Genomic DNA, 144,179 nt, shown 5'->3' on the forward strand with positions numbered 1-144,179 from the left:
GGAGCGTGGCGCCGGGGACAGCGGTGGATCGGGAGCGTGGCGCCGGGGACAGCGGTGGATCGGGAGCGTGGCGCCGGGGACAGCGGTGGATCGGGAGCGTGGCGCCGGGGACAGCGGTGGATCGGGAGCGTGGCGCCGGGGACAGCGGTGGATCGGGAGCGTGGCGCCGGGGACAGCGGTGGATCGGGAGCGTGGCGCCGGGGACAGCGGTGGATCGGGAGCGTGGCGCCGGGGACAGCGGTGGATCGGGAGCGTGGCGCCGGGGACAGCGGTGGATCGGGAGCAGGGGCGGGCGGCGGCGGGGACGGTCACAGGCCGCAGATCCACATTGATTGGAGAGAGCGGTCACAAGACCGGTCTCTCCAATCAGAGCTGGGGGCGGGTGAAGCATCGATCACCCAGCTCCAGCCAATGGCCAGTGCTACAGCAGCACTGATCAGGGCTGGATTTCAATGTTCCAGCCATTTTCAATGGCTGGAACATTACAGTGACTGTAATTGGCTGAGCGGCGTTCGTCAGCCAATCACAGCCTCTGTAGGTTCGAGGAGAAGGCACCACCCCTCCTGAGGTCAGGCAGAGGTCCCCTCCTTCCCGAGTCTACCGTTTAATTAAACAAATGTTACTCCCCAGGGCTCCGGGACCGCGATTTCGCCATGACGTACTGGGTACGTCATGGGTCGTTTAGCACCATGTCACCATGACGTACCCAGTACGTCAAAGGTCGTTAAGGGGTTAAGGCCTAAGGAGGCTTCAATCAGTTTGCTAATTTAACTTGAGGAAATTGTCTGTTAGCCAGTGGTGTGACAAAAGAGAAACTCCTATGAAATGGAAATTAGATGATCTGTTTAGGCCTGGGAACAGTAAGGGAAAGGAAGACCCCCCCCCCCCCTTCCTCTGTGACGCTGCAGAAGAAGTGACAACCTAATTAGAGGCATCCTGTACACCTGAGACAGAAGGGCACCAAGAATAAATGTTTAATTTTCCCTGCCGCCCATGACGGCACCACCTGAGAGATAGGTTCCGCCCATCTCTCAGGTGGTGCTGTCATGGGCTATTGAAAATCCCATTACTGGTGAGTAATTAAGATTATCTCATGAGCCGAGCTTCCTATAAACATGTCAGGCAGAAATATCGCATCCAGGCATTCCGACGATTCTAGCACATATTTTATATAGGTGTGGGACCTCTGTAGGTATCCCAAACTTGATATTGGCCAGTGGGGTACCAGCAGACTAATCATGTGTCCTATCATTTGTAAAAATAAAAGAACTGTAAATATGAAAGCATTGTCGTCCGCCTATGACATTCCCAGGCAAAGTTATGGCCAATAATCATTTTGGGGTATTGTTTCAGACCCAGGACAGGGGTGGGGCAGTACTCCCCTGTGAGGTCACTAGGTAGGAGGGGACATGGATTGTAGCCAGTTTGATAAAGGCAATGTGGCCGTTTTATGGCTTGTCTTTACTCGGGGGTCATGTGTCCAATACACATGTGAGGAAGTCCATGAAACTCTGGTCGAACGGCACCCCCCTGTAGCCAGACTCATAAGGTAACTGCTTGATCTGTATGCCTGCTTGTGATCCATAACTTGCCTGTAAATGTACTCTGACTATAATATATTCTGTAAATTCCATATTGTATATATTGTAGTATCAAGTGAGCTCTTACGGCAATTAAAATATATAATTTAATCTTCGGCTGTTCTGTTATCTCGATCCTGAATTCCACGTCTGTGTGCTCGGCGTAATAGTTGTCATCGATTGGTGGCAGCGAATTTATGCCAAGGATCATTGTGGGGCAACCAGTGAGATCTGGGGAGGCTTAGATATATTCCGTCTGCAGAGGTCGGGGGAATATATACCTTAAGGGTACTTTACACACTGCGACATCGCTAGCGATCTCATTAGCGATGTGAAATTCTAGATCACAAGTGCGATCATTTGAGAGCGCACATAGGTCATTTTACGCATGTGCGATCTCAAAAGATCGCACTTGCGATCTAGAATTTCACATCGCTAACGAGATCGCTAGCGATGTCGCAGTGTGTAAAGTACCCTTTACTCTCACCGGGAACCCTTCAATCATTGGCATAGTAGAATAGCTGCCTCCTGGCTTCTTGTTGGGCAATTCCATAATTGGCCTGACTATAAGAGGGGCGCTAGAGAGCGCGTCATGTGCTCGGTCTGTTGGGTGGTGGAAAGGGGGGCTGTAACTTCCCCTTCCTACCCCCCGTTTCATGACATATTGGTGGCAGCGGTGGGATCAAGATAAGTGTGTGTGAGTGTGAGACCCATACTCCCAGACACTAAAGACTGCCAGTAACAGCTGTGGCTGCTGGGGTCTTAAGACCAGCTCAACACTAGAGTGTCAGAGTGCAGATACTGTAAGGTGTGTGGGTGCATCAGGTGGCAGTTCTGTGTCGGTGACCAAAGTCTACAAGAATGGCTGAGAGCACCAGGAGCAAAGCTAAAGAACGGGCCAATGCGCCGGAGCCGAAGAGGTGGAGTACTTTGCTGTGGGCAGCGATTATGTTGTCCACGAGTCCTCCAGGAGCCCGACGCCCGATAACAGCTCGGCAGAGGACATCGCACAACCTGGCAATTATGGACAAGACGAGGAGGAGCTCACCCAAGGGTCCTCAAGGAGCCAGATGCCAGTCCTCCACTGTGCAGTGGACAGTGAATCACCAGGCTCTGCAGCGGGTCGCTCACCACCTGGCTCTGCAGCGTGCCGCAGATCACCACTTGCCAATCCACCGAGCCTGGCAGGCTCGGATGCCCTTCTACAAATTGCTATGGCCCTACTCCAGGTTGGAGACCGGGAGGGCTACAAGGACCTCATGGCAGAGCGCAAGGCAGAGTGTGAGGCTGCGGAGCGAGAGTGCAAGGCAGAGCGTGACCACCAGCTGCAGCTAGCTCAGCTCCAACCCTCATAATCTACCCGTGACAATCGAGACACCAAGCTTCCAAAGGTCCATGTTGAGGACTTCCCAGTGCTGGAGAAGGATGGAGACTTGGACTCTTTTCTGACGGCCTTTGAACGGACTTGCCTGCAGCACCATCTGGACAAGGACCAGTGGGCCAAGTACCTGACCCCCCCGTTTAAGGGATAAGGCCCTGGATATCCTTGGGGACTTGCCTGATGAGGCAGATCAGGGCTATGACCCCATCAAGCGGGCCCTGATCCAACAGTACAACCTTACTCCAGAATCCTACCGCAAGAAGTTCCGGAGCCTGCAGAAGGGACCAAAGGACACCTGGGCTGACCACCGGCGGACCCTTGCCAGAGCTGCCAACCACTGGACCCAAGGACTGCAGCTTACCACCGTATCGGAGATCCTGGATTTGTTCATCACGCAACAACTCTTGTGGAACTGCCCTGAGGATCTCCGCCAGTTTATCCGAGACCAGAAGCCAAAGGGGTCCACTGCTACGGCCGCCCTGGCAGATGACTACACCAACAATCGGGCCCCTGTGGCCAAGAGAGCGGCCGCCAGCAGCACCTGGCGTGGGGGTAAGATGAATCCTGCGACTGCCCCACCTGCCCCTAGACTGCAGGGGGTGTCACCCTCGACCCCCCCCCCCCCTCTCCAGGCCAGTTGCAGAACTAAGACGGTGCCACCAGTGCAACCAAATTGGACACTTCAAGGCCATGTGCCCTCAGCGCCCCAAGGCCCCGACCCGTCTCCGTCCCAAAGGCCGCACACGGTGATGTGTGTGGGTGGGGATGGTGGTAGGTCCCTGGATAATTTCCATCCCGTCACCGTCGGCCGGTCTATGACCATGGGACTGCGAGACACCGCCGCTGAGATGACTCTGGTACGGCTTGAAATGGGGTCCCCCCAAGACTTGGTACCCAGAAAAACCCTCGCTGTCTCCAGGGTTGGAGGCATTAAACCGGCGCTGCCCGTTGCCAAGGTTTATTTGGATTGGAGCGCAGGACGAGGGGTGAGAGAAGTGGGAATAACTGATAGGATTCCCGCAAAAGTGTTACTTGGGACAGATTTGGGGCGGATAACCTCCCAGTTTGAGTCCCCCGAATTCCCAAGGGCTGATCTTTCAGTCAGTACTGACATACCGCCTGGCGATGTTGATGTGTTATCTGTACATTATGTAAGGGAGGAGGGAGTGAGCTCTGGGGCTTCTGCTTACACTGACACCACACACCCAGCTGCAGCTGTGACAGGAGGGGTGTGGGTCAGAGAAAGGTGTGACAATGCCTTTACAAGTTATCAGCCAGTGAGCTGTGATCTGTTGCCCTCTGCAGGGATAAGCAGAGAGCAGGATACTGCAGGGAGAGAGCCAGTGCGTGAGGTGGGGGCTACCGCAGCAAATGCGGGGTCCCCAGAGATTTCACAGCGGGGCTCTGCAGGGGGGGGAACAGGCAGGTGAGATTGGGGCTGGCCCAGGAGCGGAAGTGCTCCCAGGTAAGATCTCGGTGCAGGGTACCCCGGTTTACTCCACAACCGGGGCGTCAGGAAGCCAGGTAGGTCTGCCTGAATCAACGACTTGGTCAGGAACGGACGAGAAGCAGGCACGACCGACGGTAACAGCGGCCGTGGCCGCTGTCACCTGCTGTGGAGGGCTGGAACCCAAGGGGCCTCCCAGAGGTCCGATAGCTCTTCCCTTTCTGACCAAGGGGCAGCCGAGTCAGGCGGAGGCCAGGACACAGGTCCCAGGGTACTAACTGAAGACGTGGCAGTCTCCTCGATTCTGGCCACATCTAGTCAGGGGTTTCAGGCAGCGTTAGAAGCTGACGGCAGCCTGAAAGCTCTTAAGGAGCAGGCGGCACAGCCTCCCTAGGACTCGGAACCAGAGCAAGTGGTCTGGGACCAAGGACTGCTGTACCGAGTCATGGTCCCGCAAGGTTCAGCAGAGGCGTGGCCCAAGGACCGACAGTTTGTGGCACCCTATCCATTTCAGACGGAGTTGTTGCAGATTGCACATGAGATTCCGATGGCCGGGCACCTAGGGATTGCTAAGACCAAGGCCAGGTTAACCCAGCATTTCTACTGGCCAAAGATTGGGACCGATGTGGCTGCCTACTGCCGTTCGTGTAACACCTGTCAGAGAGTGGGGAAGGCGGGGCCACGCCCCAAAGCCCCACTGGTATCTTTGCCCATCATTGATGAGCCTTTCAGGAGGGTGGCTGTGGATCTGGTCGGCCCGCTGGCCATCCCCAGCAGCTCCGGGAAACGCTTCATACTGACGGTAGTAGATTATGCCACCCGGTACCCTGAAGCGGTAGCCTTGTCGTCCATTCGGGCCGACAAGGTGACCACCGCATTGCTTGAGATTTTCTCCCGAGTGGGTTTTCCCCAGGAAATGCTCACTGACCGGGGGACCCAATTCATGTCACAGCTGATGGAGTCCCTCTGTAAGCAAATCCAGGTTCAACATCTGGTGACCAGCCCGTACCACTAACAGACTAATGGCCTGTGCGAGCGGTTCAATGGCATCTTAAAGCAGATGATTAAGATGTTGGTTGACTCCCATGGGCGTGACTGGGAGCGGTATCTCCCCCACCTGTTATTTGCTTATCGGGAGGTTCCACAGGCCTCAACGGGATTCTCACCTTTTGAGCTTCTGTACGGGCGACGTGTGCGGGGCCCCCTGCCTCTGGTCAAAGAGGTTTGGGAAGGAGATTTGGCCACCCCTGGAGTGTCGGTCATCGAGTATGTCATGCGCTTCCGGGACAAAATGCAGGCCTTGACGCAGCTGGTGCACGACAATATGGCTCAAGCCCAGGCCAATCAGAAGCGTTAGTACGACCAGAATGCTTCTGAGAGGACCTACCAAGTGGGTCAAAAGGTGTGGGTACTGGTCCCCGTACCACAGGATAAGCTTCAGGCAGCCTGGGAAGGCCCATACCTCGTGTACCAGCAGCTCAACCCTGTAACATACCTGGTCACCCTGGACCCTGCCCGTGGAAGGTGGAAGGCCTTCCATTTGAACATGATGGAGGCACATCATGAGCAGGAGGCATGTGCAACCTGCCCGAAGTGGGAGAGGCTGAAACCCTCTTGGATATGCTCGTCCAGGTTAGGGCAGGTGGATCCATTGAGGATGTGGAGGTTGGCCACCAGCTTTTGGAGGACCAACGGTCCCAGCTGTGGGCCACCCTACACTCCTGGGAGTTGTTTACCAACCGTCCCGGAAGGACTGAGTTGGCTGTCCATCACATGGACACGGGAAGTCATCCCCCGATCCGGCGTTCAGCATATCTGGTCTCCCTGGAGGTGCAGCAGCACATGCGTCAGGAGATTGACAAGATGCTGAAGCTGGGGGTGATCCAGGCATCCAACAGCGCTTGGGCCTCGCCTGTAGTTCTTGTCCCTAAGAAGGACCGAGCCACTCTGTTCTGCGTGGACTACAGGAGGCTCAATGCTGTCACGGTCGCCGATGCGTACCCAATGCCACGCATCTATGACCTGCTCAATCAGTTGGCCGGGGCTCAGTACCTGACCATCATGGATCTGAGCCGGGGATATTGGCAGATCCCCCTGACTCGCGAGGCCAGGGAACGCTGTGCCTTTATTACCCCATTTGGACTGTACGAGTCCACGGTGATGCCCTGCGGAATGAAGAATGCCCCTGCCACTTTCCAGCGGATGGTCAACACCCTGCTCAAGGGACTGGAAGGGTACGCGGCCGCGTACCTGGATGACATTGCCATCTTCAGTCCCTCCTGGGAGGATCACCTAACGCATCTAGCACAGGTGCTCAGGCGGATCCACAAGGCAGGTTTGACAATCCAGCCGGGGAAGTGTCAGCTGGCCATGAGTGAGGTTCTCTACCTGGGTCACCGGATAGTGGGGGAGCTCTGAAGCCAGAGCCTGGGAAAGTGGAGGCCATCACGTTCTGGCCCACCCCCAGGACCAAGAAGCAGGTGATGTCCTTCTTGGGGACCGCCGGGTACTATAGGTTTGTTCCACACTATAGTAGCCTGGCGAAGCCCCTGACGGACCTCACCAAGAAGAAGCTGCCCTCCGCAGTCAATTGGACAGTGGACTGCGAGACACCCTTCCGGGCCCTCAAGACTGCCCTGTCCAGCTCACCAGTACTACAGACAGCCGACTTCACGCGGCCGTTTGTAGTACAAACCGACGCCAGTGACTTCGGCCTCGGTGCAGTGTTCAGCCAGGTGGACTCTGCGAGCCAAGAGCACCCCGTCTTGTACCTGAGCAGGAAGCTGTTGCCGAGGGAAGTGGCCTACTCCACGATGGAAAAGGAATGCCTAGCAATAGTGTGGGCTCTGCAGAGTCTGCAACCCTACCTATACGGGCGTCACTTCATTGTGGAGACAGACCACAATCCCCTCAGCTGGTTACGCACAGTCTCCGGGACGAATTGGAGGTTGTTGCGATGGAGCCTTCCACTCCAGCAATACAACTTCACCATTCGCCACAAAAAGGGCCGTGACCACGGTAATGCCGACGGGCTGTCCCGACAAGGAGAGGTCATGGACGGGGGCGCAGGGGAACACAGGAATGTACTGCCCCCTAGCGCCCTCTAAAGGAGGGAGGTGTGAGGATATAGGGATATATTCCGATCTATTAAGCCGTATTCCTATAGCCACCATCTTGTCAAGGTACGACCATATCTCGTTGTGTGTGACTGGGCCTTAAGGCCTAATGAGGCTTCAATCCGTTTGCTAATTAACTTGAGGAAATTGTCTGTTAGCCAGTGGTGTGACAAAAGTCAAACGCCTATGAAATGGAAATTAGATGAGCTGTTTAGGCCTGGGAACAGTAAGGGAAAGGAAGACCCCCCCCCCTTCCTCTGTGACGCTGCAGAAGAAGTAACAACCTAATTAGACATCCTGTACACCTGAGACAGGGGCACCAGGAATAAATGTTTAATATCTCATGAGCCGTGCTTCCTAAAAATGTCAAGCAGAAATATCGCATCCAGGCATTCCGACGATTCTATCACATTTTATATAGGTGTGGGACCTCTGTAGGTATCCCAAACCTGATATTGGCCAGTGGAGTACCATCAGACTAATCATGTGTCCTATCATTGTAAAGATAAAATCATAACTGTAAATATGAAAGCATTGTCGTCCGCCTACGACGTTCCCAGGCAAAGTTATGGCCAATAATCACTTTAGGATAGTTTCAGACCCAGGACGGGGGGTTGCAGTACTCCCCTGTGAGGTCACTAGGTACGAGGGGACATGGATTGTAGCCAGTTTGATAAAGGCAATGTGGTCATTTTTTGGCTTGTCTTTACTCGGGGGTCATGTGTCCGATAAACATGTGAGGTAGTCCATGAAACCCTGGTCGAACGTCGCTCCCCTGTAGCCAGATGCATAAGGTAACTGCTTGATCTGTATGCCTGCTTGTGACCCATAACTTGCCTGTAAATGTACTCTATCTATCTATCTATCTAATTACTGTAAATTCCATATTGTATATATTGTAGTATCTAGTGAGCCCTTACGGCAATTAAAATATATAATTTAATCTTGGGCTGTTCTGTTATCTTGATCCTGAATTTCACGTGTGTGCTCGGCGTAATAGTTATCATAATCAATTGGTGGCAGCGAGTTTATGCCAAGGATCATTGTGGGGCAACCAGTGAGATCTGGGGAGGCTTAGATATATTCTGTCCGCAGAGGTCGGGTGTATATATACCTTACTCTCAACGGGAACCCTTCAATCATCGGCATAGTAGAATAGCGGCCTCCTGGCTTATTGTCGGGCAATTCCATAATTGGTCTGACTATAAGAGGGGCGATAGAGAGCGTGTCACGTGTTCAGTCTGTCGGGTGGTGGAAAGGGGGGCTGTAACTTCCACTTCCTACCCCCCGTTTCATGACACATGGGTGTGGAAACATCAGACTTTAGGGGGTGCTTTTCTGTAAAGGGGACAGGACGACTGCATCGTATTGGAGGATGGAAGGAATCCTGTATCGTGGGATTTTAGCCAACAACCTCCTTCCGTCAGGAAGGGCGTAGAAGATGGGTCGTGCCTGGGTCTTCCAGCATGACAATGACTTAGTTGCCCTGTGTGTTTAAGGAGTGACGCCGTAAGAAGCATTTCAAGGTCCTGAAGTGGTCTAAGCTGGTCTCCAGACCTGAATCCAATGGAAAAGCTTTGGAGGAAGCTGAAAATCAATGTTGCCCAGTGACAGCCTCAAAACCTAGAAGGTCTGTATGGAGGAAATCACTCCTGCAGTGTGTGCAAACTTGGTCAAGAACTGCAGGAAATATCTGACCTCTGTAATTGCAAATAAAAGTTTCTACCAAATATTAAGTTGTTTTTTTTCTCATATCAAATACTTATTTCATGCAATAAAATGCAAATTAATTTAAAAATCATACAATGTGATTTTCTGTTTTTGTGTTTTATTTATTCTGTCAGTCTCAGTTGAAGTGTAGCTACAATAAAAATTACCAACCTCTCCATTCTTTGTTGGTGGGAAAACTTGCAAAATCGGCAAGGTATGAAATTAAAATTTCCCCCCCGTTTGTGTCATCAGATTTTCTTCCCCTGGGTTATTCATAATATATAGCACTGTGTACTTACAATTGCTTATTTAACATTTCTATATATATATGTAATCTTCCTTTTTTTTTTTTTTTTTTGAACTCCTGACCCAGCTGTTGCCTCCTCCTCCCTGCCAGGGACTTTTGCAGTGACTCATGCAAGGAAAGAAACTTCTCATTTGTACATAGAGCTTAGGGTATGTGCGCACGTGTGCGTATTACATGCAGTTACGCTGCGTTCTGCACCGCAGCGTAACTGCATGCGTCCTGCGTCCCCTGCACAATCTATGGAGATTGTGCAGGAGCCGTGCGCACGTGGCATGTTAGAACGCAGCGATTCGGCTGCTTGCCGAATCGCTGCGTTCTAAGAAGTGACATGTCACTTTCGTGCGTTCTGCATGCTGTCTATAGGGAGAGGCAGCATGCAGAGCGCACGAATCTGCCGGCACCATGCGCTTCAGAACGCAGCTTTTCAGCTGCGCTCTGAAGCGCACATTTTCTAAGAAGGATTCAGCTAGTCAGTTTTTACTCGTGAGGTCATAGACCTAATGGAAAACAGAAAAATTAACTGGGTAGAAAGGCAAAACGATCAAATGTAAGTACAATCTAATATAACAGCAGTAATATATTAAGACTATGAAAAACTTTGCTGGGAGTGCTTCTTTAAAGAGATAGTCCATGATTAGAAAAACATTTAAATCCTAGAAACCAATGAGGACCACAGATGTAACAATTGCATTTATGTATTCAAACGAGATTATAATTTTTATTAAAAGAATAAAAATAGTAAAAGGGGAAATTAACAGAAAGAAACTCATCTGTTCCAGGTACTCAAAAGTAACATATTGAATATGAGGGGTCTCCTCTACTGTATACCATCTCCCCTTAGGTAATCACTCTGTCATTGTGGTTTGTATCCATGTAGATTGCATCTTAGTTATTGGATCTATGTTGTGTAATACATATTTAACTTATGGATGTCTGTTTTGATAAATGCACTTGCGCCTTACTTTTTCATAAATGACTGCATGCTCTCCTAAGGGTGCTGTCACACATTTGTTTTTTGCCATCAGGCACAATCCGGCAAAAAACGGATAACGGATCCAGCGCCAGATGCGTTTTTATCCTCATTGAATTGTATTAGTGCCGGATTGTGCCTGATGCCCTTGCATTTCATTTGGCGTACGCCGGATCCAGCAAAATTTGTGTCCGGCTGCCGGAAAGGACGCAGAAGGGAACGTTCGTCACCGGCAAAAAAACGCACCATGCCAGATCTGGCGGTGTGTTGTAAAATGAAAGCCTATGGGCGCCGGATCCGTCGTAATGCGGCAAAAAATGCATTCCACTGACTGATGTTTTGTGTTTTTTTTTTAACTGAGCATGCTCAGATGTGTAAATTCCTTTCTGGTTAGAAAATCTCTCTCTCTCTCTGTCGGTCGGTCTCTCTGTCGCTGTCGGTCTCCCTCTCTAGCCCTATCTCTCATACTCACCGACCACTGGCGCGGCACAGCTGTCACAAAGCTCCCACGGCTTCTCCTGCTTTAAAAATGCCGGCCGCTCATTATTCCATCTCGAATTCACTGCTTCCCCCACCCACCGGCTCCTATGATTGGTTGCAGTCAGACGAGCCCCCACACTGAGTGACAGCTGTCTCACTTCAACCAGTCACAGCCGGCGGTGGGCAGGTCTAAATCTTGCAGTAAAATTATAATAAAAAAAAAACACCTGCATGTAGTCCCCCTCAATTTTGATACTAGCCAAGGTAAAGGCACACGGTAGAAGGCTGGTATTCTCAGGATGGGAAGCCCCACAGCCTAAAAATATCAGCCAAACAATAGGATAAAGAGTTGCACTCCAGTTACAATTATAGGGGAAAAATGAAAAGTAAAACTGCTATGGGAATGCTAGACTGAAAAATACAATGGACTATCTGAAAAAAGTGAAAAACATGAAAATGGTATCTGCATAACTGCTATGAATAATAGGAATGAGATATTTAGCCATTGTATAGATCAATGCAAAGCATTATTCATAGCAGTTATGCAGATACCATTTTCATGTTTTTCACTTTTTTCAGATAGTCCATTGTATTTTTCAGTCTAGCATTCCCGTAGCAGTATTACTTTTCATTTTTCCCCTATACATTGTGATTGGTGTGCAACTCTTTATCCTATTGTATATTTTTGAGTCTTGCACCCTGGTCACACCATTGGTGTTCCAGACGTCCATTCTTTAAAAATATCAGCCAGCAGCCGCCTGGAATTGCCGCATCCATTAGATGTGATAGTCCCGGGACACTACCCGGCTCATCCCGAATTGCCCTGGTGCGGTGGCAATCAAGGTAATAAGGAGTTAATGGCAGCCCATAGCTGCCACTAAGTCCTAGGTTAATCATGGCAGGCGTCTATGAGACATCTTCCATGATTAATCTGTAGTGAAAGTAAATCAACACAAACACCGAAAAAATCCTTTATTTGAAATAAAAGACAAAAAAAAAAAAAAACAACCTCTTTCACCACTTTATTAATCCTCAAACACCCTGCAGGTCCGGCGTAATCCACACAAGGTCCCACGACGCGTCCAGCTCTGCTACATCGGAAGCCGACAGGAGCGGCAGTAGAACACCGCCGCTCGCTGTGAGCTCCACAGAGCAACTGAAGTGAGTTGCGCTGTCAGCGGTGACGTCACTCATGTTACCCGCGGCCACCGCTGGATTCTCGGTACAAACTGCACAACGGATCCGTTTTTTTTTTTACTGGATCAGTCTCATCAGTATTAAATAAAGAAGTGTCAATGCTCTACCAGATCATAAACAAACAGCCAAGCAATGGTATAAATAATAATGTGGTGACAAAATATAACTTTTAATAATAAATCGTTAAAAAAGTTACCACACAACACGTAAGGCTGGAAACACATCTATGCGAGTAAAATCGGTCCGGCTGGGCTGAAAAAAACTCGGCTGATTTTAGTTCACGTTAGGTCCGAGTGCAATGCAAGTTTGATGCTTTTTCTGACTAAATTAATGATTTTACTAGCGTGTGTAATGCGTATTTTTTACTATGTCATCTGCCATTTAGCTCTGCTACGTGGCCGCTGACAGCAGACACAGACAGCCATGTAGCAGAGCTGAATGGCAGATGACAGCAGACACAGAAAGAGCCACACGATCAGAATGAACTCGGGTTAACTTCACCCGACTTCATTGTCATGCTGCGGCTCTGTCTGTGCCGCGTCCTGATTAGCGGTCACCAGTGAAGGACTCATCGGTGACCGTTAAACTACTGAGTGACTGAAGTTAGCAGCCCTCTCTCATACTCACTGATCCCCGACGCGGCACGGCATTCACACTGCTGCGGCGGCTTTTACTATTTTGAAAAAGCCGGCCGCTCATTAAACAATCTCATATTCCCTGCTTTACCCGCCCACAGGCGCCTATGATTGGTTGCAGTGAGACACGCCCCCACGCTGAGTGACAGGTGTCTCACTGCACTCAATCACAGCAGCTGGTGGGCGTGTCTATACTGTGCAGTGAAATAAATAATTAAATGATTAAAATACCAGCCAGATAAAGCCATACGGCTGAAGGCTGGTATTCTCAGGATGGGGAGCTCCACGTTATGGGGAGCCCCCCAGCCTAACAATATCAGTCAGCAGCCGCCCAGAATTGCTGCATACATTAGATGTGACAGTTCTGGGACTATACCCGGCTCTTCCCGATTTGCCCTGGTGCGTTGGCAAATCGGGGTAATAAAGGAGTTAATGGCAGCCCATAGCTGCCACTAAATCCTAGATTAATCATGTCAGGCATATCCCCGAGATATGAGACAATTTCTCAAGGACTGAGCCATAAGGTAAATACTCCGCCAGTACACTTGCGCTGGCGGGGTATATGCACCACTCGTAATAGCATACAAGAAGGAGAACAGTCGAGTGTATATGCAAATGGAAATTTATTTATTATCAAAAGAGACAAACGCAAGACAGCAATATAAAGGGAGTTAAAAACTACCACTGAATCAAGGGGGGCAAACACTGTGATGAAAATGTACAATACAGTTGTTATCAATAGCCGTGGGAGAGGTGAACATATATGGCTATTCTGTTAAACCATCAAAAATAGATGTGATATAATGATAATATCTATTGTTCACACTCTCTACTAGTCGTGGGAGAGGCATGCGGTTTAAAACAATGGAGGAAACAATTAGCCGTGGGAGGAGAGGTGCTGGATGTTTAACAATCCTCTAGTCGTAGCATGAGGGAAGGTAAAGGTATACTGAAAGATAGTCAAACACACTGGGGTAGGTGGAAAATATCAATACTCTATTTAACTGACAATTGCAGTATATATACTGGTAAAGCCCAACCCCACCCAGGTATGTAAAAAAAACCCATATCAACAGTTTCCAACCACAGGCCAATAGTTACCAATAGTTCTCTGGCAGACGAATTATCACAAAGTCTAAAGTGCAAGTGCATATCAATAGAAAATTGAGGGTCTCCTCCTTGAAGAAGCAACAACACCTCGCGAAACGCGCGTTGGTGGCGATCCCGTCCTCCTCTTTGGGTATGTGCATCATGTGATTCTATACCTTTGACTTCCATGGCTGGTTTCTTGTTGGCATGTGGTTTTTTACTGTGACTTTTTTCTTTGACATTGAACATTTTCTATTGATATGCACTTGCACTTTAGACTTTGTGATAATTCGTCTGCCAGAGAACTATTGGCCTGTGGTTGGAACTGTTGATATGGGTTTTTTACATACCTGGGTGGGGTTGGGCTTTACCAGTATATATACTGCAATTGTCAGTTAAATAGAGTATTGATATTTTCCACCTACCCCAGTGTGTTTGACTATCTTTCAGTATACCTTTACCTTCCCTCATGCTACGACTAGAGGATTGTTAAACATCCAGCACCTCTCCTCCCACGGCTAATTGTTTCCTCCATTGTTTTAAACCGCATGCCTCTCCCACGACTAGTAGAGAGTGTGAACAATAGATATTATCATTATATCACATCTATTTTTGATGGTTTAACAGAATAGCCATATATGTTCACCTCTCCCACGGCTATTGATAACAACTGTATTGTACATTTTCATCACAGTGTTTGCCCCCCTTGATTCAGTGGTAGTTTTTAACTCCCTTTATATTGCTGTCTTGCGTTTGTCTCTTTTGATAATAAATAAATTTCTATTTGCATATACACTCGACTGTTCTCCTTCTTGTATGTCTCCCCGAGATACCTTCCATGATTAATCTGTAAGTTACAGTAAATAAACACACACACACCCGAACAATCCTGTATTAGAAATAAAAAACACTAACAAATTCCCTGGTTCACCACTTTAATAAGCCCCAAAAAGTCCTCCATGTCCGGCGTAATCCAGGATGCTCCAGCGTCGCTTCCAGCTCTGCTGCATGGAGGTGACCGGAGCGGCAGAAAAAAGAGAATTTTGTTTACTTACCGTAAATTCTTTTTCTTATAGTTCTGTATTGGGAGACCCAGACATTGGGTGTATAGCTTCTGCCTCCGGAGGACACACAAAGTACTACACTAAAAAAGTGTAGCTCCTCCCTCTGAGCATATACACCCCCTGGATAACCAAATCTAGCCAGTTTAGTGCAAAAGCTGAAGGAGAATAGCCACCCACATGTAGAGATAGATCAAGAACCTGAACAACTGGCTCCTCTGTCTACAACAACAGCCGGTGATAACACGCGGAACAAGAAACTGCCAACAGGCAACAGGGAGGGTGCTGGGTCTCCCATTACGGAACTATAAGAAAAAGAATTTACGGTAAGTAAACAAAATTCTCTTTTTCTTTATCGTTCCTATGGGAGATCCAGACATTGGGACGTCTCAAAGCAGTCCATGGGTGGGAATAAACAGAAAACTGGGAAGTAGGCGGAACCTAACTTCACAAATGGGCGACAGCCGCCTGAAGGATGCGTCTGCCCAAGCTCGCATCTGCCGAAGCATGAGCATGCACTTGGTAGTGCTTTGAAAAGGTATCTAGACTAGTCCAAGTGGCAGCCTGACAGACCTGCTGAGCCGTAGCCTGGTGCCTGAAAGCCCAAGAGGCACCGACAGCTCTGGTCGAGTGTGCCTTGATCCCCGGCGGGGGAGGCACCTGAGTACACTGGTATGCATCGGATATGGCCGACCTAATCCAACGAGCCAAGGTCGGCTTAGAAGCCGAGAGGCCATTACGTGGACCTGTGGTTAGCACAAAAAGAGAGGTGCACCGCCTAAGAACAGCGGTGCGAGACACATAGATCCGGAGCGCCCGCACCAGATCCAGAGTATGCAACGCTTTTTCAAAGCGATGAACAGGAGCCGGACAAAAGGAAGGCAGGGAAATGTCCTGGTTAAGGTGGAAAGGAGAAACCACCTTAGGGAGAAAGTCCGGAGTCGGACGGAGAACCACCTTGTCTTGATGAAAAACCAAAAAAGGTGACTCCGAAGAGAGCGCAGCCAAATCAGAGACTCTCCTGAGGGAAGTTATGGCCACTAGAAAGACCACTTCTGTGAAAGACGAGACAAAGAAACCTCCCTAAGAGGCTCAAAGGGGGGTTTCTGCAAGGCCGTGAGGACCAGATTGAGGTCCCAGGGATCCAAGGGCCGCCGGTAAGGCGGAATGATGTGAGACGCGCCCTGCATGAAGGTGCGCACCTGAGCCAGCCGGGCGATACGCCGCTGAAACAACACTGACAGAGCCGAGACCTGTCCCTTGAGGGAATTGAGGGATAGTCCTAGCTGCAGACCGGACTGTAGAAAGGACAGGAGGGTCGGCAAGGAAAAAGGCCAAGGAGCATGGCCGGAAGAGCGACACCAGGACAGGAAAATTCTCCAGGTCCTGTGATAGATTTTGGCCGAGGAAGATTTCCGAGCCCGAGTCATAGTGGAGATGACTTCAGGAGGGATACCAGAAGTCGTCAAGATCCAGGACTCAAGAGCCACGCCGTCAATCTGAGAGCCGCAGAATTCTGGCGGAAAAACGGACCTTGTGAGAGAAGGTCTGGACGGTCCGGGAGATGCCACGGCACCTCTACGGACCGATGGAGCAGGTCTGGGTACCAAGCTCGCCTGGGCCAGTCCGGAGCAATGAGGATGACCCGACGGCCCTCCATTCTGATCTTGCGCAGGACTCTGGGCAAGAGAGCTAGAGGGGGAAACACGTAGGACAGACGAAACTGGGACCAATCTTGAACCAGAGCATCCGCTGCAAAGGCCTGAGGATCGTGGGAGCGAGCCACGTAAACCGGAACCTTGTTGTTGTGCCGGGATGCCATTAGATCCACTTCCGGAGGGCCCCACTTGCGGCAGATTGACCGAAACACTGCCGGATGCAGGGACCACTCGCCACTGTCCACGGTTTGACGGCTGAGATAATCTGCCTCCCAGTTTTCCACGCCTGGGATGTGGACTGCGGATATGGTGGACTTGGAGTCCTCCGTCCACTGAAGGATGCATTGAACCTCCAACATTGCCAGGCGGCTGCGTGTCCCGCCTTGGTGATTGATGTAGGCAACCGCTGTCGCGTTGTCTGACTGGACTTGGATGTGCTTGCCCGCCAACAGGTGGTGAAAGGCTAAGAGAGCTAGAAGCACAGCTCTGATTTCCAGCACATTGATCGAGAGGGCTGATTCGGACGGAGTCCAAGTGCCCTGCGCTCTGTGGTGGAGATATACTGCTCCCCAGCCGGATAGACTGGCATCCGTGGTGATGATCACCCAGGACGGGGCCAGGAAGGAGCGTCCCTGAGAGAGAGAGGGACCGAAGCCACCACTGAAGGGAGCCCCTGGTCTGTGGCGACAGAGCCACTAACCTGTGCAAGGAGGAAGTCCGCTTGTCCCAACAGCGGAGAATGTCCAGCTGCAAAGGACGCAGATGGAACTGGGCAAAGGGAACCGCTTCCATTGACGCCACCATCTGACCCAGCACCTGCATTAGGTGCCTGATGGAATGACGGTGGGGCCTCAGCAAAGAGCGCACCGCCAGATGGAGGGACTGCTGTTTGACTAAGGGCAGCTTCACAAGTGCTGGCAGAGTCTCGAATTGCATCCCTAGGTACGTGAGCTTCTGGGTCGGAGTCAGAGTGGATTTGGGCAGATTGACAAGCCACCCGAAATGGATTAGAGTGGCGAGAGTGAGCGAGACACTCCGCTGACAGTCTGCACTGGATGAAGCCTTGACAAGAAGGTCGTCCAGGTAAGGAATCACTGCCAACCCCTGGAGGTGCAGAACCGCAACCACTGCTGCCATGACCTTGGTGAATACTCGAGGGGCCGTGGCTAACCCGAAGGGGAGAGCCACGAATTGGAAATGTTCCTCTCCGATTGCAAAACGTAGCCAACGCTGGTGTGAAACTGCAATTGGCACATGCAGATAGGCATCTCTGATGTCGATGGATGCCAGGAAATCTCCTTGGGTCATTGAGGCAATGACTGATCGCAGCGACTCCATGCGAAAATGCCGCACCTGAACATGCTTGTTGAGAAGCTTGAGATCCAGGATGGGCCGGAAGGAACCGTCCTTTTTGGGGACTAGGAAGAGATTTGAGTAGAAACCTCTGAACCGTTCCCGGGCGGGAACCGGTACAATTACTCCGTTGGCCTGCAAGGATGCCACGGCCTGAGAGAAGGCGGCGGCCTTGGAGCAGGGGGGAGTTGACAGAAAAAATCTGTTTGGCGGGCTGGAAGAGAATTCTATCCTGTAGCCGTGGGAGATGATATCCCGCACCCACTGATCGGAGACGTGTTGAAACCACACATCGCCAAAGTGGGAGAGCCTGCCACTGACCAAGGACGTTGCTGGGCGGCCAGATAGTCAAGAGGAGGCTGCCTTAGTGGCAGCAGCTCCGCGGTTTTCTGAGGACGCGGCTTCGTGCGCCAGTTGGGTTTTTGGTCCTTGGCTGAGTTAGTGGACGAGGCCGAGGGCTTAGAGGACGACCAGTTGGAGGAACGAAAGGAACGAAACCTCGACTGGTTCCTGCCCTGGACAGGTTTCCTGGTTTTATTTTGTGGCATGGAAGTACTCTTCCCGCCAGTAGCTTCCTTAATAATTTCATCCAATTGTTCACCGAACAGCCTGGACCCAGCAAAAGGGAGCCCAGCAAGGTACTTCTTTGAAGAAGCGTCTGCCTTCCACTCTTGAAGCCACAAGATCCTGCGGCTAGCGAGGGAATTAGCCGAAGCCACCGCAGTGCGGTGAGAAGCTTCCAGCATGGCAGACATGGCATAGGATGAAAAAGCTGAAGCTTGGGAAGTTAAGGCAACCATTTCGGGCATAGATTCCCTGGTGAGGGAGTGCATCTCCTCTAGAGAAGCAGAGATGGCTTTGAGAGCCCACACTGCTGCAAAAGATGGGGAGAACGAGGCCCCTGCCGCCTCATATACAGATTTGGCCAGAAGGTCAACCTGGCGGTCAGTGGAATCCTTAAGTGAGGTGCCATCAGCCACTGATACAACTGTCCGGGCTGAGAGTCTAGACACCGGAGGGTCTACCTTTGGTGAATGAGCCCACTCCTTGACCACCTCTGGTGGAAAGGGATAACGGTCATCAGAACCACGCTTTGGGAAGCGTTTGTCAGGACAGGCCCTAGGCTTGGTCACAGTGGCCTGAAAACTGGAGTGGTTAAAGAACACACTCCTTGTCCTCTTAGGCAAGGTAAACTGGTGCTTTTCTGCCAGAGAGGGTTGCTCCTCTGATACTGGCGGATTGAGGTCCAGTACAGAATTAATGGATGCAATCAAATCACTAACATCTGAGTCACTTTCGGACAGATCAATGGGGCACATGGAGGTAGCCTCCGAGCCCCCAGTAACGGCATCCTCCTCGTCCTGCGAGTCAGCTCTTGAATCAGAGCCGCGGGACGAGGAAAGAGAGGGAGCCCTGCATCTCCTCTTAGGAGGACGGGGTCTGGGACCAGATGAAGAATCCTCTGTGAGCTCCGCTAAGAGAGCCCTAGCAGCAGAGGCGCCCTGAGAAGGCGGCTGATGCATGTTCAGCAAAGTCCGGGACAGCTGTCCCATGGAGTCGGCAAAAGACTGGGAGATTGACCTAGAGAAGGATTCTACCCAAGCCGGGGGTTCAGCCACTGGAGCCGGAGCAGCCGGAGGGACCACTGCTGGTGCGATTCCAGGCTGAGGCATTGTCAGGTTAGAGCAGGCATCACAATGTGGATATGTGCTCGGTTCAGGCAGCACGAGCTTACATGCAGTGCATATTGCGTACAGCCTTGCAGCCTTGCTCCTTGTGTGAGACATGCTGCTGAAGTGGGGGTTCTGAGCCAGGATGACCCCCAGAGAGTATATAAGCAGGTCCACAACCAGAGGTTGTGGCTTACCAGACCGTTTGTGTGCCCTCCAGATCCCACAGCCCGGACCCCCAGGCAGATTAGCTGGGATGCTGCAGCCAGCGCCGATCGCTGAGAGAACGCTGATAAAATGGCGCCGGAGCGAGGAGAGGGGGCGGGACCTACTCTGAGAGCGGGATCTGGAGGGCCAAGGAGATTTACAGGGGAGGGGACATTTACTCAGAGAGGAGTGTCCCTCCCCTGTGCCGAACGGCCGCTGGGCGGAGCCGCACTGTCCCTCTGCATGACTGACATGCAAGGGCAGTGAAATCGAAACTAGGCCTCAGGCGAAGCCGGGGCCTAAATTTAAGCGATGCAGCCGGCGCGCAGGCTCCATCGGCGCGGTTCTCAGGTGACAACCAGAGAACCGGCCGGAAATGTCAGAACAGTTACACAGCACACTCTCCCCAACAATAAAATACAAGGGACCCCCCGAACATAAACGTCTCAGATACTTAGCTTGTGAGACGCAGGGTTTCAAGTCCCTGGGGATGAATGCTCCGTCCAGCAGGATCCTGAAGGGCTGCGGATGGAGACCGGCCTCCTGCAAAGCAGGGAGAACCGTGCTGGCTCCCACTTCAAACCAGAGCCCGAGGGATGATGAAGGAGCGCGGCATGTAAGGCTCCAGCCTTGGAATCAACCTTAACAACACCGCCGACACAGTGGGGTGAGAAGGGACATGCCAGGAGTCCAGGCTTGGACCCGCTTTTCTTCAAAAACTTTCCAAAATGAAAAATCAGATGAGAATGCATGTGTGGATGTATGCCTCCTGAACACAAAGCAATGAACTGGCTAGATTTGGTTATCCAGGGGGTGTATATGCTCAGAGGGAGGAGCTACACTTTTTTAGTGTAGTACTTTGTGTGTCCTCCGGAGGCAGAAGCTATACACCCAATGTCTGGGTCTCCCATAGGAACGATAAAGAAACACCGCCGCTCCTGTCACCTCCACGCAGCAACTGAGGTGAGTATCGCGATCAGCTGAGCTGTCACTGAAGTTACCCGCTGTCACTGTTGGAGGATCCAGCGGTGACCGCGGGTAACCTCAGTGACAGCTCAGCTGATCGCGATACTCACCTCAGTTGCTGCATGGAGCTGACAGGAGCGGCGGTGTCTTCTGCAGCTCCTGCCACCTTCATGCAGCAGAGCTGGAAGCGACGCTGGGCCATCCTGGATTACGCCGGATATGGAGGGCTTTTTGGGGCTTATTAAATTGTTGAACCAGGGAATTTGTTAGTGTTTTTTATTTTCAATAAAGGATTTTTTCGTGTGTGTGTGTTTATTTACGGTAATTTACAGATTAATCATGGAAGGTATCGCATAGACGCCTGACATGATTAATCTAGGACTTATTGGCAGCTATGGGCTGCCAATAACTCCTTATTACCCCGATTTGCCAACGCACCAGGGCAAATCGGGAAGAGCTGGGTACAGTCCCAGAACTGTCGCATCTAATGTATGCGGCAATTCTGGGCGGCGGCTGACTGATAGGCTGGGGGGCTCCCCATAACGTGGAGCTCCCCATCCTGAGAATACCAGCCTTCAGCCGTATGGCTTTATCTGGCTGGTATTGAAATTGGGGGGGACCGCACGCCGTTTTTTTAATTATTTATTTCACTGCACAGTATAGACACGCCCACCGGCTGCTGTGATTGGGTGCAGTGATACAACTGTCACTCAGCATGGGGGCGTGTCACTGCAACCAATCATAGGTGCCTGTGGGCGGGGAAAGCATGGAATATGAGATTGTTTAATGAGCAGCCGGCTTTTTCAAAATAGTAAAAGCTGCCGGAGCTGTGTGAATGCCGTGCAGCGCCGTGCCGGGAATCGGGGAACGGTGAGTATGAGAGAGGAGGGGGAAAATGACCGACAGACTGTGAGAGAGGGACAGAGATAGTGACGGACCGACAGAGAGAGAACAGAGCCCGAGAGGGAGAGACCGACTGACAGAGAATAGTGATTGACATTGTGAGACCTCACTCGTTTCCAGTGTTTTAGGAAACATGCGAGAAATGTATTTAGAAAATCGGATGTCACTAGCATGGTGTGAGTGCCGTCCCGTGACATCCGATTTTTTACACGCTCCCATAGACTTGCATTGGAGAGACTCGCAGTAGAAACTCGCAAAAAAGCAGCATGCTGCGATTTTTTTCTCAGTCCCATTTGGACTGAGAAAAAAAAAAAGAAAAAAAAATCGCAAATGCGAGCTGAATCATTCACCAACATGTGTCCGATTCCAATGAGAGATTTTCTCGCATTGCTCTACTGCGAGAAACTCGCAAGTGAGAAGCAGCCCTAAGGTTGTAAAACCAACCTAGAATCAATAAGAGAGCAAGTATAGTGTATGGCTCTCACTATCACAACACGGACAATTTAACAGTAAGGGATTCCCCTACTGTACATAAAGATAGACAGGGTGGCTAGAATAGAGTAATTGCCACACCATGTGTACGCCAATATTATCAGTCACATACCCTACTGTGTAAAATCACCAGATTCACAGGTTAATAGACACTGTGGCAGAAAGATAAATACTGTTCCAATAGGGGAGGGGGCAGAAACAGCCTCACAATACTCCCCAAATGGCAACAATCTGACCTTAAACGTTGTATGACCTCCTCCTCATCAGTATTACCACAATCTGTGCCGGATCCGTTGCATCAGGCACACACCGGATTGTGCCTGACGGAAAAAAACAGATGTGTGAAAGTACCTTAATTGAATTATTTATGTCCAATTTCACTTGAGTGCTATGCTAATGTATACACCTAGTATGTGGACTATGGTCTTTGCTTGAAGCAAGCATTACTTATTTGCATTTGCACTTTATTCCCTTGTGTAGTCCATTTATTAATTGTATATAATTACTTTTGAGAATACCTCGATCCGCTATGAGGATTTTTTTACATTTCCCCTTTTACTATTTTCCGCTCTTATATATTTACACATACACACATACACATATTATATATATATATATATATATATATATATAATATATAGAGTGTGTAAATATATAAAAGAATATATATATTATCTATATTATACCCCTCAGAGACATACTGGCTCCTTTCTCATCAACTGACAATCTCTTATGCGCCTTTATCCATGTGAAGATTTATTCTTGACCACCCCCTTTTAAATAAAAATGAAGGAAAAACGAGTAACCAAGAACACTCACTTTTATTGACAAGTTTTACATTTGATGAAGGAAAACAAAAATTTGGCAAAACTTCCATTTGTGGGAATATTAACTCCTTCCCTGTGAATACGTGACATTGTCTGTGCAGGAGCTGGAAAATATTCCCACTAATCTCCAGTCAATTTTTGAGCAACTTTAAAATCGTCTTTTTTTTTTCCTTATTTTTCCCCACCCACCAGTTTAAAACAATGCTAGGGAGGACACCGGCATTCAAACCACAGATCATAAAAAATAAAAATAAAGTCAGACAACCATATATACCATGATTAATATTCTTAAATACATATATTCAATGAATAAAAGATAACCTAATAGGGTAAGAGCAGCCTTGGCTCCCCAGACACTGTCTGGCAGAACACTGGGTGGGGGTGTCCTTCAGCAGTGAATGAGAACCATAGAAAGGCTGCCTGACCCAATACCTAGGAGAAATTGACCAAAAAAGAACATCCCTTTTTTTCTCGTTCTTAAAAAAATTAAAACAATTGCATCGCATTAATAAAACAATACTGTCAAAACAATTAGCATTTATAACAGAATGCTACCTCATATGTAAACAGATTACAGAACACTTCTATTAAACCAGGTCTAGATCTGGGGTGGGGGGTGCTAGAAGACAAACAATTGGGAAGGGAAGGGGGGTGGAAAGGGATTATCACAAGAATAGGTTTACTTCCTTAGCTGCCAGGCAGTAGAACACCAGCAAGAGTAAGAAAATGTATCACGTGACTATAAGTGATGAGTGAACACTACCATGCTTGGGCCTCGTTAACAACAATTGGATATTCGGATGGGTGTGACTTGAGTACCAGAGTATAATGGAAGTCAATGGGGAAGTCAAGCATTTTTCAAGGAGACAGGAAAAGTGCTTGCGTTCCCCATTGACTTCCATTATACTCCGGTACTTGAGTTTCACCCATCCCGAGTATCCAACTGCTCTTAACGAGACCCAAACATGGTAAAGCTCGCTCATCACTAGTGATTATATGTAACTTTTTGGAATCCTTTACGGATTAAGTGCAGTCCAAGGTTGCATGGTCTTCTGCAGACAACAGCCAACTCCACTAGGGTCCATGGCAGTGATCCGTAAGATCATTCCTGAAGAGGTGCATTACACAGGTGTTGGTCTAAACATATGTCCTATAGTTCCCCTTGTACAATGAACCTGCTTAAAAAGGTGTGATCCAAGATTGGAAAACCATTGGCTACTTTCATTCAACATCACTAACTGTCCATACCGGATATTACAGCTGGACTCCATTGAAGTGAATGGAGCTGAGCTGCAAACCATTCACACCCTGTGGACGAAAGTAGCCATGTATTGCTAATACTTGAATTACAAAGGGGTCATATAAAGTGGATAACTATTTAACACCCTAAGGCTATGTTCACACAGTGTTACGAGATGTTAAAACAAAAAAACAAGAACTTTTCAGTCAAATTCCACCACAGGAAATTTTTATTTTTTTTGAGGTTTTTCCTGAAGTCTTTTTTCTCTGAAGTGTTTCTTGTAGCCTTTGGGTTGGATAACGATAATAACCCTATTTTGGAGCGAAGATGTCAAATGCATTTTTTTTCCCCTCCAAGTGGTTTGCAAAACCTCAACAGGAAAAATGCTTTTAAAAATCAGAAAAGGAAACTAGATTTACTGTAGAAATTAAGACAGTTGTCTACAAATTTGAGGATCAGTTTAAAATAATAAAAAAATAAATAAAACTCAAACTCTGAACATAGCCTAATAATTCCATGTGACATAACATTAAAAGGGGTATTCCCATCTCAAAGATCCTTTTCTAATAATATTAGCAAATACCTCCAATTAGAAATGTAGTATACTTCCCCTGATATAGCCATGTCTATTACCTCATGTGCAGGGCATTGCAGCTTAGATATCCATGGTTACAAGCATTAGCAACTAACTGCCTTTAAAGCCTGCTTTACACGTTGCAATTTCGCATACGATATTGTATGAGATTTGCAACGCCCCCATCGTATGTGTGGCATGTTCAATTTGTTGAATGTGCCGCACAAATGATTAACCCCCGTCACACGTACTTACCTTCCATACGACCTCGATGTGGGCGGCGAACGTCCACAACCTGGAGTGGGAGGGACGTTCAGCGTCACAGCGACGTCACGTGGCAGCCGGCCAATAGAAGTGGAGGGGCGGAGATGAGCAGGACGTAAACACCCCGCCCACCTCCTTCCTTCCGCATTATCGGCGGGAGCCGCGGACGGAGGTAAGATCTGTTCATCGTTCCCGGGGTGTCACACGCTGCGATGTGTGCTGCCTCGGGAACATTGCACAACTGCACGGTCAATCTTTGAGGAATGAACGACGTGCATGCGATGAACGGATTATCATTCAATCGCAATTGCACGGAGGTTTTACACGCTACAACAACACTAACGATGCCGGATGTGCGTCACTTACGACGTGACCCCGCCGACACATTGTAAGATTTATTGTAGCGTGTAAAGCGGCCTTAAGAGTGGTCGTAACCATGGGTACCCAAGCTGTAATGCCCTGCACATGAGGTAAGAGACATGGCTATAAACAGGAGAACTATACTATATTCCAAATTGGAGGTATTGCCAATATTATTGTTATTACATCTGCTAAATATTGGGAAAGGATTTTGGGAGTGGGATACCCCTTTAAGTAATTAGTGCTCTAATAACGCATATATCTTATCTTTATTGGCCTTGGTAACTATTTAGGCTGGATTGATCATGGACACATCTGATGCCACCTACTGTCCTCAGGTGCAGGTATGGCCTACACAGTGCATAGACCCTAGTGCAGAGTAGTGGAGGCTTTTGCACGGTAGTTTTGGCTCAGTAATATGTGCTGCTTTGCCTGCAGAGGACATGCATAATGGTAAACGCTTGTTGAGATCTTGTTCCTGGTCCAAACTGACTTCACTGGAATACTAGAGCTTATGAAAAGGCAGTACTGGCAGCATGCGCTGTAACCCATGGCAACCACCGCATTAGCGGACTACAGCAGAGGCCTCGGACAGAGAGCGGTCACACAATACTGCTATTTGTGCCAATTAAAAAAAAAATGAAATACAAAAAAAAAATGCCGCTCTGTGTCTCATCCTACCAACTGCAGTGCTGCTTTCTAATAGACTCTGTACACTTCTTTTAGATTGAGGCTGCGAGAGCCAAGCAAATGAATGTAACATAAGTACAGAATACTGTAACATGTCTGTCCATAAACCCTGGATATTACAGAAGAAAGACTTTTAGACCAGTTCCTATGCAGACCTGTGTCTCCATGGTTACAGACTACAAAACAAACCCTCTGTGTAGTCTGATCCTCCAGTGATGTTGACCCTTGCTTCCTTACTTGAGAGGGGCAGACTGAAAAGTAATAACTGAAGTATCAGCTTAGACCAAGGTTTGTTGTCTGTCGTCATGGACACGCAGTGCTGCATAGGAGCTGTATACATAATACTGGACAATATTTTCGTATTTAAGATGTTTTGAGTTCATTGTTGTGCATGAGGCCTAATGCTTCAAGGTAAGACGACAGCAGCAATCAAAATTAAGATCTTACACCGTTACATGGATAAAGCCATGATGCACATCGGTCAATATTAAAATCCGTAATGCCCGACTGTTGGCATTTATACATATTGTTTTGCGATATACATTTCAATGTGGACCAATAAGGCATCATGGCTTTAACCATTTTATTAACTGCTGGCCATTTTTTGGATAGTTGCCGGGTTTCAGTGTGTACCGCCTCATATGTTTTAACACATAACACATTCAGACAGCTCCTAACATCGGGAATAGTAAAATGACAAACTAGTGTCTGATGTAAAACAATTCACTCCGAGAGCTGAAGCATGTAACAGTTGTGACGGGACTGGCATTATCTGATACACCAGAGTCAATTGGGGAAATCGGCTTTACACGGGGTCCTTCCACCTTCATGGCAATAAATAGTGCATTGATGCTGAGGCCTGTAATACCAGAATGGTAGCTCACCAAAAGAGCTCTGTAACAGCGAGGAGGTGTACCGCTCACAGAGCAGGAGCACAGTACAAAATACTTTAAAAGGAGGAGTGTACGGCTGGGGAAGGAGGGGATCCATCGTGACATTCATGGTGACCGCTCAGTAACCAGTCTGTCTGTCTGTGACCTTTAGGTTCAGTTTTACAAATTTAAAATTGAGGAGAAGGAAAAAGACACTTAATCTTTTAGCAAAATGGGAGGGAGTACAAATAGGATGGGCATGCAGCACAGACCAGCTCACTCACACTCATGCAGACTCCTGGACAGACGCACACTCGCACATACTGACACACCGGGAGCAGGAGGCTAATCTCTCTGGGCACAGGTAATGGGGGAGTGCAGAGAGCTATGCAAGGATGTTCGACATGAACTCGATGAAGCGTTTGGAATACTGCTCCGGATTCACCGTGGAGATTTCTGCTCCGGCCTAGGAGACAGGAAAAGATTAGGTGGAATAGTGGGCGGCAGACAATTTTTAGCGTACATTGATAGCTGGACTGCTCCACGCTTACCCCATGTTTGACTGTTTTGGCGGCATGCGCAGCTTTCTTCTTGGCATCGTATGGCGTCAATATATCAATGATTGCCATGAAATAGACTTCTTTCTTAGGGGCATCTTTAAGGAGAAAAAGAGTTTCAGTGAAAAAACAAAGTTCTAAAATGAGTGAGAATTCTATCTATAATAATTTTAATAATAATAATTTTATTCATTTATGTAGCGCTATTAATTCCACAGCGCTTTACACACATTGGCAATACTGTCCCCATTGGGGCTCACAATCTAGAGACCCTATCTGTATGTCTTTGGAGTGTGGGAAAAAAACGGAGGAAATCCACGCAAACACGGGGAGAACATACAAACTCCTTGTAGATGGTGTCCTTGGTGGGATTGGAATCCAGGACCCCAGCGCTAACTAAAACAAAGTTACATTTACAATAAGAAGCAGATCACGGGGTGTGGAGCTGCCGGGACATCAGCGATCAGCAGATGGAACAGGGCAACACAGACATTACTACACAGTATGGCCTCGGCTCCACTTGTGCATCGCTTCCGATGGCTCAAGCTCTGCTGCGAGCGTAAGCCGATTGTCATGTGATTGGGATCAGATCACAGCTGCAGGGAAGAGGGGGGGAGGGAGCACTTTCTCCCTCTCCTCCGCGGCTTGTCTGTGTGTACATCGCACTGCGGTCGGATGACATGCGAGTGCAGTGCGATGCTTCACACGCTCCCGTAGACTTGCATGGGTGTAAGTGAGCCGAGACTTGCTGACAATCACCGCATGCTGCGATTCTTTTCTTATGCCGATATGACATGAGAAAAGAATCGCAGATGGACACTGCCCCACAGTTTTACACTGGAGTTAGTGCAATCCGAAGTTTTATTGGTTTGCACTCGTCCTTAGCTCCATTGCAGAGATTCACAATTGCTTCTTTTGGAGTGCAGTATGTCAAATCTCTGCTGGTAGAGCAAAACAGGCGTTTCTTCTGTAGTGGTGTCCACCTTTCTCAGACGCTGCCAATCACAAGTGCATAGCACGCCCGGACAATAGGAGAGAGGTGCACATGTCAATCAAAAAGTGCACGAATTTTCAAACTTTATAAAGTTGGATTTCACTGACTAAACACCCGAGCTGCACCCTAATGGTATGTACACACTGTGCCTGATAGTGCCAGTACTGCGCTGGCTGCACCTTATATAGGAAAATCCTGATGTTTGGTTCCCTTTAACCCCTTCAGCCCCGGGGCACTTTCCGTTTTTGCGTTTTTTGCTCCCCTTCTTCCGAGAGGCGTAACTTTTTTATTTTTCTGTCAATCTTGCCATATGAGGGCTTGTTTTTTGCGGGACGAGTTGTACTTTTAAATTAAACCATACGTTTTACCATATAGTGTACTGGAAAACGGCAAAAAAATTCCAAGTGCGGAAAAATTGCAAAAAAAGTGTGATTGTACAATAGTTTTTGGGATATTTTATTCACTGTGTTCACTATATGGTAAAACTGAGGTATCTATGTGATGCCTCAGGTCGGTGCGAGTTTGCAGACACCAAAGATGTATAGGTTTACTTGTATCTAAGGGGTTAAAATTTTTTTCACAAGCTTGCCCAAAAAAAGTGGCGCACGTTTTGCGCCATTTTCCAAAACCCGTAGCGTTCTCATTTTTCGGGATCTGAGGCTCAGTGATGGCTTATTTTTTGCGTCTCGAGCTGACGTTTTTAACGGTACCATTTTTGCGCAGATGCTACGTTTTGATCGCCTGTTATTGCATTTTGCGCAAAATTTGCGGCGACAAAAAAACGTAATTTTGGCGTTTGGAATTTTTTTGCCGCTACGCCGTTTACTGATCAGATTCATTGATTTTATATTTTGATAGATCGGGCATTTCTGAACACGGCGATACCAAATATGTGTATATTCTTTATTTTTTTAACCCTTTAATTTTCAATGGGGTGAAAGGGGGGTGATTTGAACTTTTAGGTTTTTTTAAATTTTTCAAACTTTTTTTTTTACTTCTTTTTTTTTTTATTTTACTAGTCCCCCTAGGGGGCTATAGCGATCAGCAATCCGATCGCTCTGCACTATCTGCAGATCTCAGCTACAGAGAGAGCTGAGAACTGCAGATTTGCTGCTTTACTTTCAATGGCGGCTGTATTCCGGCATTGAGAGGAAGTGAGTCATGTTAGCTACAGGCGTCATCACATGACCCTGTGCTACCATGGCAACCATCGAAAGTCACGTGATCATGTCACGTGACTTCCAGGGGGGCGGGGTAAGTGACTGTCATGGCGGCGCCCATATACATATCGCTGCCAGATTTTGGCAGCGAAATGTAAGGGGTTAATGGCCGCAGGTGGAAGCGATTCCACCCGCGGCTAGCAAGCACACATGTCAGCTGTTGATAACAGCTGATATGTGCGCGGATCGCCGCCGCCTGCCGGCGGCAGGGGGCGGGGCTTCCCGGCACACGATCCATGACGTACCCAGTACGTCATGGGTCGTTAAGGGGTTAAACCTTTTCCAGCAGCAGGGTCTCCAACTTAACATGCAACTTATAATACTAGTCTCCTACGTGGCAGAAGGACTATTTATTCGCCTCAAGCACCATTTTCCAGGAGCAACCTCTCCACTTCATATTTTCACCCTTGAAAATGTACACAATAACGTTGCACTTTAATAACTCACAATTATGTCAAAGCCTTAAAGGGGTAGTCCACTACACCTCTTTAATAATGCACATAAAGTATCCTGTCCCATGGATATTAAACACGACCTTTCACTGGATTTCTATCAATAAACTGAGCGCCTCCTTCTCTTACTAAACTTATGGCCTGTTCATATGGGTGAGCAATCGCTCAGAGGTGACAGCTGGAGCATGGCTGAGGGTGTTCTCACTCGTTGTTGTCATTTTTTGAGTTTAGGTGGGTTGCCAGAGGAAAGCAAGTGCATCAAGTAGGATCCAGACCTATGGCGCACCATTAACAGAGACATACAGTTAGGTCCAGAAATATTTGGACAGTGACGAGTTTTGTTATTTTAGCTGTTTACAAAAACATGTTCAGAAATACAATTATATATATAATATGGGCTGAAAGTACACACTCCCAGCTGCAATATGAGAGTTTTCACATCCAAATCGGAGAAAGGGTTTAGGAATCATAGCTCTGTAATGCATAGCCTCCTCTTTTTCAAGGGACCAAAAGTAATTGGACAAGGGACTCTAAGGGCTGCAATTAACTCTGAAGGCGTCTCCCTCGTTAACCTGTAATCAATGAAGTAGTTAAAAGGTCTGGGGTTGATTACAGGTGTGTGGTTTTGCATTTGGAAGCTGTTGCTGTGACCAGACAACATGCGGTCTAAGGAACTCTCAATTGAGGTGAAGCAGAACATCCTGAGGCTGAAAAAAAAGAAAAAATCCATCAGAGAGATAGCAGACATGCTTGGAGTAGCAAAATCAACAGTCGGGTACATTCTGAGAAAAAAGGAATTGACTGGTGAGCTTGGGAACTCAAAAAGGCCTGGGCGTCCACGGATGACAACAGTGGTGGATGATCGCCGCATACTTTCTTTGGTGAAGAAGAACCTGTTCACAACATCAACTGAAGTCCAGAACACTCTCAGTGAAGTAGGTGTATCTGTCTCTAAGTCAACAGTAAAGATAAGACTCCATGAAAGTAAATACAAAGGGTTCACATCTAGATGCAAACCATTCATCAATTCCTAAAATAGACAGGCCAGAGTTAAATTTGCTGAAAAACACCTCATGAAGCCAGCTCAGTTCTGGAAAAGTATTCTATGGACAGATGAGACCAAGATCAACCTGTACCAGAATGATGGGAAGAAAAAAGTTTGGAGAAGAAAGGGAACAGCACATGATCCAAGGCACACCACATCCTCTGTAAAACATGGTGGAGGCAACGTGATGGCATGGGCATGCATGGCTTTCAATGGCACTGGGTCACTTGTGTTTATTGATGACATAACAGCAGACAAGAGTAGCCGGATGAATTCTGAAGTGTACCGGGATATACTTTCAGCCCAGATTCAGCCAAATGCCGCAAAGTTGATCGGACGGCGCTTCATAGTACAGATGGACAATGACCCCAAGCATACAGCCAAAGCTACCCAGGAGTTCATGAGTGCAAAAAAGTGGAACATTCTGCAATGGCCAAGTCAATCACCACATCTTAACCCAATTGAGGATGCATTTCACTTGCTCAAATCCAGACTTAAGACGGAAAGACCCACAAACAAGCAAGACCTGAAGGCTGCGGCTGTAAAGGCCTTGCAAAGCATTAAGAAGGAGGAAACCCAGCGTTTGGTGATGTCCATGGGTTCCAGACTTAAGGCAGTGATTGCCTCCAAAGGATTCGCAACAAAATATTGAAAATAAAAATATTTTGTTTGGGTTTGGTTTATTTGTCCAATTACTTTTGACCTCCTAAAATGTGGAGTGTTTGTAAACAAATGTGTACAATTCCTACAATTTCTATCAGATATTTTTGTTCAAACCTTCAAATTAAACGTTACAATCTGCACTTGAATTCTGTTGTAGAGATTTCATTTCAAATCCAATGTGGTGGCATGCAGAGCCCAACTCGCGAAAATTGTGTCACTGTCCAAATATTTCTGGACCTAACTGTATTTAAAGATCTGCCACGTTATGTTCAGTTATGCAGCTGTTAAGCTTCCTCATGCTCTGGGGGTAGGGTCAAATACTTTCAGTGCAACCCAATAGTTACCCTTTGCATGGGTATCCTGGCTCTGATCTATTTAAAGGGAATCTGTCAGCACGTTTTTGCTTTAGAATCTGAGTACAGCATTAGGTAGGGCTTATAATGAAGTTTTATCACTCTGACATTATCATTGCTCTGGCTACCTGCCAAGTCATCTGACTATGCCTCCTCTTGATAAGTAGCTTACAGTAAATAAACAATGTACTTAGAAAGCTGGGGTGTGGGCAGAGCTAGCCTTCTGAGCTCTGCTAAGAACTGATAGTTTACTGGGTTTGCAGTTGTGGCACAAAGTGATACATCAATGGGTCTCTTTTCCTACATGGAACAGATTCCCTGTAACCTTTTAAGAAAAACCATTATTAAACAAGGAGTTGATCTCATCTCTCTTCAGGAGTGTGCTTCACTCCAGTATCCCAGCTGCCATCTTGCTGGGTGGGCCTCGTGCTCCTGAATGACTGACAGTTGAGCCCAGTAGCATTAAATGTGCCCTTTACTTAAAAGAATTTGTCACCAGGTATTTCTACCTCATCTGTCAGCAACATAATGTAGGAAAATAGACCTTGATTTCATCAATTTATCATTTACTTTACTGAGTGCCACAGTTTTATCAGAGTTTTTAAATGTAGTAGAATTTAAAAAGCTAACCCTGCCCACAGCACAGCTTATGTACATTGTCTGTAGACAGTGAGCTCATGAGCCCTGTAAGGGTAAGTTCACACAGTGCGTTTTTGCGCGTTTTTCGGGTGCGTTTTTGCCCAGAAAACTGCATGACTTTGCGTCCCCCAGCAAAGTCTATGAGTTTTCATTTTTGCTGTCTGCACACAGCGTTTTTTTTCAGCTGTGTTTTTGTGGTGACCACAAAAACGCAGCATGTCAACTATTCCCGCGTTTTTCACCGCGTTTTTCATCCATTGAGTGCAATGGGATGTCGAAAGACGCAATGAGAAACGCAAATTGTTATTATAGCTGCGTTTTGGTGCGTTTTGTTGCGTTTCTAAGACCAAAAACGCAGCTATAAACGCAGGAGGTGGGTAGTAAAGTGACATGTACAGGAAGGGTATTCCTTCTGTCAGTAAATACAGAAGCGTGAATCCTCCCGGTACCGTCACCGCCGCTTCCACCTCCAGTCCTGTGCATGTCTGCTGCCGTGTGGCGCCATGGCTGGGCGGGAGGTGGAGGCAGCTGCGAAAACAAAAGTGAACAGTAGAAAAAAAAACAAAAAACTGTCATACTCACCTGTCTGCAGACTCCCGGTGCCATGCCCGCTCCCAGCTCCTCCTCCCGGTACCGCCGCTCCGGCTGTCTGCAGTCTCCCCGGGTACGTATGCCTGCAGGACCTGGCGATGGATCACCTGATGCAGTCACCTGACGCGTCAGCTGATCGTAATTCTCGCGGTGTTGCCAGCTTTTTGGCGCCCGGCTGGCTTAACCCATCAGCGGATGCGTCAGGAGACTTCATCCTCGATTACCGGCAGCTCCTGCAGCGATCGGACGGGATCAGACTCCGCTGCAGGAGCTGCCGGTAATCAGCACATAAGTGTGTATTTTTTTTTTTTGCACCGATGCATCAGCTGATTTGTATAAAAGCCGTTTATACAATCAGCTGATGTGTGATGTGATTAACATCCTAGAACCTGAACATCATCTGATCGCTTTGCCTTCCAGCAAACCGATCAGATGATATTGGATCCGGATTGGACGGCGCAGGACCCTTGACCCAGGATTACCGCGGAGGGGGGCTCTTTATTTCAATAAAGATGGAGTCACTAATTGTGTTGTGTTTTATTTCTAGTAAAAATATTTTTCTGTGTGTTGTGTTTTTTTTATCTTTACTAGAAATTCATGGTGGCCATGTCTAATATTGGCGTGACACCATGAATTTCGGGCTTAGGGCCAGCTGATAATATACAGCTAGCCCTAACCCCATTATTACCCAGCGATCCACAGTCACCAGGGCAGCTGGAAAAGTTAGATACAGCGCCAGAAGATGGCGCTTCTATGAAAGCGCCATTTTCTGGGCTGGCTGCGGACTGCAATTCGCAGCGCGGGTGCCTAGAAAGCACGGGCACCCTGCACTGTGGATTCCAATCCACAGATGCCTAGTTGTACCCGGCTGGACACAAAAATTAGGCGAAGCTCACGTCATTTTTTTTTTTTTTTAATTATTTCATGAAATTCATGAAATAATTAAAAAAAAAAAAAAAAAAAGGGCTTCCCTATATTTTCGGTTCCCAGCCGGGTACAAATAGGCAGCTGGGGGGTGGGGGCAGCCCGTACCTGCCTGCTGTACCCGGCTAGCATACAAAAATATGGCGAAGTCCACGTCATTTTTTTTGTTTGGGGGGGCAAAGAAATCCTGCATACAGTCCTGGAAGGAGGATGCTGAGCCTTGTAGTTCGACAGCTGCTGTCTGCTCTCCTGCATACACTATTGGATGGAGGATGCTGAGCCTTGTAGTTCTGCAGCTGTCTGCTCTTCTGCATACACTAGTGGAGAATGAAGAACACATTGAAGTATGAAATAATTTAAGTCACATTGAAGTCATGAAATAATTTAAAAAAAAAAAAGAGAATTTTGTTACTTACCGTAAGAAGGGAATTTTGTTACTTACCGTAAATTCCTTTTCTTCTAGCTCTTATTGGGAGACCCAGACGATTGGGGTATAGCTACTGCCCTCTGGAGGCCACACAAAGCACTACATTAAAAGTGCAAGGCCCCTCCCCCTCTGGCTATACCCCCCCCGTGGTATCACGGGTTCTCCAGTTTTAGTGCCAAAGCAAGAAGGAGGAAGCCAATAACTGGTTTAAACAAATTAACTCCGAATAACATCGGAGAACTGAAAAACCGTTCAACATGAACAACATGTGTACCCGCAAACAACAAAAAAACATCCCGAAGGACAACAGGGCGGGTGCTGGGTCTCCCAATAAGAGCTAGAAGAAAAGGAATTTACGGTAAGTAACAAAATTCCCTTCTTCTTCAGCGCTCTATTGGGAGACCCAGACGATTGGGACGTCCAAAAGCTGTCCCTGGGTGGGTAAATAAATACCTCATGTTAGAGCTGCAAAACAGCCCTCCCCTACGGGGGTGTCACTGCCGCCTGCAGGACTCTTCTACCTAAGCTGGCATCCGCCGAAGCATAGGTATGCACCTGATAATGCTTGGTGAAAGTGTGCAGACTGGACCAGGTAGCTGCCTGGCACACCTGTTGAGCCGAAGCCTGGTGACGTAATGCCCAGGACGCACCCACGGCTCTGGTGGAGTGGGCTTTTAGCCCTGAAGGAACCGGAAGCCCCGCAGAACGGTAGGCCTCTAGAATTGGTTCTTTGATCCATCGAGCCAGGGTGGCTTTAGAAGCCTGCAACCCCTTGCGCGGACCAGCGACAAGGACGAAAAGTGCATCGGCACGGCGTATGGGCGCCGTGCGGGAAATGTAGATTCTGAGTGCTCTCACCAGATCTAGCAAACGTAAGGCCTTTTCATACCGGTGAACCGGATGAGGGCAAAAAGAAGGCAAGGAAATATCCTGATTAAGATGAAAAGAGGATACGACCTTAGGAAGAAACTCCGGAATGGGGCGCAGCACAACCTTGTCCTGGTGGAACACCAGGAAGGGAGCCTTAGATGACAGAGCTGCCAGCTCAGACACTCGCCGAAGCGATGTGATCGCAACAAGAAACGCCACTTTCTGCGACAGCCGAGAAAAGGAAACTTCCTTCAGAGGCTCGAAGGGCGGCTTCTGGAGAGCAACTAGTACCCTGTTCAGATCCCATGGATCTAACGGTCGCTTGTACGGGGGCACAATATGACAGACCCCCTGCAGGAACGTGCGCACCTTAGGAAGACGTGCTAGACGCTTCTGAAAAAACACGGATAGTGCCGAAACTTGCCCTTTAAGGGAGCTGAGCGACAAGCCCTTTTCTAACCCCGATTGCAGGAAGGAAAGAAACTTGGGCAATGCAAATGGCCAGGGAGACACTCCCTGAGCAGAGCACCAGGACAAGAAAATCTTCCACGTTCTGTGGTAGATCTTAGCCGAATTCGACTTTCTAGCTTGTCTCATTGTGGCAACGACTCCCTGAGATAATCCAGCAGATGCTAGGATCCAGGACTCAATGGCCACACAGTCAGGTTCAGGGCCGCAGAATTCTGATGGAAAAACGGCCCTTGGGACAGTAAGTCTGGTCGGTCTGGCAGTGACCACGGTCGACCGATCGTGAGATGCCACAGATCCGGATACCACGACCTCCTCGGCCAGTCTGGAGCGACGAGTATGACGCGGCTGCACTCGGATCTGATCTTGCGTAGCACTCTGGGCAAGAGCGCCAGAGGCGGAAACACGTATGGGAGCTGAAACTGCGACCAATCTTGAACCAAGGCGTCTGCCGCCAGAGCTCTTTGATCGCGCGACCTCGCCATGAATGCCGGGACCTTGTTGTTGTGCCGGGATGCCATTAGGTCGACGTCCGGCACTCCCCAGCGGCGACAGATTTCCTGAAACACGTCCGGGTGAAGGGACCATTCCCCTGCGTCCATGCCCTGGCGACTGAGGAAGTCTGCTTCCCAGTTTTCTACGCCTGGGATGTGAACCGCGGATATGGTGGATGCTCTGTCCTCCACCCACATTAGAATGCGCCGGACTTCTTGGAAGGCTTGCCGACTGCGCGTCCCTCCTTGGTGGTTGATGTATGCCACCGCTGTGGAGTTGTCCGATTGGATTCGGATCTGCTTTCCTTCCAGCCACTGTTGGAAGGCCAGTAGAGCAAGATACACTGCTCTGATCTCCAGAACATTGATCTGAAGGGTGGACTCCTGCGGAGTCCACGTCCCCTGAGCCCTGTGGTGGAGAAATACTGCTCCCCACCCTGACAGACTCGCATCTGTCGTGACTACTGCCCAGGATGGGGGCAGGAAGGATCTTCCCTGAGACAATGAGGTGGGAAGGAGCCACCATTGTAGAGAGTCTTTGGCCGTCTGGGAAAGCGAGACTTTCCTGTCCAGGGACGTTGACTTCCCGTCCCATTGGCGGAGAATGTCCCATTGAAGTGGGCGCAGATGAAACTGCGCAAAGGGAACTGCTTCCATGGCTGCCACCATCTTCCCTAGGAAATGCATGAGGCGCCGCAAGGGATGCAACTGGCCCTGCAGAAGAGATTGCACCCCTGTCTGTAGTGACCGCTGCTTGTCCAGCGGAAGCTTCACTATCGCTGCTAGAGTATGAAACTCCATGCCAAGATACGTTAGTGACTGAGTCGGTGATAGGATCGACTTTGGAAAGTTGATGATCCATCCGAAAGACTGTAGAGTCTCCAGCGTAGCATTCAGGCTGCGCTGACATGCCTCCTGAGAGGGAGCTTTGACCAATAAGTCGTCTAGGTAAGGGATCACCGAGTGTCCCTGAGAGTGCAAGACTGCTACCACCGCCGCCATGACCTTGGTGAAGACCCGTGGGGCTGTCGCCAGACCAAATGGAAGAGCTACGAACTGAAAATGGTCGTCTCCTATCACAAAACGTAGAAAACGTTGATGTTCTGTAGCAATTGGCACGTGGAGATAAGCATCTTTGATGTCTATTGAGGCAAGGAAGTCTCCTCTGGACATTGAGGCAATGACAGAACGCAGGGTTTCCATCCGGAACTTCCTGGCGTGCACATGTTTGTTGAGCCGTTTTAGGTCCAGAACAGGACGGAACGAGCCGTCCTTTTTTGGAACCACAAAGAGATTGGAGTAAAACCCTTGCCCTTGTTCCTGAGGAGGGACTGGGATAACCACTCCTTCCGCTTTTAGGGAATCCACCGCCTGCAGCAGAGCATCTGCTCGGTCTGGACGTGGGGAGGTTCTGAAGAACCGAGCTGGAGGACGAGAATTGAACTCGATTCTGTACCCGCGAGACAAAATGTCCGTCACCCACCGGTCTTTGACCTGTGACATCCAAATGCCGGAAAAGCGGGAGAGCCTGCCCCCGACCGGCGATGCGGAGGGGGGGGGGCTGGAAGTCATGAGGTAGCCGCTTTGGAAGCGGTACCTCCATTTGCTTTCTTGGGGCGTGTGTGAGTCCGCCACGAATCTGAGTTTCTTTGCGTCCTCTGAGTCCCTTTGGACGAGGTAAATGGTGTCTTGCCCGAACCTCGAAAGGACTGAAACCTCTGCTGCCACTTTTTCTGCTGAGGTTTGGATGTTCTGGGTTGTGGTAAAGAGGAGTCTTTACCCTTGGACTGCTTAATGATGTCAGCCAATGGCTCGCCAAACAGTCTATCTCTAGACAAAGGCAAACTGGTTAAACATTTTTTGGAACCAGCATCTGCTTTCCAGTCCTTTAACCACAAGGCTCTGCGCAAAACTACCGAATTGGCGGACGCCATTGAGGTGCGACTGGTAGATTCTAGGACCGCATTGATAGCGTAAGACGCAAACGCCGACATCTGCGTGGTAAGGTGCGCCACTTGCGGCACTGCTGGATGCATGATAGCATCCACTTTTGCTAAGCCAGCTGAAATAGCCTGGAGTGCCCATACGGCTGCGAATGCCGGAGCAAACGACGCGCCGATAGCTTCATAGACAGATTTTAACCAAAGGTCCATCTGTCTGTCATTGGCATCTTTAAGTGAAGCGCCATCCTCCACTGCAACTATGGATCTAGCTGCAAGTTTGGAAATCGGGGGGTCTACCTTTGGACACTGTGTCCAGCGCTTGACCACCTCAGGGGGGAAAGGGAAACGCGTATCTTTAGATCGTTTAGAGAAACGCCTTTCTGGGTGAGCGTCGTGCTTCTGGATTGATTCTCTGAAGTCAGAGTGATCTAACAAAGCACTCAATTTACGCTTGGGATAAAGGAAACGAAACTTTTCCTGCTCCGCAGCCGCCTCTTCTGCTGAAGGGGCTGGGGGAGAAATATCCAACAGCCTATTGATGGCTGAGATAAGGTCGTTTACCATGGCATCCCCATCCGGGGTATCCAGGTTGAGAGGGGTTCCAGGAGTGGATTCCTGATCACTCTCATCAGACACATCACAGGGAGACTGATTGCGCTGAGACCCTGAGCAGTGTGAAGACGTCGAGGGTCTTTCCCAGCGAGCTCGCTTAGGGTGGCTGGGGCCATCATCTGAGTCATAATCCTCGGCCTGTGAAGCCGGGGACCCCCCTGTGGGCTGGATACATTCCAAGTAAGAGGGACCTGAGGACAGAGGCCTCGCCGTGCCCAGAGACTGAGCCCCATGCATAGATTGCAAGGTTTCAAGGATTTTTGCCATAGACACAGACATATTATCTGCAAAAACTGCAAAGTCCGTCCCTGTCACCGGGGCAGAACTTACAAGCGTCTCAGCCTGGGTCGCTACCTCTCCTGACTCCGGCTGGCGAAGCAGCACCGGGTCGGAGCATTGCACACAATGGGGGTCATCGGAGCCTGCTGGTAGATTAGCCCCACATGCAGCACACGCAGTATACACAGCCCTTTTTGCCTTGGCCGCCTTGCGTTTTGAGGATGACATGTTGCTGCTTCCACAGAGCGATCTGGGATATGCAGCCAGAAGCGCACCTCACAGTGCAAGAAATACAATATCTATATATCTGTACCCAGTACACTGATACACAGTGAGGCACTAGAGGGACCAGCACAGAAAAATCGCTTACCGCCCGCTTAAAAAGCGGGTGTGTGGTCGCCAGATAGCCCCTAGTCCAGGTCTCCCAGAGCCTTGCGTCCTTCCTCCAGCCAGGCATGCATGTAATGGCTGCCGGCGTCTCGAGAGAGGAAGGGGGGCGGGCCCTGGGCGTTCCTGGCCAAGAGCGGGAAGCCTGCTTCCCTCTGTGCCAAGTGAGAGGGCTGGAGCATGTAAATCAGGCTCCAGCCCTCGTCGCTGCTAGCGAACAGCGTCTCTCCCCTACCCTGAATGACAGGGTGGGGGCGGGAACGAAACGGAGCTGCCGGCGTCCTAGGCCCAAAAAGCCGGGGACTAAATTTATCACCGCCGCCGCCGTAAAAGCGCGGACGGCGGATCCCCGGCGCACCACAAGTCACAGCAGCGCCGCCCGGTCCAGAGGGGGTCGGCGCTGCGTTCCCATACACAAAAAAGTCCCCCAGTAATCTGTAGGGACACCAACTCCACGTTGCGGTCCCCGGCGCACTACAACACCCAGCCAGCCCGGAGTGTGTCTGTGCCTGCCGGGGACACAGAGTACCTGTATGATGCAGGGCCTGTCCCTGATCGTACTCCTGCTCCGTCTCCATCAGGTTCTAATGGGTCTGTGGATGGAGCCCGGCATCAGAGCTGAGAGGCCGGCAGGATCCCACTTCCACAGAGCCCTACCAGGGGATGTGGAAGGAAAACAGCATGTCAGGCTCCAGCCCTGTACCAGCAATAGGTACCTCAACCTTACAACACCATCCAGGGGTGAGAAGGGAGCATGCTGGGGACACTATATGTGTCCTCTTTTCTTCCATCCGAAATAGTCAGCAGCTACTGCTGACTAAAAACTGTGGAGCTATGCATGGAATGTCTGACCTCCTTCGCACACAAAGCTAAAACTGGAGAACCCGTGATACCACGGGGGGGGTATAGCCAGAGGGGGAGGGGCCTTGCACTTTTAATGTAGTGCTTTGTGTGGCCTCCAGAGGGCAGTAGCTATACCCCAATCGTCTGGGTCTCCCAATAGAGCGCTGAAGAAATTCTTTTTCTTATAGTTCCGACATGGGAGACCCAGACCACGGGTGTATAGCTTCTGCCTCCGGAGGACACACAAAGTACTACACTCAAACGTGTAGCTCCTCCCTCCTAGCATATACACCCCCTGGTAGCCAGTCCTAGCCAGTTTAGTGCAAAAGCTGAAGGAGGACATCCACCCACAAGTAGAGACAGAGCAAAACCCGGAACAACCGGAACCTCTGTCTACAACAACAGCCGGTGATAACACGCGGAACAAGAAACCTGCCGACAGGCAACAGGGAGGGTGCTGGGTCTCCCATGTCGGAACTATAAGAAAAATAATTTACGGTAAGTAACAAAGAAGGGAATTTTGTTTACTTACCGTAAATTCCTTTTCTTCTAGCTCCAATTGGGAGACCCAGACAATTGGGTGTATAGGCTATGCCTCCGGAGGCCGCACAAAGTATTACACTAAAAGTGTAACGCCCCTCCCCTTCTGCCTATACACCCCCCGTGCTCCCACGGGCTCCTCAGTTTTGGTGCAAAAGCAAGAAGGAGGAAAAAAAAATTATAAACTGGTTTAAAGTAACTTCAATCCGAAGGAATATCGGAGAACTGAAACCATTCAACATGAACAACATGTGTACACAAAAAAACAGGGGCGGGTGCTGGGTCTCCCAATTGGAGCTAGAAGAAAAGGAATTTACGGTAAGTAAACAAAATTCCCTTCTTCTTTGTCGCTCCATTGGGAGACCCAGACAATTGGGACGTCCAAAAGCAGTCCCTGGGTGGGTAAAATAATACCTCGTAATAGAGCCGTCAAACGGCCCCTTCCTACAGGTGGGCAACCGCCGCCTGAAGGACTTGTCTACCTAGGCTGGCATCCGCCGAAGCATAGGTATGCACCTGATAGTGTTTCGTGAAAGTGTGCAGGCTCGACCAGGTAGCCGCCTGACACACCTGCTGAGCCGTAGCCTGGTGCCTCAAAGCCCAGGAAGCGCCCACGGCTCTGGTAGAATGGGCCTTCAGCCCTGAGGGAACCGGAAGCCCAGCAGAACGGTAAGCTTCGAGAATTGGCTCCTTGATCCACCGAGCCAGGGTTGATTTGGAAGCCTGTGACCCTTTACGCTGGCCAGCGACAAGGACAAAGAGTGCATCCGAGCGGCGCAGGGGCGCCGTACGAGAAATGTAGAGTCTGAGTGCTCTCACCAGATCTAACAAGTGCAAATCCTTTTCACATTGGTGAACTGGATGAGGACAAAAAAAAAAAAAAAAGGTAAGGAGATATCCTGATTGAGATGAAAGGGGGATACCACCTTAGGGAGAAATTCCGGAACCGGACGCAGAACCACCTTGTCCTGGTGAAACACCAGGAAAGGGGCTTTGCACGACAACGCTGCTAGCTCAGACACTCTCCGAAGAGAGGTGACTGCTACTAGGAAAACCACCTTCTGTGAAAGGCGTGAGAGAGAGATATCCCTCATTGGCTCGAATGGTGGTTTCTGCAGAACCATCAGCACCCTGTTCAGATCCCAGGGTTCTAACGGCCGCTTGTAAGGAGGAACGATGTGACAAACCCCCTGCAGGAACGTGCGTACCTGTGGAAGTCTAGCTAGGCGCTTCTGGAAAAACACAGAGAGCGCTGAGACTTGTCCCTTAAGGGAGCCGAGCGACAAACCCTTTTCCAGTCCAGATTGAAGGAAGGACAGAAAAGTGGGCAAGGCAAAAGGCCAGGGAGAAAAACCCTGAGCAGAGCACCACGACAGGAAAATTTTCCACGTCCTGTGGTAGATCTTGGCGGACGTTGGTTTCCTAGCCTGTCTCATAGTGGCAATGACCTCTTGAGATAATCCTGAAGACGCTAGGATCCAGGACTCAATGGCCACACAGTCAGGTTGAGGGCCGCAGAATTCAGATGGAAAAACGGCCCTTGAGACAGCAAGTCTGGTCGGTCTGGTAGTGCCCACGGTTGGCCGACCGTGAGATGCCACAGATCCGGGTACCACGATCTCCTCGGCCAGTCTGGAGCGACGAGGATGACGCGGCGGCAGTCGGCCCTGATCTTGCGTAACACCCTGGGCAACAGTGCCAGCGGAGGAAACACATAAGGGAGCTGAAACTGCGACCAATCCTGAACAAAGGCGTCTGCCGCCATAGCTCTGGGATCTTGAGACCGTGCCATGAACGTCGGTACCTTGTTGTTGTGCCGGGACGCCATGAGGTCGACGTCCGGCACCCCCCAGCGGCAACAGATCTCCTGAAACACGTCCGGGTGAAGGGACCATTCCCCTGCGTCCATGCCCTGGCGACTGAGATAATCTGCTTCCCAGTTTTCCACGCCTGGGATGTGAACTGCAGAGATGGTGGAGGCCGTGGCTTCCACCCACATCAAAATCCGCCGGACTTCCTGGAAGGCTTGCCGACTGCGTGTGCCGCCTTGGTGGTTGATGTATGCCACCGCTGTGGAATTGTCCGACTGAATTCGGATCTGTTTGCCTTCCAGCCACTGCTGGAACGTTTTCAGGGCAAGATACACTGCCCGTATTTCCAGAACATTGATCTGAAGTGAGGACTCTTGCTGGGTCCACGTACCCTGAGCCCTGTGGTGGAGAAAAACCGCTCCCCACCCTGATAGACTCGCGTCCGTCGTGACCACCTCCCAGGATGGGGGAGGAAGGATTTCCCCTTCGATAATGAAGTGGGAAGAAGCCACCACCAAAGGGAAGCTTTGGTCGCCTGAGAGAGGGAGACGTTCCTGTCGAGGGACGTCGGCTTCCTGTCCCATTTGCGTAGGATGTCCCACTGAAGAGGGCGCAGGTGAAACTGCGCGAAAGGGACTGCCTCCATTGCTGCCACCATCTTCCCCAGGAAGTGCATGAGGCGCCTCAAGGGGTGTGCGTGACCTTGAAGGAGAGATTGCACCCCTTTCTGTAGTGAACGCTGCTTGATCAGCGGAAGCTTCACTATCGCTGAGAGGGTATGAAACTCCATGCCAAGATATGTCAGCGATTGGGTCGGTGTCAGATCTGACTTTGGAAAATTGATGATCCACCCGAAACTCTGGAGAGTGTCCAGAGTAGCGTCGAGGCTGTGTTGGCATGCCTCTTGAGAGGGTGCCTTGATCAGCAGATCGTCCAAGTAAGGGATCACCGAGTGACCCTGAGCGTGGAGGACCGCTACTACAGTAGCCATAACCTTGGTGAAAACCCGTGGGGCTGTTGCCAGGCCGAACGGCAGTGCCACGAACTGCAGGTGTTCGCTTCCTATGGCGAAGCGCAAGAAGCGCTGGTGCTCTGGAGCAATCGGTATGTGGAGATAAGCATCTCTGATATCGATTGATGCAAGGAAATCTCCTTGGGACATTGAGGCGATGACGGAGCGGAGGGATTCCATCCGGAACCGCCTGGTCTTTACGTGTTTGTTGAGCAGTTTCAGGTCCAGGACAGGACGGAAAGACCCGTCCTTCTTTGGGACCACAAACAGGTTGGAGTAAAAACCGTGACCCTGTTGCTGAAGAGGAACAGGGACCACCACTCCTTCTGCCTTCAGAGTGCCCAGCGCCTGCAGAAGAGCATCGGCTCGCTCGGGAGGCGGGGATGACCTGAAGAATCGAGTCGGGGGACGAGAGGTGAACTCTATCTAGTAACCGTGAGACAGAATGTCTCTCACCCAACGGTCTTTTACCCATGGCAGCCAGGTGTCGCAAAAGCGGGAAAGCCTGCCACCGACAGAGGATGCGGATTGAGGAGACCGAAAGTCATGAGGAAGCCGCTTTGGTAGCGGCACCCCCGGTGGTCTTTTTAGGACGTGACTTAGACCGCCATGAATCAGAGTTCCTTTGAACTTTCTGAGGCCTTTTGGACGAGGAGAATTGGGACCTGCCCGCGCCCCGAAAGGACCGAAACCTCGACTGCCCCCTCCTCTGTTGGGGTATGTTCGGTTTGGGCTGGGGTAAGGATGTATCCTTCCCCTTGGATTGTTTGATGATTTCATCCAAACGCTCGCCAAACAATCGGTCGCCAGAAATTGGCAAACTGGTTAAGCGCTTTTTGGAAGCAGAATCTGCCTTCCATTCCCGTAGCCACAAGGCCCTGCGGAGTACCACCGAATTGGCGGATGCAACCGCCGTACGGCTCGCAGAGTCCAGGACAGCATTAATAGCGTAAGCCGCAAATGCCGACGTCTGAGTGGTTATGGACGCCACCTGCGGCGCGGACGTGCGCGTGGCTGCGTCAATTTTCGCTTGACCTGCTGTGATAGCTTATAGCGCCCATACGGCTGCGAATGCTGGGGCAAAAGAAGCGCCGATAGCTTCATAGATGGATTTCAACCAGAGCTCCATCTGCCTGTCAGTGGCATCTTTAAGTGAAGCCCCATCTTCCACTGCAAGTATGGATCTAGCCGCCAGTCTGGAGATTGGAGGGTCCACTTTGGGACACTGAGTCCAACCTTTGACCACGTCAGGGGGAAAGGGATAACGTGAATCCTTAAGGCGCTTAGAAAAACGCTTATCTGGACAATCATGGTGATTCTGGACTGCCTCTCTGAATCAGAGTGGTCCAGAAACATACTCGGTGTACGCTTGGGAAACCTGAAACGGAATTTCTCCTGCTGAGAAGCTGACTCCTCCACCGGAGGAGCTGAGGGAGAAATTGAGGAGCCCGTGGGAGCACGGGGGGTGTATAGGCAGAAGGGGAGGGGCGTTACACTTTTAGTGTAATACTTTGTGCGGCCTCCGGAGGCATAGCCTATACACCCAATTGTCTGGGTCTCCCAATGGAGCGACAAAGAAATTCTCTTTTTCTTCATCGTTTTTTATGGGAGACCCAGACCATGGGACGTCTCAAAGCAGTCCATGGGTGGGAATAAACAGAAAAACTGAGAAGTAGGCGAAACCTAACTTCACAAATGGGCGACAGCCGCCTGAAGGATGCGTCTGCCCAAGCTCGCATCTGCCGAAGCAAGAGCATGCACTTGGTAGTGCTTCGAAAAGGAATGCAGACTAGTCCAAGTGGCAGTCTGACAGACCTGCTGAGCCGTAGCCTGGGCCTGAAAGCCTAAGAGGGACCGACAGCTCTGATCAAATGTGCCTTGATCCCCGGCGGGAGAGGCACTTGAGTACACTGGTAGGTATCGGAAAAAAGGCCGACCTAAACCAACGAGCCAGGGTCGGCTTAAATGCCGAGAGGCCCTTACGCTGACCAGCGGTCAGCACAAAGGAGAGGTGCACCGCCTAAGAACAGCGGTGCGAGACACATAGATCCGTAGCGCCCGCACCAGATCCAGAGTATGCAACGCCCTTTCAAAGCGATGAACAGGAGCCGGACAAAAGGAAGGCAGGAAAAAATGCCCCGGTTAAGGTGGAAGCAGCAACCACCTTAGGGAGAAAGTCCGGAGTCGGACGGAGAACCACCTTGTCTTGATGAAGGAGGACTCCGAAGAGAGTGCGGCCAAAACAGAGACTCCCTTGAGTGAAGTTATGGCCACTAGAAAGACCACATTCTGTGAAAGACTAAACAAAGAAACCTCCCTAAGAAGCTCAAAGGGGGGTTTCCGGAAACCGTGAGGACCGAATTAAGGTCCAAGGGCTCCAAAGGCCGCCGGTAAGGTGGAATAATGAGAGATGCGCCCTGCATGAAGGAGCGCACCTGGACCAGCCGGGCGATACGCCGCTGGCACAACGCTGACAGAGCCGAGACCTGTCCCTTAAGGGAATTGAGGGATAGTCCTAGCTGCAGACCGGACTGTAGAAGGGACAGGAAGGTCGGCAAGGCCAAAAGGCCAAAGGATACTTCCGAGCTCGAGTCATAGTGGAGATGACTTCAGGAGGGATACCAGAAGTCGTCAAGATCCATGACTCAAACGCCACGCCGTCAATCTGAGAGCCGCAGGTTCTGTCGGAAAGACGGACCTCATGAGAGAAGGTCTGGACAGTCCGGGAGATGCTATGGCATCTCTACGGACAGACGGAGCAGGTCAGGGTACCAAGCTTGCCTGGGTCAGTCTGGAGTAATGAGAATGACCCGACGGCCCTCCTTTCTGATCTTGCGCAGGACTCTGGGCAAGCACTAGAGGGTGAAACACGTAAGACAGACGAAGCTGGGACCAAACTTGAACCAGTGCGTCTGCCGCAAAAACCTGAGGATCGTGGAGCCACGGTTTGACGGCTGAGACAATCAGCCTCCCAGTTTTCCATGTCTGAGATGTGGGCTGCGGATATGGTGGACTAGGAGTCCTCCGTCCACTGAAGAATGCGATGAACCTCCAACATTGCCAGGCGGCTGAGTGTCCCGCCCTGGAGGTTGATTTAGGCAAACGCTGTAGCGTTGTCTGACTGGACTCGAATGTGCCTGGCCGTCAACAGATGGCGAAAGGCTTAGAGAGCTAGAAACACAGCTCTGATTTCCAGCACGTTGATCCAGAGGGCTAATTCGGACCGAGTCCTAGTGCCCTGCGCTCCATGGTGGAGATATACTGCTCCCCAGCCGGATAGACTAGCATCTTGGTGAGGATCACCCGGGACTGAGCCAGGAAGGGGCGTCCCTGAGACAGAGGGGCCGAAGCCACCACTGAAACGAGCCCCTGGTCTGTGGCGAAGCCACCACCCCGTGGAAGGAGAAGTCCGCTTGTTCCAACAGCGGAAAATATCCAGCCGCAGAGGACGCAGATGGAACTGGGCAAGGGGATCGCTTCCATTGACACCACCATCTGATCCAGCACCTGTATTAGGTGCCTGATGGAACGACGTCGTGACGGGTAAGTTCACACAGTGCGTTTTTGCGCGTTTTTCGGGTGCGTTTTTGCCCAGAAAACTGCATGACTTTGCGTCCCCCAGCAAAGTCTATGAGTTTTCATTTTTGCTGTCTGCACACAGCGTTTTTTTTCAGCTGTGTTTTTGTGGTGACCACAAAAACGCAGCATGTCAACTATTCCCGCGTTTTTCACCGCGTTTTTCATCCATTGAGTGCAATGGGATGTTGAAAGACGCAATGAGAAACGCAAATTGTTATTATAGCTGCGTTTTGGTGCGTTTCTAAGACCAAAAACGCAGCGATAAACGCAGGAGGTGGGTAGTAAAGTGACATGTACAGGAAGGGTATTCCTTCTGTCAGTAAATACAGAAGCGTGAATCCTCCCGGTACCGTCACCGCCGCTTCCACCTCCAGTCCTGTGCATGTCTGCTGCCGTGTGGCGCCATGGCTGGGCGGGAGGTGGAGGCAGCTGCGAAAACAAAAGTGAACAGTAGAAAAAAAAAAAAAAAAACTGTCATACTCACCTGTCTGCAGACTCCCGGTGCCATGCCCGCTCCCAGCTCCTCCTCCCGGTACCGCCGCTCCGGCTGTCTGCAGTCTCCCCGGGTACGTATGCCTGCAGGACCTGGCGATGGATCACCTGATGCAGTCACCTGACGCGTCAGCTGATCGTAATTCTCGCGGTGTTGCCAGCTTTTTGGCGCCCGGCTGGCTTAACCCATCAGCGGATGCGTCAGGAGACTTCATCCTCGATTACCGGCAGCTCCTGCAGCGATCGGACGGGATCAGACTCCGCTGCAGGAGCTGCCGGTAATCAGCACATAAGTGTGTATTTTTTTTTTTGCACCGATGCATCAGCTGATTTGTATAAAAGCCGTTTATACAATCAGCTGATGTGTGATGTGATTAACATCCTAGAACCTGAACATCATCTGATCGCTTTGCCTTCCAGCAAACCGATCAGATGATATTGGATCCGGATTGGACGGCGCAGGACCCTTGACCCAGGATTACCGCGGAGGGGGGCTCTTTATTTCAATAAAGATGGAGTCACTAATTGTGTTGTGTTTTATTTCTAGTAAAAATATTTTTCTGTGTGTTGTGTTTTTTTTATCTTTACTAGAAATTCATGGTGGCCATGTCTAATATTGGCGTGACACCATGAATTTCGGGCTTAGGGCCAGCTGATAATATACAGCTAGCCCTAACCCCATTATTACCCAGCGAGCCACAGTCACCAGGGCAGCTGGAAAAGTTAGATACAGCGCCAGAAGATGCAGACCGGACTGTAGAAGGGACAGGAAGGTCGGCAAGGCCAAAAGGCCAAAGGATACTTCCGAGCTCGAGTCATAGTGGAGATGACTTCAGGAGGGATACCAGCAGTCGTCAAGATCCATGACTCAAACGCCACGCCGTCAATCTGAGAGCCGCAGGTTCTGTCGGAAAGACGGACCTCGTGAGAGAAGGTCTGGACAGTCCGGGAGATGCTATGGCATCTCTACGGACAGACGGAGCAGGTCAGGGTACCAAGCTTGCCTGGGTCAGTCTGGAGTAATGAGAATGACCCGACGGCCCTCCTTTCTGATCTTGCGCAGGACTCTGGGCAAGCACTAGAGGGTGAAACACGTAAGACAGACGAAGCTGGGACCAAACTTGAACCAGTGCGTCTGCCGCAAAAACCTGAGGATCGTGGAGCCACGGTTTGACGGCTGAGACAATCAGCCTCCCAGTTTTCCATGTCTGAGATGTGGGCTGCGGATATGGTGGACTAGGAGTCCTCCGTCCACTGAAGAATGCGATGAACCTCCAACATTGCCAGGCGGCTGAGTGTCCCGCCCTGGAGGTTGATGTAGGCAAATGCTGTAGCGTTGTCTGACTGGACTCGAATGTGCCTGGCCGCCAACAGATGGCGAAAGGCTTAGAGAGCTAGAAACACAGCTCTGATTTCCAGCACGTTGATCCAGAGGGCTAATTCGGACCGAGTCCAAGTGCCCTGCGCTCCATGGTGGAGATATACTGCTCCCCAGCCGGATAGACTAGCATCTTGGTGAGGATCACCCGGGACTGAGCCAGGAAGGGGCGTCCCTGAGACAGAGGGGCCGAAGCCACCACTGAAACGAGCCCCTGGTCTGTGGCGAAGCCACCACCCCGTGGAAGGAGAAGTCCGCTTGTTCCAACAGCGGAAAATATCCAGCCGCAGAGGACGCAGATGGAACTGGGCAAGGGGATCGCTTCCATTGACACCACCATCTGATCCAGCACCTGTATTAGGTGCCTGATGGAACGACGTTGACCGCCAGCGGAGGGACTGCTGTTTGACTAAGGGCAGCTTCACAAGTGCCGACAGAGTCTCGAATTGCGTCCCTGGGAATATGAACTTCTGGGTCGAAGTCAGAGTGGGGCTTGGACAAAATGACAAACCACCCGAATTGGCGCCTGAAGGATGCGTCCGAGAGTGAGCAAGGCGCTCCGCTAACAGTTTGCACTGGATGAAGCCCAGACTAGAAGGCTGTCCAGGACAAAAGGATCACTGCCAACCCCTAGAGGTGCAGGACCGCAATCACAGCTGCCCCGACCTTGAGAATACTCAAGGGGCCGTGGCTAACCCCAAGGGAAGAGCCACGAATTGGACCACTCTGAATGCAAAACGTAGCCAACGCTGGTGTGAAACTGCGATTGGCACATGCAGATAGGCATCTCTGATGTCGATGGATGCTAGGGAATCTCCTTGGGTCATTGATTGATCGCCGAGACTCCATGCGAAAATGCCGCACCTGAACATGCTTGAGAAGCTGGAGATCCAGGTCGGAAGGCATCGCCCTCTTCGGGTACTAGGAATAGATTTAAGCAGAAATCTCAGAACCGTTCCCAGTCGGGAACCGGTACAATTACTCCAGTGGCCTGCAAAAATGCCACAGCCTGTGAGAAGGCGGCAGCCTTGGAGCAGGGGGGAGTTGGAGAAAAAATCTGTTTGGCGGGCTGGATAGAATTCTATCCTGTAGCCGTGGGAGATGGTATCTCGCACCCACTGATCGGAGACGTGTTAAAAACCATACGTCGCCAAAGTGGGAGAGCCTGCCACCGACCAAGGACGTTGCTGGCGTGGCCAGATAGCCAGGAGGAGGCTGACTTAGTGGCAGCATCTCCTGCGGTCTTCTCGTGCGCCATTTGGGTTTACGATCCTTGGCTGAGCCAGTGGACGAGGCCGAGGGCTTAGAGAACGATCAGATGGAGGAACGAAAAGAACGAAACCTCGACTGATTCCTGCCCTGGACAGGTTTCCTGGTTTAGGTTTGTGGCATGGAAGAACTCTTCCCGCCAAGAGCTTCCTTAATAATTTCATCCAGTTGTTCCCGAATAGTCTGGTCCCAGCCAAAGGGAGCCCAGCAAGGAACTTCTTTAGAAGCATCCGCCCTCCACTTCCGAAGCCACAGGAGCTTGCGGATAGCGAGGAAATTAGCCGAGGCCACCGCAGTGCGGTGAGAGTCTCCAGCATGGCAGACATGGCATAGGATGAAAAGACTGAAGTCTGGAAGTTAAGGCAACCATTTCGGGCAAAGAGTCCCTGTGAGGGAATGCATCTCCTCCAGAGAAGCAGAGATGGCTTTGAAAGCCGCACTGCTGCAAGAGCTGGGGAGAACGAGGCCCTTGCCGCCTCCATACAGATTTGGCCAGAAGGACAACCTGGCGGACAGCAAAGCCGTAAGTGAGGAGCCATCAGCCACTGATACAACGGTCCGGGCTGAGAGTCTAAACACCGGAGGGACCACCTATGGTGAATGAGCCCGCTCCTTGACCACCTCTGTTGGAAAGGGAAAACTGCCCTCAGAACCACGCTTTGGGAAGCGTTTGCCAGAGCAGACCCTGGGCTTGGTCACAGTGGCCTGAAAACTGGAGTGGTTAAGTAACACACTCATTGTTCTCTTAGGCAAGGTAAACTGGTGCCTTTTTGCCAGAGAGGGTTGTTCCTCTGATACTGGCGGATTGAGGTCAAGTACAGAATTAATGTACAGTGGGATCCTTAGAGAGGTGCCGTCAGCCACTGATACAACTATCCGGGCTGAAATACGAGACACCGGAGGGACCACCCTTGGTGAATGAGCCCACTCCTTGACCACCTGTGGTGGAAGGGGGAAACAGTCATCAGAACCACGCTTTGGGAGCCTCTGTCAGGACAGGCTCTGGGCTTGGTCCAGTGGGCGGAAAACTGGAGTGGTTAAGGAACACACTCCTTGTTCTCTGTAAGGTATACTGATGCCTTTCTGCCAGAGGGGGATACTCCCCTGATACAGGCGGATTGAGGTCCAGTACAAATATAATGGACGCAATCAAATCATTAGCATCTGCATCACCTTTGGACAGATCAATGGCACATTAAGTAGCGTCCGAGCCCCCAGTAAAGACACCCTCCTCGTCCAGTGAGTCAGCTCGTGAATCAGAGCTGCGGGACGGGGAGGACAGGGGACCCTGCGTCTCCATTTTAGGAGGACGGGGACTGAGACCAGATGAAGAGTCCTCTGAGAGCTTGCTGAGCAAGCCGTAGCAGCAGAAGCGCCCTGAAGGGGGCTAATGCATGCTCAGCACCACCGGAGCAGCTGGAGGGACCACTGATGAGCCTCCAGGCTGAGGGACCACTGTGTTATGTGCTCAGTACAGGCAGTACGAGTCTACATGCAGTGCATATTAAGAACAGTCTTGCAGCCTTGCTCTGATGTGAGACATGCTGCAGAAGTGGGGGCTCTGTGAGGGAATGCATCTCCAGAACGACCCCCAACAGAGTATATAAACAGAGAATATAAGCAGCTGCACAACTGGAGGTTGTGGCTTGCCAGACCGTTTAACATACATTTCTGTGCCCTCCAGTCCCCCAGCCCAGGCCCCCATTTGTCACAATGTGGTATCTCTGTGCCTATGCAGACATTGAGAACGCTGATAAAATGGCGACCGGAGCGAGGAGAGGGGGCGGGGCCTACTCTGAGAGCGGGCAAATGATGTAGACAGGGGAGGGAATCTCTCCTCAGTGAGGAGTATCCGTTCCCTGTGCTGCACAGCCGCTGGGCGGAGCCACACTGTCCCTCTGCATAACTAATATGCAGGGGCAGTGAAACCGAAACTAGGCCTCAGGCGAAGCCGGGGCCTAGATTTAAACATGCGGCCAGCGTGCAGGCACCATCGGCGCGGTTCTCCAGTGAAAGCTGGAGAACCGGCCGGAAATGTTACCACAGACATATAACACACTCCCCCCAATAAATAAAGTACAAGGGACCCCTGGAAAGACCACTTTCTGTGGTAAAGACGTCTCAATACTTAGCTTTTGAGACGCAGGGCCATGTCCCTGGGGGGGGTTAAACGCTCCATCCGGCAGAATCCTGAACAGGGCTGCGGATGGAGACCGGTCTCCTGCAAAGCAGTGAGAACCGTGTTGGCTCCCACTTCAAGCCAGAGCCCCAGGGGATGGTGAAGGAGCGCGGCATGTGAAGGCTCCAGCCTTGTAAAATCAACCTTAACAGCACCGCCGACACAGTGGGGTGAGAAGGGATATGCCGGGAGTCCAGATTGGACCCGCTTTTCTTCCAAATCTTTGAAATACAAAAAATCAAAAATCAGAGGATGCATGTGTGTGTGTGACCTCCTGAACACAAAGCATTGAAACTGGCTAGGACTGGCTACCAGGGGGTGTATATGCTAGGAGGGAGGAGCTACACGTTTGAGTGTAGTACTTTGTGTGTCCTCCGGAGGCAGAAGCTATACACCCGTGGTCTGGGTCTCCCATAAGGAACGATGAAGAAAATGACGTGGGCTTCGCCCACTTTTTGAGTCCAGCCGGGTACAACTAGGCAGCTGGGGATTGGAATCCACAGTGCAGGGTACCCATGCTTTCTGGGCACCCCCGCTGTGAATTGCAGTCCCGCAGCCACCCCAGAAAATGGCGCTTTCATAGAAGCGCCATCTTCTGGCGCTGTATCCAACTCTTCCAGCTGCCCTGAAGCCAGGTGGCTAGCTAGGTAATAATGGAGTTAGGGCTAGCTGTATATTATCAGCTAGCCCTAAGCCCGAAATTCATGGTGTCACGCCAATATTAGACATGGCCACCATGAATTTCTAGTAAAGATAAAACAAAAACACAACACACAGAAAAATATTTTTATTAGAAATAAAACACAACACAATTAGTGACTCCATCTTTATTGAAATAAAGAACCCCCCTCCGCAGTAATCCTGGGTCAGGGTCCCGCGCCGTCCAATCCGGATCCAGTATCATCTGATCGGTTTGCTGGAAGGCAAAGCGATCAGATGATGTGTCAGGATCAAGTGCCTGAATCCCATCACACATCAGCTGATTGTATAAAAGCCAATTATACAATCAGCTGATGCATCGGTGCAAAAAAAAAAAATAATAATAATACTCACTTATGTGCTGATTACCGGCAGCTCCTGCAGCGATGGGGCGGGAGTCTGATCCTGTCCGATCGCTGCAGCAGCTGCCGGTAATCAGGGATGAAGTCTCCTGACGCATCCGCTGATACGGGCCGGGCGCACGCATCACCGCGATACTTACGATCACCTGATGCGTCAGGTGACTGCATCAGGTGATCCATCGCCAGGTCCTGCATCCTGCAGGCATACGCACCCGGGGAGACTGCACACAGCCAGCGCGGCGGGACCGGGAGGAGATGGGAGCGGGCATGGCACCGGGAGTCTGCAGACAGGTGAGTATAACTTTTTTTTTTTTTTTTTCTACTGTTAACTTTTGTTTTCGCAGCCGCTTCCACCTCCCGCCCAGACATGGCGCCGCACGGAGCTGACATGCACAGGACGGGAGATGGAAGCGACGGTGACGGTACCGGGAGGATTCACGCTTCTGTGTTTACTGACAGAAGGAATCCTCTTCCTGTACACGTCACTTTACTACCCACCTCCTGCGTTTATAGCTGCGTTTTTGGTCTTAGAAACGCACCAAAACGCAGCTATTTGCGTTTCTCATTGCGTCTTTCAACATCCCATTGAACTCAATGGATGAAAAGCGCAGTGAAAAACGCGGGAATAATTGACATGCTGCGCTTTTGTGGTCACCACAAAAACGCAGCTGAAAAAAAAAACGCTGTGTGGGGACAGCAAAAATGAAAACTCATAGACTTTGCTGGGGAAGCAAAGTCATGCAGTTTTGAGGCCAAAAACGCACCCGAAAAACGCGCAAAAACGCCGAGAAAAACGCACTGTGTGCACATAGCCTAAGTCCTGGCAGTGATCATTACCAGGTGAAAGAATCTATATAATAAGTTAACCAGCACAACAAAAAGCCTAATAAATGACATCACTGAAATCTACGTTTCAGTGCACATCTCCTGCAGTCTTCAGATTACATAGCAAAAACCTGCAGTCAGATTCGTTTTAAAAGGAGTTTTCGCAACATTAGAAATAGTTGAAAATGCAGACAAATCCTTTAAATGACGCTGTTTATTAAATTGATGGTCTTGTCCATATATCTATAGACTGACTCCCTATGAAAATAAAGTAAAAATAACTATACTAAAATATTAAAAAAAAAAAGAAGGGAATTTTGTTTACTTACCGTAAATTCCTTTTCTTCTAGCTCCAATTGGGAGACCCAGACAATTGGGTGTATAGCTATTGCCTCTGGAGGCCACACAAAGTATTACACTTAAAAGTGTAAGGCCCCTCCCCTTCTGGCTATACACCCCCAGTGGGATCACTGGCTCACCAGTTTTAGTGCCAAAGCAAGAAGGAGGAAAGCCAATAACTGGTTTAAAGACCAATTCAATCCGAGGAAACATCGGAGAACTGAACCATACCACATGAACAACATGTGTACCCGAAAAAACAGAAAAACCCCGAGAAAACAGGGCGGGTGCTGGGTCTCCCAATTGGAGCTAGAAGAAAAGGAATTTACGGTAAGTAAACAAAATTCCCTTCTTCTTTGTCGCTCCATTGGGAGACCCAGACAATTGGGATGTCCAAAAGCAATCCCTGGGTGGGTAAAAGAATACCTCATGATAGGGCCGTCAAACGGCCCTCTCCTACAGGTGGCCAACCGCCGCCTGAATGACTTATCTACCTAGGCTGGCGTCTGCCGAAGCGTAGGTATGCATCTGATAATGCTTGGTAAAAGTAAGTAGACTCGACCAGGTGGGTGCCTGACACACCTGCTGAGCCGTAGCCTGGTGCCGTAATGCCCAGGATGCACCCACGGCTCTGGTAGAATGGGCCTTCGGCCTTGAGAGAACCAGAAGCCCAGTAGAACTGTAGGTTTCAAGAATTGGTTCCTCGAGCCCCCGAGCAAGGGTGGATCTGGAAGCTTGCGACTGTTTACGCCGACCAGCGACAAGGACAAAGAGTGCATCCGGGTGGCGCAGGAGCGCCATGCGGGAAGTAGAACCTGAGTGCTCTCACCAGAACCAACAGATGCAAATCTTTCTGAAATTGATGGACTGGACGAGGACACAAAGAAGGTGAGGTGATATCCTGATTGATATGAAAATGGGATACCACCTTAGGGAGAAATTCCGGAACCGGACGCAGAACTACCCTGTCCTGGTGAAGGACCAGGAAGGGAGTTTGTATGAGAGCGTTGCTAGCTCGGAAACTCTCCTAAGAGACGAGACCGTTACTAGAAGGCCACTTCCCGTGAAAAACGGGAAGGGAGACATCCTTCAAAGGCTCGAAAGGCGGCATCTGGAGAGCAATTAGAACCTTGTTCAGATCTCAGGGCTCTAACGGCCGCTTGTACGGAGTGCTGAGAAGACAAACTCCCCGTAGGAACGTGCGTACCTGAGGAAGTCGTCGTTTCTGAAAAAATACAGATAGCGCTGAGACTTGTCCCTAAAGGGAACTGAGCGACAACCCATTTTCCTACCTAGATTGCAGGAAGGAAGGAAACATAGACGATGCAACCGGCCAGGGAGAAACACCCTGCGCCGAGCACCGAGATAAGAACATCTTCCACGTCCTGTGGTCAATCTTGGCGGACGTTGGTATGCTAGCCTGTCTCATGGTGGCAACCACGTCCTGAGGTAATCCTGACGACACTAGGTTCCAGGACTCAATGCCACACCATCCGGTTGAGGGCCGTAGAATTCAAATGGAAGAATGGCCCTTGAGACAGCCAGTCTGATTGGTCTGGTAGTGCCCCCGGTTAGCCTACCGTGAGGCACCACAGAACCGAGTACCACAACATCCTCGGCCAATTTGTAGCGACGAGGATGGCGCGGCCGCAGTCGGTCTTGATCTAGCGCAGTACTCTGGGCAACAATGCCAGAGGTGGCACCTAAGGTAGCTGGAACTGCGACCAATGCTGAACTAAGGCGTTTGCCGCCAGAGCTCGATGATTGTGAAACCGTGCCATGAAGCTGGCACATTGTTGTTGTGCCGTGACGCCATTAGATCGACGTCCGGCCTCTGTCAGCGGCGCCAGATCTCCTGAAACCCGTCCGGGTGAGGAGACCATACTCTTTCGGCCACACCTCAGCGACTTAGGAAGTCAGCTTCCTAGTTTCCACACTTGGGATGTGAATTGTGGATATGGTGGATGCCGTGTCTTCCACCCACATCAGAACCTGCCGGACTTCCTGGAAGGCTTGCCGGTTGCGCGTTCTACCTTGGTGGTTGATGTATGCCACCGCTGTGGAGCTGTCCGACTGAAGTCGGATATGCTTGCTTTCCAGCCGCTGTTGGAAGGATTGTAGGGCAAGATACACTGCTCTGTGTTCAAGAACATTGATCTGAAGAGTGGACTCTTGCTGAGTCCACGTACCCTGAGCGCTGTAGTGGAGAAAAACTGCTCCCCACCCTGATAGACTCGCGTCTGTCGTAACTATCGCCCAGGACGGGGATAGGAAGGACCTTCTTTTTGACCAAGAGGTGAGAAGAAGCCACCACCGTAGAGATTCCTTGGCCGCCTGAGAAAGAACGACGACTCTGTTGAGGGACGTCGACTCCTCGTCCCATTGGCGGAGAATGTCCCATTGTAGTGGACGCAGTAAAACTGCGCGAAAGGAACTGCCTCCATTGCTACCATCTTACGTAGGAAGTGCATGAGGCGTCTCAATGTGTGCGACTGGTTCTTAAAGAAGAGCTTGCAGCCCGTAGTGAATGCTGTTTGTCTAGCGGCAGCTTCACCATCGCTGAGAGAGTAAGAAACTCTATGCCTAGATATGTTATCGATAGGGTCGGGGTCGGATCTGACTTTAAAAAGTTGATGATCCACCCAAAACTCTAGAGAGTCTCCAGCGCAACGTTCGGGCAGTGTTGGCATGTTTCCTAAGAGAGTGCCTTGACAAGTAGATTGTCTAAATACGGGACCACAGAGTGACCCTGAGAGTGCAGGACTCTGACCTTGGCGAAGACCAGTTGGACTGTCGCTAGCCGGAAGGTAGAGCTACGAACAGAGGGTGTTCGTCTCCTATAACGAAGCGTAGAAACGCTAGTGCTCTGGATCAATCGGCACGTGTGGATAAGCATCCTTGATGCCTAATGATGCTAGGAAATATCCTTGGGACCTTGAGGCGATGACATGGCGGAGGGATTCCATCCGGAACCGCCTGGTGTCCACGAGCTTGCTGAGCATTTTTAGATCCAGAACGGGACGGAACGGCCCGTTGTTATAGGTACCGCAAAGAATTTGGGGTAAAAACCGTGACCTTGTTCCTGAAGAGGAACGGGGGTCATCACTCTTTCTGCCTATAGAGTGCACCCTGTTTGCAGAAGAGCAGCGGCCCGGCCGGGAGGTGGAGAAATTCTGAAGAATCGAGTTGGAGGACGAGAAGTGAGCTCTATCCTGTACCCGTGAGACAGAATGTCTCACACTCAATGGTCATTGACCTATGGCAGCTAAATATCGCCAAGGCGGGAGAGCCTGCTACCGACCGAGGCCGCAAGTCATGAGGAAGCCGCCTTGGAAGCGGGTTTTCAGACTGTCGCTTTTTTGGGCGAGACTGAGCCCGCTAAGAATCTTAGCTCCTCTGATCCTTTTGAGTCCACATTGGACGAGGAAAAATGGGACCTGCCCGAGCCTCGAAAAGGCCGAAAACCCCGACTGCCTCTTGCTCTGTTGGGGTTTGTTGTGTCCGGGCTGAGGAAAGGATGAATCCTTACCCCTGGACTGTTTGATGGTTACATCCAACGCTCACCAAACAGTCGGTCAGCAGAAAAAGGCAACTGGTTAGGCAACCTTTTTTGGAAGCAGAATCTGCCTTCCATTCACTTAACGATCAGACCAGGCTCTGCTTAAAAACACGGAGTAGCGGAGGCTACCGCCGCACGGTTCGCAGAGTCCAGGACAACCTGAATCGCGTAAGAAACAAATGCAGACATTTGAGAGGTTAAGGATGCCACCTGCGGCACAGATGTACGTGTAACCGTGTCAATCTGTGTAAGACAAGCTGAAATAGCTTGGAGTGCCCCAAGGGAGAGAATGCCGGAGCCAACGGTGCGCCGACAGCCTCATAGACGGCTTTCGACCAGAGATCCATCTGTCTGTCAGTGGCATCTTTGAGTTTGCAGTTCCATCTCCCACTGCAACTATGGATCTAGCTACAAGCCTGGAGATTGGAGGATGCCGCTCGGGACATTGGGTCCAGTCCTTGACCAAGTCAGGGGACAGGGATAACGTGTATCCTAAGCCGTTTGGAGAAGCGCATATCTGGATAAGCGTGGTGTTCCTGGACTGCCTCTCTGAAGGCAGAGTGGTCCAGAAAAATACGTGAAGCTGACTCCTCCACTGGAGGAGCTGTGAGAAATAACCCACATTCTATAGATGGACGCTATAAGATTATTTACTATGGCGTCACAATCAGGTGTATCCAGATTGAGAGCGGTCTCAGGATCAGAATCCTGAGCCGCTACTTCCGCCTCATTACACAGCGAGTCCTTCTGTTAGGACCCTGATGAAACCGAGGCCGCTCATAGCGAGCCCACTTAGGCTGTCTGGGACTGACGTCCGTGCAGAGCCGTGACTCTGGGATGCGTGTGACATTCCCGGAGCTGTTAGTTATTCACACTGAGGGGGGCCATGGATCAATGATTCAACAGTGCCCATATTGTGAGAGACATGTCCGGACTGCTAGGCTTCTAGTATCATAGCCATAGTCTCAGAAAATCTGTCAGTAAATACTGCAGACACCGTCCTCATCCCCTGGCCATTAGTGCATACAATGGGAGTCTATGTAACCTGCCGGCCGTGTAGCCGTACATGCTGTACCAGCTGTATAGAAAAACATGTGGTTCTGCACCTTTGTTTTACACAGAGAATATGCTGATAACTCCTCCGCATAATCCAGTAGGGTATATACAACGTGCGAGCAAACAGTGCAATGTATATAGTACAAGCATATCTATAAGTGCACTTCTGCACTAGTGGGGTTAGCACCACAGGTGCTGCTTAACGCCTGTCACAGCGATTGTGTGACTATCAGAATGCCAGGGTCTTCCACACTTGTCTCTGTATCGTACAGAAACTGACACTAATGGCTGCCGGTGTCCTTGTAGAGAAGGAAGCCGTGGGCGTGCCTGAGAAAGTGCGGGAATCCGGATTCACAGTGCACACAGTGAGAGGGGTGGAGTATGCAAAACATACTCCAGCTCTCAGCTCTGCTCTATGCAGCGTCACGCCCCTACCCTGACTGTCAGGGCTGTGGGCGGTAACGAAGGGAGACTAGGCCCAGAAGCCGGGGACTCGAGTTAACAGCGCGGCCGCCGTAAAAGCGCTGGCCGCGCTGAAGTCCCCGGCGCACCACAAGTGCCAGCCGCGCTTCCAGCGGCCGGCGCGACCGATTCATAGAAGTGGCCAGCGTCCCGCCCCTCTCCTGACTGGCAGGTCTGGGGGCGGGAACGAACGGAAGCAGGCCGCAAAAGCCGGGGACTCTAGTTATCAGCGCGGCCGCCGTAAAAGCGCGGGCCGCGCTGAAGTCCCCGGCGCACCACAAGTGCCAGCCGCGCCGCTGCCAGCGGCCGGCGCGAGCGATTCCTGGAAGTGGCCAGTGTCCCGCCCCTCTCCTGACTGGCAGGTCTGGGGGCGGGAACGAACGGAAGCAGGCCGCAAAAGCCGGGGACTCTAGTTATCAGCGCGGCCGCCGTAAAAGCGCAGGCCGCGCTGAAGTCCCCGGCGCACTACAAGTGCCAGCCGCGCCGCAGTCCCAGCGGCCGGCGCGACCCATTCCCATAAGTGAGCCTGCTTCAGCAAAGCTGAATGAGGCCATGGCACAGGCGCCGCAGCGCTGATGTCCCCCGGCGCACTACAACACCCAGCATGCTGCGGTGTGAGCGCCAAATGCACGGGGACACAGAGTACCTTGAGGAAGCAGGGCCATGTCCCTGATGTACTCCGCTCCATCCAGCATCTTCTCCAGGGGCTGTAGATGGAGCACGGTCTCAGTGCCTGGAGACCGGTAAATCCCACTTCACCCAGAGCCCTGTAAAAAGGGATGGGGAAGGAATCAGCATGTGGGCTCCTGCCGCCGTACCCGCAATGGGTACCTCAACCTTACAAACACCTCCGACATACAGTGGGGTGAGAAGGGAGCATGCTGGGGACACTATATGTGTCCTCTTTTCTTCCATCCGACATAGTCAGCAGCTGCTGCTGACTAAAAAGTGGAGCTATGCGTGGATGTGTTGCCTCCTTCGCACAAAGCACAAAACTGGTGAGCCAGTGATCCCACTGGGGGTGTATAGCCAGAAGGGGAGGGGCCTTACACTTTTAAGTGTAATACTTTGTGTGGCCTCCAGAGGCAATAGCTATACACCCAATTGTCTGGGTCTCCCAATGGAGCGACAAAGAAAAAAACCCTCACTGAAATCAAGACAGAAGAGGTCACATGAAGGTACTCACTGTCATGGCTCTTCATTGCATAAACATCCACGGACGGGTCAAATTCACCAGGCCCAAAGAAGCGAGGGCAGTTTAGCAGATTCCCTGGACTATCTGGTGGCGTGCCATATGAACATATGGGGTTGCCAGTGCCATCTTCACACTCCTCTTCCTCGGCTCGTTCTTCCACTTCCATCTCTTCCTGCTCTGCACGATCTACATCATGTAAGCCCACCAAGAGACTGTAATCCATTATCTTAAGTACAGACAGGAACTGCAAGAAAAGGAATTAGACATTAGACTTGGTCATCTATAATTTACCGTAAGGGCTTGGTCACAATGTGCATTTTTGCCACACAAAAAAAACTGCAGCGTTTAGCAGTACCAGAAAAGTGAATGAGTTTTCCGAATTATGAAGTATTCTAGTAAGGCCAGGGCCACACGGGGGACTACTGTGATCCTCGCATGACACTCTGTTCATGCTAGCAGCACAGCGGGAGCCGAGTGTCATGCAAGTGTCACTGCGACTGAGGTGTGATCGGACCACAGCTGCGGGGGACGGGCCGGCACTGAGGAGGGGCGAGGCGGGAGGGATTTATCTCCCTCTCTCCTCCGTAGCCGGCTATTGCCATTCTCGCCCTGCACTTGCGGTACACAGTTGTACTGAGAGTGCGATTTTTCTCTCGCCCCATAGCCTTGAATGGGTGCGAGAGAAACCTGGATCGCATTATAGTTGCAGCATGCTGTGATTGTTTTCTCGGTCCAATTAGGGCTGAGAAAATAATCGCTCATGGGTGCTGGCAAAAAGGGTAATATTGGTCTGAGTGGAATGCGATGTTTTTTCACAGTCCACTCGCTGCTGCAATTTTCATGCCGTGTGTCTAAAGCGGGCTTTACACGCTACAATTTATGTGTCGGCGGGGTCACATTGTAAGTGACGCACATCCGGCATCGTTAGTTACATTGTAGCGTGTGATACCTCCGTGCGATTGAACGTTAAAAACGTTGACTGCATGCACGTCGTTCAATTACTAAAAATTGAACGTCAGGTTGTTCAATGTTCCCGGGGCAGCACACGTCGCAGTTTGTGACACCCTGGGAACGATGAACAGCAGCTTACCTGCGTCCCGCGGCTCCTGCCGGCAATGCGGAAGGAAGGAGGTAGGCGGGATGTTTACTTCCCGCTCATCTCCGCCCCTCTGCTTCTATTGGCCGACTGCCGCGTGACGTCGCACGTCCCTCCCACTCCAGGAAGTGGACGTTCGCCGCCCACATCGAGGTCATATGGTAGGTAAGTACGTGTGACGGGAAAGAATTATTTGTGCTACGCGGTCAACAAATTGAAAGTGCTGCACATACGATGGGGCGGGTCACATCGCATACGATATCGTATGCGAAATTGTAAGGTGTAAAGCAGGCTTTAGGCCTAATGGAAGTAATCTATTCCAGCTATATCTATTGCAGCTTTTGGACATAAATAGGAGAAGGAAGGCTAAACGATTCCTATTCTTATGACTGCAGCATGCTCGGGCAGATCTGTCAGTGATGGTTGTCACACAGTATCCCTGCAGGGAGGACTACTGAGATTAGGGCCGTGATCCACTTGTACCTGTGTAGTGTATGACAAACCATCTACTGCGTTCACTTTTTCATTTCATGGTTATCATTGATACACTAAACATTTGATCTGATGTTTAAAAGGCAATGATGAATGGTCCTCAACCCAGTCAAAAACCATAATTTTTGGTTACTATTTAACCCTGTAGATCCATGAAGGAAATGTACTGTGCTGGATTGTCTGCACAACAAATGCACCACTCAACATTTATATTACACCAAGGAAGAACAATTGTGGAATTATGGAAATCTCAGGATGGACAGACATGCTAATGATATGCAAATGATGAGCAACTTTGTAATATATCTTAGCAGACAAATCTGCTTCTTTCTCTGCCAGAATTGATCAGTCATTATCAAAATTGTCAATTCTGAGGTAAAATCTGTAGTCAGTGAAGACTTTGCCATTACTGAGAGCAGAGATGGCAGTTGAAGCTGATGAGATTCTATGTAGATAGAGGGAGGAGGCAGAGCTCTGCCCCTATTTTAGGTAGAAATCTCATCAGCACCAACTGACATTTCCTATGTAGATAGAATAGGGGCGGAGCTCTGCATATAGCTCCTCTCTCTGTCTCTAGCTCCTTCTTTTGCCTCTGGCTCATTCCTCTTCTATCTACATAAAATCTCATCAGCACCAACCGCCATCTCCTATCTTAGTAATGGGAAAGTCTTCACTGAAGACTGATTTTGGCCAGGAATTGAGAATTTTGACATTGACTGATCAATTCTGGCAGAGAAAAGAAGGGAATTTTGTTTACTTACCGTAAATTCCTTTTCTTCTAGCTCCAATTGGGAGACCCAGACAATTGGGTGTATAGCTACTGCCTCCAGAGGCCACACAAAGTATTACACTCAAAAGTGTAAGGCCCCTCCCCTTCTGGCTATACACCCCCAGTGGGATCACTGGCTCACCAGTTTAGTGCAAAAGCAAGAAGGAGGAAAGCCAATAACTGGTTTAAAGACCAATTCAATCCGAAGAAACATCGGAGAACTGCAACCATTCACATGAACAACATGTGTACCGAAAAAAACCCTAAGAAAACAGGGCGGGTGCTGGGTCTCCCAATTGGAGCTAGAAGAAAAGGAATTTACGGTAAGTAAACAAAATTCCCTTCTTCTTTGTCGCTCCATTGGGAGACCCAGACAATTGGGACGTCCAAAAGCAGTCCCTGGGTGGGTAAAAGAATACCTCGTGGTAGGGCCGTCAAACAGCCCTTTCGTACAGGTGGGCAACCGCCGCCTGAAGGACTTGTCTACCTAGGCTGGCGTCTGCCGAAGCGTAGGTATGCACCTGATAATGCTTGGTAAAAGTGTGCAGACTCGACCAGGTAGGTGCCTGGCACACCTGCTGAGCCGTAGCCTGGTGCCGTAATGCCCAGGACGCACCCACGGCTCTGGTAGAATGGGCATTCAGCCCTGAGGGAACCGGGAGCCTAGCAGAACGGTAGGTTTCAAGAATTGGTTCCTTGATCCACCGAGTCAGGGTGGATTTGGAAGCTTGCGACCCTTTACGCTGACCAGCGACAAGGACAAAGAGTGCATCCGGGCGGCACAGGAGCGCCGTGCGGGAATGTAGATCCTGAGTGCTCTCACCAGATCCAACAGATGCAATCCTTTTCAAATTGATGGACTGGATGAGGACACAAAGAAGGTAAGGTGATATCTTGATTGAGATGAAAGTGGGATACCACCTTAGGGAGAAAGTCCGGAATCGGACGCCGAACCCCCTTGTCCTGGTGAAGACCAGGAATGGAGATTTGCATGACAGCGCTGCTAGCTCGGACACTCTCTGAAGAGACGTGACCGCTACTAGAAAGGCCACTTTCTGTGAAAGACGGAAAAGGGAAACAACTTTCAAAGGCTCGAAAGGCGGCTTCAAGAGAGTCATTAGAACCTTGTTCAGACTCCAGAGCTCTAACGGCCGCTTGTACGGAGTGATGAGAAGACAAACTCCCTGCAGGAACGTGCGTACCTGCGGAAGTCGGCTAGGCGTTTCTGAAAAAATACAGATAGCGCTGAGACTTGTCCTTTAAGGGAGCTGAGCGACCAACCATTTTCCAACCAAGATTGTAGGAAGGAAGGAAAAATAGGCGATGCAAATGGCCAGGGAGAAACTCCTTGAGCAGAGCACCAAGATAAGAATATCTTCCACGATCTGTGGTAGATCTTGGCGGACGTTGGCTTCTTGGCCTGCGTCATGGTGACAACCACTCCTGAGATAATCCTGAAGACGCTATGATCCAGGACTCAATGGCTACACCGTCATGTTCAGGGCCGCAGAGTTCAGATGGAAAAAAGGGCCCTTGAAACAGCAAGTCTAGTCGGTCTGGTAGTGCCCACGGTTGGCCTACCGTGAGGTACCACAGATCCGGGAACCCCGACCTCCTCGGCCAATCTGGAGCGACGAGAATGGCGCGGCGACAGTCGGACTTGATCTTGCGCAGCACTCTGGGCAACAATGCCAGAGGTGGGACACATAAGGTAGCCGGGACTGCGACCAATGTTGAACTGAGGCGTCCGCCGCCAGAGCTCGATGATCGTGAGACTGTGCTATGAAGCCGGGACAATGTTGTTGTGCCGTGACGCCATTATGTCGACGTCCGGCATCCCGCAGCGGCGACAGATCTCCTGAAACCCGTCCGGGTGAAGAAACCATTCCCCTGCGTCCATACCCTGGCGACTGAGGAAGTCTGCTTCCTAGTTTACCACGCCTGGGATGTGAACTGCGGATATGGTGGATGCCGTGTCTTCCACCCACGTCAGAATCCGCCGGCTTCCTGGAAGGCTTGCCGGCTGCGTGTTCTTCCGTGGTGGTTGATGTATGCCACCGCTGTGGAGATATCCGACTGAATTCGGATGTGCTTGCTTTTCAGCCACTGCTGGAAGGCTTGTAGGACAAGATACACTGCTCTGATTTCCAGAACATTGATCTGAAGGGTGGACTCTTGCTGAATCCACGTACCTTGAGCCCTGTGGTAGAGAAAAACTGCTCCCCACTCTGATAGACTCGTGCCTGTCGTAACTACCGCCCAGGATGGGGGTAGGAAGGACCTTTTTTCTGACCATGAGGTGGGAAGAAGCCACCACCGTAGAGATTCTTTGGCCGCCTGAGAAAGGGAGACGTCTGTCGATGGGCGTCGACCTCCCGTCTCATTGGCGGAGAATGTCCCATTGTAGTGGACGCAGATGAAACTGCGCGAAAGGGACTGCCGCCATTGCTACCATCTTACGTGAGAAGTGCATGAGGAGTCTCAATGTGTGCGACTGATCCTAAGGAGAGATTGCAGCCTTGTCTGTAGTGAACGCTGTTTGTCTAGCGGAAGCTTCACTATCGCTGAGAGAGTATGAAACTCCATGCTTAGATATGTTAGTGATTGGCCCGGGGTCGGATCTGACTTTGAAAAGTTGATGATCCACCCGAAACTCTGGAGAGTCTCCAGCGCAACGTTCGGCTGTGTTGGCATGTTCCTTAAGAGGGTGCCTTGACAAGTAGATCTCCCAAATACGGGATCACAGAGTGACCTTGAGATTGCAGGACTGGTACTACTGCTGCCATGACCTTAGCGAAGACCTGTGGGGCTATCGCCAGCCGGAAGGCAGAGTTACGAACTGAAGGTGTTCGCGTCTTATAACAAAGCGTAGAAACGCTGGAGCTCTGGATCAATCGGCACGTGGGGATAAGCATCCTTGACGTCTATCGATGTTAGGAAATTTCCTTGAAACATTGAGGCGATGACGGAGCGGGGGGATTACATCCGGAACCGCCTGGTGTTCACGAGCTGGTTGAGCCGTGTTAGATCCAGAACGGGACGGAAATACTCGTCCTTTCTTGGCACCGCAAATAATTCGGAGTAAAAAACCGTGACCTTGTTCCTGAAGAGGAACGGGGGTCACCACTCGTTGTGCCTTTAGAGTGCCCACCGCCTGGAGAAGAGCATCGGCTCGGTCGGGAGGTGGAGAAGTTCTGAAGAATTGAGTTGGAGGACGAGAACTGAACTCTATCCTGTACCCGTGAGACAGAATGTCTCTCACCCAACGGTCTTTGACCTGTGACAGCTAAATATCGCCAAGGCGGGAGAGCCTGCTACCGACCGAGGATGCGGAGAGAGGAGGCCGCAAGTCATGAGGAAGCCTCTTGGACGCGGGTTTTCAGGCTGTCTTTTTTGGGCGTGACTGAGCCCGCCAAGAAACTGAGCTCCTCTGATCCTTTTGAGTCCTCTTTGGACGAGGAGAAATGGGACCTGCCCGAGCCTTGAAAAGACCGAAAACCCCGACTGTCCCTTGGTATGTTGGGGTTTGTTTTGTCTGGGCTGAGGTAAGTAAGAATCCTTACTCTTGAACTGTTTAATGATTACATCTCACGCACACTAAACAGTCGGTCAGCAGAACAAGGCAAACTGGTTAAGCCCTTTTTTGGAAGCAGAATCTGCCTTCCATTCAGTTAACACCCAGGCCCTGCGTAAAACCACGGAGTTAGCGGACGCCACTGCCGTACGGATCGTAGAGTCTAGGACAGCATTAATCGCATAAGACACAAATGCAGACATTTGAGCGGTTAAGGATGACACTTGCGGAACAGATGTACGTGTGACCGTGTCCATCTGTGTAAGACAAGCTGAAGTAGCTTGGAGTGCCTCTACGGCTGCGAATGCTGGAGCTAACAGCGCGCCGATAGCCTCATATATGGATTTCGACCAGAGATCCCTCTGTCTGTCAGTGGCATCCTTAAGTGCAGCCCCATCTTCCACTGCAACTATGGATCTAGCTGCAAGCTGGAGATTGGAGGATGCCCCTTGGGACACTGGGTCCAGCCATTGCCCACGTCAGGGGGTAGGAATAACGTGTATCCTCAGCCGTTTGGAGAAGCGCTTAACTGGATAAGCGTGGTGTTCCTGGACTGCCTGTGTAAAGTCAGGGTGGTCAAGGAAAGTATTTAATTTACGCTTGGGATACGTGAATGGAATTTCTCCTGCTATGAAGCTGACTCTTCCACTGGAGGAGCTGGGGGAGAAATAACTAACATTCTATTGATGGACGCTATGAGATTATTGACTATGGCGTCACCATCAGGTGTATCCAGATTGAGAGCGGTCTCAGGATTAGATCTTGAGCAGCTACCTCCGCCACATCTCACAGATAGTCCGCTTGCTGGGACCCTGACTAGTGTGATGAAGTCGAGGGCCGCTCATAGTGAGCCTCTCAGGCTGTCTGGGACTGTCGTCCGTGTCAGAGCCGTCACTCTGGGAAGCACATGACACCCTCGGAGCTCAAAGTTGTTCCCACTGAGGGGGACCATGGATAATGAATGAACAGTGGCCATGGATTTGAGAGACTTGTCTGGACTGCAAGGCTTCTAGTATCATAGCCATAGTCCTGGACGATTAGCAGAGACTCCGTATTATACAATGGGGGTCTATGTACACTGCCGGCCATATAGCCGTACATGCTGTACCGGCTGCATAGAAAACATGTGCTTCTGCACCTCTGTTTTACACAGACAATATGCTGTTATGTCCTCCGCACAATCAAGGAGGGTAAATACAAAAATGCAGCTAAACAGTGCAATGCATAGTGAATAAGCATATATGTATATGTGCACTTCGGCACTAGTGGAGTCAGCCCCACAGGTGCTGCTTAACGCCTGGTCCAGGGCTGTGGAGTCGGTAAGCCAAACCTTCGACTCCGACTCCTCAAATTCTCTTGCACCGACTCCGACTCCGGCTCCGACTCCGGCTCCGACTCCGACTCCTACATATATTGCTTATAGTTAGGTGAAAAATTTATTGTAGTACATGAATATGTGTATGTGAACATCAGACATTTAATAATTTTTATGATACAATAATCAAGATATTTGGATAGAACATAAAATATATTTATTGGAATACAACTTTAGAACACAAAAAACTGTAATAAATTGTAAATATGTAATACACTATGTAATATACAGTAGATTACATATATATCTTGTGTGTGTGTATATACACTGTGTATATATATATATATATATATATATTATATATATTACATATTTACAATTTATTAGTTTTTTTGTGTTCTAAAGTTGTATTCCAATAAATATTTTATGTTCTATCCAAATATCTTGATTATTGTATCATAAAAACAATTAAATGTCTGATGTTCACATTGTACTACAATAAATTTTTCACTTAAATATAAGCATTATACTAAATGTTGTTATTTAGTAAAATATTCAGCACATTCTGCATTGCACTCCTGTCCCCAATTTATTATATATTTTAGGAGTCGGAGTCGGTGCATTTTATACCGACTCCGACTCCGACTCCACCAAAATGAGCTCCGACTCCGACTCCGACTCCACGACTCCGACTCCACAGCCCTGGCCTGGTCACAGCGGTTGTGTGACTATCCGAATCCCTGCCAGGGATTCCTAAACTTGTCTCTTCTGTCGCTACAGAAAACACTGACAAGAATGGCTGCCGGCGTCCTGTGTAGAGGAGGAAGCCGTGGGCGTGCCTGAGAAAGTGCGGGAATCCGGCTTCACAGTGTACACAGTGAGAGGGGTGGAGTATGCAAAGCATACTCCAGCTCTCAGCGCTGCCGGTTTCACAGTGCACACAGTGAGAGGGGTGGAGTATGCAAAGCATACTCCAGCTCTCAGCGCTGCCGTGCTGTGCAGCGTCACGCCCCTACCCTGACTGGCAGGTCTGTGGGCGGAAACGAAGTGAGACTAGGCCGCGCAAGCCGGGGACTCGAGTGATAAGCGCGGCCGGCATATAAGCCTTGGTCGGCGCGGAAGTCCCCGGCGCACCACAAGTCCCAGCCGCGCCCGAAATAAAAATGGCAACGGCGGTTAGCGCGGTAGTCCCCTAATACACTAACACACCCAGCAAGCTGTAGTGTGCGATGGCACTAGTGCGGGCAGCGCCGCCGTCCCTGGCGCACTAACACACCCAGCAATGCTGCCGTGTGTCCGTGCGCGGTCCCCACAGGGACACAGAGTACCTCAACGTAGCAGGGCCATGTCCCTGAGGATACTCCGCTCCATGTCCAGCAGATTCCCAGGAGCTGTGGATGGAGCACGGCCTCAGTGCCTGGAGACCGATATGATCCCACTTCACCCAGAGCCGAAAGGGGATGGGGAAGGAAAGCAGCATGTGGGCTCCAGCCTCCGTACCCACAATGGGTACCTCAACCTTAACAACACCGCCGACAAAAGTGGGGTGAGAAGGGAGCATGCTGGGGGCCCTAGTATGGGCCCTCTTTTCTTCCATCCGACATAGTCAGCAGCTGCTGCTGACTAAACAGTGGAGCTATGCGTGGATGTCTGACCTCCTTCGCACAAAGCACAAAACTGGTGAGCCAGTGATCCCACTGGGGGTGTATAGCCAGAAGGGGAGGGGCCTTAAACTTTTGAGTGTAATACTTTGTGTGGCCTCCGGAGGCAGTAGCTATACACCCAATTGTCTGGGTCTCCCAATGGAGCGACAAAGAAAAGCAAATTCATCTGATAAGATATATTACAAAGTTGCTTATTATCATGTGTACTATTAGTTTATGAAATAAAAATTAAAATGACGGTTAAACTTTAAGGCTGCCGTTCATACTGCGGGTTTTAATTGCACAATCACTTAGTCTTGCATAAATAGACTGCAGCGGCACAGGTCTGCTGTGGCTAAAAGTCTCAGCATGACCTCTGTATAAACAAAGCCTACAAAAAGTACATTTTTCCAAAGGGCAAATTTGCCTAGTTAACAGGTGCCAATCAACTACATACAAGTCGATTGGTGCTTGTAGACTGGTCTGGTTACACAGTTCATTCGATGCTGATGGGAGCAGGACGATGGCTTATACAATCATTAGGCCCCCTACAGCATCATGTTAGCAGCACATTTCCAATGTACACAAGGTAATGTGCTGTCAATGACGATTATCATGTCGGCATAGACCTCCAATCACTGGATGAACAAGCTGTGTTCGGTCGTCAGGTGATCGGCGGCATGTGCACATCTGAATGGACATATTCGGGAAGGAGGAGGGAGAGCCAGGTTCCAGGGGTCATTTAGGCCACGCTTTTATCAGTATATGCTGTGTCTCCATTGGCCGTTTGGATTTAGAAGGAACTCCAGGACGTGCTGCAGAAACAGTGTGAACAGGACCTTTTCCTGTAACGCCATACTTTACAAGTGGACAGATGTGGCATGGATATTAAAGAAAGCAACCATGTTTTTCTAGTTTTGGACAACCCCTTTAAAGAATTGGATTCCCTGGATAGAATCACAGACAAGACATTATGTCGTCATTTGCGGTATGTCCTTTATCAGAGCAGACATGTTCCTCTCAATTATAACCGGGAAGCCAGGCTATTGTGTCTTTCCTTGATAATGGCTTTTATGTCTCTCTCCTACTTACCGCAACATGAGAAATATTCTGCTCATTTACCAGAAAACAAACTTATTGAGACCACAGACGCATTTCCGTCCATTTGTAAGTCGCAGTAATGTATGCCAGCTCTCACCTCCACATCTCTTTTTAGCTTCTCAAGGAAAATCTTCTTGTTCTCCTCGCCCACATGCAATTTCTGCCTTTCATTCAAGAAATCATTATCCTTAAACGTGGGTAAATCCTTGGCCTGTGGAATAAGGGGGGGAATTGACCACTGAAGCATAATCACGTGAGAAATACTCTGGAGTAAGATGCTTAGTAGGAAACATTGGGTAATAAAGACAATTAGGTAAATGCAATGTAATGACTAGAAAAAGGGAAATAATAAAATGGGAATTTAAAGGGGTCCTCCAGAGCCTTAAAATTCATGGTGTCTCCCTAGGATAGGCCGGTGGTGAGTTTTTAGGAGCACTGTACTGATTGGAGGGGCTGTAGGGGTTGGACCCCCACTGATCAAACACTGAAGGCGTATGGTAAGTAGTGACCATGAGGGTTTAAGTTCCATATCTTCACTCCACAACACAAACAGTTCCACCACTTTCTACAACGCCACTCTCACATCAGCTATTGATTCAGTCGCTCCCCTTGTGCATGGCAGAGTGAGACGAATCAATAGACAGCCCTGGCACAACAGCCTCACTAAAAAGCTTCGGCAAGTGTCTAGGGCTGCAGAGCGGCGCTGGAAGAAAACGCACTCCCAGGAAGACTTCACCACATTCAAAGAAGGGAATTTTGTTTACTTACCGTAAATTCCTTTTCTTCTAGCTCCAATTGGGAGACCCAGACAATTGGGTGTATAGGCTATGCCTCCGGAGGCCGCACAAAGTATTACACTAAAAGTGTAACGCCCCTCCCCTTCTGCCTATACACCCCCCGTGCTCCCACGGGCTCCTCAGTTTTGGTGCAAAAGCAAGAAGGAGGAAAAAAATTATAAACTGGTTTAAAGTAACTTCAATCCGAAGGAATATCGGAGAACTGAAACCATTCAACATGAACAACATGTGTACACAAAAAAACAGGGGCGGGTGCTGGGTCTCCCAATTGGAGCTAGAAGAAAAGGAATTTACGGTAAGTAAACAAAATTCCCTTCTTCTTTGTCGCTCCATTGGGAGACCCAGACAATTGGGACGTCCAAAAGCAGTCCCTGGGTGGGTAAAATAATACCTCGTAATAGAGCCGTCAAACGGCCCCTTCCTACAGGTGGGCAACCGCCGCCTGAAGGACTCGTCTACCTAGGCTGGCATCCGCCGAAGCATAGGTATGCACCTGATAGTGTTTCGTGAAAGTGTGCAGGCTCGACCAGGTAGCCGCCTGACACACCTGCTGAGCCGTAGCCTGGTGCCTCAAGCCCAGGACGCGCCCACGGCTCTGGTAGAATGGGCCTTCAGCCCTGAGGGAACCGGAAGCCCAGCAGAACGGTAAGCTTCGAGAATTGGCTCCTTGATCCACCGAGCCAGGGTTGATTTGGAAGCCTGTGACCCTTTACGCTGGCCAGCGACAAGGACAAAGAGTGCATCCGAGCGGCGCAGGGGCGCCGTACGAGAAATGTAGAGTCTGAGTGCTCTCACCAGATCTAACAAGTGCAAATCCTTTTCACATTGGTGAACTGGATGAGGACAAAAAGAAGGTAAGGAGATATCCTGATTGAGATGAAAGGGGGATACCACCTTAGGGAGAAATTCCGGAACCGGACGCAGAACCACCTTGTCCTGGTGAAACACCAGGAAAGGGGCTTTGCACGACAACGCTGCTAGCTCAGACACTCTCCGAAGAGAGGTGACTGCTACTAGGAAAACCACCTTCTGTGAAAGGCGTAAGAGAGAGATATCCCTCATTGGCTCGAATGGTGGTTTCTGAAGAACCATCAGCACCCTGTTCAGATCCCAGGGTTCTAACGGCCGCTTGTAAGGAGGAACGATGTGACAAACCCCCTGCAGGAACGTGCGTACCTGTGGAAGTCTAGCTAGGCGCTTCTGGAAAAACACAGAGAGCGCTGAGACTTGTCCCTTAAGGGAGCCGAGCGACAAACCCTTTTCCAGTCCAGATTGAAGGAAGGACAGAAAAGTGGGCAAGGCAAAAGGCCAGGGAGAAAAACCCTGAGCAGAGCACCACGACAGGAACATTTTCCACGTCCTGTGGTAGATCTTGGCGGACGTTGGTTTCCTAGCCTGTCTCCTAGTGGCAAAGACCTCTTGAGATAATCCTGAAGACGCTAGGATCCAGGACTCAATGGCCACACAGTCAGGTTGAGGGCCGCAGAATTCAGATGGAAAAACGGCCCTTGAGACAGCAAGTCTGGTCGGTCTGGTAGTGCCCACGGTTGGCCGACCGTGAGATGCCACAGATCCGGGTACCACGATCTCCTCGGCCAGTCTGGAGCGACGAGGATGACGCGGCGGCAGTCGGCCCTGATCTTGCGTAACACCCTGGGCAACAGTGCCAGCGGAGGAAACACATAAGGGAGCTGAAACTGCGACCAATCCTGAACTAAGGCGTCTGCCGCCAGAGCTCTGGGATCTTGAGACCGTGCCATGAACGTCGGTACCTTGTTGTTGTGCCGGGACGCCATGAGGTCGACGTCCGGCACCCCCCAGCGGCAACAGATCTCCTGAAACACGTCCGGGTGAAGGGACCATTCCCCTGCGTCCATGCCCTGGCGACTGAGATAATCTGCTTCCCAGTTTTCCACGCCTGGGATGTGAACTGCAGAGATGGTGGAGGCCGTGGCTTCCACCCACATCAAAATCCGCCGGACTTCCTAGAAGGCTTGCCGACTGCGTGTGCCGCCTTGGTGGTTGATATGTGGTGGTGGTATGCCACCGCTGTGGAATTGTCCGACTGAATTCGGATCTGTTTGCCTTCCAGCCACTGCTGGAACGCTTTCAGGGCAAGATACACTGCCCGTATTTCCAGAACATTGATCTGAAGTGAGGACTCTTGCTGGGTCCACGTACCCTGAGCCCTGTGGTGGAGAAAAACCGCTCCCCACCCTGACAGACTCGCGTCCGTCGTGACCACCTCCCAGGATGGGGGTAGGAAGGATTTCCCCTTCGATAATGAAGTGGGAAGAAGCTACCACCGAAGGGAAGCTTTGGTCGCCTGAGAGAGGGAGACGTTCCTGTCGAGGGACGTCGGCTTCCTGTCCCATTTGCGTAGGATGTCCCATTGAAGAGGGCGCAGGTGAAACTGCGCGAAAGGGACTGCCTGCATTGCTGCCACCATCTTCCCCAGGAAGTGCATGAGGCGCCTCAAGGGGTGTGCGTGACCTTGAAGGAGAGATTGCACCCCTTTCTGTAGTGAACGCTGCTTGATCAGCGGAAGCTTCACTATCGCTGAGAGGGTATGAAACTCCATGCCAAGATATGTCAGCGATTGGGCCGGTGTCAGATTTGACTTTGGAAAATTGATGATCCACCCGAAACTCTGGAGAGTGTCCAGAGTAGCGTCGAGGCTGTGTTGGCATGCCTCTTGAGAGGGTGCCTTGATCAGCAGATCGTCCAAGTAAGGGATCACCGAGTGACCCTGAGCGTGGAGGACCGCTACTACAGTAGCCATAACCTTGGTGAAAACCCGTGGGGCTGTTGCCAGGCCGAACGGCAGTGCCACGAACTGCAGGTGTTCGCTTCCTATGGCGAAGCGCAAGAAGCGCTGGTGCTCTGGAGCAATCGGTACGTGGAGATAAGCATCTCTGATATCGATTGATGCAAGGAAATCTCCTTGGGACATTGAGGCGATGACGGAGCGGAGGGATTCCATCCGGAACCGCCTGGTCTTTACGTGTTTGTTGAGCAGTTTCAGGTCCAGGACAGGACGGAAAGACCCGTCCTTCTTTGGGACCACAAACAGGTTGGAGTAAAAACCGTGACCCTGTTGCTGAAGAGGAACAGGGACCACCACTCCTTCTGCCTTCAGAGTGCCCAGCGCCTGCAGAAGAGCATCGGCTCGCTCGGGAGGCGGGGATGACCTGAAGAATCGAGTCGGGGGACGAGAGGTGAACTCTATCTTGTAACCGTGAGACAGAATGTCTCTCACCCAACGGTCTTTTACCCATGGCAGCCAGGTGTCGCAAAAGCGGGAAAGCCTGCCACCGACAGAGGATGCGGATTGAGGAGACCGAAAGTCATGAGGAAGCCGCTTTGGTAGCGGCACCCCCGGTGGTCTTTTTAGGACGTGACTTAGACCACCATGAATCAGAGTTCCTTTGAACTTTCGGAGGCCTTTTGGACGAGGAGAATTGGGACCTGCCCGCGCCCCGAAAGGACCGAAACCTCGACTGCCCCCTCCTCTGTTGGGGTATGTTCGGTTTGGGCTGGGGTAAGGATGTATCCTTCCCCTTGGATTGTTTGATGATTTCATCCAAACGCTCGCCAAACAATCGGTCGCCAGAAATTGGCAAACTGGTTAAGCGCTTTTTGGAAGCAGAATCTGCCTTCCATTCCCGTAGCCACAAGGCCCTGCGGAGTACCACCGAATTGGCGGATGCAACCGCCGTACAGCTCGCAGAGTCCAGGACAGCATTAATAGCGTAAGCCGCAAATGCCGACGTCTGAGTGGTTATGGACGCCACCTGCGGCGCGGACGTGCGCGTGGCTGCGTCAATTTTCGCTTGACCTGCTGTGATAGCTTGTAGCGCCCATACGGCTGCGAATGCTGGGGCAAAAGAAGCGCCGATAGCTTCATAGATGGATTTCAACCAGAGCTCCATCTGCCTGTCAGTGGCATCTTTGAGTGAAGCCCCATCTTCCACTGCATGTATGGATCTAGCCGCCAGTCTGGAGATTGGAGGGTCCACTTTGGGACACTGAGTCCAACCTTTGACCACGTCAGGGGGAAAGGGATAACGTGAATCCTTAAGGCGCTTAGAAAAACGCTTATCTGGACAATCATGGTGATTCTGGACTGCCTCTCTGAATCAGAGTGGTCCAGAAACATACTCGGTGTACGCTTGGGAAACCTGAAACGGAATTTCTCCTGCTGAGAAGCTGACTCCTCCACCGGAGGAGCTGAGGGAGAAATATCCAACATTTGATTGATGGACGCAATAAGATCGTTCACTATGGCGTCACCATCAGGAGTATCAAGGTTGAGAGCGGCCTCAGGATCAGAATCCTGATCAGCTGTCTCCGCATCATCCACCAGAGATTCCCCCCGCAGAGACCCTGAACAATATGAAGATGTCGAGGGAATTGCCAAGCGAGCTCGCTTAGTCGGTTTGGGACTGGGGTCTGTGTCAGAGCCCTCAGCCAGGTATCTATGAGAATCCCCGGGGGGACATTGTTGGTCCAACTGAGGGGGGCCAGGGAACAATGATTCAACAGTGTCCCTGTGCTGAGATACCGGTCTGGACTGCAAGGCTTCTAGTATCTTAGCCATAGTCTCAGAGAGTTTATCCGTAAAGACTGCAAACTCCGTCCCTGTCACCTGGATAGTGTTAGCAGGTGGTTCCCCCTGGGCCCCCCCTAGCAGAGGCTCCGGCTGAGTAAGTGCAGCAGGGGCCGAGCAGTGCACACAGTGAGGGTCAGTGGAACCTGCCGGTAGCGGCGTCGTACATGCGGCGCAGGCAGCATAGTAAGCCTGTGTTTTGGCACCCCTGCCTTTTGTGGGCGCCATGCTATTGTCTTCCCTGAGCACACAATAGGGTATATAGCCAGAAATCAACTGTGCACCATACAGTGTAAATAAACATATAATTTATAATTACACTTCTGCACAATGGGGCTAGCACCACAGGTGCTGCTTACCACCCGCTTAAAGCGGTTGTGAGGCCACCAGAATCCCTGCCCGGGTCTCCCAGAATATGTCCCCCTCTGCAGCGTCCGAGGAGCTGACAGGAATGGCTGCCGGCGTCCTGAGGAGAGGAGGGAGCCGTGGGCGTGACCCAGAAAGTGCGGGAACTGGAGCCCCACTGTGCACAGTGAGGAGGGTGGAGTATGCAAAGCATGCTCCAGCCCTCATTGCTGCTCGTCCCGAACAGCGTCCCGCCCTTCCCCTGCCTGTCAGGGCTGGGGGTGGGAGGAAAAGAGACTAGGCCGCAAAAGCCGGGGACTCGAGTAATAAACGCGGCCGCCGTAAAAGCGCGGCCGCGCGGAAGTCCCCGGCGCACTACAAGTCCCAGCCGCGCCTCAGTGTTAAACATGGCAGCGGCGGTCAGCGCGGTCGTCCCCAAACACAAACACACTCAGCGACGCTGAGTGTGTAATGGCACATTTAACCCGGTCAGCGCCGCGGTCCCCGGTGCACTAGCACACCCAGCAATGCTGGAGTGTTGCTGTGCGAGGTCCCCACGGGGACACAGAGTACCTCCAAGTAGCAGGGCCATGTCCCTGAACGATACCCGGCTCCTATCCAGCAGGGTCCGCAGGAGTTGTGGATGAAGCACGGTCTCAGTGCCTGGAGACCGATAGGATCCCACTTCACCCAGAGCCCTAAGGGGGATGGGGAAGGAAAAACAGCATGTGGGCTCCAGCCTCCGTACCCGCAATGGATACCTCAACCTTAACAACACCGCCGACAAGAGTGGGGTGAGAAGGGAGCATGCTGGGGGCCCTATATGGGCCCACTTTTCTTCCATCCGACATAGTCAGCAGCTGCTGCTGACTAATCTGTGGAGCTGTGCTGTGCATGTCTGCCTCCTTCGCACAAAGCAAAAAACTGAGGAGCCCGTGGGAGCACGGGGGGTGTATAGGCAGAAGGGGAGGGGCGTTACACTTTTAGTGTAATACTTTGTGCGGCCTCCGGAGGCATAGCCTATACACCCAATTGTCTGGGTCTCCCAATGGAGCGACAAAGAAAATGCAATTCACACATTTCGTTTGGCCCTTACCTCTGCTAAACAGGATTACTTCAGAGCTCTTATATCCTCTTTAGCACACAACTCCAAACAGCTATTTAATACTTTTACCTCCCTCCTTCGCCCACCACTGCCCCCTCCAACCTCCCTCATCTCTGCAGAACTCTGCCACATATTTCAAAGAAAAGATAGAAGAAACCAGACAAGTCTTTTCTGCTCAACCACCACAACCCCTTCATATAACAGACCACTGCCCCACCCCATAAACTTCCTCCTCACCATCACCGAAGAAGAGCTTACACATCTTCTCTCAAGAGCACACCTCACCACCTGCGCACTTGACCCCATCCCCATCCCATCCCAACTCCTCCCCAACCTCACCACTATCCTTATTCCCACCTTAACCCATCTCTTCAATCTATCTTTAACAACTGGTAACTTCCCTTCTGCCTTTAAACATGCAACAGTCACACCCATCCTAAAGAAACCTTCCCTCGACCCAACCTCTACTACCAGCTATCGCCCATATCACTACTCCCATTTGCCTCAAAACTCCTGGAACAGCACGTCCATGCTGAACTTTCCTCCCACCTCTCCTCTAACTCTCACTTTGACAACCTACTGTCCGGCTTCCATCCACATCATTCCACTGAAACTGGCCTGACTAAAATCACAAATGACTTACTTACTGCCAAAGCTAACAAGCACTTCTCTATACTCCTACTTCTAGACCTGTCCTCAGCCTTTGACACTGTCGACCACTCCCTGCTACTACAGATCCTCTCTTCCCTCGGTGTCAGAGACCTCGCCCTCTCTTGGATCTCTTCATACCTCTCCAACCGCACTTTTAGGGGTACTTTACACGTTGCGACATCGCTAGCTATGTTGAGCGCGATAGTACCCGTCCCCGTCGCACATGCGATATCTGGTGATCATTGTCGTAGCGAACATTATCGCTACGGCAGCGTCACACGCACATACCTTGTCGGTGACGTCGCGGTGAACGCCGAACAATCCCCCCAAGGAGAAGGTGCGTTCAACGTCACTAAGCGGCCGGCCAATAGAAGCGGAGGGTCGGAGATGAGCGGGACGTAACATCCCGCCCACCTCCTTCCTTCCGCATTGACGGTGGAGGCAGGTAAGGAGATGTTTGTCGTTCCTGCGGCTTCACACACAGCGATGTGTGGTGCTGCAGGAATAACAAACAACATCGTATCTGCAGCTGGAGCGACATTATGGAAATGAACGACGTGACACAGATCAGCAATTTTTGACTGTTTTGCGCTCGTTTATCGTCGCTCCTAGGGTTTACACATTGCGATGTCGCTACTGGTGCCGGATGTGCGTCACAACAACCGTGACCCGGACGATATATCAGTAGCGATGTTGCAACGTGTAAAGTACCCCTTAGTGTCTCCCACACAACCTCTTCATCCCGCCATCTCTCTGTTGGCGTCCCTCAAGGCTCTGTCCTGGGACCCTTACTCTTTTCCATCTATACATTTGGCCTGGGACAACTCAAAGTCCCATGGCTTCCAGTACCACCTATATGGCGAGGACACTCAGATCTACCTCTCCGGTCCAGATATCACATCTCTGCTGTCCAGAATCCCAGAGTGCCTATGGGCTATATCCTCCTCCTTCTCCTCTCGCTTCCTAAAGCTCAATGTGGCCAAAATTGAACTGATCATCTTTCCTCTGTCTCACCTACACTCTCTACTTGATCTACCTATTACAATAAATAACATCACGCTCTCCCCAGCACCCAAAGTTCGGTTCCGCGGAGTGACCTTTGACTCTGCCTTGTTCTTTATACCACACATCCAATCCCTGACCACCTCCTGCCGTCTTCAACTAAAAATATTTCCAGAATCCGTCCTTTCCTCAATTCTCAATCTACAAAAATTCTAGTGCATGCTCTCAATCTCCCGCCTCGACTACTGCAACATCCTCCTCTGTGGTCTCCCTTACACGCTCGCCCCTCTCCAGTCCATCCTTAATTCTGCTGCCCGAATGATCCACCTCTCTCCTCAATACCACCCCGCTTCTCCTCTCTGCAAATCCCTCCATTGGCTCCCAATCTTCCATCGTATCCAATTCAAACTACTAACACTGACCTACAAAGCCATCTATAATCTGTCTCCTCCGTATATCTCTGAACTAATCTCTCGCTACACTCCAAACGTAATCTCCGATCCTCCCAAGATCTCCTTCTCTCCTCCTCTCTCATTCGCTCCTCATGCAACCACCTCCAAGACTTCTCCCGAGCATCCCCTGTCTTCTGGAACTCGCTGCCTCAACACGTCAGATTATCTACTACACTTGCAAACTTCAAACGGAACCTGAAAACTCATTTCTTGAGAAATGCCTATAACCTTCAATGACCCCACCACCGTGCGGAGCCGCCGCCCCAGCACCGTGCGGAGCCGCCGCCCCAGCACCGTGCGGAGCTGCCGCGCAACCTACACCCCACCTACTGTCTCCTCCCCAAAATCCTTTAGAAAGTAAGCCCGCAAGGGCAGGGTCTTCTTCCCTCTGTACTAGTCTCTCTACTGTAACTTGTATATGTATTCTGTATGTAACCCCCTTCTCATGTACAGCACCATGGAATCAATGGTGCTCTATAAATAAATAATAATAATAATAATAATAATAGACGGACACTTGAACGCCAGATCAGTATCACCATATACTGGCCTCTGTATATTCCGGCTACCAGCACAGATGCAGTTACCCACCTTTTCTTTATCACTGGCCTCTCTACATACAGTGGAGCCCTGAAGAGACAAATACACAGATTAAGATCTGATCTCTACAATCACACGCATCTATCAATATATATGGCGTGTACCTTTAAATCATATTTGCGGTGGACCCCGAGACGGTGGCTGAACACGTTCCTGGTGACCACCATGTAGGTCTCTACCCCATCTACGGTGAGTCGGTACATACCAAGGAACTGAGGAAGTAAAGTGTTACCATGACACTCCACAATAAACTGCAAAGAAAGAGACGGCGATTGGTTAGAAGAGCCACAAATGTGGAGACAAGAAGGGAATATGGAAAGGAGACTGATGGGACAATGCATTTCTGCAAAGAAGAGACAATTTGCTGTAATTTTGCACCATTTTCAATACCTCTGTTTGATGTTAAAGGCATCACCTATGAAAAAAAAAAAAAAAAAAAGTCCAAACCATCGGGATGAAGCTTCATGGGTGTTTCCAACACCGCTCCTGATCTTCCGTGCAGTCGGCAGTTCTGTTCTATTATTTTTCACATGAGGTATTCTCAAGTTTGGAAGTGAAGATAACTTCCTGATTGCTTGGAGTCCTACCGCTGGAACCCAATCCAGTCCCGAGAACCAGGACTCTGACCTGCCCCATTCCTAAATGGGACCGCCAGAGATAGCCGAGTGTCGCTCTCGACTGGTCTTTAGCACTCCCATAAGAATGAATGGAGCAGCAGGGTGCATGGTTGACCACAATGGGGCTCGTCACAGGACTGGTTCTCAAGATTAGTGAGGGTTCCAACTGCCGGGCCCCTAGGAATCAGGAAGGTATTCTCTACCCCATGTATAGAGAATAACATGAACACTTGAGATACCACTTCTTCTGTAAACCAATATGCAATAGTGGCTCCTATTATCCTTTCAAAATGTACGTCTTGATACTAGAGCAAGCAGGGCCCTTTGTGGTGGTTTGTTCACTAGTTTTGACTTTGAGGGTATGTAAAAGATACTGTATGAGAAGTCTAATCTGAGGGCAGTATGTTGTAGGGGCAGAGAACCCTATTCCAGCGACGTATCACTTACTGGACTGTTTGATGCAGTTTTGAGAGAATCGGTTTTCTCTGATGTAGCTATAGCAGTGCTTTGAATGCTGAGCTTTGTATAACCCCACCCACAACCCTGAATGGCAGTTTCCTGTGTACAGTATGCATTGTCAGAAAGCTGTCAATCAGTGGTGAGGGCGGGGTTACACAGATTAGCTGGACTGTCTTGCCTGTGAAACCTAGTCCTACAGTGATAATCTCCTGCTGATAAAACAATAGATTGTATTGAAACTACAGCACACAATAATAGAACATATCCCTGGAATCAGCCCTTCGCCCTCCCATTATGTTGCTCTCAGATTAAATAGCAAACACCTGCAGACAGATCCCTTTTACGGGCCTATTAGCTGACTGAAGAGCCTCAATCATCAGATCAGTGGGGGTGCTGGGAGTCTCAGGGTGAGCCAGGTGTGTCCTAAAAACATAGCTGATGAGTTGATAGCGTATAGAAGTCATGGTACAAAAAGGTTTAATCACAATAACAGCTACCTGATGGTATTTCTTCAGAATATTGTGCATCTCAGCCACATCTTCCCCAGATATTGTCTTGATAACAAACCGCCTGTCAAAGGTGATGAGAAATCGTGATCCAAAACGTCCTTGGTTCTCACTGTTCACAGGTGCGCTGCGGGTCAATGAGTTCTAGAAGGGAAATAGCCAGAATCACATCTTCGATAAGTGCCCACTTTAGACTTCCTTGAAATACGACATTAAGGCATAAAGAGTTCTTCTCAACATTTCATATTCAGGAGACAACCGCACCTGCTTGCTGGACGTGGGGAAGCGATCTTCTCCTTCTTGATTGACAGTTTTGGGCCAGCAGCATGGCTAAGCTGCTGGTTTTAACTGTGTGCTCTCCCAGGGTGCTATCAGAGGCAGCTTTGTCTCTGCAGCATCGAGAGAATGCAAAAACACTGGAGCAGGCTAGATACAGAGAATCAACCAGCCGCAGAGCAGCGCTTACAAGCTCTATTGCAAAAACACTGGAGCAGGCTAGATACAGAGAATCGACCAGCCGCAGTGCAGCTCTTACAAGCTCTATTGCAAAAACACTGGAGCAGGCTAGATACAGAGAATCGACCAGCCGCAGAGCAGCTCTTACAAGCTCTATTGCAAAAAACACTGGAGCAAGCTACAGTGTTTCCCTGAAAGTAAAACCGTGTCTTACATTCTTTTTACCCCTAAAAGTCCCACTATGTCTTACTTTCGGGGTATGTCTTATATTGGAAAAAAATCCCACAGCAATCGCAGCAAGTCTCCATGCAATGTACCGTATGGGGACTTGCCGCGATTGCTGCACATGAGGGCACTGAGGCTGCGTGTTTTTGTATGTTGTCCGTGGTCCTGATGGACCACGGACAACATTACTGCAACATTTCTCGGTGGCCGAACGTTCAGCTGAGCGCCCGACCGCCGGCATGTGACAGCTCTCAGCTGAGCGCTCGGCCGCCGGCATGTCAGGGCGCTCAGCTGGTCGCTCGGCCACCGGCATGTCAGGGCACTCAGCTGGGCGCTCAGCCGCCGGCGTGTCAGGGCGCTCGGCTGGGCGCCCGACCGCCGGCATGTGACGGCTCTCAGCTGGGCGCCCGGCTGCCGGCATGTCAGGGCACTCAGCTGAGCGCTCGGCCGCCGGCGTGTCAGGGCGCTCGGCTGGGCGCCCGACCGCCGGCGTGTCAGGGCGCTCGGCTGGGCGCCCTACCGCCAGCATGTGACGGCTCTCAGCTGAGCACTCGGCCGCCGGCATGTCAGGGCGCTCAGGTGGGCGCTCGGCCGGTACTGTAAAGAAGAACTGGGCGCTCGGCCACCGGCATGTCAGGGCGCTCAGCCGAGCGCTCGGCCGCCGGCGTGTCAGGGCGCTCAGCTGAGCGCTCGGCTGGGCGCCCGACCGCCAGCATGTGACGGCTCTCAGCTGAGCACTCGGCCGCCGGCATGTCAGGGCGCTCAGCTGGGCGCTCGGCCGGTACTGTAAAGAAGAAAAAAAATAAATAAATAACGCTTTCCGTTTACTATGTCTTACTTTCGGGGTACGTCTTACATTAGCCGACCCCCCCAAAACCCCCACTACGTCTTACTATCGGGGGTGTCTTACTATCGGGGAAACACGGTAGATACAGAGAATCGACCAGCCGCAGAGCAGCTCTTACAAGCTCTATTGCATAAACACTGGAGCAGGCTAGATACAGAGAATCGACCAGCCGCAGAGCAGCTCTTACAAGCTCTATTGCAAAAATGAACCCAGAAGACTGCAGGGAAGGCTGGTTACCTAGGCAACAAGACGTAAACAATAAAATTAAAAGCCCTCCATACTTACAATGAAGAGTATTTTTAAAAAAATTATTTTCTTTTTCCTAGCACTTTGTAATTTAATACTTTTTCATCCCGCTAATGTATGTGCTCAGACTTTGTATACCAAGTCCCTATAGTGGCACAGCAAATCCCTACAGTCCACTACCATGTCTCGGCTGTATTTTAGGGATATAGACATCTAGAGGAAAATTCCTACAAGGCCTGGAGCCAGTGACGCTGCACAGTATTGTATGGCAGGCCCTAGCAGAGTTCTTTAAATACTCCATGTGCTGCTGTATACCCTGTGGAGATATTTGCTCTTAGGCTATGTGCGCACACTGCAGTTTTGTTTCTTCAGCAGAAAACACACCTCTGGCCGAAAAACACGCGAAAAATGTACATGCTGCTTCTTTTTTTCTGCACCCAAAATTGCAGGCAAAAGAGAAGCAACATGTGCACAGCCTTTCTGAATTCTCGTATACTTTGCAAGGTAAGCAATTGCTTGCAGTTTAGGGCAACAAACTGCACTAAAAAACAAATCAAAAAGTGCACATGGCTTTAAAGTGAACCAGTCAGGTCCAATATGCACCCAGGACCATGAGCAGTTCTAAGTTTATAATCCCTGCCTAACCGTCCCAGGCTATAGTAGCAAACAAAGATATTTAGGAAAAGTATTTCTAGAGATCCTTTATGATATGCTAATGAGCACAGGGACTAGTCGCAAGGCTGTTAGTTAGTCCCTGTGCTCATTCTGCCCTTTTAGCATGTTAGCACGCCCACAGGAGCGTGTTAACATGCTATTCAATACCCACACATGTACCTGTGTCTGTTGTCACAGCTTTAAAACTCCAGGTTTAGGGTCAGTGCGCATAATCAGAATGCCCAGCAGTTCCGGTCATGTGCATTAGACCCCTCTGAAGCAGAGACGCGTACACCCGGCTTCAATAGTGCGCATGATCTTATGGATAAGCTTGGCATTCTGATCATGCGCACTGACCCTAAGCCCAGCGTTCGGAAGCAGTGACAACGGACACGGGTAAGCGCATCCCCACAGATGACGTTAGGCAATGGGCATTGAATAGCATTTTAGCACTCCTCTGTGGGCCTGGTGCCATGCTAAGATGGCGGAATGAGAGCAGGACCTAACGCCCTTTTACTAGTCCCTGTGCTCATTAGCATATCATAAAGGATCTTGAGAATCTTGAGAATTACTTTTTTAAAGCTCCCTTTATGTATGCTCATATAGCCTGGGACGGTTAGGCAGGGATTAGATATGTGCACCCAGAACTGCTCGTGATTCTGGGTGCATATTGCACCTGACAGGTTCCCTTTAAGGAAGAATGTCACGATGAAGTGCATCCAATGAAAAGTCTTTACCTCTGTATGACGTATGGTATGGTATGGGCCCACAGATGCCAATTGGTGGCATATTACAACCCGGAACTTATATGCAGCAGCATTATACGCATTTACCTGGTAATCTTGATCATCGATTCCAAACCTCTCTCGCAGATTCCGGAAGACCATGGGACAATATTCCTTAAATTTGAAACGGCTCGGCAGGTTCTCTCTGGAGATAAGAATTCATTCTTTATAAAGACGTGAAAGGACGAGATTGCACACTTAGCGCGCATTAAACGTTCAGGGTTTATTTATACGGCACCATGGTTTCCATTTATAAAGCGAGTGATCCTAATGGCAACTGACAAGCCCCATTTACCTATAAATCAGTTTTGTCAGGGGTTAGGCATTTTGATAGCGAGAAATAATAGACAAGGAAACATCAACAGTGTCAAAGTGTGCCCATAGCTGTACACATACATAGATACATACATACACATACACTGTACATAGCTGATCAGAAGCAGCACTAAGCCGTCAGTGCTCAGGAACAGGACGGCCTGCACTATACGTGGGGCATAGTCCACTCCATCAGCTATGTGGATATGCTCCAGAGGAGGCACTTTGGTCATCAACGCTGTTATATGGAGGTTACTATATAATATTATTTACAAGAAATAAAGGTTTGCCAATGAGAACAGAGGAAACCTCAACCTGGAGCGAAGCAGAGAAGTGCTGACAGGAGGGACAAACCTCAGAAAGTTGCCTGATAAGAGATAAGCTACACAAGAACCAATACAGCGTCTTCCTCTATCAATCTCCACAGATAACAATGAGAGGAAAACCATTTCATTGCAATGTGTCACCGGGCCTCATATGGATTGCAGTGCAGACGCAGGTCAGGTCTGTCGGCACACTAAAGGTCAATTCTGACGTGCAGAAAACGATCTGCAGCCATTGTCTTCTGCTGTGTGCCAGGGGCTCTATAGAGGAGCGGGCTGTATTAGCAATCCATCTATAACATTCACCAGGAAAGAATAGTTACTAACGGTAATTCCCACTAGCCAGAAACCTAAGCCTTCTCGTACCAAATTATGACTTTTAGAAGCTCTCCCAGTTTCCTTTTAAAACTTTGCCCCGCGTGATTGCATATCACATTTTCCACTTCTTATACACTGCACACATCCAAGTAGTTCAGCCACCATCTTGCTTTCTAGCGCTTATCCTCCATATTATTACTCTATGCTCTGTTATCTATCCCATGTTGTCTCAGGACATCAGCATATGACCTGCTAGACCCAGAACCAGCTCTGACAGCGGTCATCACAGGGCCAATATGCTCTTAACTATATTAAGAAGATAAATATACAAACCAGGGTTGACTGAACTCTACCCTCCCATAACAGGCACTGTGGAATCATCATCATGAACTGTGATAAAAGCTTCAAATGGTACTGTTCATGCAATTGCATCATATAGGATCTTATGTTGACAGATTGTGACCACCTTCACAGAAGTTAAAAGGTAACAGGTCAGTTGATATATTTTGCCAAACCACAATGGAAGTTATATTTTCTAACCTAGTAGCAGTGTGATGTGTAGACTAGTAACCCCTTCCTACCCATCCCTGTGTTGTAATATTGTGTAATGTGCATGTATAAAAATCTGTTTTATTACTTCCGTGTACCCTATGTAAATGATCAGAGGCTCTAGCCCCCTGGGCATTGCATGATACCATGGATTTACTTGAGTGACGTCCCATCGCTCCTGGAGATCTCGCGCATGCGCACTTACCATTCCCACAGCCTGTGCTTGCTTCTCGTCTTCAGATGCGCTCTGCGCATGACCAGAACCGCAGGATTCTTCTGAGCATGCGCAGTGTGCGTCTGAAGATAAGAAGCAAGCACCCAGATAACAAGGCTGCAGAATGGTAAGTGTGTACGTGCGGGATCTCAAGGAGCGACGGGACGTCACTCAATTAAGTCCATGGTATCACGCCCACAGGGGCGTGATACCACGGAAAACATGCAAACGCCCACAGTGTGATGTGATGCCCATGGGGCTAGAGCCCCTGCTCATTTACATAGGGTATACAATTAATAAAACATATTTTTATACATTCATATTGCACACTATTACAACATGGGGATGGGTAGCAAGGGGTTACTAGTCCACACATCACACTGCTACTAGGTTAGAGCACGTAAGGGACCTGACAGGTTCCCTTTAAAGATGCAGCCAGAGACTATATAGAAATATTCTGCAACAAGTCTGCACCACCCCCAGCAGGCTCCTTCCCACAATTCTTCTAGGTACACAGTTGTTGAAGGAACTCTACAGGGAGGTATTCCAAACATCTTGTAGAACTGACCACAGATCTTTTGTGGATGTAGCCTTGAGAAGAGTTTTCTGTCTCTTCATGAAATCCCACATACACTGCAATCACATAATCCCTTCCAGAACTCCTTGTTGTTCTTTACTCTGAAGATAATTCTTAATGACATTGGCTGTTTGGGCGGAGGAGGGGGGGGGGGGTATCGCTGTCCTGCTGCAGAGTATATCTGGGGCCAGACAGCTCCCTGATGGTACTGAATGATGGATCATGAGGATATGGTCCCCACAGAGCCCTTATCGCTGCAACAACATAGAGTCAGTTTGAAATTACATTGAGACAAAAATTTTGACAAAAGAAGATTGCCAAGATGTTTGGAGCAACCGTCCTGCTGAGTTCCTTCAAATACTGTACAAATTAGAAGGAATGCTCCATAGTGTAAAAAACTGAGAATTGAAAAAGAAACAATTGAATTGTGCTCACCAATGGGGATGTGCAAATGCCAGACACAACAATGAAAAAACACGTGGATCACCAGTCCCAAATTCCACCTGTTGAACCCGACTAGGTCCGGTTCATGGAATGAGAAGTAACGGTGCAAATGTAGACAGGATTAAAATAGTGATGTCCACACTGAAACGTGAAGGTTAAAAAATAAGGTGCAACATGCCAGAAGGAGCTAGCTTGGCTCCGAAACGCGTTCCTTTTTTTTTCTTTTTTTTAAATAATATAGCTAGAAATCAGAAGCTCTGATAGGGTCTTACCAGATAAACAGTGAGGTAGTATATAATATGATACACTCACCAATTGTGGTTGTGAAGGGTCACAACCACCATAGATAGCATGAGATAATGGCGGCTGCCGCGGCCCCACCACGTGGAAATGTCTTCAAAGTAGGAGGAGTAAAAGGGGTTAATCCCGCGCAATCCGCCAGAATGAGATTTGGAAATGTTGATAAATTATTAACTCTGGCCTATGGAATAAAAGATTTATTAATTTATCAACATTTCTACATCTCATTCTGGCGGATTGCGCGGGATTAACCCCTTTTTCTCCTCCCACTTTGAAGACTTTTTCTTTTAAAATAAAATATCCTCCCTGTTTTCCACATTCGGATGTGGGCAGCACTTTACCTTGTTTTTTCATGTGCACCGTTACTTTAAAAACTGTACACAAAACTGTATACATTGAAGAATTGATGAAGCTTTGAAGGCAAATGGAGGTCATACCAAATATTGATTCCTCTTTTGTGCATAGATTTTCTCACTTTGTTAAACAGGTTGTCCACTACTTTTACATTGATGGCCTATCCTTAGGGGTACTTTGCACACTACAACAGCGCTAGCCGATGCTGCGATGCTGTGCGCGATAGTCCCCGCCCCTGTCGCACATGCGATATCTTGTGATAGCTGCCATAGAGAACATTATTGCTATGGCCGCTTCACACGCACTTACCTGCCCTGCGACGTCGCTCTGGCCGGCGACCCGCCTCCTTCGTAAGGGGACGGGTCGTGCGGCGTCACACGGCAGGCAGCCAATAGAAGCGGAGGGGCGGAGATAAGCGGGACGTAAACATCCCGCCCACCTCCTTCCTTCCGCATAGCCGGCGTGAGCCGCGGTGACGCAGGTTGGAGATGTTCCTCGCTCCTGCGGCTTCTCACACAGCGATGTGTGCTGCCGCAGGGGAACGAGGAACTACATCGTACCGTCGCTGCAGAGAAATTATCAAAATGTCGGACACTACACCAATGATACCATTACGATGCTTTTGCGATCGTTAATCGTATCAAAAAGGATTTACACACTACGATATCGACAGCGACGCCGGATGTGCGTCACTTTTGATTTGACCCCACTGACATCGCAGCTGCGATGTCGTAGTGTGCAAAGTACCCCTTAGGATAGGTCATCATTGTCTGATCGTCCGGGGTCCGACACCCTGCACTTCCGCCAATCAGCTGTACTCTGTCCTGGTGGCAGCAGCAGGAAATGCTCAGTTCCGGCACTGCTCCGTCTTCTGATAGCGGCCGCGACTGGGTAGTGCACATCCACCTCCTACTCTAATCGAGTGCACACTCGGCAGCTACCATGCACTTGCTCTTTTCCAATAAACAGAACATGTGCATGGCCCTCTATGGGTGTGTGGGGTTACCGTATTTTTCGGACCATAAGACGCACTTTTTTTCCCCCAAATGTTGGGGGAAAGTTGGGGGTGCGTCTTATGGTCTGACTATAGGGCTGCGGCTGGGAATGAGGGTGCTGCAGGTCATCGGGGGCACGAGCAGGCAGCAGCAGCGCCTGCCGTGACCACGTGGGCCCGCTCATTACATATGCACGCCCATCCTCCCGCCCATCTGTCAGCGCTGAAGCCGGCACTGACAGGTGGGCGGGAGGACGAGCGGGGACGCGCGCATAGCAAAGAGCCGGCCGCATGATCTCCCCTGGCAATTACAGCCTGGAGTGATCATGTGCGGCTGTATTCACTGCCCCCCGCGCATCATTACCAGCGCGGGGTGCAGTGAATCAGTACACTCACCCATCCCCGTGTGTGGAGCCGCCCCCCTGCTGCACGCGATGTCTTCCTGTCTGTGCCGATCAGCTGATCTATGCTGAGCCGGTCAGATGATCTGTGCTGAGCCGGTCAGCTGATCTGTGCTGAGCCGGTCAGCTGATCTGTGCTGCGCCGGTCAGCTGATCTGTGCTGAGCCGGTCAGCTGATCTGTGCTGAGCTGGTCAGCTGATCAGCACAGACAGGAAGACATCGCGATGCAGCAGGGGAACGGCTCCACACACACAGATCAGCGTGCCAGAGAGGAAGATGTGATCGGTGCTGCAGGGAGTGAGGAAAAGGTGAGTATAAACGTTTATTTTTTTCTCTGTGCTATAGGATACAGGCCATATACCAGGATGGTATATGAGCACGATGGGGGCATATAGCATGATGGGAGTATATGAGCAGGAGGGATGGGGGGGTATGTGAACAGGCTGGATGGGGGGGGGGTATGTGAACAGGCTGGATGGGGGGGGTATGTGAACAGGCTGGATGGGGGGGGTATGTGAACAGGCTGGATGGGGGGGGTATGTGAACAGGCTGGATGGGGGGGGGTATGTGAACAGGCTGGATGGGGGGGTATGTGAACAGGCTGGATGGGGGGGGGTATGTGAACAGGCTGGATGGGGGGGGGTATGTGAACAGGCTGGATGGGGGGGGTATGTGAACAGGCTGGATGGGGGGGGGGTATGTGAACAGGCTGGATGGGGGGGGGGGTATGTGAACAGGCTGGATGGGGGGGTATGTGAACAGGCTGGATGGGGGGGGTATGTGAACAGGCTGGATGGGGGGGGTATGTGAACAGGCTGGATGGGGGGGGTATGTGAACAGGCTGGATGGGGGGGTATGTGAACAGGCTGGATGGAGGGGGGTATGTGAACAGGCTGGATGGGGGGGTATGTGAACAGGCTGGATGGGGGGGGGTATGTGAACAGGCTGGATGGGGGGGGTATGTGAACAGGCTGGATGGGGGGGGTATGTGAACAGGCTGGATGGGGGGGGGGGTATGTGAACAGGCTGGATGGGGGGGGTATGTGAACAGGCTGGATGGGGGGGGGGGTATGTGAACAGGCTGGATGGGGGGGGTATGTGAACAGGCTGGATGGGGGGGGTATGTGAACAGGCTGGATGGGGGGGGGGTATGTGAACAGGCTGGATGGGGGGGGTATGTGAACAGGCTGGATGGGGGGGGGTATGTGAACAGGCTGGATGGGGGGGGGTATGTGAACAGGCTGGATGGGGGGGGTATGTGAACAGGCTGGATGGGGGGGGTATGTGAACAGGCTGGATGGGGGGGTATGTGAACAGGCTGGATGGGGGGGGGTATGTGAACAGGCTGGATGGGGGGGGTATGTGAACAGGCTGGATGGGGGGGGTATGTGAACAGGCTGGATGGGGGAGGTATGTGAACAGGCTGGATGGGGGTTTATAGCAGGATCATATACAAGGCAGGAGGATCATTACCAGGATGGGGTACCTTAGTAGAGAATTTGGGGACATTACCCCCATAACAGTGTCAGCAGCAGATACTCGCCCCATAACAGTGTGTCATGACCACATTTTTTGCTTAAAGTTTTATTTTCCCATTGTCCTCCTCTAAAACCAGGGTGCGTCTTATAGTCCGGTGCGTCTTATAGTCCGAAAAATACGGTATATCATCATTTACTCATGTATATATGACCTCCTGATTTCTCAATTAAAACGTGACAAGTCTCATAAAAGGCAGCCAGCACTGTTGTTTGTATCATTTCATTTTGGACAGCCTTTTGGAAAAATGTGCTATACACACACACACACACACACACACACACACACACACACACACGTACCAACATCCCTTAACTAAATCTAATAACATGGCATCTTTCCCTCTCCTACAGGCTGTTACTTATAAGGTGCCCTATCTTTTCTGCATGGAATTGCACACAGGCAATAGGAAGGAGCTGTTTGGTGCCTGGCATCGGCTGCTGTAGGGTAAAGACAAAGGGTCTTATTGTGGAAACAAGACTTACAACAGCTCTGACACCCTGAATAGAAAATATTCCCATACCATACTTTACTGCTTAAGGAGAAAAAGAAAAAAAAAAAAAAAAAAAAAAAAAATCACACCCGCCTCGGCTCTTGCAATAATAGAAGCCGCTATATTAGTTAACAGACCCTAATTCTCTTGATTTATTCCTCACATTTTATGTACAGTGTGTCCACCCATATCCTGTCCACCGCCATTAACTTGAGATCGTCGGCAGCTATAGGCATAGAAGTGGTGTCTAGGTATAGTAAAGTAGCCATGCGCTACGCAATGAAACCACCTATAGCGCCACCTGGTGGAAAACAACGGAGTTAGCATTTTTATCTCAAAAACAGAACGAGAGAGAAAAAAGTGAATTGCAAAGTTGTAGGGCATCGTCAATTCAATATGAATCGACACCTTGCATACAGAAATTCAATGATTAGAACATGTAAAACTCACAAGGCTGCGGACATGAAGCAATACCTCATGGAGACCTTCGTACAAGTCATTGAGTATGGTGGCTGCATGGAGTGGCCTCCACACTCACCTGACCTGACCCCATTGCACTTCTTTCTGTGAGGTCACATCAAACAGTAGGTGTATGCGACCCTTCCACCAACATTGCAGGACCTACGACGATGTATCACAGATGCTTGTGCAAACGTGTCACCTACCATATTGCACAACATGCAGCAAGATACAGTATGCTGACCAGAGTCCAGATGTGCATTGCAGCTGACAGTGGCCACTTTGAGCATCAAAGTTAAATGGGCGCCATATGCGTGACCAGCATTCAATGTTTTTTTGGGGGAGGGGGGGGGGGGAAGGGTCATGGGTTTCATATCATAGCATTTCTGTATGCAAGGTGTCGATTTGTATTGCATTGATGATGCCCTACAATTTTGTAATTCATTTGTTTCCTCTATCTCGTTCCGTTTTCGAGATAAAATAAGAATTATTCTTACCGATAATTCGGTTTCTAGGACCTTCCACGACAGCATTGGAGGTTGTCTCTCCACGCCCTAATTGGGACAGGAAGTTCAAGAGGTTTAAAAGGACCCTCCCACCTCCCACAGCCAGTGTCTTACAAAGAATCCATAGCATATGAGAAGTACTACACATTCAGGAATAAATGAATACATAGGGGAGGGAATTACCTGCTGTCGTGGAAGGTCCTAGAAACCGAATTATCGGTAAGAATAATTCTTATTTCTCTAGTCCCTTCCACGACAGCATAGGAGGAATACCAAAGAATTGATACCTAGGGGGGGACCACAGCCTGCAGGACCCTCCTGCCAAAGGCCAAATCCCTGTTGGAATCCAGATCCAACCGATAATGCTTCGTGAAAGTATGGAGCGAAGACCACGTAGCCGCCTTGCAGATCTGCTCAGGGGAGGCCCCTGCCCGTTCGGCCCAGGAGGCAGAGGTAGCCCTGGTGGAGTGCGCCGTGAATCCAGTAGGTGGAGAGAGATGCTGAGCGAGGTAGGCATCTCTAATTGCCCGCACAATCCAGTTGGCGACGGTACTCTTAGCCACCTTCTTGCCCTTATTGCGGCCAAAGGGCTGGATGAACAGGTTAGAATCAAGGCGCCAAGAAGCAGTAACCTCTAGGTAGTGCAACACTATCCGACGGACATCCAAAGAATGAAACACTTCCTCACCCGGAGTCCGAGGATTCTGACAGAAGGAAGGCAGGACGATGGACTGCGAACGGTGAAAATCCGAAACCACCTTGGGAAGGAAGGAAGGGTCCAGCTGAAAAACAATGCTGTCATCCCTGATGGTCAGGTAAGGTTCCCTAACAGACAAAGCCTGAAGTTCGCCGACTCTGCGAGCTGATGTAATAGCCACAAGAAAGGCAGTCTTGTGAGAAAGGGAACGAATGTTACAAGAGCACAGAGGTTCAAACGGAGACTGAGATAGACCTGTAAGGACCGTATTGAGATCCCAGCGAGGCGTCAGGACCCTCTGACGTGGACAGAGTCTACTAGCGGACACAAAGAACAGACGGATCCAACGATGATCTGCCAGAGCCGTGTCAAAGACTGCACTGAGTGCTGACACCTGAACTTTCAGGGTGCTAGGCCTAAGACCTAAGTCTAACCCACTCTGGAGAAAGTCCAGAATCTGCGCAATATTTGGTCGAAGAGGGTCAGGAGGCCGAGAACCACACCAGGAGGAAAATCTCTTCCAGATTTTGTTGTATATACTATTAGTCACAGGTTTACGGTTCTTCTGTAGTGTAGCCACAACTTTGTCAGAAAGCCCTTGGGCCTTCAGTTCCCGGGCCTCAGAAGCCAGGCAGCCAAGTTGAGTTTCTGGGGAGCCGGATGGAAAATCGGACCCTGTGACAGTAAGCTGGGGTCCGAACCTAAGAGGACTGGGCCGTCGATTCCTAGCGTCATGACCAGGCTGTACCAACTCCTCCGGGGCCACAGAGGGGCTACCAGTATGGTTGGGACCCCCTTGTCTCTGATCTTCCTCAGGGCCCGTGCGAGAAGAGGAAGAGGGGGGAATGCGTAAACGAGGCGAAAGGACCATCTGTGGCAGAAAGCGTCTACCCCTAACGCCCCGTCCCTTGGGTTCAGGGAGAAATATGTTGCGACCTTGCGATTCCCTGCCGAGGCAAAGAGGTCTACCTCTGGTGCACCCCACCTTGCCACTAGAGAGCAGAACACCGCCTGATCCAGGCTCCATTCCCCTGGATGAACATCCCGACGACTCAGGAAATCCGCCTGAAGATTGAGGGAGCCCTTCAGATGGACCGCAGAAAGGGAGAGCAGAGATTGTTCTGCCCATTGAAAGATTCGGGAGGATACCGACTTCAGGGCGCCTGAGCGTGTACTGCCCTGATGGCGGAGATGTGCCACTGTTGTGACATTGTCTGAATATACCAGGAAGTGAGAGTCCCGGACGAGGTCCTGAGCCGCAAGGAGGGCTTCCCTGACTTCCCTGAGCTCCCGGTAGTTGGATGATTGGGAGCTGACGTAAGGACTCCAGACCCCTTGAAATGGGGAATTTGCCACCATTGCCCCCCATCCTCGTAGGCTGGCATCTGTGGTCAGTGTAACCAGGGGTTTCTGAGTCCAGGCAACCCCCACCTGCAGGTTGGCGGGACTCAGCCACCAGAGAAGGGATGAGGAGACGGACTCCGAGAGGCGAAACCGTCTGTTTAGGGATGACGGGAGTCTGTCCCAATGTGCCAGGATATGATCCTGGAGACACCGAGAATGGGCCTGAGCCCACCTGACTGAAGGAATGCAGGATGTCATGGAACCCAGAGCTGACATAGCCGCTCGAAGCGTCGGGCGAGCCTGCCTGCGGAGCTTTGATATTTTGGCTAACAGAGCTATCCTGTTTTCTGGGAGAAAAGATGCCTGTCTGTCGGAGTCCAGCAGCACTCCGAGAAACTGCCGAGTGGAGGAGGGGGTTAACTGTGATTTTTTGAGATTGGGAATCCATCCCAGAGACCGAAGGATTCCCAAAGACCTTTCCACATGGCTCCGGAGGGTTGGAGCAGATGGAGCCATGAGAAGAAAGTCGTCCAAATATGGAACCAGACAGATACCCTGCAATCTCATGAAGGCGACCACCTCTGCCATGATCTTGGAAAAGATCCTTGGAGCTGAGGAGATCCCGAAGGGAAGTACATTGAATTGGAAATGAAGTACTTCCTCCCCGTGAAGCACCGCAAACCTGAGGTATTGCCTGTGTCCCGGATGGACGGGTACATGGAAGTAGGCGTCTTTCAGATCTATAGAGGCCATCTGATGGTGTAGACCTATCAGGGGAATAGCTGATTTCACTGACTCCATCTTGAACCGCCGGTACCTGACCTGACGGTTTAGACGTTTTAAATTGATAATTATACGGACGTCGCCGGATGGCTTCTTGACCAGGAAGAGACGGGAGTAGTGTCCTACCCCTTCTTCCTGACTCGGGACTGGGGAAACTACCCCCGAGTGCACTAGCTCTATAATCTTTGTGTACAACAGAGCCTGTGAACCCGGTGACGCCAGCGCAGCGACTCGGAGACCCGGAAGAGGGGGGGAAAGGAATTCTATGAGAAGACCGTCCGAGATGATCTTCAGAACCCATTGGCAGGTGGTTATGGACTGCCACTGGGGAAGAAACGCTGAGAGTCTTCCCCCCACCCGGGACGAGTCACTGTTTGTCCTGCTGAGGACGTTGCTGATGGGGAGGGATGAGGATGTTTCTCCCTCTACCTTTGGGATAGCTCCACCTGCCAGCCTTCCCTTTCCCTCTGGGCTGGGAGGCCTGAGGCATCGAGGGACGAAAGGACCGCTTCCTGTTAGGTCTAGGATCGGGCAAGGCCTTACGATCGGTCGCCTTGTCCAGGATATCATCCAGGGCAGGCCCAAACACTAAATCCCCTTTAAACGGAAGTGAACAAAGCCTCATTTTGGAGGTGGAGTCTCCGCTCCAGGCCTTAAGCCAGAGGGCACGTCGGGCAGAGTTAGAAAGCACCGAGGTCCTGGCTGCCAGGCGGACAGATTCCACCGAGGTATCTGCCAGAAAACAGGTAGCCTTCCTAAGCAAGGGAAGGGATTCCAGTAATTCCTCCCTAGGGGTCCCTTGGGAAATATGAGCCTCCAACTGGTCTAACCACCTAATTAGGGACCTGGATACGCAGGTGGAGGCAATGTTGGCTTGAATAGAGGAAGACGATGCCTCCCAGGACCGCTTCATCAGGCTCTCTACCTTCCTATCCATCTGATCCTTCAGTTGGGAAGTATCCTCAAAGGGAAGAGCCGTTTGCTTAGCTACCCTAGCCACCTGAACGTCTACTCTTGGGACCTCCCAATGTAGTCCCGAAGGTTCCAGAGGAAACCGGCGTCTAAGGTCACTCCGTACCCGCCTCTCAGGAAATTCCCATTCCTGAGAGACAATATCCAAAACATTGGCATGAACTGGGAATCCCAACTGTTTGACTGACTTCAGGCCAGCAAACATTTCGTCCTGGATAGAAGGAAGAGACTGCACTTCCTCTAAACCCATAGTGCTCCGAACTGCCCCAATAAGATCCCCCAACTCTTCTGAGTGAAATAGCAAGGACTGGTCAGACCCCCCTGATGGAAATCCTTCATCAGGACCCTCAGAGGTGGAATCAGCGTCCTCCTGATCAGATGGGGTCGACTGGAGTCTCCTCTTTTTTGGAGGAGAGGGTCCAGGAGCAGGGCCAGGAGCAGGGCCAGGAGCAGGGTTAGGAGCAGGGCCAGGAACAGGAAGGGAGGCCAGAGAGGCCCTAATCTCCTGTTTCATCATGGACCGCAACTCATCTATCAGAGATGGTTGTTCGGCCCTAATAATCTGGTCCGTACATTGCTGGCAAAGCTTTTTATCCCATACTGCAGGGAGCTTTTTTATACAAATAGGACATTTTTTAATTTTTTCCACTCTGTCAGGTCTATCAGGCTTATCGGACTTGTCAGCTTTCTCTGACTTCTCAGGCTTCTCTGACTTTTCATTTCTGTCAGTTTCCTTGGTGGCCTTGTCCTCCTAGAAAACACAGACCATAGAGCCATAAATCACCTGATGAGACCTATGTCCGAGGGACCATTCCCCTCCATACTCACAGTAGCAGGGGGCACACTGGGTTCTGCAGAGGCTGCTGCAGCGGAAGACATGACAGGGAGCACGGTTGCTTACCATGATCTGATGTCTTCGTGGCAGCCCTTATGCAAAAGGGCCTGCCCCCCCCAGTGACGGTGCATGTTCCCCGCCTCCCGCATCCGGTCCTGGGCAGGCCGTGTCACCGTCGGCGTGCCTCCACAAAACCGGAAGCGCTCGACCGGAAGTCCGCAAGACCGGAAGTCCCGCCCCCGGGAGCACTTCCGGATCGCTCCGGCAGCGTGCATGCGGGAAGCGGCCGGCGGCTCAGGGAGGACGCCGGCCGGGGAGCTCAACAGCCTGCATCACCCCTCAGGAGGATCCGGAAGACTGGAGCAGCGGTCCCCCACAGCGTGAGGGAACAGCAAGGGAGGAGCGGTGAGGCCCGACCGATGCTGTCCGGCTTAAGGTACAGGGGAAGAAGAAAACAAAAAAAAAAAAAAATATATACTGTAGTTCGCCGGCCACCACAGCATAGGAGAAAAACAAAAACCTCTCCATGCCCCATGGGGACAGGAAAGACACTGGCTGTGGGAGGTGGGAGGGTCCTTTTAAACCTCTTGAACTTCCTGTCCCAATTAGGGCGTGGAGAGACAACCTCCAATGCTGTCGTGGAAGGGACTAGAGAAAATGCTAACTCCGTTGTTTTCCACCAGGTGGCGCTATAGGTGGTTTTATTGCATAACGCATGGCTACTTTACTATACCTAGACTCCACTTCTATGCCTATAGCTGCCGCCGTCCTCAAGTTAATGGCGGTGGACAGGATATGGGTGGACACACTGTATATTAATGGGGTTGTATAGTATGGACAAAGCTCTTACATTCTCCAACAACCAGCTATCAAGTAAGGCCCCATGGGTTAAAGTCCCAGAATGACCAGCAATGGATGTAGGTTTTCCCTTCTAAGTCACAAAGTGAAATAGCAAAGTATAATCTGCCGATATGTATCAATCATGTCAAAGTACTTAATGGGGAATGTAAGGGAAATTTTCAGCAGTGATCTCTGTGGTGGTTCGCTCACGTAGGCATTAGGTATTGGGCAGCATTCAAATTGGCAAGGTTTTCAGTCCAACAAGACAAGGATTATTAACTCCATAAACCCCGGAGGGACTATAAGCACAATACAGCCATGGTCCAGCACAAATGTAAGTCCAGCGGTACAATACAGTACATATGGCAGGTACCCGATCACCCACATACAAGTCGGAATGAGATTTCTCCAGCTCACACACTGGTATCTTCTCCACCATTAAATGGTCTGCTTCATCTCTAGGACCAGACTGCTGAGCTGACTCCCCAGGCACTCCATTCAGAGAGAGACCCTGGCATGTCTCTGTCCCAGCTACAGATCACATCTTGCCTGGTCACTCATCATCTTACACACTACCCTCTGCTACATCCAGCAGACTGACTCCCCAGCCGCACACACTGAACCCATTTCCTAGTTCTTTAGCATAAAGAAACACTGCAGGTGCACTCCTAATCAAGACCTACAGACCTGGGATTAGGTAGCGCTCACATCAGTGGTATTGTGCCGCAAAACCGGATCCGTTACAAATACGTTTCAGTTCCATTCATTTCCAATGGAATCGCGGCAAGATGTGGTCACATGCGGTTGCGTGCGTCATACATAACCGCATGTGATCGCATCTTGCTGCATTTGTAATGGATCTGGTTTTGCGGAAAAATATCGCTGACGTGAGCGCTGCCTTACCTTGTCCTTCCTAGCTATGCTATACCTGCTAACCCACCAGACATCTTGCGCAAGCGCAGTCACACTTGGGAGTGGCGCACGCACAGAATGATGGTCTTGCAACTTGCTTAAGACCTCCGTGCACACTAGCCACCCTGGGAATGACTGTACTTGCTAGGGTTTTCAGGAAGGGAAAGCAGGAAGCAGAGACGAGTAACTGGTCAGTCTGTGGCAGGTGGGACAAGAGGGAGAAACAGCCAAGCCCCCTGCACTTACAGCTCTTTAGCATAAAAGCTGGACAAGGGGATTCTCTGAAACAGACACATAAATTGCTAAAACGAAGGTATTTATTTCTTTAGCATTACAGCGACTTAATATTGATGATGGTAGTTTGGGGTTTAGTTTAAGAACCTTGCAACTGGCATTTGCCAAGCCCTTCTTTATGGGGTATCGCCATAGGGCATAAGATCAGATAAAGGACGACACTTACTTATTGAATAGGTGGTTATCCACTTTGATCTTGCTGTAGGCTTTAAAGTCATCTGGCATCAGCATGACCGGGACAGGGACATTACTCAGCTCATTGATCTACAGACCAGAAAAAAAACAACACTTAGTATAACAATGGCAATACCTACAGCTCAATATCAATAGCCCTAAAAGAGAGGCAAGACAAGGTCTGGTATGAGGCAGGCAAATAGCAAAATGGGTGTATTCCGAAGTGGGGAGAAAGGTGCATCTTACGTCACTTACACAGATGTAGGATGACCGAGCCATGAAACACGCTCCAAATACAGAAGCCTCACCATACCGATCTGTCTTCAGTGCTGCAGGATCTCCCAACTAGTTATCGTACAGGGCAAGCAATATATCCAGTCAATCAGTGGTCGCAATGGTGGCCAACACATCACCAATGTGGTGACTGATTGCTGCAGTCACATGCTGGTCTGCCAAGGAGTTATGGAGGCTGATTGAGAACCTAGTCAGCACTGGAGGATCGGTAAGGCGCGTATACTTATTTTAATTGATTAGCGCATGCACCATTTTTTTTTTATTGATAACATTTTGGCTGATTGGCCTATAGACACAACATGGTTGCCGTGCCGCACCATGCGTATGCTGGGTCTCCACATGGCCGAAATCCCACCATCGTATGGCCAACATCTCCATTCTACCCACAAAACCAAACCGCTGGCCACATGCGGCTGCTGCAGAGTGGAGATGGGCACAGGCGCCATGGGTGCTTTTCTTACAGGGGCAGATCTGCAGAAATCTGGATGGGGCTTGTTGGGTCCTGTGGATTTTCTCAATTGGGATTCAACCACCAAAACCATCTGAGATGTTGCCCAAAGCAACCAATCACAGCGCACCATTCACTTTCCCAGAGCCGTCAAGGAAACAAAAACCTGAGCACTGATAATGCAATTGTGGTCAACAAGGCTAGTTTTTTGCAAGCCCCAAATAGAGGAGTGGCACAGTGACAAAAACCGCTCCTTGTGAATATACACAGAGCACAATTGTATAAATCAGGGCCACCATTTATAAATCTGTATGTGAACTGCAATTAACCTCAAATTCCCTATGTGAATACTGCATGTTTTCTATCAAAACTACAGCTCAGGCTTGTATAGGCCTTGTTACCCATAGCAACCAGTCTCCATCATATAACCAGCACACAATACAAGCAGTGATCTGATCAGTGCTATACGAGGTGACTGTTACCACCAGCACTAGCAGTGTATGTGCCCTAGGGAGCGGAGCATCATGGCACTAGCCGGATGTTTTGCCATGGTAAACAGGTAGATATAGAGGAAATACAGTATATAGGTGTGCGTATGACTGCATGTAAGATAAAGGAGCGCGGGATATGTAGTCTATCCCTCACTATTACTAGTGTACTGCCTGCAGATATCGGGAAATAGATCTCACATAATGTAGGGACATGTGCACTGATCTAGTGTGTATATCAGGATAGACATTCAGGCCTGCACATACATAAGAGATAAACCAGGAGCTAGAGGAGGGGGCAGAGCTGTATACATACACTAGGCATATGGTGTATACAACACACAGGACATGAGCTATCAGAATGCTGGGCTATACAGAGATACGGTGCGGAGCTGTATACACACACTAGGCATATGGTGTATACAACACACAGGACATGATCTATCAGAATGCTGGGCTATACAGAGATACGGTGCGGAGCTGTATACATACACTAGGCATATGGTGTATACAACACACAGGACATGATCTATCAGAATGCTGGGCTATACAGAGATATGGTGCGGAGCTGTATACACACACAGGATGTATACAGCTGGATACTTACACTAGATGAGTCTACAAATACAAAACTGTATACACACAGCTATCTAGTGTGCGGGTATATACAGATTCATATTCGTTAAATACTGTGTACTATGTACATTGGGCTCAGGTCTCACACACACACACACACACACACATATATACATTTTATATATATATATATATATATATAAAAATATATATTAATTACACACACATATATTAGTGGCTATGATGGAGGCAGTTAATGGGCCCTCTAATCTTTTGGGCTCCTGAATCGAGAGAGATTGTATATATTATATTATACACACACACTGAAGAGGACATTACACTGGCCCTTCATGTGTCTGTGACAGGAGCTGCTGGGGCCCCTTTATCTCTTGGGCCCCTGTGATATGACAGTACTGGCCCTCTGTGTGTCTGTGACAGGAGCTGCTGAGGCCCTTTATCTCTTGGGCCCTGTGATATGACAGTACACTGGCCCTCTATGTGTCTGTGACAGGAGCTGCTGGGGCCCCTTTATCTCTTGGGCCCTGTGATATGACAGTACTGGCCCTCTGTGTGTCTGTGACAGGAGCTGCTGGGGCCCTTTATCTCTTGGGCCCTGTGATAGAACAGTACAGGCCCTCTATGTGTCTGTGACAGGAGCTGCTGGGGCCCTTTATCTCTTGGGCCCCTGTGATATGACAGTACTGGCCCTCTGTGTGTCTGTGACAGGAGCTGCTGGGGCCCCTTTATCTCTTGGGCCCTGTGATATGACAGTACAGGCCCTCTGTGTGTCTATGACAGGAGCTGCTGGGCCCCTTTATCTCTTGGGCCCCTGTGATATGACAGTACTGGCCCTCTGTGTGTCTGTGACAGGAGCTGCTGGGGCCCCTTTATCTCTTGGGCCCTGTGATATGACAGTACAGGCCCTCTGTGTGTCTATGACAGGAGCTGCTGGGCCCCTTTATCTCTTGGTCCCCTGTGATAGAACAGTACAGGCCCTCTGTGTGTCTATGACAGGAGCTGCTGGGCCCCTTTATCTCTTGGGCCCTGTGATATGACAGTACAGGCCCTCTGTGTGTCTATGACAGGAGCTGCTGGGGCCCCTTTATCTCTTGGTCCCCTGTGATAGAACAGTACAGGCCCTCTGTGTGTCTGTGACAGGAGCTGCTGGGGCCCCTTTATCTCTTGGGCCCCTGTGATATGACAGTACTGGCCCTCTGTGTGTCTGTGACAGGAGCTGCTGGGGCCCCTTTATCTCTTGGGCCCTGTGATATGACAGTACAGGCCCTCTGTGTGTCTATGACAGGAGCTGCTGGGCCCCTTTATCTCTTGGGCCCCTGTGATATGACAGTACTGGCCCTCTGTGTGTCTGTGACAGGAGCTGCTGGGGCCCCTTTATCTCTTGGGCCCTGTGATATGACAGTACAGGCCCTCTGTGTGTCTATGACAGGAGCTGCTGGGCCCCTTTATCTCTTGGTCCCCTGTGATAGAACAGTACAGGCCCTCTGTGTGTCTATGACAGGAGCTGCTGGGCCCCTTTATCTCTTGGGCCCTGTGATATGACAGTACAGGCCCTCTGTGTGTCTATGACAGGAGCTGCTGGGCCCCTTTATCTCTTGGGCCCTGTGATATGACAGTACACTGGCCCTCTGTGTGTCTGTGACAGGAGCTGCTGGGGCCCCTTTATCTCTTGGGCCCTGTGATATGACAGTACTGGCCCTCTGTGTGTCTGTGACAGGAGCTGCTGGGGCCCCTTTATCTCTTGGGCCCTGTGATATGACAGTACTGGCCCTCTGTGTGTCTGTGACAGGAGCTGCTGGGCCCCTTTATCTCTTGGGCCCCTGTGATATGACAGTACACTGGCCCTCTGTGTGTCTGTGACAGGAGCTGCTGGGGCCCCTTTATCTCTTGGGCCCTGTGATATGACAGTACTGGCCCTCTGTGTGTCTATGACAGGAGCTGCTGGGCCCCTTTATCTCTTGGGCCCTGTGATATGACAGTACTGGCCCTCTGTGTGTCTATGACAGGAGCTGCTGGGGCCCCTTTATCTCTTGGGCCCTGTGATATGACAGTACACTGGCCCTCTGTGTGTCTGTGACAGGAGCTGCTGGGGCCCCTTTATCTCTTGGGCCCTGTGATATGACAGTACTGGCCCTCTGTGTGTCTGTGACAGGAGCTGCTGGGCCCCTTTATCTCTTGGGCCCCTGTGATATGACAGTACTGGCCCTCTGTGTGTCTGTGACAGGAGCTGCTGGGCCCCTTTATCTCTTGGGCCCCTGTGATATGACAGTACTGGCCCTGTATGTGTCTGTGACAGGAGCTGCTGGGGCCCCTTATCTCCCGGGCCCAGCTGCCCCAATGCTATGCCTGCCGTTATATACACTGTGTCCAGGGGTCATGCATTAGGTGATAGGTGTCCGGCGCCCCGCAGTGACTACCGCTGCCCACACCCCGGATAGCCGTGCCCTCACCGTGTGGTTCACCCCCCACATGAGCACGCTCAGGAGGGGCTCGCTGGCTCGGAAGAGCTTCACTTTCTGACACACAAAATGCTTCTTCTTGGTCTTGGTCTTGCTGGCGCTGCCCGCCGCGGCGCTGCTGCAGTTGGAGGCCATGATCGCGGATCTGTGATGGAAGCTCAGCGGGGACTCCCGGGCCGCGGGCACGAATCTAGTTACCGGGATCCCCCTCCGGGGGCATTGGCCCCGGCTACCAGGATGTCATGTTCTCCGCAGTCTTCCGGTCCGGCCGCAGCGATGTGACCGTTAGGCGGCGCTGGCGGCAGCTCCCGGTGCTCTCAGCGCAGCTCCCGGGCTGTCAGTCCGCTAATGCTGGTTATGAGCCGACTGTCACTGTGAGCCATGCAGTTCCCCCAAACACTGAGCTCACAAGCGATCTCCCTCCCTTCGCTCCACCCTCTTTGGGCCTTCGGGCTGGTCTCGGTCCGCTGCTCCCGGTAGAGCCGGTCCGGTCCCCGCTCCGGACAAGATGGCTGCCTGCAGCGGGCGGTGTGGGCCGGAATATGTTGTGAGAGATGCAGGGGGGGACGGAATCGTCAGCACTGCGGACATTAGAGGGAAATGGCGAATTAAGTGGCAATTGATCTTCTCTCATCACTTTACTGTTTGCTAAATTAGGACAATAACAGGGGAGCTATGTAGACTTGTCCTGGTGCCACGCGAAATAACAGACGTGCATTCAGCTTCCCCCAACAGGACGCCGGAATGGTATGTTCCAAAAGAGACTGACAGATTGTGCGGAGTACGTGAAAATGTGAGCAGTGTGGTGCGGCTGCATGTGACCAGCGCATCAGTGTATATGGGGACACAGCACTGGGGAGCGCACCACTATATAGGGGGACACACCACTGGGGAGCGCACCACTATAGAGGGGACACACCACTGTGCACGGGGAGAACACGACTGTGCGGGGGAGCGCACCACTATGTAGGGGGATACACCACTGTGTAAGGGGAGAACACACCACTGTGTGAGGGGAGTGCACCACTATAGAGGGGGACACACCACTGCAAGGGGAGCGCACCACTATAGAGGGGGACACACCACTGTGTAAGGGGAGCGCACCACTATATAGAGAGATGGGACACACCACTATAGAGGGGGACACACCACTGTGTAAGGGGAGCGCACCACTATATAGAGAGAGGGGACACACCACTGTGTAAGGGGAGAACACACCACTATTTAGGGGAACACACACCACTGCAAGGGGAGAACATGACTGTGCGGGGGAGCGCACCACTATGTAGGGGGACACACCACTGTGTAAGGGGAGCGCACCACTATAGAGGGGGACGGACGCACCACTATAGAGGGGGACACACCACTGCAAGGGGAGCGCACCATTATAGAGGGGGACACACCACTGTGTAAGGGGAGGCACCACTATATAGAGAGATGGGACACACCACTGTGAAAGGGGAGTGCACCACTATAGAGGGGGACAAACCACTATAGAGGGGCACACACCACTTTTGTGAGGGGAGCGCACCACTATATAGGGGGACACACCACTGCAAGGGGAGCGCACCACTATATAGGGGGACACACCACTGTGTAAGAGGAGCGCACCACTATAGAGGGGGACACACACCACTGTACACGGGGAGCGCACCACTATATAGGGGGACACACCACTTTGTAAGGGGAGCGCACCACTATAGACTGGGACACACCACTGCAAGGGGAGAACATGACTGTGCTGGGGGACACACCACTATAGAGGGGGGGGGGACACCACTGTGCATGGGGAAAACACGACTGTGCGGAGGAGCGCACCACTATAGAGGGGGACACACCACTATAGAGGGGGGGGACACCACTGTGCATGGGGAGAACACGACTGTGCGGTGGAGCGCACCACTATATAGGGGGACACACCAGTGTGTGAGGGGAGCGCACCATTATATAGGGGAACACACACCACTGCAAGGGGAGAACATGACTGTGCGGGGGAGCGCACCACTATATAGGGGGACACACCACTATATTGGGGGACACACCACTGTGTAAGGGGAGCGCACCACTATATAGGGGGACACACCACTGTCCTTTTTTCAGCCGGGGGCCATTTGTAAATTTCTACCAACATTCGGGAGCTGCACAAAATTATCAATGTGAAAATTACCCTGCTATATTTGGTCAAACAATTAACTCACCGTTACTGTGGCGGCCGGAGCAGCTTCTCTTTGGTGCGGCTGTGATGTTTTATGATACTAATCATGTTTCTTCTCACTGCTGCTTTTTTCAGGTTTTTTTTGGTCTAGAGCAGTCAACTCCTTCTGATAATAAGATTGGTAAATCATAATCATCACATAATAGACGCTGTATATACATCACAGGAGACGCTGGAGGCACACACATCGCTGGAGGTCCTGGAGGCATATACATTACATAGGAGACACTGTGACTGCTGTATATACATCACAGGAGATGCTGAAGGCACATACATCAGTGGAGGTCCTGGAGGCATATACATCACATAGGAGACACTGGGACTGCTGTATATACATCACAGGAGATGCTGAAGGCACATACATCAATGGAGGTCCTGGAGGCATATACATCACGTAGGAGACGCTGGGACTGACATATATACATCAGATAGGAGACGCTGGGACTGCTGTATATACATCACAGGAGACACTGGGGGGCACATACATCACATGAGAGGCTATATATGCCCACAGACCCTCCTGTGATGTAAATGCTCCCAGCCCCTCCTGTGATGTAAATGTCCCCAGCCCCTGCTATGATGTATATGCCCACAGCCCCTCCTGTGTCTTGTATGTCTCCAGTGTCTCCTGTGATGTATATGCCCCCAGCATCTCAAATGTGATGTATAAGTCACAGGAGACGCTGGGGCATACACATCACTAGAGGCAAACACAGAGGGGCTGAGGGGGCATACACATCACAGGAGACACTGGGGGCATATACAGCGCATGAGGTGCTGGGGGGGGCATTCACAAATGTGACACTGTGTAAGGGGAGCACACGCCACTACGCAAGGGAGCACTTCACTGCGCAGGGGAGAACATCATTGTGTTGAGGAGCCCTCAGCTGGAGGATTTGTCATTCTAAAAGCAAATACAGACATTATGTTGCAAGTTCTACTGAAACAACAGGCTAAAGGCTACTTTACATGCTGCGACATCGCTAGCGATTTCATTAGCGATGTGAAATTCTAGATAGCAAGTGCGATCTTTCGAGATCGCACATAGGTTATTTTACGCGATCTAGAATTTCACATCGCTAATGAGATACTTTTCTGTTAATAGATTTAAAAAGGACTAACCAGCAGGATTTTGCTATAGGAAGTAAAGCCAGTGCCATACTGACAGTAAGATGCTGAATCCAGGTATACATGTTATAGAAAGATCCGATGTTTGGTTGATTAAATATCTTTGATCAAAGATGCAGAAAAGCACTGCACTTTGATTGACAGGTGCAACATGGGCGGGTCTTTGTGGGTCAGGTCCTTGTGTTTATACCTCTTCCAGCATCCTTCTTTTCTTTATTTGAATATCGCACCGCCATTGCTGTTGTTGGCAGCGTGAGCGTATTGCCACAGTACTCAGATCTTCATTAAAATGGTACTAGAGTCGGTGCAAGCACATACCGTGATCCCAGGGCCACTTTATTAACCACACATTAGCCATTTTCCCTCCCCGATGTTATGTGACTCATTAATGTTACAAGGTCTCAGGTGTGAACGGGGACCAGCTGTGCTAAATTTGGTGTTCAGTCACACACTCTGGAAGTTCATCATGGCACCCCTCATGGCAAAGAATTCTCTGAGGATCTGCTAAAAAAACCAAAACAATTATGCTCTACATAAAGATGGCCTAAGCCAGGGGTCTCAAACACGCGGCCCCTCAGGCTGCTTTGTGCGGGCCCCTGTTCACTATTGCGGCCGGTGCAGGAGCTGCAGCCACTGTCTGCACTTTATGTCAGATGATTGTGTTGCCGGCGCTGCGCTCTAGCGCCGGCAACACAATCATCTGAGATAAATCACTGACAGTGGTTACTACACCTGCCGCGATAGTGAACAGGGGCACAGGCCTGGGGGCCGCACGAAGCAGAGATGAGGGAACACGGGACAGGTGAGAAGCATGGTGGGTTTTTTTTGGGGTTTTTTTGTGTGTGTATGTGAAGGACGGCACATTAACCCCTTAGCGACCTATGACGTACTGGGTATGTGCCGCCCCTGTGCCAGCAGCCGGTGCTGCTCGGATCCGGACCCGCTGTGTGGCTCGAGGGATCCTCCGAACCCAGGGGTCACGCGGACACGCCGAATGAAAAGGGGGACGTAGTTGTACGGCCTTGACCGTATTCGGTTTGTGACGCCACCCACAGTGTGTGGGGAAGTGGGTCACCACCACTGCTGTTGTGGGATACCTGGGGGAGATGTAATGGCAGCCGGATGTTAACCCCTCCGTGGGCAGGGACGGTTGCCCCGGGGCACAGTGTCTCTGTGCAGGGTATGGCGATAGCAGGGGCCTGCGCGCCTGGACGTACCAGGGGATGTTTGGTTACTCACAAGTAAATGAATCACATGAGTATTTTGGTAAACCAAGGTGCTGGTAGCCGGCCGCCGCGGCCGGTTGTACTCTGGTCCCCCACCCGGGCTGGTGGTCGCCGTCTCATCCTCTGCACTGGTTGTGGTTGTGTGTTTGCATTTCCCGGTATGGAACACGGGAGTCCGCTCCCGGCTTTCTGTGGGCCTGAGGAGCCGTGCCCGCTGACACTGACCCGTGGGATCTATGGGCCCTGGCGGACCCTATCTGTGGGTGGTTGTCTGCTTTTGGGACTTTGGTTGGGACAGGACCTGTAATCCTGCCCTCAATCGGTAGATTAGCTAGGCCGTTGGTTCCGGTCCTTGCTTCAGGGTCCGAGTACCCCCTCTGTGCACAGTTTCCGGTCGGGTCTCCAGTGTCTGTACCGGCGGGCTCCAACCCTGTCCCGGTCCACCTCGGATCTGCTGAGCCGTCTTCCCGTCTCCTGCTGACGGAGACCACCGTCTGTCACCTAGCCAAGGTACCAGGGCTCCGACCCTGGCACCGTTCAACTTGAACTTCTCCGCTGGAGCTACACCTAGCTCCAGCCCACACTCCTCTCAACTTGAACTCCAACTTAGTCTGTTTGCTTCACTGCTTAACTGACTAGAACTGTTTGTTTTCCCACCCCGGGCTGTCTAGACCCCTAGGTGGGCGTTCCCTAACCGCCTGGTCCCGCCCACTGGTGTGCCTGTCTTGCCCTGAGGGGGGTGACTAGGGTTTCAGGTCGGCTGAATGTGACCTAGGTGAGGGATGGTGTTGTGCAGGGGCCTATTGTGTGACTACCTGGTTTTGCCAGGGCGTCACAGGTACGTCATGGCTCCCTGGTACTTAAGGACCCATGACATACACAGTACGTCATGGCGAAATCCCGGCCCCGGAGCCTCAGTGGCTGCGATCGCTGCAAATACTTTAGATTCGGGGAGGAGGGGACCTCAAGAGGGGTGGTCTCCTCCCCAGACCTACGGAGGCTGTGATTGGCTGAGCGGCGTTCGTCAGCCAATCACAGCCACTGTAATGTTTCAGCCATTGAAAATGGCTGAAACATTGAAATCCAGCCATGGTCAGTGCAGCTGTAGCACTGATCATTGGCTGGAGCTGGGTGACCTCTGTTTCACTCGCCTCCAGCTCTGATTGGAGAGACCGGCCTTGTGACCGATCTGTCCAATCACTGTGGATCTGGGGCCGGAGACCACTCCCCTCAGCTTCACTCCGGAGTCTGGGGAAGGTGAGGGGAGTGATCGTTAAGTTATAGCCACTGCCCCCTGTCAGCTGCCGCCGCCAGTGCCCCCCCCCACCCATTACTACAGGATGGGGACAAAGTGCGCACATTACTATGGGATGGGGATAAGGCTGGGGACATTACTATAGGATTGGGACATTACTTTAGGATTGGGACATTACAAGGATGGGCACAATACTATTGGATGGTGACAATATTACTATAGGATGGTGACAAGGTGAGCACATTACTATAGGATAGGGACTAGGATGGGCACAGTACTACAGGATAGGGACATTACTACAAGGGGACAAGGATGGGAAACATTACTATAGAATAGCGATAATTCTGGGAACATTACTATAGGATGGGGACAAGGTTGGCACATTACTATAGGATGGGCACATAACTATAGAATGGGGACAGTACTATAAGATGGGGACATTGCTACAAGGGGACAAGGATGGGGAACATTACTATAAGATGGGGGACAAGGATGAACACATTAGTATAGGATGGGCACATTACGATAAGATGGGGACAAGACTGGGGATATTACTATAGGATGGGGATAAGGATGGGCACATTACTATAACATGGGGACAAGGATGAGGCACATTACTACAAGATGGGGACAAGGATGGGGAACATTACTTTAGGATGGGGACAATGATGAGCACATTACTGTGGGATGGGGACTAGGATGGGGCACAATACTACAAGGGGACAAGGATGGGCACGTTACAACAAGATGGGGAACATTACTAAAAGATGTTGGTCAAAATTTCTATATAGTGCTAATTGTAAGACTATTAGTTAAAAGAAAGGAATAAAATGTAAAAAAAAGAAAATATATATTTTTTTATTTTTAATCAAAGAATGTGCACATTTGCTATAATAAACAAGTGAAAATATTCAAAATCAGTGATCCAACGGTGTGTAAAAAAAAATTATATTATATATGGTACCAATAAAAATGTCACTTTGTCTTGCAAAGAATGTGGCCCCCCAAATTATTTTTTTTCCTCTGTGCGGCCTATACACCCAGCCGATTTTGAGACCCCTGGCCTAAGCTATAAGAAGATTGTCAACACCCAGAAACTGAGTAGCTGCATGGTGGCCAAGACCATACAGCAGTTTAACATGGTAGGTTCCTTGATTTGTATCTGACTATGTTGTTGTGTCTATGTATTTTTGTACGACTCTGAAATACTATTTTCTTTTTACACTCAAATAAAATGGATTCAAGCCAGAAATCCACCTTTACATGTATGTATATAATGTGCCTTTCAAGTTTGGGTCTGTTGTTAAAATTGTTATGTAATATGAAAATATAATAAAGATAGATATAATAAAAATAAAGACAGGTTCCACTCAGGACAGGCCTCACCATGGTCGACCAAAGAAGTTGAGTGCACAAGGTCTCTGACATCCACAAGCTCCATACAAATAAGGAATAACGTTTGGAACACCATTCTAAGTCTGAACTGGGTGCAAAAACCTAAAAAAACATCACTATGGGGAGATAAGGTATGCACACCAGTGACTATGTAAGGGGAATACATGAAATAGCAGAAACTGCTGTGTGAATACTGACTTGAAAAATCCAATAGCTATATGCAAGAGTGAAAATGTGAAAAATGGAATCTGCATTACTGCCATGAATATATGAATAAAGAGAAATTTAGCTACTGAATTGATCAATGCAATAGAGCCCCAACACTACGCCAAAGTATTTCTCTACGTTGGGGTCCCTAGCTTGTGTGTGTCCTCTCATGCAGTTAAAAAACTTACCGTGTATGGGAAGCTGAGACCCAGGCTATTTATGCGTATGATATGGATTGGCAATAGGTGTGGTGGGGAGGGTTCACAAACGAAAAACTACTAACAAGGAATAACGTTTGGAATACCATTCTAAGTTCGAACTGGGTGCAAAAACCTAAAAAAACATCACTATGGGGAGATAAGGTATGCACACCAGTGACTATGTAAGGGGAATACATGAAATAGCAGAAACTGCTGTGTGAATACTGACTTGGAAAATCCAATAGCTATATGCAAGAATGAAAATGTGAAAAATGTAATCTGCATTACTGCCATGAACATATGAATCAAGAGCTCCATGTCATCATGGAGGAGAGGATTCAAGTGGCTCCTGTCAAGCTCTAGTGAATTCCATGTCCAAGAGAGTTAAAGGGATGGTACACTCGAGCATAGTGGCCACACATCGATGTAAAGCTCATAAAAAAGACTTCTCTCAAATACCTTGTGTAATCAATTATGCCTTTGAGCGGCACTATCGCTGTCCGCTCATCCCCATCACGTGATTCCCGGGCTCCGTGACATCTCAGATCCGGTGATGTCACGTCAACTTCCAGTTGACCCGATATCACCGCAGCCAGTCCCAGTCTTTGAGTGACTGGGCTGCGGGTGGAGTTTCACCGCTCGTCAAAGCCCAGCATGTCACGTGCTCTCTCCTTAGCTGCAGAGCGCCGTAAGCAGGAGCGATGCTGGGCTGTGTTGTGCGGGGAAACTCTGCCTACAGCCCAGTCACTCAGGAAGACTGGGACCGGCCGCGGTGATGTCAGGTCAACTGGAAGTTGACATGACACCACCGGATCTCAGAGGTCATGGAGCCCAGGCGGCACATAATGGGGATCAGCGGACAGCGATAGCACCAATCACAGGCACTATTGGCAACACAAGGAATTTGAGAAAAGCCTTTTTATGAGCTTTACATCGATGTGTAGTGGACCATCTCATTAAGGCAGTGCTTGAAAATAATGGTGGCCTGTGGGTGTGTATATGTATGTGTGTGTATATATATATATATTAGTGTATATACTAGCTGTAGTAACTGTCTCTCTGTCTCTCTCACAGTCTCTGTCTGTGTGTCGCTGTGTGTCTGTCTGTCTCTCAGTCTGTCTCTTTCCTTGTCTGTGTCTGTCTCTGTCTGTCTGTTTCTATCTCTCTGTCTGTATTTGTATCAGTCTGTCTTTATCTGTCTCTTTCCCGGTCTGTCTCTTTCTTTCCCTGTCTGTCTCTTTCTAGGTCTGTCTCTTTGCCCGTCTGTCTCTGTATGTCTCTTTCCACGTCTGTCTCTATCTCTGTCTCTTTCCCCGTCTGTCTCTGTCTATGTCTCTGTCTGTCTTTTTCTGTTTCTTTCTATCTGTGTCCCCACCGACATCTTATTACCTCACACATAAGCTTTTTATACTAACAGTTTATTTTGTTCCTATAGCAACCACTGACCGTTGCTATTAATAGCCTGTAGCTCCCACCTCCATTCAGTTTAATGGAGACAGGAATTTGGAGAGTAACTGTAAAGCGAGGGGTTAAATGTTCCTGTCAAAACATAGTCTATGACGTTCCCTGAGTTACATGAGGCGTCTGTGCAAAATTTCGTTATTGTAAATGCGACGGTGCGGATTCCTTTAGCGGACACACACACACACCCCTTTATATATTAGATAAACAGATGTTATGCTTGATACATCAAGGTGGACATTGTTGATATCAGTCTCGATGAGGGGATGTGCTGGAGGCAGACGACTTATGAACCAAAGGCGGAGGAGAAGTAATGTCCACCTTTGTGTGCGTGGCAGTGTCCGTGCTGAGCTGCTGATTGAGCTCAGGCAGAGCTTGCTTAAGCGCTGTCAATCAATATATGATAAATTGCTTAGTTTGTATATTGAGGGGCTATATTGGGGTATTATTGTGGCCCTTGGCCATGCCAGTGATTCTCCAATGCCTCCTTATTTGCATACAAATAAATTATTACTGGCAATTAAAACTCTAATCAATAATTACATAAAGCAAGTTTGTATAGTTACTTTTTATTTGGGTAAAAATAAGGCCACCTCCGCCTTACACTGTGAATGTGTGAACATCCCATACTCACCTACATACTAAGGACCTGCCACTTAACAACCACATCTAAAAGGCTGCAGGTAGTAGACAGCGTATCCATAGAAACCAGACTGCTGCTATAACTCAGATATAGAGCTGAAAGTTACATTGGTATTGTGCTGAAAGGAAGGGAATAGCGGCAGGAGGGTCAGGCCACTGATGTTCTAAACCTGCACTATTCTCTCATATTTAGGAGAAGATGACAGAGAATCTCTGTCACTGGTAAAAGTAATAAAAATGGAAATACATCAGTGGTTTCATACCTCCCGGACCCAGCGGAAGTCCCAAACTTTGGGGAGCTGGGCGGGAATGTCAGGGGTATGTCTGCACTTAGGGTGCTTTCACACATCCGGATTTTTGCTCTGCGGCACAATACGGCGTTCTGCAGAAAAACCGCCACCGGCTTTTGTAACGCCGGTTGCGGTTTTTTTTTGCATAGACTTACATTAGTGCCATATTGTGCCGCAGGGGCTTGCGTTCGGTCCGGTTTTGGCCGCATGCGGCAGATTTAGCCGATGCGGCGGCCGGATCGAACGTCCCCTGCAACGTTTTTTGCTCCGGCAAAAAACACCGCATCGCGCCGCATCCGGCCGCTGCGGCGCATTTTTCAATGCATACCTATGGAGGCCGGATGCGGCGCGATGCGGAAAAAAACGCATCCGGTCGCCGCATGCGGTTTTTTCCACTCCGCATGCTCAGTAGCATGCCGCAACCGGAAAAAAACGGACGGGCCGCATGTAAAAACTTATGCAAAGGATGCGGTGTTTTCGCCGCATCCGTTGCATAGTTTTCACAGCCGGATTGAGCCGCAGGGCTCAAACCGGATGTGTGAAAGTAGCCTTAACCATCTGTGTACACGGTATGAACATACAGTTAAATAGAATGGTGGAGCACAGAGCCGACAGATCCCTGCTCCACTATTCCATCACAGTAGATCATGAGGGTTAGTGCAAGAACGTTAAGGTCACAGGACCACAAGGTCATTGTAATTCCTTCAGGCACTTTCTAGACTGGCAGCAGGAATGGATGTGACAGGCAAGTAAACACACACAATGGGGAAAATGTTTTTCTTCAATATCTTCCATCTCCCAATAAAAAACATACTGGGAAGCGCAGAAACAGAGCACAAAATATTTACCACAAGTAGGCAACAAAAACTGACTGCTATAGAAGATCCTCATCCCATCCGTAACATGATAACATTGGTGAGTAATGGAGATATCGGAAATTTCCAACACGCCATCTTGATGCATACGCCCCTTCCTCATGCATGTTTTGTTTCCTGTTTCACACTTCACAGTATGTTTTTTATTGGAAGATGGCTTTAAAAATCTAATGAAGAAAAACATTTCCACATTGTGTTTTTACTGCTTTTCGATCTTATAATAATTTGGAGATATCCTTCTCGGTACACAGCAGCTTTCCAGAGACTTCAGTGAGGGTCTTATATATATACAGCATATACAGAATATCCCTTCCCACACTGTATGATCCCCATAACGCAGTTCCTGACACAGTATGAGGCATCTACGTAAAATATGATGTGTTATATATATATATATACACACACACACACACACACACACACACACACACACACACACACACACACACGCGTATCTGGGGGGGGCTGGCGGGGCATCTGCACCGGGCGCAGTGTCAGGGGGGGGGCGCTGTCGGGCCGACTGATGCAGCACTGAGTCTCCCCGGCGGCCAGAGCCAGCATCAGCACCTGGCTGTCAGCAAGGGCGGTGATGTATGCTGCTGCCCTCAGCCGAGTTCCAGGAACCGCAGAGCTCCTGCCGGCAGCCCGCACTTTCCTAGTTTGCTGGCTCTTAACTCCTCACTTGCACGGAGCTTTCTCTGCTGCGTGCAGGGTGTAAGTTTGTCTATGGGCGGAGCTAGCACGCACTGTGCACTGTGCTCCCTGTCCAACAGATGAAGGTATGCTAGAATGTACGGGCTACTTCCAGGTATGACTTAATTTGTAATGAAGCTGGTCACACCCACTTACATAGAAGGAGACCATACATTCTAGGCTCAACCCACAGAGGAGCCGAAGCATCTACATACCGCCAAGTTGTATGTCATCCTTCCCACCCCAGTGCTGTATACCCGAAGTACTATCTGTCCCACACTCCCCAGTGGTGTACGTATACCCCCAATACTATTTGCCCCACGCACCCCAGAGCTGTATACCCACAGTACTATTTGCCCCACACACCCCAGAGCTGTATACCCCCAGACCTATTTGCCCCACACACCCCAGAGCTGTATACCCACAGTACTATCTGTCCCATGCACCCCAGAGCTGTATACCCCCAGTAATACTTGCCCCACGCACCCTAGAGCTGTATACCCCCAGGACTATCTGTCCCACGCACCCCAGAACTGTATACCCCCAGTAATACTTGCCCCACGCACCCCAGAGCTGTATACCCCCAGTACTATCTTTCCCACGCACCCCAGTGCTGTATACCCCCAGTACTATCTGTCCCACGCACCCCAGTTCTGTATACCCCCAGTACTATCTGTCCCACGTATCCCAGAGCTGTATACTCCCAGAACTGTTTGTCCCCACCACTCCAGAGCTGTATACCCCAGAACTGCTTGTCCCTACCACCCCAATGCTGTATACCCCCAGAACTATCTGTCCCCCAGCCTAGTGTTGTATACCCCCAAAACTGTCTGTCCCCCCCACCCTAGTGCTGTATACCCCCAGTACTATCTGTCCCACGCACCCCAGAGCTGTATACCCCCAGTACTATCTGTCCCACACACCCCAGTGCTGTATACCCCCAGTACTATCTGTCCCACGCACACCAGAGCTGTATACCCCCAATACTATCTGTCCCACGCACACCAATGCTGTATACCCCCAATACTATCTGTCCCACGCACCCCAATGCTGTATACCCCCAGTACTATCTGTCCCACATACCCCAGAGCTGGATACTCCCAGAACTGTTTGCCCCCACCACCTCAGAGCTGTATACCCCAAGAACTATTTGTCCCCACCACCCCAGAGCTGTATACCCTCAGAACTGTTTGTCCCAACCACCCCAGAGCTGTATAGCCCCAGAACTGTTTGTCCCCACCACCCCAGAGCTGTATACCCCCAGAACTGTCTGTCCCCCCCCTCCCCAGTGCTGTATAACCCCAGAACTGTCTGTCCCCCCACCCCAGTTCTGTATACCACCAGAACTGTCTGTCCCCCCACCCAAGTGCTGTATACCCCCAGAACTGTCTGTTCCCTGACACCAGTGCTGTATACCCCCAGAACTGTGTCCCCCCACCCAAGTGCTGTATACCCCAGAACTGTCTGTTCCCTGACACCAGTGCTGTATACCCCCAGAACTGTGTCCCCCCACCCAAGTGCTGTATACCCCAGAACTGTCTGTTCCCTGACACCAGTGCTGTATACACCCAGAACTGTCTGTCCACCGACCCCAGTACTGTATACCCCCCAGAACTGTCTGACTCTCCACTCCAGTGAGCTATACCTCCAGAGCTGTATGTTCCCCCACCCCAATGCGGTATACCACCCCACAGCTGTATACTCCCCAGAGCTGTATCTCCCCCACCCCAGTGCTGTACACCCCAAGAGCTGTATGTCCCCCCACCCCAGTGCTGTTTGCCACTTCAGAGCTCTATGCCCCCCTCTGGATCTGTACGTGCCCCCATTGCTGTATGTCTCCAGTCTCTCCTGTGATGTATATAGCAGTGTCAGTGTGCTCTGTGTGCGGCCATGTCTGTTAGCCATGGCCACCAATAAGCGCAGCACAGCCACATACCCAGGAGGAGATGGATGTGAGACAAGCTTAGGAGGTGAGAGAGGCTGCTGCCGGCTTCCCCTTATTAATATCTCTAATGTTTCTGTGTGTGCATGTATGATGTGTATCTATGTATGTCAGTGTATATGACTGTGTATAGATTTGTCTATTTAGATGTATTCTTGTGAATTTATTTTTAAATATGTATATGTGCGTTTCTATGTGTGTATGGGGCCGACTGAGACTCTTTTACCTGGGGCCCACAAAAACCTGGAGCCAGCCCTGGATGTGCTGGAAGTTGTCAGTTCATGCAATACAAATGTGTATGGATCTGACCTGACATTATAATTGATGTACCATGTACTGCTTGTGGTTGTGATTTATGTATTTCTGTACCGATGAGGGTTTGATGCTGTATTTCTGAACTGATGGGGTTATATGGATGTATTTCTGTGCTGCTGGTGGTTCTGATGATGAATTTCTGTACTGCTGGTGGTTGTGATGCTGTGTTTCTGTACTGTTGGGTGTTACAATTATGTATTTCTGTACCTCTGCTGGTTCTGGTGCTGTTATTAGCTCTGATCCTGTACACAAGTAACAATTCATAAATTGTAAGATTGGACAACCCCTTTACTTAGAATTGGGATACACTGCTTAATTGTATAAGTAAAGGGCTTGTCTAAGTTTGAGATGAAATTCTGCAGTGACTCTTGGTGACTTCAGGCTTCTGAATTCTCACAATGCATGCTCTGCACACTTTAGGGATTCTCCGGTGCCAGTGGCAAAAGTGAACGGTCATGTGAGCACAAGTATGAGATTTTCATATTTCTGGCCACATTCTGATTTGACGTGTCCAGCCTCACTCAATTCATTTTGAGCGAGGCCACACATGTCAGTCAGCACGTGATCACATATATGTAAATCACATACTTGCAGGTTCATGACCTCCCACTCTGACCATCGGCACCAGAAAATCCTGACAACGGGCAGTGTGCGAACTGTGAGAATTCAGAAGTCTGCAGTCACATAGCAACTGCAGATATTCATCTCAACCCGTGACAACCCCATTACTTATAAAATGAAACTCTGTTGCCCAATCATAACAGCATGTAATATACTCCCTGTCAGGATTCAGCTCTGCGTTTGGTTCCAGCAATCATCATATGGCCACTCTACTCATATGTGATTTTCATACTTGCATACGACAACTGGCTTTTCTTCATATGTTTCTCTTTGAACATTAAGAGAATTAAATTATTAAGAGCAACTCGTCATCACGTGACTGTGAGTGTGCAATTCACACATGAATGATTGGTCACATGGGGTGGGGTGGGGCGCCAAACTGAGGTCTTGCCCCGGGTGCCAGAAAGCCTAGATACACCTCTCTCTCGCTCTCATTTATATATATAAATATATATATATATATATATATATATATATATATATATATATATATATATATATATATATATATATTATGGTATATTCTCATGGGACAACACTTTGATGCAATGTAGTCAGTGTACAGCATGTATAACAGTATAAATTTGGTGTGCCCCGTAAATAACTCACAGCCATTAGTGTCAAAGCCGCTGGCATCAAATGTGGGTACACCCCTAAGTGAAAATGGCCAAATAGTGCTCAAAGTGTCAATATTTTGTGTGGTCACTATTATTTTCAAGTACTGCCCTAACTCTCTTAACCTCTTCCACTCCTCCATGACGACATCACGGAGCTGGTGGATGTTAGAGACCTTGCGCTCCACCACATTCCATTTGAAAATGCCCCACAGGCAGATGCTCAATAGGGTTTAGGTCTGGAGACATGCTTGGTCAGTCCAGCACCTTAACCCCCAGTTTCCTTTGCAAGGCAGTTTATGTTTTGGAGGTGTGTTTGGGATCGCTATCATATTGGAATACTTCCCTGTGTGCCAGTTTCCAAAAGGATGGGATCATACTCTGCCTCAGTATGACACAGTATATGTTGACATTCATGGTTCCCCACAGCTAGCAGCACTCATGCAGCCCCAAACCATGACAGTCCCACCACCATGCTTGACTATAGGTAAACACAGTTGTTCTTGTACTCCTCACCTGGTTGCCACCACACACATTGGACACCATATGATCTAAATAAATTTATCTTAGTCTCATTAGTGGAAATTTATACATAGGGAAAAAAGACACATTGAAGTGCTACCTAAGAGTCGTAGGTAGTTAGTACGCTTATAGCAATGAGCGAAAGATTTTGCACTCTCCTAGGAGTAGTATATACAGGTAAATGATAAAGCCATTCTAGAAGACTGGCTAAAAAGAGTGCTGCTTCTCCAATGTGCTGCAAGACAATCCTCCATTGGGGAGCCAAACAGGGAAAAGCTCAAGGAATGTAGATCGGTATTAGCACTCTCTGTCTACAATGGCAATGTAGTAGTGGGATATCTTCCGGAAAAATGAATCCCCCATTGAATTCCATTATACTCAAGTGCTTGAGTCGTGCCCAGCCAATGATCCAATTGCACTTAACATGTACAGAGCACATGAGCATGGTAGAGCTCGCACATCACTGATTACTATCTATGCCTGTATTTTTTATAAGGAAAGACAAGGAGTCAGGACTATCTATGACTGCATCATTTACAAGGAAAGACAAGGAGGCAGTACTATCTGTGCCTACATAAGTTTTGGGTAGATGAAACTGGGAACTACTCTCTATGCCGAAATAATTTACGAGAGACTGGAACACATTGTTTCCGCAAGTGATGGTGTCACCTTGCTGTATACCTTATTCCAATTGAGTAGAATTAACAGGCAGTGTGCAAGACATTCAAGATGTGGAATCAGGAGTTCCATACAAGTATTGGTTGTGGGCCTGCTTCCACTGATCTAATATCTTCTTGATATGCAATAAAGATGGCTTGTAGGAAAAGCTCCTTAAAAGGAGTGTACCACTACTGGAAAACCACTTCTTAACAGCTAAAGGGTCTATGATAAGATAAAAACATTACCCTCCCATTACTTCTTCTTCAATGATGGGTTTCCTGGCAGTCACATGACATATCATGTGACCACTGCAGCCAATTAGCAGCCATTGATCTGCTGCAGCCTTTCAGTATTGCAATCGAGAAGACGTCCAATCTGATGGAACAGTGAAGGCTGCTGATGATCAGAGGCCACCGATTGTGGCAACCACAAGACATAACAATGACTGCTGGGAAACAGACCAAAGGACACTGAAGACAGGTGCTGATCGGGCAAGTAAATATATGTTTGTTTTTTTTATCATGAACACTTTAGCTGTTAAAGGGAACCTGTCAGTTGCCCTAGTCCCCATCAGCCGCCACTATGTCTATGCACCATTTCACTGCATCCTTTTTTTCTGCTTAGCGATTGCTAATAAATACAAAATAATTCTATATCCTGCACTCGCGCTGTGTAAATCATCGGGTGATTAGTCAGGGGAGACTTTGATTTCCTAGTTCTCCCTCTTATCATGTAAGCACACCTCAGTGGACATGAGTGACGTCTGTTATGATCCGAAACCATGGAAGACCACCATAAATCATTGGTAAAAGGTGACAAGAGCATTGGTAACTAATCTGGCCGCCATCCCCTTACTAACCATCAACACTAGAAGTAGCCTAGGGGTGAACTAACATCCTGTGCACCGTGAACTCAGCCAGAGAACTATCTATCCTAAAGGAAGGAAAGATGAATAACTCTCTGCCTCAGAAAATAGATAAAGAATAGCAAGCCCCCCACATTCAAAGACTGCGGTGATATAGGAAAACACAATACACATATAGATGATAGGATTAGCAAAAGGTGAGGCCCTACTGACTAAATAGGACAGGATAAGAAAGGGACTGATGGTGGGCAGAGAAAAACCCTGCAAAAATCCAAAAACCTGATAGTACAAAAAGACCCTCAGATCACTAGATCTGAACTCCGTCCTATACCAGTCACTCTTGTCAAACCAATGAACAGAAAGCAGGAACCATTACAAATTCAAGAAGCAACAAACACATGGACTAATAGTAGCAATACTCCAAACATAGCTGCAGGGAGCTTCTCAGCTAAGCAACTGAGAGGGAAGATCCCTGCATGCAAATAAACTGACAAACTCAGATAAGAGCAAAAAGAACCAAACAACAAATAAAGAGCAAAGCACTTATCTGTGGTAGATGTGGTCTGGAGCAGGATGAAGCAGGCTGGTGAACAAAGAACAACTGACATCCGGCAAAGCCTACTAGCAGACCAGGGTTTAAATAAGCAGAGAGTTAGCAATGGAAACGCCCATTGCTCAACACACCTGGTCTCTGTCCAGACCATTCATGGCCACAAGAGGGAGCTTCACAGCAGCAAAAGCATAACTGACATTCACAACAGCCGCAACTCTTTGCAAATCTCGCACATGCACAGAAAGATCTGCTCTTCCAAATCTTATCACTGACGGCTCTGGGGGCTTACATGTTCAGAGGGAGGATTAGTACGAGGAAATCAATGCCTCACCCACACCAAGCAGTCACTCATTAATTTACATAGCACGAGCACAGGGTTTAACGTCAATTCTGCTAAGCAGAAAAAAAGGGTGCAGTAAAGACATGGTAGCAGTTTAGGGGACCAGGGCAGCTTACAGGTTCCCTTTAAAAAGGAGTAGAGGTCAACTCCTTAAATCCACTCACTTATAGATTTGAATATTTACCATATACAGCCTATTATCTGCATAGTATGGTATACCAAACCTGTCAATGCTTCCTGATCCATCTACTTCCTTATTAGCTGAACACAATAGAATGAATCAATAAAGAAAGATGCACATTTTGATAAAACGTTACATTTTTTAATAAGCAAAACCCCAGATCACTCTGAAGATCAGAGCCAAATACACATGATCTATCCCACACAGAAACAGAATATGGTAAAGAAGATGAAGCTCTGACACAGATCCATGTAGCAATATTTTATCATTCAGACTGTCATCCGTCAACACTATAATATACGTAGAGTCTAGAGACCTAAAGGGTTAACAGACCTATGGAACAGCAGATTAATGAAAGCAGCATTAAGAGCAGAGTACTATCAATTATTTCTGTGAGGATGAATGTATAGGAAGAGAAGTGCACATTATCCCCTGATTAGCACCTTACAGGATATGTAGATATTAATATGCGCTGTATGGAAAGGTTCCTAAGATTTTAAACAAACCTGTTACTAGGTTTTCTTTATATGAACTCTTCACGAACTTCCTGCCCCACATACCTAGGAAAATGTGTTTCAGAATTGTCCAGCACCAAATATGCTAGTTGGTACGCAATACAATGGTCTGGTGGACATCTTTGGACCAAGCTTGGCACTGCCTCTATTCTCTCAATCACTGCCTGTCCTGCTTTGTTTGACATTGATGATGTTTCCTACTTCATCCACAGACCTTGTTGTATCTTCACATGTCTTGTTCCCTACTATGCATACATGAGAGTTGAACAGGCTGTGTGCATGACCTGGGAAACATCATACGCATCAATCAAAGCAGAAGAGGTATTGACGACCATGGTCTGAAGATATCCATTGGACCCCTCAGTGCTAATTAGCATGTGACATGGGACAATGCTAAATGGCATTTCTCTATTGCTTCATTGGGGGACAGAGGAAACCATGTGGTGTATGCTGCTGCCACTAGGCAAAAAAAGTTAGCTCCTCCTCAAGTAGGATACACACACCAACCGGAGCCAAGCTGACCAGTTTTAACTTATTGTCCGTAGGAAGAAGACAATCATCTTCCTCAAGTTGCGAAGAAGGATTCCTGGGCCTTCAGGACAGGTCCCACCCCTCTCCCTAGGTCCCGGGCAGTTAAGGGGGCTCCTGTTTAAAAAAAAAAATGTTCCAGCCGTAAATGTTCCTGGCTTTTTATTTCCCTCCGCACTCCCCTGGTTCCCCCCGAAGGCCACGCTTCTAAATTTAGTCCTCTACTGGTCAGGCCTACTCCTGCGCAAAGACCACGCCCTCAACTGCCTGGCCCATCATACCGCCGTCTCTCACTTGCCCCACCGCCCACTGCTGCAAGCCTATCAGGCTGCTCGTTTCACACTACAGAGCGGGAACTCCGCATGCTCTTTTCAGTGTCCCTTCTTACAAATTTTTCCAGTGCCATTTTTTTCTACGCGCTATCATGTAATCCACTAGGTGCAGCAGAGAGGCAGCCAGATCCTTCCAAGGTGCGTCTTTTCAGCATTTGGTACACACTGAATGTGAAGCCTCCATAAACATACATAGCCACCTACTTTTGACGGGTAGAGGAGTTGATTTTTAATCTTCTTCCACACAAGCTACAGAACACGATTCAATATGCAGCTCCCACATGAACCCCCATCTGCCCACAATATAGCATGCCCCATTTTCTCTTCTTGGGAGGATGACGCATGCAGTTAGTCCAGGTCAGACCTCGTGTCGGTGCCTTTATTCAACACTTGGGATCTCCCATGGGGTTTTTCTGTCCTATGCCCCTGCACTTCTCTGCTCCCCGCCCCTAGCTCTGGAACCCTTACAGCCAGTTTCTGGTTTACATCCCCTCCCTCTCAGGCCACTACTCAAATTAGTGATGTATCTATTCAAACCATGACATCCAGACTTCAACTACGGCTATAAAGCATTTACCTATACTGACAACCGCCTGGTACTCTGTCCACTTTCCGCAGTGAGTCAGACCCACCATCTTCCATGAATCACATCGCTGGTCCTGATACCAGCAGTAGTGGAGGTGTTCTGTCCAGTATTCAGTGAGTCAGATCCACCACTTATCACGAACCATGTCTCTGATCGCTGCAGCGGTCCAGATGCTCTGTCTACTATCCAGTGTTTCAGATCCGCCATCTACCACAATCCACATGGTTGATCACAGCACTGAACCATGTTTCTGTCCACTAGCCAGGGACAGATCCAACATTTACCACCTACCATATGGCTGATTGCAGCAGCGGACAAGTGTTCTGCCTTTGATCCAGAGAATCAAACTCACTATCTTAGACTAAAAGAAAAATGACAAGAAAAAAGGGAATTTTGTTTACTTACCGTAAATTCCTTTTCTTCTAGCTCCTATTGGGAGACCCAGACAATTGGGTGTATAGCTTCTGCCTCTGGAGGCCACACAAAGTATTACACTTTTAAAAAAGTGTAACCCCTCCCCTCTGCCTATACACCCTCTCGTGGATCACGGGCTCCTCAGTTTTGGTGCAAAAGCAGGAAGGAGAAAACTTATAAATTGGTCTAGGGTAAATTCAATCCGAAGGATGTTCGGAGAACTGAAGACCATGAACCATAAGAACAAATCAACATCAACAACATGTGTACACAAAAGAACAACCAGCCCCAAGGGCACAGGGGTGGGTGCTGGGTCTCCCAATAGGAGCTAGAAGAAAAGGAATTTACGGTAAGTAAACAAAATTCCCTTTTTCTTTGTCGCTCCATTGGGAGACCCAGACAATTGGGACGTCCAAGAGCAGTCCCTGGGTGGGTAAAGGAATACCTCAATAAAAAGGAGCCGAAAACGGCCCCCTCTTACAGGTGGGCAACCGCCGCCTGGAGGACTCGCCTACCTAGACTGGTGTCTGCCGAAGCATAGGCATGCACTTGATAGTGCTTCGTGAAAGTGTGCAGACTAGACCACGTAGCTGCCTGACACACCTGCTGAGCCGTCGCCCGGTGCCGCAAAGCCCAGGACGCACCGACTGCTCTGGTAGAATGGGCTTTCAACCCTGAAGGAAGTGGAAGCCCAGAAGAACGGTAGGCCTCGAGAATCGGTTCCTTGATCCACCGAGCCAAGGTTGACTTGGAGGCCTGAGAGCCCTTATGCTGGCCAGCGACAAGGACAAAGAGCGCGTCTGAACGGCGCAGGGGCGCCGTGCGAGACACGTAGAACTGGAGTGCTCTCACTATATTCAAAGAGTGCAAATCCTTTTCACACTGGTGAATTGGATTAGGGCAAAAGGAAGGCAAGGAGATATCCTGATTTAGATGAAAAGGGGATACCACCTTAGGGAGAAATTCCGGGCAGGACGCAGAACCACCTTATCCTGGTGAAAAACCAGGAAGGGGGCTTTGCATGACAGCGTTGCAAGCTCAGACACTCTCCGAAGTGATGTGACCGCCACCAGGAAGGCCACCCTATGAGAAAGACGGGAGAGAGAGACATCCCGCAGCGGCTCAAAAGGCGGCTTTTGAAGAGCCGTCAGAACCCTGTTAAGATTCCAAGGTTCCAACGGACGTTTGTAAGGTGGGACCATGTGGCAAACCCCCTGCAGGAACGTGCGGACCTGCGGAAGCCTGGCTAGACGCTTTTGAAAAAATACGGAGAGCGCCGACACTTGGCCCTTGAGAGAGCCGAGGGACAAACCCTTGTCCATTCCAGATTGTAGGAATGCCAGAACACAGCTTCTTTTTGGCCAATAGGGAAGGACAGTGATTACTGTAGCCTTGTCTTGCTGAATCTTTCGTAACACTCGCGGAATCAACAGAAACGGGGGAAAAGCGTAAAATATAAAACATCCCACCAAAGGGTAACTTATCTGCTGGGATATATCCAGAGAAAATACAGACGCCCCCCCCCCCCCCTTTTTGGGGCGGTTAATCAGGGGAGATCAGTGGACTAGTGATGGCCAAATGCTTTATGGACCTGTCACTAGTCCACTAATCTTCCCCTGATGAACCCACATAAAAAGGAGGGGAAAGGCGTCTGTATTTTCTCTGGATATATCCCAGCAGATAAGTTACCATTTGCTGGGATGTTTTATATTTTATTAGGCATAAGCATATTGTTGCGGTTATTAGGATCTATCTTAACTATTTTGTTATAGCACTTGAGTGATTTTTCTCTCTGGGCAATTGCTTGAGCTTATTGCTCTTTGATAAAAAAAATTTCTATCCTATAATTTGACCTGGGACGCTTTGGCACTTCATCTTATTTATATCTTGGTGACGGATGATTTTCATGCAGGACAATGCTCCTTCACATGCATCCAACTACTCCACAGCGTGGCAGGCCAGTAAAGGTCTAAAAGATGAAAAAATAATGACACAGCCCCCTTGTTTACCTGATCTGAACCCCATAGAGAACCTGTGGTCCCTCATAAAATGTGAGATCTACAGGGAGGTAAAACAGTACACCTCTCGGAACAGTGTCTGGAAGGCTGTGGTGGCTGCTGCACACAATGTTGATCGTAAATAGATCAAGCAACTGACAGAATCTATGGATGGTAGGCTGTTGAGTGTCATCATAAAGAAAGGTGGCTATATTGGTCACTATTTTTTGGGGGTTTTGTTTTTGCATGTCAGAAATGTTTATTTCTAAATTTTGTGCAGTTATATTGGTTTACCTGGTGAAAGTAAACAAGTGAGATGGAAATATATTTGTATGTATTTGTATATTTTTATATATTTATTAAGTGGCCTAATAATTCTGCACAGTAATAGTTACCTTTACAAACAGATATCCTCCTAAGATAGCCAAATCTAAAAAAAAAGCCACTCCAACTTCCAAAAATATTAAGCTTTGATATTTATGAGTCTTTTGGGTTGATTGAGAACATAGTTGTTGATCAATAATAAAAAAAATCCTCTAAAATACAACTTGCCTAATAATTCTGCACACGGTGTATATGTCTTGTATGGTCTATTTCAGATTCACTATTTAATACAAACCTTAGGGCTGCTTAGGTCTACGGAGGTAGAAAGTCCAAGAGCTCTGTCCTCTATTGAGTAAGGCAGACCCACTAGCTACCATAAGCCACAGAGCTGACTGTAGCGAATTTCAAGTGGCCTCAGTCATTTTCATTTCCTCAGCTTCCCCGTCTGTTTTTTTGGCACTTACCTCTTCTTTTTTGCAGATTAGTTCACAAAGACAAGGTTCAAGGGCCTTTTCAGGGCTGTATCTGGTTTCCAAACTTCATGGAAGCGGGCCCTCACTTCCTGCAAGAATTTAAATTTGATCACAAATTTGATCATAAATTTGAAAATTGATAAATTTGATTTGATTGTATAAATTTGATGGTGCAGGTCTGCTATGACCCTGGTCTGGTGTGATCTTTTAAGTGGGATCTATTAAGTGGAGTGTCAGAAATATACCAGAAATGTCCCAGAAGTGACCAGAAGGTAAAATTTTACTCTTTCTAACCGAGTTTGCCACTGTCATAATTTATTTGTTAAATCCCATACTTAACACCTTACTTCCACCATGTTCACCTATGCCCTCACAGTCTTTGCCCCTCTCCTCCTTACTCTCCTTCGCTATCCCACACCCCAGCATTCTCCAAACAAATATTCATCTCCCCTTCCGTCCTGCCTTCTCATCTGTCCTCATCTGCTGACCTGCTCCTAAACCTCAGATCGCTCCTTATATCACGCAGACCATGCTTTCCACTCTCCTTTTCCCACCTGCTCTCCCTTTTTCTACTTCTTCTCACTGCTGGTGACATATCCCCCAACCTGGCCCCCCCCAGATGGTTCACCCCTCTTTATCACCCATTTATCACTCCCCACATACTAGTAACTACCGCAATCTCTCCAATATAAAATCCATTCCCCTCTCACCTACTCCAACGCTCCCTCTCTCTGGAGCATTCTGGAATGCCCGTTCAGTCTGTAATAAACTGCACATCATTCACGATCTCTTTACCTCCAGCAATCTATCCTTTCTGGGCCTCACCGAAACATGGCTGACACCCTCCAACACTGCCTCCCCTGCTGCACTATGCTACGGTGGCCTTCACTTCTCCCACACTCCTCGCCCTGGCATTAGAAAGGGTGGAGAGGTGGGTCTCCTTCTTTCTATCAACTGCAGCTTTAACCCAATCCCACCTCTACCCTCTCTTGTCCTGCCTTCCTTTGAAGTGCACTCTGTCCGAATCTATTCTCCCTCTAACCTCCAAGTGTCTGTCATATACAGAGCCCCGGCTGCTACCACTGCCTTCTTCGACCACTTCTCTGCCTGGCTTCTACACTTTCTCTCTGCTGACATTCCCACCATCATCATGGGTGAATTCAACATCCCCACTGACAACTGCCAGTCGGCAGCCTCCAAACTCCTGTCCCTCGCTTCATCTTTTTGTCTAACTCAGTGGTCCGCCTCTGCCACCCATAAAGATGGACACACACTAGACCTTATCTTCACCCGCCTCTGTTCCCTTTCTGACCTCACAACTTCCCCCCTCCCCCTATCTGACCACCATCTGCTGACCTTTTCAGCCCTGTCCTCCTCACCTGCCCCCCCTGTCCAGCGCCTAACACATCCCCGCATAAACCTTGCACACCTCAACATGCACACCTTCTCTGACTCTATCCTTCCACTGTCCTCCATATCGTCACTCCACGACACAAACAGTGCCACCACTTTCTACAACACCACTCTCACATCAGCTATTGATTCAGTCGCTCCCCTTGTGCATGGCAGAGTGAGACGAGTCAATAGACAGCCCTGCACAGCCTTACTAAAAAAAACTACGGCAAGTGTCTAGGGCTGCAGAGCGGCGGTGGAAGAAAACGCACTCCCAGGAAGATTTCACCACATTCAAAAATGCAATTCACACATTTCGTTCAGCCCTCACCTCCGCTAAACAGGATTACTTCAGAAACCTCATATCCTCTTTAACACACCACCCCAAACAGTTATTCAATACTTTCAACTCCCTCCTTCGCCCACCACTGCCCTCTCCAACCTCCCTCATTCCTGCAGATGAGTTTGCCACTTATTTCAAAGAAAATATCGACCAAATAAGGCAAGTCTCCTCTGCTCAGTCACCACAACCCCTTCACATAACAGACCACTGCTGCTCCCCCATAAACTTCCTCCCCACCATCACCGAAGAGCTTGCACGTCTTCTATCAAAAGCGCACCTCACCACCTGCGCACTTGACCCCATCCCATCCCACCTCCTCCCCAACCTCGTCACGATCCTTATTCCAGCCTTAACCCATCTTTTCAACCTATCTTTAACGACTGGTACCTTCCCCTCTGCCTTTAAACATGCAACAGTCACACCTATCCTAAAGAAACCTTCCCTCGACCCAACCTCTACTAACAGCTACCGCCCCATATCATTACTCCCGTTCACCTCAAAACTCCTGGAACAGCATGTCCATGCTGAACTTTCCTCCCACCTCTCATCTAACTCTCTCTATGACAACCTACAGTCCGGCTTCCATCCCCATCATTCTACCAAAACTGCCCTGACTAAAATCACGAATGACTTACTGCCAAAGCTAACAAGCACTTCTCCATACTACTACTTCTAGACCTGTCCTCAGCCTTCGATACTGTCGACCACTCCCTCCTATTACAGATCCTCTCTTCCCTTGGTGTCAGAGATCTCGCCCTCTTTTGGATCTCTTCATACCTTTCCAACTGCCCTTTTAGTGTCTCCCATTCCCACACAACCTCTTCATCCCGCCATCTCTCTGTTGGCGTCCCTCAAGGCTCTGTCCTGGGACGCTTACTTTTTTCTATCTACACATTTGGCCTGGGACAACTCCTAAAGTCCCATGGCTTCCAGTACCACCTATATGCCGATGATACTCAGATCTACCTCTCTGGCCCAGATGTCACATCTCTGCTGTCCAGAATCCCGAAGTGTCTATCTGCTATATCCTCCTTTTTCTCCTCTCGCTTCCTAAAGCTCAATGTGGCCAAAACTGAACTAATCATCTTTCCCCCATCTCACCTACACTTTCCACCTGATCTAACTATTACAATAAATAACACCAAGTTCTCGCCTGTACCCAAAGTTCGCTGCCTCGGAGTGACCTTTGACTCTGCCTTGTCCTTCATACCACACATCCAATCCCTCACCACCTCCTGCCGTCTTCAACTCAAAAATATTTCCAGAATCCGTCCTTTCCTCAACTCGCAATCTACAAAAATGCTAGTGCGTGCCCTCATAATCTCCCGCCTCGATTACTGTAACATCCTCCTCTGTGGCCTCCCTGCTAACACGCTCGCCCCTCTCCAGTCCATCCTTAATTCTGCTGCCAGACTGCTCCACCTCTCTCTCCTCAATACCACCCCGCTTCTCCTCTCTGCAAGTCCCTCCACTGGCTCCCAATCTTCCACCGTATCCAATTCAAACTACTAACACTGACCTACAAAGCTGTGCATAATCTGTCTCCTCCGTATATCTCTGAACTAATCTCCCACTACACTCCAACACGTCACCTCCAGTCCTCCCAAGATCTCCTTCTCTCCTCCTCTCTCATTCGCTCCTCACACAACCAACTCCAAGACTTCTCCCAAGCATCCCCAGTCTTCTGGAACTCGCTGCCTCAATACGTCAGACTATCTGCTACCCTTGCAAGCTTCAAACGGAACCTGAAAACCCATCTGTTCAGAAATGCCTATAATCTACAATGACCTTACTGCTTAACCACCGTGCGGAGCAGCCGCCCGACCACCGTGCGGAGCAGCCGCCCGATCACCGTACGGAGCTGCCGCCCGACCACCGTACGGAGCTGCGCCCGATCACCGTACGGAGCTGCCGCCCGATCACCGTACGGAACTGCCGCCCGACCACCGTACGGAGCTGCCGCCCGACCACCGTACGGAGCTGCCGCCCAATCTACACCCCACCTACTGTCTCCTCTCCAAAATCCTATAGAATGTAAACCCGCAAGGGTAGGGCCCTCTTCCCTCTGTACTAGTCTGTCTACTGTAACTTGTGTATGTATTCTGTATGTAACCCCTTCTCATGTACAGCACCATGGAATTAATGGTGCTCTATAAATAAATAATACAAATAATAAAAATAATAATAATAATCACAGCATGTTTTTCGCAAGTCACAGACCTGGTACAAGAGCTTCTATGGCACAGGATCCATTTGCTGAACGTCATGGAAGCCAGTCTTCTCCTCCAGCAAGAAATTGTATTGTGTTTTTAGTATCTCTGATAATATTCTGGTTCTCTCCTCCCAGTGTCCAGATCATGAATCTCATGTTCTGCACTGTCCCAACTAGACAATCCTGACCAGCATGCAGGATTACTGACTAAGACTGCCCCTGTAGTTCACTGGGTCATCTCTAATGTCCGGTGTTCACTTCGGGTTGCGTTTGTGAGACCTTCACCGTCTGTCCAGTTTCCTGTGCCAGGCATCCATCCTGGGCCCCATCATCGGGTTATTAGACCTCAAAGAGCATCATATCATAGTCCATATGAGTAAACAACTCTTTGTTTTTTCCTTACAGCTGCTAACAGTTCTCATCATCATGGCCCATGTCAAGTTAGGCCGTTCCGCATGCAGATGATTCATCTCTTCTCCTTTCCTGGACAGTCATCTCCTTAGGACCAGGATGATCAAGAGCCACCCTAGATGGTACACGTTAGCAATACTTAGGCAGGACCAATCCCCTTTATAGCGAACAGTCTTCACAAATGTCGTCTGTTTGCTTTCTCACCCCATGCACCAGAGAAGAACTTTCTCAAATTAACGTCATCCTGTCGCCTCATGACCAGTCGGTTGCTTCCATCCCATCTTTTCGCCTTTCAGGCATTTTCATCCTCATAGCATTGGCACCACGGTGTCTCAGTGCTCAGCACCGTTGCTTTGCAGCACCTGGGACCCAGGTCCTGTTACAACAGGTAGTTCATATGTTTTCCCATGTTTGCAAGGTTTACCCCACCCCTCAGGGTTTGCATTAGACCTCTTTTGGTCCTAAGGCAGGAAGATTTCACATGTTCCTTTCTGGATCTCTGAACTTCATTCTGGTGTGTCCTTCTATGCCCCCTAGGATGGAGTTGGCGCTAATAAGGATGTTCCCCTGAAATCCTCTGCTTAGAGGTCGCCTCTGTCCGCCTACTTTTTGAACTGCTAAATTGTCCAAGAATCTCACTTTGAGCTCATGAATTTACCACTCGGGTTGCCTCTTCTTACGTAGATCATGTCAGTGGTGGAGCCTTCCTATACACCGCAGGGACCTTAGCCTCGTTAATTCAGATCACATAACAGTCAAGGCCCTTCTTGTCAGCACCCTGCCAGAATATTACTCGTCTTCCGGAGCATCAGAATAGATAGTCATCAGGTCAAAGTAGTCTGCAATTCTGTCCCAGGGTCTAGTCTCCTTCCCATTTGCTTAATCTTGACCAGGTGACAGTGTTCTACTCTTATTCTCACTTGAGACCCTTCCAAATTGTTGGTAGATCGTGACAACAGTTGTAATTTTCTTTGGTTGGGAATTTTATTCCAGTGTTGCATAGTTCAGCATCACTGGTAGCCTAGGTAAACCTTTTCTCTCTTCTTCAGCTGGATCTCACAGCCGTTCATTTACCTCTCCTCTTTAGCAGGATTCTCTTTTGAGCCACCTTCTGCATCTACTTCTACAATGCCGCATCTTTTTTTTTTTTTTAAACCTCTTTTTATTGAAAAAGTCCTCAGAATATAGGTTACAAACATACAACATAGAATGAGTTTGGATTTTTACAGTTATCTATTTAACCCATTGATACAAATTTTACAGCATGTTCTCAATGATAATACTAATGTATTAGGATATATTATTTTATAATGCATTGCGCTCTTTAACTGTAGCTTCACTGTGGACACTTTGATAATGTACTGTTTTAATTTTTTATTAGCATACACTCTGTATTCTATATATATCAGAAATTCCTATCCATAAATTTAGAAATCGGTGATACATCAGGGAACATGGTGCAAAATTGAAGAGGTCAGAGCAGTGGGCAATAAATGTTTTAAGGGAGAATCACACCACTTTTCCTAAACTCTATGGAACTTAAGGGACAACCTCTGTTTCTATATACTATATTCTCATATGGGCTCATATCATTTGCCAGTTTTTCCATTGACTAACAGTAGGTGTCTTACTCCCCATCCATTGTAACGCAATCGCCTTTCTAGGAATTAATGTAACTTCATGCAAAAAATCTTATAATAATGCGGTTATTTTTCCTCATCTACTGCAATTACTAAAATACAAATTTCTGAAGTACAGTCAATCAAAGTTCCGAGTATTTGTGGCAGCATGTCACCCCAATATCTCCTTATGATTTCACACTTCCACAAAAGATGCCAGAAGTCTGCGTCCAGTTTACCATACCTAAGACATCCATCAGCCACCAATCTGCAAAATCTATATAGTTCAAGCTGGGTTAAGTAAGATTGGTGTAGAATTTATAATTTTATTAATTTTTTATTTGGCGCTGGCGATACCACTGTATGGGCCTCTAAAGCATCACTCCACTGCTCCCCTGCTATCAAGGGGATTAAATTATGCCATTTGCTCTCCACAGGAAGCGTACTAACATGTTATTCAATGCAGCGTCACCAGCGGTGATGCATGTACCTGTGTCTGCGGTGAACGCTTAGCTGAATGCCTCGCACTTCCGGTTATGTGCAGTAGACCTCTCTGAAGCCGGGACACGTATACCCGGCTTCAGACTGCGCATGACCAGAAGTGCCTGGCATTCAGAAGCACGGTCACAGCGAACACAGGTACGCCAGTCACCGCTGGTGATGCTGAATTGAATAGCATGTTAGTACACCCCTGTGGGTGTGCTAACTTGCTAAGAGGACGAACTAGTCGGGGGAAATAACGCCCTTCGGACTAGTCCCTGCGCTCATTTGCATAAGATAAAAGATCCTTAGAAATACTTTTTATAAAGATCCCTTTATATATGCTAGTGTATACAGGGATGATTAGGCAGGGATTAGCAATATATTCCCAGAACTGCTCGTGGCTCTGGGTGCATATTGCACCTGACAGGTTCCCTTTAAATAAGCTTTAGACTTCGAACTTCCTAACCTGCAAAAGGCCCACGACAAGAGTGTCTTTGTCTCATCAGACGATTCTTGTCAATAGTCATTTATGACTGAGAATACCCAACATTGAGCCCATGATATCCAGGGTGCTCTACAGGGTCTTTCTGCCCTCATCCAGGTTCTTCGACTCGCAGCAGTTGTTCAACGCTTGGCAGTCTCCTGGGCTTCCCATGATCCTCCTTTCCTTCAGTCATCTCTAGTTCTGAAATGACCAATGGATTCAGGCTTTCATCTCGGGGTAGTCTACCTTCTCGCAGAATCTTTGTGGAAACTTCCATATTTGTTCCCAGATCCCCTCCTTCCTCCATCAGAATTTTACTTCTCTCAGTTAAATGGCTTGATTCGTGAATCAAAGCACTCAGAACTTCTGTTTCCTCCGATTGACTCATGATCGTGATCTAAGCAGGGAAACTGATCTTTTCATTTCCTCTGCTTTCCGTTCTAGGCTTCTTGCTGCCGGACCTGGAGTCTGGTTTGCTCCTAAGCTCTCTAAGATCAGGTTCCTGCCCTCCTTTTCAAAGAATGCTAGTTTCCCATTTTCATTCGAGATTTCCTGTGAAGCGCGTACGCTTAGTAAATCTCTAGCGGCCTCCCTTAGATATCTGGAACCCCCACTGGGGTTGAATGCTATAGAGAGCTCTCCTGTTGTATACATTCTAGCCAGTCTTTTTTTTTTCCCCAGAAAGTTCTTTCTAGCAACTATCTCTTCCATGCGCGAGTCTCAGAACGAGCAGCCCTGTCTTGTCTTATCTTCATCTGATCATGGTGGCTCTGCGTTCAGTTTCCTTAGACTACACATGTCAAACTCTGGCCCGTGGGCCAAATCTGGCCTGCAGGCTCATTTTAGTTGGCCCAGCCATTATTGTCTACGGAAGACTATTTGGGGCCCATTATTCTGTATGGAGGACTTTGTGGTGCCAATTATTCTTTATGGACGACTATGTGGGGCCAATTATTCTGTATGGAGGACTATGTAGAGCCCTCGCCTAGGTTGGCCCTCAAAATTTTTAATTTTGTCCCTCTGTGTATTTCAGTTTGACATCCCTGACTTAGACGCGCAGATTCCCTGCTGTGATTCAGAGAGTTATCATAATAGTATTCCGGTCTGGATCCACTCTGTTATTCTATATGCATATTAACAAGGGAAAGAGTGTCTTCACTGTTGTTTCTGCTCTCTTCTCCTATGCCAGGGGCTCCTGGACCATTCGTCATCAGGCCTGGGTTGGTAGGCTCTCTAGTCTGCCTTTTCCTTATCTGCGCTTACATTTTCCAAGTTCTACAAAGTCCAAACCTTCTTACATTTTTCCTTGACTGTTTTGGGCCAAGACAGATGTTTTAGCATATTACAATATTATAGTGGCCGGTTTCCAACCCAAGATTCTCGCCTCTGCTTTACCATTTTTCTAGTCCTTTCTCTTCCCACCCTTGGGGACTGCTTTGAGTCGTCCCATGGTTTCCTGTGTACCCCAATGAAGCGATAGAGAAAAGAAGATTTTGGGTACTCGTAGTAAAATCTCTCTCTGGGCATTCATTAGAGGACAGTGCACCCGTCCTTTTTATTTAGGGTTCCTTATCCTTCTACTTTCACACTAACTGATCAGCTTGGCTATGGGTGGTGGGTGTATACTACTGAGGAAGAGACAACTTTTTTTTTTCTTGCCTGGTGTCGGCCTAAGAAGGGCAGCAGCATACACCCATGGTTTTCTGTGTGTGCCCCAATGTGGGCTCCAAGAAAGATTTACAGAGAGTACCTAAAATCTTTTTTCCCAGGAATGTGGGGCAGCTGGGCTCTTATGAAGAGGTGGCAGGAATGCTATAAAAGAGGTCTATATATGAAAAACCTAGTGACCTCTTCTTTAAAAGGGGTGTCCTGGATTCAAAAAGACGCTGTTCCCCGGCTGCGGTCTGTTAGAACAAAAAAGAAAAAAAAACAACAACCTGCTTCTTACTCTCCCTTCCCAGTTCCAGAGCGGAGTCTCCACTGCTGTCCCTTGTGTTTGCCATTAATGGCAGCGTTGAGGTCATGTTGGCAGTGATTAAGCCTATAAACAGAGCTTAGGCTGCTTTCACACATCCGGTTTGAGCCGTGCGGCTCAATCCGGCTGTGAAACCTATGCAACGGATGCGGTGAAAACATCGCATCCTTTGCATAAGTTTTTTACATGCGGCCCGTCCGGTTTTTGCCGCTTGCGGCATGCTACTGAGCATGCGCAGTGGACAAAACCGCATGCGGCGGCCACATGCGGTTTTTGCCGCATCGCGCCTGTCACAAACCACCGGGGGGGTCACTCAGAAATCCCCCGCGCTGGCTACCAGCTACAATCGGGGGGTAACAAGTGGGGGTCACCCCTCCTTTATACCTCCCGACCGACAGACAGAGCACGTGACGCGCTCTCTAGCGCCCCTCTTATAGTCAGGCCAATTATGGAATTGCCCGACAATAAGCAAGGAGGCCGCTATACTACTTATGCCGATTATTGAAGGGTCCCCAGTGAGAGTAGGGTATATATTCCCCAGACCTCCGCGGGCGGAATATATAAAACCTCCCCGGATCTCACTGGCCTCCCCACAATAATCCTTGGCACAACTCGCTGCCACCAACCGCTTCACGGTAACTATTAGCCGAACACACAGACGTGGGATTCAAGATCGAGATAACAGAACAGCCCAAGATTAATTATATAATTTAATCAGCCTAAAGCACACTAGAAACTACAATATATACAATAGGGAATCTACAGAATATACATATGTCAGAGTACAGTTACAGATAAAGCATGGTTTACAAACAGGTATGCAATTCAATCAGTTACCTTGTGCGTCTGGCCACAGGGGGGCGCTGTAGACCAGGTTTCTAGGAACTCCCACCGATGTTTCCTGCACGTGACCCCCAGCGAAAGAACACTGGAAAATGGCCGAAGTAGGGTTATCAACCTGGGCAAATCCAGGTCCCCTCCTACCTTCGTGACCTCAGAGGGAGCACTGCTCCACCCCTGGCTGGAGTTATGGACAAAATCCACAACATGGAATATGGCCATAACTTGGCCTGGGAGCGCCGTAGGCGGACGCCAATGCTCTCATTGTGACAGTTATGAATTTAGCTACAGAATGAGAGGACTCATGACTTGTCTACTAGTTCCACATTGGCTGATATCACGCCTGGGGTATTTCCCAAGCTCCCGCTCCCATAAAAAGGGTGTGCCAGCATCGTCCGCATGCGGAGACACCATTTTTATGGTTGCCATATTTATCGGAAATATGGCTTGCGAGATATGAACCATTTTTTACTGGAGTCGTTCTGTCTGGATACTTCCAAGCTTGCTAATTAGATAGCAGCTCCTACCACAGGGTCACGGCAGGGAGTCATCCTGTGTCCATTGTTCCCACATCACCTAATTTCCATATCATAGGAGATGGCCATGGGATGTGACACCTTCACAGATGCTGGACATTGAGGACAAGAAGGGAGGGGGGCACTGCCAGGGAGTGATGAGCGATTATGACTAGAAGTCATAATTCATCTTCATATCCCGGGATTTGCCTCACACCTCCCCCCTTTTGAGGGCGCTAGGGGGCAGCACACTCCGGTGTTCCCCCGTGCGCCCGTCCGCGACCTCTCCTTGTCGGGACAGCCCGTCTGCGTTACCGTGGTCACGGCCCCTTTTGTGGCGAATGGTGAAGTTGTATTGCTGGAGCGCAAGGCTCCATCGCAACAATCGCCCATTCGTCCCAGAGACGGTGTGCAACCAGCTGAGGGGATTGTGGTCCGTCTCCACGATGAAGTGGCGCCCGTATAGACAGGGTTGCAGACGCTGCAGGGCCCACACTATGGCCAGGCACTCCTTCTCCATCGTGGAATAGGCCACTTCCCTTGGTAACAGCTTCCTGCTCAGGTACAAGACTGGGTGCTCTTGGCTCGCAGAGTCCACCTGGCTGAGCACCGCACCGAGGCCGAAGTCACTGGCGTCGGTCTGTACTACAAACGGCCGCGTGAAGTCGGCTGCCTGTAGCACGGGCGGGCTGGACAGGGCGTCCTTTAGGGCCTGGAAGGCTGTCTCGCAGTCCATTGTCCAATCGACTGCAGAGGGCAGCTTCTTCTTGGTGAGGTCCGTCAAGGGCTTTGCCAGGCTACTATAGCGTGGAACAAACCTCCTATAGTACCCGGCGGTCCCTAAGAAGGACATCACCTGCTTCTTGGTCCTGGGGGTGGGCCAGGATGCGATGGCCTCCACTTTCTCAGGCTCGGGCTTCAGTGTTCTCCCGCCTACCCGGTGACCGAGGTACTGGACCTCGCTCATGGCCAGCTGACACTTTCCCGGCTTGATGGTCAAACCTGCCCGGTGGATCCGCCTGAGCACCTGTGCTAGATGCTCTAGGTGGTCCTCCCAGGTGGGACTGAAGACGGCAATGTCATCCAGGTACGCGGCCGCGTACCCTTCAAGTCCCTTGAGCAGGGTGTTGACCATCCGCTGGAAAGTGGCAGGGGCATTCCTCATCCCGAATGGCATCACCGTGGACTCGTATAGTCCAAATGGGGTAATAAAGGCAGAGCGTTCCCTGGCCTTGCGAGTCAGGGGGATCTGCCAATATCCCCGGCTCAGGTCCATGATGGTCAGGTACTGAGCCCCGGCCAACTGATCGAGCAGGTCATCGATGCGTGGCATTGGGTACGCATCGGCGACCGTGACAGCATTGAGCCCCCTGTAGTCCACGCAGAACCGAGTGGTTCGGTCCTTCTTAGGGACGAGGACTACAGGCGAGGCCCAAGCGCTGTTGGATGCCTGGATCACCCCCAGCTTCAGCATCTCGTCAATCTCCTGGCGCATGTGTTGCTGCACCTCCAGGGAGACCCGATATGCTGAACGCCGGATCGGGGGATGATCCCCAGTGTCCACGTGATGGACAGCCAAGTCAGTCCTTCCGGGCTGGTTGGTAAACAACCCCCGGAAGGGGAGGAGGGTGGCCCACAGCTGGGACCGTTGGTCCTCCAAGAGCTGGTGGCCAACCTCCACATCCTCAATGGATCCGCCTGCCCTAACCTGGGCTAGCATATCCAAGAGGGTTTCCGCTTCTCCCTCCTCGGGCAGGTTGCACACGGGGAGCGCACATGCCTCCCGCTCATGATGTGCCTTCATCATGTTCACATGGAAGGGCTTCCGCCTTCCACGGGCAGGGTCCAGGGTGACCAGGTACGTCACAGGGTTGAGCTGCTGGTACACGAGGTATGGGCCTTCCCAGGCTGCCTGAAGCTTGTCCTGTGGTACGGGGACCAGTACCCACACCTTTTGACCCACTTGGTAGGTCCTCTCACAAGCGTTCTGGTCGTACCAACGCTTCTGATCGGCCTGGGCTTGAGCCATATTGTCGTGTACCAGTTGCGTCAAGGCCTGCATTTTGTCCCGGAAGCGCATGACATACTCGATAACCGACACTCCAGGGGTGGCCAAATCCCCTTCCCAAGCCTCTTTCACCAGAGCCAGGGGGCCCCGCACGTCGCCCGTACAGGAGCTCAAACGGTGAGAATCCTGTTGAGGCCTGTGGAACCTCCCGGTAAGCAAATAACAGGTGTGGGAGATACCGCTCCCAGTCACGCCCATGGGAGTCGACCAACATCTTAAGCATCTGCTTTAAGGTGCCATTGAACCGCTCGCACAGGCCATTAGTCTGTGGATGGTACGGGCTGGCCACCAGATGTCGCACCTGGACTTGCTTACAGAGGGCCTCCATCAGCTGGGACATGAATTGGGTCCCCCGGTCAGTGAGCATTTCCTGGGGAAAACCCACTCGGGAGAAAATCTCCAGCAATGCGGTGGCCACCTTGTCAGCCCGAATGGACGACAAGGCCACTGCTTCTGGGTACCGGGTGGCATAGTCCACTACCGTCAGTATGAAGCGTTTCCCGGAGCTGCTGGGGATGGCCAGCGGGCCGACCAGATCCACAGCCACCCTCCTGAAAGGCTCATCGATGATGGGCAGAGATACCAGTGGGGCTTTGGGGCGTGGCCCCGCCTTCCCCACTCTCTGACAGGTTTCACACGAACGGCAGTAGGCAGCCACATCGGCCCCCATTTTTGGCCAGTAGAAATGCTGGTTTAACCTGGCCTTGGTCTTAGCGATCCCTAGGTGTCCGGCCATCGGAATCTCATGTGCGATCTGCAACAACTCCGTCCGGAACGGATAGGGTACCACCAACTGTCGGTCCCTGGGCCACGCCTCCGGTGAACCCTGCTGGACCGTGGCCCGGTACAGCCGTCCTTGGTCCCAGACCACTCGCTCCGGGTCCGAGTCCGAGGGAGGCTGTGCCGCCTGCTCCTTAAGAGCTTTCAGGCTGTCGTCAGCTTCTAACGCTGCCTGAAACCCCGGACTAGATGTGGCCAGAATCGACGAGACTGTCACATCTTCGGTCAGTACCCCGGGACCTGTGTCCTGGCCTCCACCTGACTCGGCTGCCACTTGGTCAGAAGGGGAAGAGCTATCGGACCTCCGGGAGGCCCCTTGGCTTCCAGCACTCCCACTGCGGGTGACAGCGGCCACAGCCGCTGCGACCGTGGGTCGTGCCTGCTCCTCCTCCGTTCCTGACCAAGTCGCCGGTTCAGGCAGACCGACCTGGCTTCCTGACACCCCGGTTGTGGGGGAACCATGCACCGAGATCTTACCTGGGAGCACTTCCGCTCCTGGACCGGCCCCAATCTCACCTGCCTGTTCCCCTCCTGCAGCAACAGAACCCCGCTGTGAAATCTCTGGGGACCCCACATTTGCTGTGGTAGCCCCCACCCCACACACTGGTCCTCCCCCTGCAGCACCCTGCTCTCTGCTTATCCCTGCAGAGGGCAGCAGATCCCAGCTCACAGGCTGATTACTTGTAGAGGCATTGTCACACCTTTCTCTGACCCCCTCCCCTGTCACAGCTGCAGCTGTGTGTGTGTCTATGGTGTCTGTGCAAGCAGAAATATCAGAGTTCACTCCCGCCTCTCTCACATCATTCATAGATAACACATTAACATTGTCAGGAGTCATGTCCGTACTGGCTGAAGGTTCAGCCCTTGGTGGGGGCCCAAACTGGGAGGTTATCTGCCCCAAATCTGTCCCAAGTAGCACGTTTGCAGGGATCCGATCAGTTACCCCCACCTCCCTCACCCCTCGCCCTGCGCCCCAGTCCACATAAATGTCAGCAACAGGCAGCGCCGGGTCAATGCCTCCAATCCCGGAGACAGCGAGGGTCTTTCCCGGGATCAAGTCTTGGGGGGACACCATGTCAGGCCGCACCAGAGTCACCTCCGAGGCGCTGTCTCGCAGTCCTATGGTCACAGACCGGCCGACGGTGACAGGTTGGAAGCTGTCCAGGGACCTACCACCACCCCCACCCACACAATACACCTTGGGCGGCCCTTGGGACGGGGACGGAGCCGGGGCCTTGGGACGCTGAGGGCACATGGCCTTGAAGTGTCCAGGTAAGTTGCACTGGTGGCACCGTCTTGGTTCTGCCACGGGCCTGGAGAGGGGAGTTGAGGGGGACACCCCCTGCAGTCTAGGGGCAGGTGGGGCAGTCGCAGAATTCATCTTACCCCCTCTCCAGGTGCTGCTGGTGGCTGCTCTCCTGGCCTCAGGAGCCCGATTGTTGGTGTAGTCATCGGCCAGGGCAGCTGTAGCCGTGGACCCCTTTGGCTTCTGGTCTCGGATGAACTGGCGGAGATCCTCAGGGCAGTTCCACAAGAGTTGCTCCGTGATGAACAAGTCCAGGATCTCCGGTCCGGTGGAAAGCTGCAGGCCTTGGGTCCAGTGGTCGGCAGCTCGGGCAAGTGCCCGCCTGTGGTCAGCCCAGGAGTCCTTTGGTCCCTTCTGTAGGCTCCGGAACTTCTTGCGGTAGGACTCTGGAGTGAGGTTGTACTGTTGGATCAGGGCCCGCTTGATGGTGTCGTAGCCCTGATCTGCCTCAGCAGGCAAGTCCCCAAGGATTTCCAGGGCCTTACCCCTTAAACGGGGGGTCAGGTATTTGGCCCACTGGTCCTTGTCCAGATGGTGCTGCAAGCAAGTCCGTTCAAAAGCAGTCAAGAAAGAGTCCAAGTCTCCATCCTTCTCCAGCACTGGGAAGTCCTCAACACGGACCTTTGGAAGTTTGGTGTCTTGAAGGTCACGTGTGGCTGATGAGGGCCGGAGCTGAGCTAGCTGCAGCTGGTGGTCCCGGTCTGCCTGTTGCCGTCGCTCCGCAGCCTCACGCTCTGCCTGGCGCTCTTCACGCGCTGCCTGCCGCTCTGCCTGCCGCTCCGCAGCCTCACACGCTGCCCTGCGCTCTGCCATGAGTTCCCTGTAGCCCTCCTGGTCTCCAGCCTGGAGAAGGGCCATAGCCATTTGAAGAAGGCTATCCGAGCCTCCCAGGCTCGGTGGAATGGCACGTGGTGATCTGCGGCCCGCTGCGGAGCCTGGTGATTCACTGTCCATTGCAGAGCGGAGGGCTGGCATCTGGCTCGTTGAGGACCCTTGGGTGAGCTGCTCCTCATCTTGTCCATAATTGCCAGGTTGTGCGCTGTCCTCTGCAGAACGGTTTTCTGGCGTCGAGCTCCTGGAGGGCTCGTGGACAACCTCCTCATCGTCTCTGGCCTGAGCATCGGCCATTCCTTTGGCTTTGCTCCTGGTGCTCTCAGCCATTGTTGCAGACTTTGGTCACTGACACAGAACTGACACCTGATGCCTCCACACACCTTACAGTATCTGCACTCTGACACTCTAGTGTTGGTCTGGTCTGAAGACCCCAGCAGCCACAGCTGCTGCAGGCAGTCTTTAGTGTCTGGGAGTATGGGTCTCACACTCACACACACTATTATCTCGATCCCACCGCTTGCCACCAATATGTCACAAACCACCGGGGGGGTCACTCAGAAATCCCCCGCGCTGGCTACCAGTACGTCACAATCGGGGGGTAACAAGTGGGGGTCACCCCTCCTTTATACCTCCCGACCGACAGACAGAGCACGTGACGCGCTCTCTAGTGCCCCTCTTATAGTCAGGCCAATTATGGAATTGCCCGACAATAAGCAA

At 49.9% G+C, this 144,179-nt stretch overlaps 1 protein-coding gene across 1 annotated transcript; it reads right to left on the reverse strand.

Annotated features, from left to right (window-relative positions):
- Window positions 1–23,024: 23,024 nt before the first annotated feature.
- Window positions 23,025–105,369, reverse strand: PIP4K2B (phosphatidylinositol-5-phosphate 4-kinase type 2 beta). Its single transcript, XM_075350107.1, has 10 exons — window positions 104,823–105,369; window positions 100,541–100,638; window positions 85,962–86,058; window positions 82,692–82,844; window positions 81,223–81,369; window positions 81,110–81,148; window positions 71,655–71,768; window positions 61,559–61,811; window positions 27,601–27,704; window positions 23,025–27,515 (listed from the first exon to the last, which is right to left on the reverse strand). Exons 1-10 carry the CDS (start codon window positions 104,964–104,966, stop codon window positions 27,435–27,437), a joined length of 1,230 nt encoding a protein of 409 aa, XP_075206222.1. The 5' UTR covers window positions 104,967–105,369; the 3' UTR covers window positions 23,025–27,434.
- Between the last annotated feature and the right edge of the window lie 38,810 nt (window positions 105,370–144,179).

The sequence above is a fragment of the Anomaloglossus baeobatrachus genome, chromosome 5 (genome assembly GCF_048569485.1).
Source record: "Anomaloglossus baeobatrachus isolate aAnoBae1 chromosome 5, aAnoBae1.hap1, whole genome shotgun sequence".
NCBI lineage: Eukaryota > Metazoa > Chordata > Amphibia > Anura > Aromobatidae > Anomaloglossus > Anomaloglossus baeobatrachus.

What these genes read in the sequence shown, in the direction of transcription:
- PIP4K2B (XM_075350107.1), bottom strand. Translation starts at nt 104,966, where the DNA reads ATGGCCTCCAACTGCAGCAGCGCCGCGGCGGGCAGCGCCAGCAAGACC. An exon ending in ACCGCAAATATGATTTAAAG is followed by an intron (nt 81,149 to 81,222) that starts GTACACGCCATA and finishes TTGTCTCTTCAG; the next exon opens with GGCTCCACTGTATGTAGAGA. An exon ending in AGGCCAGTGATAAAGAAAAG is followed by an intron (nt 71,769 to 81,109) that starts GTGGGTAACTGC and finishes CTTATTCCACAG; the next exon opens with GCCAAGGATTTACCCACGTT.